This window comes from Alexandromys fortis, unplaced genomic scaffold (assembly GCF_014885135.2).
Source record: "Alexandromys fortis isolate MF-2015 unplaced genomic scaffold, M_Fortis_MF-2015_v1.1 scaffold_7, whole genome shotgun sequence".
In the NCBI taxonomy this organism is placed as follows: domain Eukaryota; kingdom Metazoa; phylum Chordata; class Mammalia; order Rodentia; family Cricetidae; genus Alexandromys; species Alexandromys fortis.
Genome location: NW_026067920.1, coordinates 5,613,837 through 5,757,169, shown reverse-complemented (window position 1 = coordinate 5,757,169; position 143,333 = coordinate 5,613,837). Strand labels below are relative to the sequence as shown.

Genomic DNA, 143,333 nt, shown 5'->3' with positions numbered 1-143,333 from the left:
CAGCATCACCGCCAGCAGCTGCTAAAGGAAAGGATGGCTCGGTGGAAGGCGTACCATCTGCGGTGTGTCAGGAAAAAGGTGGGGCAGGTGGTAGTAGTTTCCAAGCTCTGCCTGAGTCAGAGTGTCTTTCGGAGGGGTCTCCAGACAAAACTCTAGTATGCAGCTAGTATGCATGCTGGTGCCCTGGGATTCTGTGGGAACAAGTCTGCGGGAGCCATTCTGAGCAATTACTGAAGGCAGGAATGGCCATCCTTAAATCAAATGTGTGTCAGGAGAAGCTGGCTTAGAAGAGAAATCTGCTTTCTTCTGACCTGTAGCTTTTCAGATCTGGGGAAACTATGGAACCATTAGGACCTCCTCACCTATGTAGGAGCCTTTGGATCTGGAACAGCTCTTGGCAGGAGGATGTCCACTTGGGTGGAGCCTCATTATGCAGCTGCCCCAGCGGCTGGGCTAGACCAGAGTAAAATGGAGTCTGACTCCCTGTGTGTTTACTCTCCCCAGCTCCTTCAGAGGCGAGCTGCCCAACTCCTGGTCCAGAGACTCTGTCAGGCCTGCTTCTGCCAGTGGAGGAAGCAGGTAGGAGGAACCTGATGCAGGCTTCTTTCCTGCAGCCATCTCAGCCCCCCTCTTAGATGGGTCTTTAATACTGTCTCTGTCCCAGGGCTCCATCCTTGTGCCCCCCCCCCCCCCATCAGCTGCATTCACACGCCATTTATAGACGGCCAGTCTCTTCAATCCTTAAACACACTGGAATAATATCCAAAAATTAATGTGAAATGATTTCAGTCTTTGTTGTGGTCTTGATTTTAAAAAAAAGTGTGGGGCGATGGTGGCACTTTAATCCCAGCAGGCAGAGGCAGGTGGATCTCTGAGTTCAAGGCCAGCCTGGGCTACAGAGGTGAGTTCCAGGACAGCCAGAGCTGTTACACAGAGAAACCCTGTCTCAAAAAACCAAAAAAATCCCAAACAAACCAAAACAACAACAACAAAAAAATCTCAGGTCACACACATACACATTCTGCTCAGTAAAACCAAGTTCATAGGCCACTCTTGCTCTAGGCTGGAGAGCCTCCCAGCTCTGCCCCTAGCTCTGTAGCATCCCTGTGTGAACCCTGCTGGCTCCTTCCATTCACCCTTTCTGACTGCTCTTTGCATTCCTTTTCTACTGTCATTTTTTCAGTCCATAGACGCTGAATATCTCAGGATGAGGCCAGGACCTGAACCCTTCCCAGGAGGGTCGATGCTTTAGCTAGAGACTGGTGAGCTAGGACTGGCCATGGCTATATTGCTTATGCATTCCTCTGAATAACCCTGTCTTTCTGGCCGACAGCTGGCAGCCAGGAAGCAAGAGCAGTGGAGAACAGCCCGGGCCCTATGGTTCTGGGCCTTCTCACTGCAGGCAAAGGTAATGGTTCTACAGCTCCCTGGTTGCTCCTGCCTTCAGGGGCAGCTCTGTGGCTTGGGTCGAGGGAGCCCAAATGGAAGCCTGAGCCTTATCTCTTGTCGTCGCTTCTACAAGGTATGGACTGCGTGGTTGGGATTCATACTTGAGAGGAGGAGGAAGAAGGCACGGCTGGAACGAGCTGTGCAAGCCTACCACCAGCAGCTCCTGCAGGAGGGTGCCACACGGCTTCTGCGCTTTGCAACTGGTGTGAAGGCCTTCCGGCAGCAGCTACAGGCCCGGCAGGAAGTCCAGGTGAGCTGGGGCTACTGGTGAGGAGTGGCAGGGCAGGGCAGGAGCTCATGAGAAAGTGTGTTGCAGACAGCCCACAGCCTCCACTGTGCAGTCCGCCGCTGTGCTGAGCTCTGGAAAAAGAAGGTACTTGGTCCAGGCAGGATGTCTCAGGCACCAGCACCCATCACATTCAGCAGAAGAGTGACATTTAAGGATTCCTTTCTCTCTGGAGTTACTGGTGAGGCTGAGGACACCACCCTGGAGACTAAGAAGTTGCAAGCTCCTCCGTCTCAGGGAACCCTGGGCAGCTTGGCAGTAGCTGCTGGAGAGCCCTGCCTCCTAACGCTGTAAGTGGCCTGTGCCTCACCTCTGCCTCTAGCCCTAGAGCAAAGACTGGGAGCATACATGAGGGACAAGCACCCTGGGAGGGGCCAGGTGAGACTGCCACAGCCTTGTCACAGCAGAGCTGCTCAGAGGCCTCTCTGTCAGGCCATCCTTTCCAGGGCAGTGGGATTTCCCAGCTTCTTTGCAGAAAAGAGACTGTTGTCCATCCCCTGTGACGTCTGCTTCTCTCTGTCTTATGGTACTCACCAGACTGTCAAGCCTTCATGCCTTGCCTTAGGCCTGCAGTGACCTGCTCTTTTCCCACCTCCTTGGATGGCTTCTCTCAGCCCTATGCATACCACGCTTGCTGAGGCAGCTGCCATTCCCAGAGTAACTAGCACTGAGTTGGGTTGGTGTACTGGGCAGCCCCCATCCAGAAGGGCTCTGTGCCCTTCTGATGGGCAGACACCATATTGTAGCTTGCTGCACAGGTCAAAAGAAAGAGGTGCAACTCCAGCACCCAGATGGGGATCAGTCTGACTGCCAGGGTTACGCCGTGTTGTCTAGGCTCAGGTCTACCTCCATGCACATTCTGGCCCTTTGGCCGGAGCCTTGTTTGGCCTGGCCTCCGGTCTCCCTGTAAAACGACAAGGTCTGAAGCTTAGCGAGGTCTCAGGTCCTGCTGCAGACCTGTCAGTCCATGAACAGATTATTTCTCCCCAGCAGTGAGGCCCGTTTATCACGGAAACAGCCACGACGTCCATCCTTCCTGCTCGACCGTTTGCGGAGCCAGAGGTCCCCAGACAGGTGCACCCTTGGGGAGCAGCAGTAAGTTAAATGCTTGAGTCCCCAAAGGCACTATATTTTGTTGAATATGTGGCCTCTCTAATACGGAGAAAGGTTTCATGGTGTAACCAGCTCCTGCCTTCCTTCCACTCAGGTTAGAGAGGCCTCTGGAAAATGGTCAAAGCATGGCTCCACCAGGAGGCCTTTCGCTGACGAGGCCCTTCTTACCCATGGTCCTGCCAAATGCCCCTGGTTCAAAGCTGCCCCCTACTTCAAGTCCAGGCCCGGAGCTGTTGCCTCCGTCTTCCTTCATGCCCCATGGGGTGGGAGACACTGCCAGGGTGAGTTCTCCACTGGGCCTTCATTTGCTCTTCTTGTTACCTTCTTTCTAGAGTATCTTGGTCATTTGACAAGCTTGGGGACCCTACACTCTAGGCCTAAAACAGTGGCCAGTCTGCTAACACCCTAGCCCTTGAGAAATGTCTCAGAAGAAGCTTACAGGCAGACTCCTAGCAGGGCCTCTGGTCTTGGGGGACAGGTGGACTGTGGAAGCTTGAGTGAGAAGAGGAAGAAATTGAGGGTCTGTTCCAGGGTACCGTGTCTGGCCTGGAGCATGGACTCAGAGCACCAAGTAGGGGCAACCACAAAGACATGCTAGTGGGCTCCTCACTGTGGGATGACAGTCTGCTGGGGACAGGGAGTGGAGAGAGGAAAAGAAGTCCAGGAACACTTAGGGAAGAATTCTTTCACTAAAAGGAAATGGGTGGGTCCAGCGTCTGGTGAGACAGTTGGTCCCTTTTACTTATCAGATGTGATAGAGACCAGCACTCGGTTGTCTTCAAGGCTATGGGTGTCCACAGTGCAGGGCAAAGGTGCCACCTAGGAGGGCACAGGCAGCACACAAGGGTGTGCTCCTGAGACAGGTGGCAGTACTGAGTCAGCTTCTAAGAAGGTGACGCTGACTGGGGAGGGGTGCAGACAGGAAGGAGGCAGTTTCTGGTGATAAATGGCTGGTAATAGAAGTGACACACACCTAATCCCAGCATTTAGGAGGTAGAAGCAGGAGAACAGAGAGCTCAAATCAGCCTATGCTATACAGCAAGACTCATTTGTGTTAGTAAATAAGCAAACAAACAAAAACTTAAATATTGGCATGCCCACTCTCCACGGAAGAGAAGACTTGGGGCGCTGGAGTGTTGGATTGGGAAAGCTGCCGCACTGAGGCCAAGCTTAGCTTGGTAGCTTAGTGGGGTGACAGGCTGGCAAGGGCAGAAACTGTCTCTGTTCCTGGGGTAGCACTAAAGGTCCCCTTACACAAGAATGGCACTCAACAGTAGAGATTGCCTGTGGGACTTCCCAGTGTATCACCTTCCAAAACAGGTAGAGCCGGGCTTTGTGTGTGCTGGCCAATCACCCTATCGCTACAAGGCACTGTGGGCAATGAACCGGAGATGGGACTCACCTTGGGAAGGGTCCCCACTAGCTTTTGTTGCTCAACATTCACCCTTTCTTCCTCTACAGATGTCAGCAAAGCCCACCATTCCTAGACCTCAACCTCTGGCGTGCCCGTCCCTAACCAGAGGGCCCAAGCCCCATCTCTTCCTCCCTGGGGATTTCACAAGCACCAGGACTGGACCTGGTTATGGTTCCGAGGTTGCAGGTGAGTAGGTCAAGGCACTGGGGCCACCCTCCCACCAAAGTCCTACCAGTCTCTCTGGTGGTTCTAAAGAGGATGGTGAGCAAGGTCAAACTCATCTTCCTGTTGCTGCAGGCCACACAGAGCTTGAGGCTGAGCTGGAGGGGATCCAGCAGCAGTTACAGCACTACCAGACCACCAAGCAGAACCTTCGGTGAGGCCCACCAGCTGCCCTGGGACCTGTCTATGTGAATAGACATGGGAAGGCTTGGAAAGGCAGGGGGGTTCCACTTCTCCCAGCAGGTCCTGGGACCCCTTGTGTTCTAACTCACTCCAGGGGGTTGAAGTGAGTGTCTTGTGGTCCCATTATCCTCACCTAGGGTTGGAAGCCCTGCTTTCCATTTGGAAGATATGTAAAGAAAGCAAGATTTGCTTATTCTGTTACCCGCCCAACAACCATGATTGTAATACTGACAAGGTACAGGCAGCACAAGCCTGGGTTCTAGCTACACCCAGTACTCTGGGGCCTGATAGCACACAGTAACTTTCAGAGAAATGAGTGAAAAAGTCTGGTCCCCTAGAAAGGGATGGGAAGGGTCATTTTTACATGGGCCTACCCGAGTTGCTGTTTGCTGGGAAAACAGAAGTATTCCTCTCCTCAGCCACTGTCGGCAGCCTAGGTAGGGCCTTCCACACGGTGTCCACCCTAGCCCTTAGTATTAGCCAGTAAGCCTCTTCAATCCAGAAGGGGCTCTCTTGAGGCTATGCCAAGAACCTGGCCTGACAGGTGTCCTCATCCCCAGGTCGTGCCAGCGACAAGCCAACAGCCTGCGTAGGTGGCTGGAGCTAAGCCAGGAAGAGCCCAGGCCGGAGGACTGGGATCTAGAACAGCAGGTGAAAAAGGAACTAGAAGAGGTAAGACCCAGGTCAGCCCCAGGGCCAGCCCCCAGCTGTGCTTCCTTCCAGCTGCCTTGTCCTCCCCGGCCCCCAGGTGGAACTACAGATCCAGCAGTTGGCTGAGGAGCTCCAGGCCCAGCGCCAGCCCATCGGTACATGCATTGCTCGTGTTCGGGCCCTGAGACAGGCTCTGTGCTAGTGGGCTTGCCCCTGGGGAACAAGTGCTGACCTTCACAAGGCCATAGACACCCTCACTCCCATTCAGTAACAGAATACAAAGTTACAATGGTTTGGGGATTTTTTTTTATTTCAAAATGTCTTGCAATTAAATGAATTACTGTTCAGAAGTCTACTTTTCATACAAAATATTGTACTACTGATACAGTTGAAAAGTTCAATGATTTCTCCTGCAGGAGAAATTCATGGTGTCCCTAAGATCAACATGAAACTGGCCTTGTCCCTACCACTGGCTTCCCCATGGGTTGCATACCTGGCAGCTACTTGGAACAGGTTTTCTAGGCACTGACCACCATACCCTTTGCCTCCAACACAGCCCCTAGACCAATAGCAGCATGTCCCTACTTCCTGCAGGGCTGGGCCTCTACCTGCCCCCTCACTTTGTACACGGCCAGGCAAGTCAGTAATTGGTCTTGCCTACCAGCAGAAGGACTCAACCAGCTCTGGAAGGTCAGAATCATTAGTCACTGTCCTCAGAAGAACTGGCAGAGGCTAGGTCAACACATTCAACAACGTAGAAATGGTTTTACTTCAGCAGCAGAGGGTGGGTTTGGGAACAGAAAGCAGTTGTGAAGGCCATGTGGCCTACTCTAGGAAGAGGGTGGATCCACAGCCTGTGCCAAGGATCTAAATCAGAAAGAACAAAGGGGTTGATAGAAGAAGGCCCTGAGACAGGTGGGGGGAGCAGCTAGGATGTTGTAGCACATAACCATTCTCACAATACTCAGCCAGAGATGTAAAATCTCCAACTTATACAAAATTAAACAAACAAACAAAAAAACCTCAAAGTGATTGTGAGGTCAAATCATACCCGCTCTCTGTAAAGGGGCCTAGGTCCTGACAGATCCCAAACCTGTCCTCTGCACCTCTGGACAAGCAGGAACAAATCATTCAGGTCCTACCAGGTCAGCCCCACAGTGCCTCACCAGGACAGCCTGGGGTGCCTCTGAAGACCCTCATGCTCCTGTGTCGAAAGATCCCTTGGCAGTCACAATCAAGGCTAGAGGGAACCCAGAGCTTCCCCAAAGCGGATCTTCTGCCCCGCCTTCAGTCTGAAGTTGAAGTCCTTGGGTGCCTCAAAGATGAGCACAATAGTAGAACCCAAGTTGAACTCGCCTAGGTGCTCGCCCTTGCGCATGGGAACGCCCTCCTTGTTGGCATGTGTTACAAAGCTCAAGTCATTGTAGGAACCCTTGCTGTATCTGGGGCTGTTAGTGTGCAGGTCCTGGGGGCAAGAAGGAAAAGGTTAATTAGCTTGTTGCCTGTTATCAACCCCGCCCAGCTCAGAGAAGGGAGCAAAGATGGCATCCCAGGGCAAAGGCCTATCACCAATCAATAGTCCCAACATCTGCTGAGACCTAGACTAGGAGGGGCAGGGGAGGAGGGTCAGACCCAACTCTGTCCAAGCACAAATGGTGCAAGGCTGGCAGCAGCAGCAGTCATAGCACCAAAAAAGGCGGAGAGGGGAGGGTACCAGATTTTCTCATCTAAACCAATTCTACCTTCTGCATGTTCCATCTTTGCCTCTTACCATGGCTCCTGGCAAAAGTAGCATATCAAATGTGAGGTTGGGTCTCTCACCTCTCCAGCCATCTCCAGGGAAGTGAATGGCAACAGGAAGAGGGAGGCTAAGAGACTGAGCTGGCAAGGGTGCCTACAAAGCAGCTGCTCCGTAGAGCCAGGCCTGGCCAGAGCTGGAATATCCCTCCCCAAAGATCTGGCTGCACAACAAATGGAATGGTTGCACCCAAGAGGTTTGGCCTATAGGTTCTGCTCACTCTGTCAAAGTAGATGCGGATAGAGCCCACATTGGTGGCTCCCACTGCCGTCAATGAGAAAAACCCATGTTTCCAGTCGCCAGTCAGGACCACACGTTCATTGTGACAGAAGAGCTCTTTGATCCATCGGGCCATGCCAGGGTTCACTGACATCAAGGAACCTATGGAGATAGGAAAAAAGCGACTTCCTGGTGTGTTCACGTCAGAGTGACTAAAAGCCACAGGGACCCACAGGCTAATTGTCACTCCAAATTCCAGCATGACCCAGGTATCCTTGCCCATAGCCAGCTAGCCTCAAGTAGCCATCTCCTGCCCATGACAACAGCCTCAACCTTCAAGTCGCGAGGCCAAGGACCTCTAATACTCACAGAGGCAGCTCTCACCTTCAGCCAGCCCTGAGCCTACCTGGGAAGTGACGCCGATGTGAGACAGTCCAGTCGGTAGGGGAGTGGAAGCAGTGGTAGTCTCCAGGAGCCAGGTAGATGACACAGTGGTAGAGCTCATTCCCTTCCCGCGTGACCAACTGGTTCCTGAAGGAGTCACGGGAGGAGGCTGTGGGGTGGGGCAGAAAGAAAGCCTGGCTCTTTGACGAGTTCCAGGTGCCATTCATCCCACAGTGAGCACCTGGTACCCGAAGGCTCCGGTGAGGACTCCCGGCTGCATACCAGTCTACTGCCCCAAAGCTTTCCCGGCCTTTGTATTCCCTGGGTCCTGGATGCCCTTTGTTAGCCTCTGATGTCTACCCCGGCTCCAACCCCAACAGAAAAGTGACCGACCTGGAGGGAAGGGCAGGTCCTCTGCATAGGCCCGAGGGCCCAGGAATGACTCCAGAGAATAGGTTACGCCCTTTACCTGCTCCACTTCACAGTTCTTCACCTGCCCAAAGGTGAGGATCTTGCCATCTGATGGGCTGATCTGGAGGGAACAGAGAGGCTTGATACTAAGTGGGAAGCTTAGTCCTCGCCTTCAGTGGCTCCCTTGATACCGGACCTGCCAAGCACCCAGGGAGCCCCAGGCCAGGATGTGCTGACACTGGTGAACTACAAGACAGGAGGGAGCACCCCAGAGGGCCAGAGCTAATAAAGGGCTGCTAAGCCTGGCTTAAACAAAGATCTCATTTCCTAATGAAGAATGGAGACAGGGCCAGCCAGGCCTTACCACACTGTGCAAGCCACAGACAGGCCGAGCCTGAGGCTTCAGCTTACGCCGGAAGAACTCGCTGAGGTTTCGGTAATGGTGCAGGTCCTCCACAGCAGCCTCTGTCATGTTCACCCCAAAGGTCCAGATATACAGGCTGTACACTGGCCTCCGCAGCCAGTATGGAAGTTCCACCTGGTTCAGGCGACCCCAGGCACGTGACAGCAAACGTGTTGGCACCGACTTGTACAGAGCCACCTGCAGGCCACAATGCAGGAGGCTGAGTTGGTCACAAACTGAGAGCTATCCCACACCCCCACATGAGAGAGAAAGAAAAAAAAGAGAACACCTAGAGAAACCACCACAAAGGCCCGAGTGTTCAGGCTTGTTTGTGAAGTGATTGTTTCTCAGAAGGAACCAGACTCTGTTCACCAAATACTCAAACAAGGGCTAGATATGTATTACAGCCTAGCTCATTTTTTGCTATTTCATGAAAAGGTCAAGAGTAGATGCCTTAGTCCCTGAGGTGGAGACTGGACCAAACAGTATTGGTTCTTAAAGATGGGGGAAAGAAATGAACCCAGTATAAGCCTGAAAGTCTATCATAAGGCATGCTACCTTTGTCCTAGCTGACTGCCCACGTTCCATACTACTCAAGAAGGCAGCAGGAGGCTCTCAAGAGCAAGGGGTAGGCCTATAATCCGGAGCATCCTTTTCATAGGGAGCAAGGATGGATCTGCAACATCACCTTGACACGTCTGCACCTGAGCAAGCCTGTGGGCTCTCAAAAAGGCAGGAGACTTGTTTTTGAAAACTTTCTGTTATCCCTCTAGTATGGAGCCCCAGGAGATAAGTACCAGTCCCACTGCTGGGCCAGAGGGTACTGCAGAACTCTTGAGCTTCTGCTGCCACCTCTGTGTATCCGAACACAGCAGTACCAACTTCTGGCAGTCCTCCACCACACTAGTGTCTCCTGGCTGATGCTCAACCACTTGGACAGAGCAACACTGCCATGTGCCCAGGCTATGTTTTAGTGTCTAGTATATTCGCCTGGACTCCTGTGACGCCTACCTAGACTACCAGTGACCAAGAAGCAGGACCACCTCCTTGGGGTCAGGAAGCTGAGAGCAAGAGCCCTCCAGGCATTGGTTGGCCAGGTCCTGCACGGGGAAGCCACCTGTGCAGTCCTGAGCGAGCGTCTCAAGTGTGTATTCACATGAGCAGGCCCAGCCTAGCCACAGTCTTCCTAAACTGCCTGTTGGTGTCCAGATTTTACATGGATTTTCTTACAATCACCTCTCTGTTTGCTTCTGCTTGTAAGAGTGACATCATTTTCTGACTGACCAATGTGTAAGTTCCTTCCAAAACCAGGACTCCCAATGACACCAGTGATGCTGTAGACTGTCACATGGCCACCATCAAACAGCCTTCTTACACACATCTACCCAAGAGTGCGGCCACTGCTTCTACTTCTGAGAACTTTCTCTGTCTTCCCTGTGCCTGTAAGGGAGGGCCATGGCCAAGAAGCCAACTCACACTTACCCTGCTCACAGGCCTCCATCCCACCCGGCTGAGGGGCCTGAGGGCACCGAAGGGCAGGAGGTAGTAGAGGATGGTCAGGGGCCAGGAGCGCAGTTTCAGAGCAGGTCTGGACATGCAGCTAAGCTGGCCTAGCCTCCGCCGAAGGGCCAGTCGGGGGAAGTGCAACCTGCAGGACACATGTTCACACATGGCCTGGGTCAATGCCTATGTCTGAGAGAATCTGAGGAGTAAGCCCCTCAGCCAGTGTCATTCCTGCCTTCCCATCCCCAGTAAGCTGCCTCTCCAACAGAGCCAAAGAGTTCCAGCAGGCATTCAGTGATCATTTCATTCCAACCAACCCCAGTTCTGAGTTGGGGACCTGGCTACCTGGCTACCTGACTTGTGGGCTCATTTTCCAGTGTCTCCCACCTACCAGCTGATTGAGTGGGTGCCAACAGGACAAAGGCAGGTCAGACCCAACTCCTGGGTACCTCTAAGGTAGAGCACCCTCCAAGTACAGCAGCAGCCACAGCAAAGGCCTTGGGGACCCAGAATGGGAAGGCAAGAAAATCCACCTTATACCTGCAGCCTCCTATGCTAAGGACGGTTGGGACCCAAGGATAGTTCTGTCCTCACAGGTGCCAGAAAGACTGAGTCTATTTGAAGCAGGGCACAAGACTGAAGTGTCATGAGCCCAGCCAGCTGGACCACATCATTGTGGCACCTGGGAAAACCTTCAGATCTTTTGCTTCCTCTTCTGCTAAATGATAGGACCTAAGTGTGGCTCCATCTACCTATATCTCTGGGTCAGGCTCTCCAAGCCTTATCCACAGAGTTAGGAGGACAGCCACCACCTAGTTCCAAAGCCGCCTTTCTACTCTGCTAGAGCGAGACATGACCCATAGGATCCACCATTTTAAAAGTTCCTTGTCTTCTATACAGCCAGTTTGCAAAGGTGCTGTAACCTCAGCTTCCTGAATGCAACTAAGTTCCCTGCCACACGTCAGGTCCTAGAAAATTAATAGCCCTGAGGCCTCAATGTAGCCATCACGAGACCATACTGCCACCCACTCTGAGAACGTCCCCAGGGATTTGATTAAACAAGCAAGGCTGCCATCTGCAACTGTGCTTGCTCTCAAGAGAAGCTGAGTCCTCTGTCTCCCAGAAACTGAGCAAACTAAGGAACAAAAGATTTCTGCAGATAACGGGCGAGTGGCTGGCAGTCCACCATGATGGGAGAGGAGGGCTGAACCACAGCACACCAACTGTCCTGCATTCCTTTTCTCTCTTCCACCCCACTCCATTATGTTTTTAAAACACAAGGGGAGGTGGCAGGGACCAAGCAAACACAAACCACTGTTCTCCCGCCCAAGTCACTGCAGAAGAGCTGAAACCAATGCTGAAATGCTGGGGGAAGGGGAACTGATCCTCTCCCGAGTGTAGGAAGCCGGGGTCTGGAGTGGGAGGGGGGTAAGGACTAAGACAGGACAGAAGCCCATTCCTGTCTCCCCCGACTGGGCCCTTCTCCCAGCCAGAATTACAGGTACCTGAAGTAGGCTCTCCTACTCAGGACACTCAGGATCCCTTCTCCAGGCCCCTCCAACACTCCCGGAGCTCCTATTGATACCTCCACATCAGGGCCATTGGACTTGACCTCTGACCTTCCTGAGATTGTGCCAGAGCACACTGGGTTAGGTTTCAGCAGGCAGCATCTCACCATTTCGCTGCTGCTTGGAGCTCTGGTCCTTGCGGCTTCTCTGACTGACACATTGTGGGTAGGCACAGGGAGGGTGTTGTGAGCCTCCACAAGAGTGCGCTTGCGTGCTCGCTCACTGGCCTGTTTTTCTCCTTCATCCCCTTCCCCCTTGCCAGAGGAACTCCAGTGTGGTCACTGCTCCAGTCATTGGTGGCAAAGCTTCTAATCTCTGCTTACTCGTGGTGGCTCACGGGTACAGGTGAGAGGACCCCACTATTGCAGACAGACATGTACCAGTCACACAGCTGTTCTGACTCCCGCTCATGTCATCTGCTCAGGCTTTGCTGCCAGGACAGAAGCTCCTGTACTGGGCCAGCTCTATCACCCAGGTTTGGTCACTTGTCTTGTTCCTGCCAGCTGCCCAGCGCAATTCTCCCTGCTTTGCTGGAAGGCCGAAGGTGGGTAAAGCCTTGGGGCTGTCGGCTCCAGCCAGCCCTAGTAGAGAGGTGGCCAGACACTGCCACGACTTCTAGGCGCCACTGGGTTCCAAAAGCACAAGGTGGGAATCTGAGCCCTGTGCTCCAGGGTGATGGTCCCTCCCTCAGAGGACCTGACCCATTTTCCATTCAGGTTACAAAGTAGCATCTGAGGAATGACAGAGGGGCAGCCAGCCAGGACATCCAGGCAAGGCATTGCGATGTGCACCTGAGCACTGTAACATGCTGTAACTCCTCTTGGCCTTGAAGCCTCCAGTACCTGGCTCTGTGTAGTCCAAGCATCTTCATAAACTAACACCTGGGCTATCTCAGAGAAAACCAAACTGGGGTTGGGCAGCAGCCAACACTGAAGTCCAAACCTTCCTATCCTGTCTTCCAATCTTCCGTCAAAAAGGCACTCTGACTAGGCCATTCCCTGGCAATCTTCAGGGCCCACCCCCTGCTCATAGCCTCCCCACAGTACAGATAACAGGGAGAAAAGAACAAGCATTCCACAACCCTGGCTATCCCAGCCCAAAGCAATCAGGGCCCTCAAGGTCCTGGGGAGGATGAAAGCTCATAGGGGCCAACGGGAAGCCCATACACCTGCTCTCCAGCCTCAATCACAGCCCTGGAAGGAGTCAGCACCTGTCGCTGCTTTCTGATGAAGAAATGCTGGCCTCTGTTATTACCTCTGTGAGTTCAAGACCAGCCTGGTCTACAGAGCTAGTTCCAGGACAGGCTCCAAAGCCACAGAGAAACCCTGTCTGGGGGGGGGGGGGGTGTTATTACCTGTAGCCTCTGGTGGCAATATACGCCTTTATTCCCAACACTAGAGAGGCAGAGGCAGGTGGATCTCTGAGCTCAAGGCCAGCCTGATCTACACAGTGAGTTCCAAGACAGTCAGGGTTGTTACACAGAGAAACCCTGGCTTGAGAAACAAAAAACAAACGAACTAATGCCTGAGCAGAACAAACTCAGGCACCACACAGTGACAACTTCTATCACTCTATCTACACAAGTGTTTGTGCACTGGTAAGTTCATTTCAGCCAAAGAGGTAAAAATTCCAGCCCTGGCACCTGCTTGCAAAAGCCACTGAATCCCAAGTATGCTAGTGGCCTCTAGGAGAAGGGATAAATAACAAAGCCATCAAGATACAGATGTCTCCCTGTGGCTGAGGAAAAGGAGGACTGGCCTACCCTAGCACACAAATATCCTCAAACCTCCTCTCTTAAAAGATGCTAGCTGACGAGGGAGGGGGACTTGATTAGGGGAGGGGGAGGGAAATGGGAGGCGGTGGCGGGGAGGAGGCAGAAATCTTTAATAAATAAATAAATTAAAAAAGATAACACAAAAGATAAACCTGAAAAAAAAAAAAAAAGACGCTAGCACCAGATCAGTACACGTAGGAGCCCCACTGCATCCAAGGACTAGGGCCTGGGATCCCGCAGAGTCCCTAGGAAACAGAACGAATTTAGCTCCCCTCCCCAAGAAATAGACTTGAGTCCTAGCTGTCCAGTTAAAAGCATAAGGACATCCAGTCTGCCTTTTCACCTCCAAAGCTGAGCTACTTCAATAGCAATGCCCCCATCCTTCCCACTTCAGAGACCTCCACCACCTTTGCCTGCTAAACCCCTTCAACCCGAAGCCCTTCTGACTCTCCCTAGCCTCTGAGTGCTCAAGGCTTTGGGTAAGTCCTGGCCAAGAAGGAGCGCTGAGACAGGTGAGTGCTGACACCATCTGTCCCTCCTGAGAGTCAAGCACAATCTGAGGAGGCTAATTCAGGCTGATCAACCAGACTTTAAAGCCTGAGGGTCAGTCACCTGCTTTGGTGAGCACTGATCTGATCCCTACAGTCCTGAGAGCTGGCCAAGGCCTTGGTAACCACTGCTGCTCTCCCAGCCCGTTTCTCCATCTGCACACTTCCCTTGAGATTCACAACAGGCTTACAAGCAAGGTCAGAATAGTCTTATAAACCTAACTCCTATCTCAACCCAGTGGCTCCCCAACTCTTACCTCCCTTTCCAGCAAGGGAAACACACTATGAGAAGGCAAAAGGGGGGGCAACTCTGAAAGGGGAGCCCAAAATATGAGTCAGTTCTGTCTCGTAAGTAGGAAGTTTAAGCTGATGTAAACATGGGGACAGGGTTGGTTCTGCAAGGACATGCTGTTCTGGGGTTCATACCATGTCCTCCTCCATCCATTCCTGCTTAGGACCTGGTCCCCAATGGAATGGAACATCCCAACTGAAGTCGACAGATGGGCCAGGCCAGTTAGCAGCTATAGGTGTGAGTGGGTGTGAGTAGTGGCTGTGTTAAGTGAGCACCTGTGCTTGCAAGGTGGGTGGTATAGGTATACTTTGGGGTTTGTGCGCACTTCCTAGTCCCTCACTTGGGCAGGCGATAAAAGCAGGCAGACTCTTCTTCCTAAACCAGAGATCTCCAACGCCCCATTGCAGCCACCACTCACTTTCCCACTTGGAGGGTTTAGGCCATTTCTTCCCCAGCTCCCTGAGGCAAGACTACCTGGCAGGGGTGTCCAGGGAGGCAGCCAACTCCTGCTCCACATTTCTAGGCTGTGAAAAACTTCTCAAGTAGAGGGCAGGAAAATGGAGCCTCCCTAGGCAAACCCAGCAATTCTTCTGGGAAGTCACTAGCAAAGGAAGAGGGGACAAAGAGAGGGCTGAAGGGCCTGTAATCAAGTCAGTCACTGAAGTGGGAGAAAAAGAGAATTCTTTCTCAATTTCTCAAATAAATAAATAAAGGAATCTTCTCTCGGACAATCTATGTATGGTTCCTGGGCCCCACGGCAGAGACTGTAGTATGCAGGACTCCAGCTCTCTTCAATCTACAACGATGCTTCCTTCCCTTTTCCCCAGCAGCACAGAGAAATGCACACTGGGAGCCCAGAGCCGCCCCCAGAGCCTGACTTCCCACACCTCCCAGCATCTTGCTCACTTCCTGCTCAGCCTTTTGGGGACAAGAGCAGCGACAGGACGTGGAGGAAGTGAGCTCAAACAGCCCAACTGCCAGGGGGCAGGAGAGCAAGCCGGTCCAAAGAGATCCCTCGGCTCTCTGAGCTGTAAAAGAGCTACAAGAAGGCAGCAGCAAAGTGCTGGGAGGCGCTCCCACCCGGCCCTCCCAGCCTCAGGGAGAGCGGAGGGGGGCTCCTTGAAAAGCTCGCCCGCTGCGGCAGGTCCCACTTATGGCCTCTATCAACTCACTCACTCACGAGGACAGTCCCAATCCAGTTTCTGGGCCCTGGTCTTCAACTCCTCCAGCTTTGGCTAGGTTCTGAAGCCTCAGAGTCTCAGAGCAGGCAGGATTCTGGTTCCTGCTGAGAGCGGGGGCAGGAGGAGCAACACCAGATACTGTTAAAGTCACCACACCCTCTGAGCACCAGTAAAGCACGAGAAGCCCTGAGGGCCCTTTAAGAGGAGGGGCTACAACCTGGAGAAAAGAGGAAGAGGCCGGCAGGGGCCCTAGCCCCACCCAGTCATAGTCTCTAACGGCGGACCAAAGATTATGACCCCTCCAACGACACCAAAAAAGATTGACTGCTTCAGACCCTAGAGCAACATGGGCCCAGCGCTCCCCAGAGGATGCCTCCGGGGACTTCAGGGACCCTGAATCCTTAGCCTCTGGCTGGCTTCTGAGCTTTTGCCCTCCACCTAACTCTGCAAGACAGGCCTCATGAAGACAGTAAGACAGTCTTCACTGGGCTGATCACAAAGTCACTTCCGGCATCCCTTTTAACTCCAGAAATTCTAAAGATATGGAAAACCTTACGTTTTTTCTCCCACACTGGACCATGAAGACACAAGGTTACCCCTCCCAACTTCAATTATAACACACCCACACCCCCCACACACACACCAGCAAACCTCTGACAGACAAAGCCCAGACGGAAGAACAGTGTGGATGGGTGAACACGGACCACTCACCCACAGACGGGAACAGGCAGTGCTTTCCAGCTGGAGATGCCCTGAGGGGTAGGTCTTTCTACCCCACCGGATGGGAAGGTCCCAGGCTGCAGTCAGCAGATTACCCTATACCTACAGAATGCCAGGCTTATGCAGCTGGCACCCAACTAACATAAAAGAAAATGAAAGGGCCTAACATTTTCCAGGGAAAGTGGGGGATTACAGGGGATCAACACTCATGAGTCTCATTCACGTCTGGGGTCAACCCAGCAACAGCTGCGTGGCCTTGCAAAGCTTGTCTTTTCATGTGAGGCTACTGTAAAGGGTACACCTTCAGTTCCTTACACTGAAAAGCTGCACACACCTGCCCTCCTCACCTGGATCAGGCTGTGCTGTAGCAGGGGCAAGCAGACACCTAGAGGGCTATCCTCTGAGACCCCCATGATATTCCACACCCATACCACACCACAAGAAAAGTGGGGAGACAGAGACACACAGGCCGCCTCTGTTCACGGGGCCTGTGCACTCAGCAGACACTACTAATTAGTCTCCGATCTTGCTGAGTTCCCGAAGACTCCAGACTCTTCTCATGGAAGACTGTCTGGAGCCTGGTGAAGCGGCTCAGTGAGTAAACCACTTGCTTTGCAAGTAAGAGACCTGAGCTTGATCTCTGCGGGCTGGACACCACTCGCTTTTTCTATAAGGAAACACCTTTAGATTTCAAACATAGTTAATAGCTGAATTTCTTTCTGGGGTACCCCACCCCCACCTATAAGCGTAGTTCACTACACAGAATTTCCTGTGGGCCGCTCATGTCCTTAATTTCCATTCTCTCTACTCTTCTGGGCTTCTGGTTCAGACTGCCACCTGGTGCCCCTAGGAGATTCTGAAGGCTCGAAGACTACTTAGTTGCCAGCACCCAAAGGCAAGGGATCTGGAGTCCCTTAGAGCACAAGTTAGACCCCAGGTGGGTATGTGAATTTCATGCATTCCTTGCCTGTACACTAGATAATGCCCTGTGTCAGGGATGAAAGGTAGTTGAGGATCAAGGAAGGCAGGTGGTCACAGTCACTTCTTACTCTCCAGGGGTCCAGAGAAACCATGAATAGGGCTGGTATCCCTGGGTGGCACAAGGAGTCACAGGCAGGTTCATTTTCCATATGGACAGCTAGGAAGCCTGGGGCAAGCATGAAGATTCTCCCAGCCATGCCCAATTCCTCTTTTTTTTGTCCAAAAATGTTTCTTAGGAACCTCACCCCTTACACAATTTCTAGAAAGCCCCCTGGCTCATGCAGAGCCATTCAGTCATAACTTGGGGGCCCTACACCACCAACACTGAGAGATGGCCTGTTTAGGGTAGAATAAGCCCAATAGAAAGCATCCCAGGCCTCCATCATCCACCAGCCTAGGAGACTGGCCTTGTTTTTCTTTTCAGTTTTATTCTATGCTATCCCATCTTATTCTACTTCCTTCAAGATAGCTAGAGTCTCATTCATAGCCAGGTTAGCCTGAAACTCACCAATTAGGCCCCAAGTGCAATGATATGGTGGCAACACTCCTGCCTCAACTTCCTGGTCTTGTTTTTTGTTTTGTGAAACAAAGTTTCTTTTTTTAAATATTTATTATGTATACAGTATTCTGTCTGTGTGTATGCCTGCAGGCCAGAAGAGGGCACCAGACCTCATTGCAGATGGTTGTGAGCCACCATTTGGTTGCTGGGAATTGAACTCAGGACCTTTGGAAGAGCAGGCAATGCTCTGAGCCATCTCTCCAGCCCGAAACAAGGTTTCTTTGTGTAGTCCTGGCTGTCCTGGAACTTGCTCTGTAAACCAGACTGGCCTCGAACTCAGATATCCACCTACCTCTGCCTCCTGAGTTCTGGGACTAAAGACGTGCGTCACCATCAGCTGGCAGCTGGCTTTGTTTTTAAATTGCACATCTTTAATCTCAGCTTTTCCATATATTAGCAACTCAATGCCAGGGTGGCAATCTCCCAGTGGCTGTACCTAGGCTGAGGTAGGCAGGGACAAAAGTAAAACTGGAGCAGGGTTTTACTCCAGTTGGGGGGCTGGCCACATGGCAGCACAGCCTGAGCCACCTGGAGCAGAGGCTGCACGTCTCAGAGCCATCATCCCTCACAGGAGCAGCAAAGGTAGTGCCTGGAGACTCGGAGTCCTTCTTCCTCTAGAGCCCAGAGAAGCTGAGCAGGTTCCCACTGATGATCTGCCCACGTAAACACACGCAGATGTTTTCTCAACACGTCTTAGGCACTCCTTGCCTGCACACACAGCCTCATTTAACAACTGCAGGAGTCAACAGCAGCCAGACTTCAAGTACAGCAGAGCTACAGAACTGACGTCGCAGCAGTGCACACGGAGGCACAGGGGTGTGACGTGCTCGGCTGGCAGCGCTCGCTGGTGTGGGGCACTTCACAGGGGCTCGCTGCCCGCTTGGGCTGGACAGTGGGAGAATGGTCAGATTATAGTCCTCCTTTACTCTTTCCCTCAATGGTAAGCTTAGAGCATACATTTTAAACGAATTCTAAGATGAGGCTAAAAGTTAGGTAGCAGTGCTAAGTGGGTGTCGTTGACCAGCCCAGCTTCCCCTGGCTGAGGCCTGACCTCTACATAGCTGGCCCAGCAGCTCCTCAGACCATGCTTACATAAAAGCCCAAAATCGGGTCCAAAGTAACATCCTTGTTTATTTTTTCTCAGGTGTACAAAGAAGTATTTTAAGACAAGAATTCATAATGCAATGTACTTGAAAAGGACTTAGAGAAAAATAAAATACAACTCATGGAGATAAAGCAAATATAAATATTAATAACCACTGGACAGAAGCATTCCCCATGGAAACTGATTTTCTTCTTCTTCTTTTTTTTTTTTTTTTTGGTTTTTCGAGACAGGGTTTCTCTGTGGTTTTGGAGCCTGTCCTGGAACTAGCTCTTTTTTTTTAAATATTTATTTATTTATTATGTATACAGTATTCTGTCTGTGTGTGTGTCTGCAGGCCAGAAGAGGGCGCCAGATCTCATTACAGGTGGTGGTGAGCCACCATGTGGTTGCTGGGAATTGAACTCAGAACCTCTGGAAGAGCCGGCGGTGCTCTTAACCGCTGAGCCATCTCTCCAGCCCTGGAACTAGCTCTTGTAGACCAGGCTGGTCTCGAACTCACAGATCACAGAGATCCGCCTGCCTCTGCCTCCCGAGTGCTGGGATTAAAGGCATGCGCCACCACCGCCCGGCGGAAACTGATTTTCTTAACTTTTGTTCACGGGGTTGGGCTGATGCCTCACAAGCATGAGGTCCTGAGTTTAGATCCCTAGAATCCTCATGAACAAAACCTGGTGTGGGGAAAACACAAGAACCAAGCATGCTGGAAGGCACCTGCACCCCATGACAGGGAGATGAGAGGGGGACTGTCTCAAACACACAATGGAAGGAGCCCTGGGACTGACACTTGAGGCTGTCTTTGGATCTCCACATGTCATTACCTACACCCACACACGCATCTGTCCCTACCCCAAACATGCACACGAATACACACATACACATCAGAAGAGTTTATTAGCTGGTGGTGGTGGCTCTGCCTTTCATCCTAGCACTCAGGAAGCAGAGGCAGGCGGATCTCTGATTTGAAGCCTGGAGTACAGAGAGCAAGAGAACAAGTTCCAGGAAAGATGGGGCTACATAGGAAGACCCTGTCTCAGGGAAAGAGGGGGAGGGGAAAGCTCACAGGAGGTCCACATGTGTTATGATGGAAGTTGAGGCAGGTGGATCATGAATTTGAAGCCAGCCTGGCTACACAGTGATAATGTCTCAAAAATAAAAACAACTGTAGCACTTTGAAAACGTTCCTGTCTACCCTCCTGTGGTGCTCGGAATGAGAATGCCCTTCATAGGCATGCTTTGTCCCAAACTGATAGCTGCTTAGAAGGATTGGTAGGTGTGGCTATCTTGGAGGAGGTGCCCAGTGCTGTGTTCCCCAACCCACAACTCATGGATCTGGATATAAAGCTCTGCTTCAGAGCCAGGCCTTTCTGCTTCTCATCATGATGCTCATGGACTACCTAGGAAACTGTAAACAAAGCCCCTAGAAGAGTTGCCTTGGTCATGGTGTCTCTTTAGAGCAATAGTGAAGGGCTCTTCAAGCAAGCCCAAGCATGGCATATATAGACCCGAGCACGGCAAACACGGCACCAACAGGTTTTGCACACACACCCCTTTCTAAACAGATGATATTCCTACAGCTAGTTCCTAAGGTCCATTCCCTTATTTGGCCACTGACTCATTCCTGAGACTAATCACCAAAGCTCAACAATCAAAATTCATCGGCTAACCTGTCTTAGCAACTCATCCCACTCTGCCTAGCACAGATTTCCCCCTTTTCTCCTTAAAAACCCACTCCTGCAGAAAACACCTGAAGCCTGCTGACCGCCTTTGGTGGATCCAGGGGCTTATCCCCACCACCACCACCACACACACCCTTAGGGCAATAAATCTTTGTAATGAGAATTTGGTGTCTGGGTGTGTCCTGTACAGATTCAGCGGACTTCCTCCAATCTCTTACAAACAGCACAGTAATTAAGACCCCCCCTTTTTATTTTGTATGAATGCTGTGTCTCAGAAGCCATCCATTTTAATTAAAAAAAAAATTGAACCGACTGGTGGCACACATTTTTTTATTGTTTTTCAAGACCGGGTTTCTCTATGTAGATCATGCTAGCCTTGAATTCAGAGATTCGCCTACTTCTGCCTAGGACTAAAGGCATGCTCTCCTGGCCCCTTAATCCCAGCACTCAGGAAGTTGAAGCAAACAGATCTCTGAATTTGAAGCCAGTCTGGCCTAAAGAGCAAAAGCCAGGGCGGCTCCCTTTGCGTAGAAACCCTGCCTTGAAAAAACAAAAAATTATTTTTTATGTGTTAGGCATGCATGTATCTATACCATATGCATGCTTATGCCACACACACACACACACACACACACACACACACACACACACAAACTTTTTTCCACCATACCAAGGATCAGCCCTGTCCTTCCCTTTCATTTGTTTATTCATTCTCTCATTTATTTTCATTCAGTATCCATATTCTCCTAAAAATGTATTTCTTTGTTTGTTTGTTTTTGTTCAATATCCATATTCTCCTACAAAAAGGCTCTCAGTCCTGGTCAAACTGAGGACAGTTTCCTAGCCGGGTGGCGATGGTGGTGCATGCCACCCAGCATTCAGGTGAAGGCAGAGGCAGGCGAATCTTAGTAAGTTCAAGGCCAGCTGGGGCTACAGCGTGAGTTCTAGGACAACAAGAGCTACACAGAGAAACTCTGTCTTGAAACCTCCCCCTGCCAAAAAACAGAAACAAAACAAATTTCTTATAAATGAGAATTTCTTATAAGGTTAAACATATACTTAGTAAATGACCAAGTGACTTTATTTTTAAGTACCATAAGAGAACAGAGGAGCTGGAGTAATGGCTGCAATTCCTAGAACCATACAGTGACTCACGGCCATTTGTAATTCCAGTTCCAGAGGACCTGACATGCTCTTCTGACTTTCAAGGGACAAGGAACACATGTACACATGCCTACAGGCAAAACGCTCACATATATAAAATAAGCAAATTAGAAAAAATAAAAATACAGACCACAACATACACTCTCCAATTCTGGTTTAACTTTACCATGGTGCAGAAGTTCATGCAGTCATTATAGCCTGCTGTGGGATAATCCTCTTGAACACTGTAAAGATTTGTCACTTGAATTGGTTTACTAAAATGCTGATTGGCCCGTAGCCAGGCAGGAGGTACAGGAGGGTGACCAAACTAAGGATGATGGGAAGGAGGAGGGCAGACGCCAGCAGACGCCAGCCAGATGCAGAGGGAACAGGAGATAGATGAACATGCCATGCTGATAGAGGTAACACTACATGGTAGACCATAAATAAGGGATATGAGTTAATTTAAAACTCAAGAGTTAGCTAGCTACAAGCCTGAACTATTGGATGAGCATTTATAACTCATATTCAGCCTCTGAGTGGTTATTTGGGAACTTGCGTGTAGGAGACAAATGTCTGATTAAAACAAGCCACACTTCAAAGTAGGTGCTGTGATCTTTTCCTGGGCTAATGGCACGCATGACAGTAACACCTAGAGAGGCTGTGCAGTGGCAGGGAACCACCTCATCCAAAGGGCCATGGAAACACAAGGCAAACAGCCACATTCTACAGTGTGCTGTGCTGCTGAGCTATGACGCTCAGCAGGCTCGTGACATTAAATACATTTTTTACTTAAAATACATAAATATATATTTGATTTTTTTTTTTTAGAGACAGAGTTTCTCTGTGTAGTTTAAAGTCTGTCCTGGAACTCACTCTGTAGACCAGGCTGGCCTCGAACTCACTGAGATCCACCTGCCTCTGCCTCCCAAGTGCAGGATTTAAAGGCATGCGCCACGACCACCCGACTCTTAAAATATTTTTAGTCTGTAATGGGTTTGTCAGGAAAGTCGTCCATCCTAAGTGGAGGAACATCTGCCCTTCCTGGTAGGAAACAGAAATAAACTATTGACATTTGTGATGTTAAGACAAATTCTTTCTCACTCCCCTCCCCTTCCTTTTCCTCCCTTTTCCTTTCTTCTCCTAGCCTCTCTGCCAACTGGTGGTCTATAACTGGAAAACCCAGAACTCCCTTTGCAGAGAACCCTCAGGCCTATCAGTCTGTTGGAAACTGATTTCTTTACCCATGAACCAACCTAGGCTAATTGTAAGTATTGTAAAATATTAACTATGTAAAGATGTGTTACATTTATTTATGCTGCAGAATATTGTTTTAACTGTGCAATAGTGTGTTATTTTTGTTTATGTTGCAATTGTTTAACTATGTAAAGATGTGTTTCATTTGTCTCACCTTGCCTGCCTAAGGCACCTGATTGGTTTAATAAAAAGCTGAGCCACTAGCTAGGCAGGACTGGCAGGGAAAGAAAATAAACAGGGAAAGTTAGGCTTGAGAGAAGAGAAGAAGGAGGAGAGAACAAGGAGACACTCAGGGCTAGAAGCCAGGCAGACACCAGCCAGCGAGACATAGAGAAGCAGTGAAAGCAAGATACACAGAAAGAAAGCAAAGTAAAAACCCTGAGGCAAAGGTAGAGAAAGAGAAACAGATTAATGATGGAGGAAGGTCATTGGTTAATTAATAAAGAAACTGCTTGGCCTGATATGTTAGAACATAGATGGGTGGAGTAAACAGAACAGAATGCTCAGACGCCATGCCGCTCCTCTCCAGGGCAGATGCGATGAAGCAAGCCACCAGGTCAGACATGCTGAATCTTTCCCGGTAAGACTGGTGCTACACAGATTACTAAATAAATATGGCTTAGGCAAGATGTGAGAATTAGCCATTAAGAGGCTAGAAATAATGGACCAAGCAGTGTTTAAAAAAATACAATTTCCGTGTAATTATTTCGGGGCATAAGGTAGCCAGGCGGCCGGGAGCTGGGTGGCAGGAACACAGGCCCGCAGCTCTGTCAACAGATTAATTTAGGTTAAAAGAGCTAGCCAGAAACAAGACTAAGCTAAGGCTGAGCATTCAAAACTAAAAATAACTCTGTGGCATGATTTGGGAGCTGGTTGGCGGGCCCAAAAGAAAAAGCCTAGTACGGTAAGCAGCTTCTAGGTACCCATTTCACTGCTGAGGAGAGGAAGTGAATCATGACTGAAGCCAAGAGCAACCAAGATGGATGCAGACAGAAAAGCTGACCAAATATTGCCCTCTATCCTACCAAAATGGTATTCCAACACTGACCAAGGTAAGTGGGCACTAGACACCAATGCCAGGCCCTCTGGGAGGTTTACAGGTAGTTTACCCCAGAAAGCCAGCAGGCTATTAATATGGCTTTTGTCACACGGGCCCAAATATCTGCAGGAAGTTACAGGAATTAGAAGGGTATAAGAGATCGAATAGGTCCCAGTTACAATAGAGATCCTGACAGAAACCAAGAGTACCCAGGGGACCAAGTCAGCCTCGGGCAGGTTAGAGAAGGACCTATGTGCATACCGTAAAGGAAAAGGACACTGGAAGGATGAGTGCCCACAGCACAGGCACAGATTGACAGGGCTAGGGATCCATACCCGTGAGCCCCCAGGAGCCCCCAGTCACAGGAAAAGTAGGGGGAAATTCTCTGGTTCCTAGTGGATATGGATGCAGTCCATTCAGTGCTGACCCAACCCCTCAGTCCCCTCACTAAGAAAAGAATTACCCTCCAAGGGGTCACAGAACCAAATCCTATGCTTGGAACACCACTCGAGAAGTAAACTCAGATGAGGTACTAAATATATCAGTGTAGTTTAGGGCTCCTTTAGGGACATAATGGGCCTGTGCATTTGGCCTTGCTAGATATGTAGCAGGTGACTATCTGGAATTAGGAGGGGGGGGGGAAATCTGTGTATTCTATTCTATATCCTTCCCCAAACAGACGTGTATACTGGAGAGAGTAGATGACATTTGCCTATATATAGTAGACACTACAACTATGAGGCCCAGAGCCTTGTTGAAGAAGAAAAATAGCAATCTCAGCTGCAGATATACCCCTCCTTCAGTGTTGAAGGCCGTGGAAATATAAATCATATGGCAGTTGATAACTTAAGATATCCGCTCACCACAGAGTGACTGGTCCCATCAAGGCAAGGCCTGCAGGACCATCAACTTTGGAAACTGTTGCTCACTTTTGCTAAAGCAGCTTAGTGTCTCCCCAATACCTGCATTGTAGTGTGTAATCTCATGATTGCATCTCAAACTTATGGGCAAATATATCTATGGGTGGTCAGGAAGAAGAGTTTTCATTTAGCTATATAATTTTGATATATAGAACATATGCTTCATAACTAGATCTATCTGGTCCCATGAGGACTAACTGCACACAATTAGCTCACGTTCACCTCAGAGCAAGTTCAAATTAGATTAATTTTTTTTTATAAATAGGTAAGTTTAAAACTTTACAGTTATTCACAAGGCCAAAGTTGCAGATGTCCAACCAAGGTTGCAACACAAAGCACCCTAAGAAAAGCATGCCAATTCTTTGCTTGCCAGTCTGCTGACAGCAGACCTATGTCTCAAAGTCTGTCACTAGGTACTGTGTTCCCACCATTTGCTCATGGACTTACCCCTGTAACCTTAGAACCTTGTGTTGCCATGGCAATGGCTCAGCTCCCTTTCGCTTACCCTAGGAATATGTTTTTGACCAATGATAGGTAACTTCTAATTTCTTTATCACTTCAAGGCTCCTGTGAGAGAGAGTTTAGAGAATAGGAGAGAAGCTAAGAGGGATTAGAATCAGGACAGGAGAATTAGAACAGAGGAGAAGAATAAAGAGTGATTCAAGCAGCACGTGTGTGAGCTCATTCCACACCTTTTAGACTAGAACTTTCCTGAGTCCCCATGTGGTGGCAATCTAACCACTAGTAGGAAGTCAGCAGAGCTGCATTCAAGACACAGGAACTGCAGGAACAGCTGCCTTGGGCACCTCAGCTTTCGTTATTCAAGATCAGAAGATCAAACCTCTAAGGAGTAGACCAGGACATACAATGTCTCAAAGATTCCATAGAACAGCTTTAAAAAGAAGTGGATCCCTAGCAGAAATGGTTTTGCAAAACTGTCGAGAATGAAATTTGTTATTCCTAAAGGAAGGCCTTTGTGTTGCCCTAGGTAAAAAATGCTGTTTTTATACCAACTCAGGAATTATCCTGAAGAAACATTAAACCATGTCCAGAAAAACTTAGATGCAGAAGCAAAGGAGTGTTCTGCGGCCTCTAATGGGCACCGGTCCCTTTTCTCTTGGTCCCCATGACTCAACATCCTTTTAACTGCCTTGGTTGGACTTACTGCCCTTACTATAATCAAGCCTTGCATTTTATTTATTTATATATTTACTTACTCATTTATTATATTATGTGCACTGGTGTTTTGCCATGAGTGTTGGGTCCCCCTGGACTGGAGTCACAGAGAGTTGTGAGCTGCCAGGTGGGTGCTAGGAACTGAACCCTGGTCTTCTGGAAAAGCAGTAGGGTGTTCTTAATTGCTGAGTCATCTCTTCAGCCCCAACCCTTGCATTTTAAATTGATTGCTAACATACATTAAAAGAATCAACTTTGTGAAAATATTAGCCCTACAGGCTCATATCAACCTGCACCTCTGCAGGAATCAATGCTTCGATTCTTATGATCTAAGCCTGGGTGGACTATGATGGCTAAGGAAACACCATTTTCAAACACCATCCACTTTAGTCACTGGCCTCTCACCTAAATTCCTGAAAACTCAGACTTGTGTAACTGCTGTGAAATTAACCACTTGCCCTGGTGTCTGCAGACTCTCTTACTGCTGTGGGCAGGGGAATGAGGCAGTTCCTCACATAGTTATAAATTCTGCTTAAGTGGAGTAATTGTGGTGTTCACCTCTCCTCCACACGCTTCGGTGTAGCATGTCTGATCTGACTTTGGAGACTGTGGTCCTGCTGTTATATAATACACTTGGCTAATTATAATCTGTATTGAGTCTGTGGTCTTCCCTTGGGGGTCTCAAACTCTGTAACATTAGAAAAAAGCAAAGGCTCTATCAGGACCATTTAATATTTTGATTTAAGAGTCTGGTTCTGGTCAGCTAGTGCTGACAAATCAGCAGTGACTAACGAGAGACCAGCACCACTGTAGTAAAATCTTTCTTTACAGGGACAACGAGTGCTGGTCAGCTGGGGCTGAAGACAGCTGTGACAAGAGGCTAGCATCACTGGAGTCTTCTGGGAAGTGTTTCCTCAAGGTCAGCACACAGAAGCTGTGTTCCAGAAGTGGCCAAGGCTGCACCTTGTGCAAACAGCTGAACTTGGTAGTGTAAGTCAGGTGGTAGGGGTTTTTAAGGCATGAAGGGTCATGGAGAGCAGTCGTCATGGGACTGTGTGGTAGGGCTGGAGTCCCTGAAGAGAGCCCAAGAGAGTCTACGGGTGAAAGAGCAGCCCATTTGCAGTGAAGACCTCAGCATTCTTGAGAGGTCACTCAAGGGAGAGTCATCAAGAATAGAGTAGCCGCCAGGTGCACACACCTTTAATCCCAGTACTCAGGAGGCAAAGACACGTCTATGTGAGTTCGAGGCCAGCCTGGTCTACAAATCTAGTTCCAGGACAGCTAGGACTGTTACATGGAGAAATCCTGTCTTGAGCAACCATCCCCCCCCCCCCAAAAAAAAGAACAGAAAAGCCAAGAGGAGGTTGGGACAGCCTGAGCCTAAATGACAAGCTGTATGTGCTTGTGCTCGCTCTCTTAGTTTTTCAAGACAGAGTTTCTCCATGTAGCCCTGGCTGTCCTGAAAATCACTCTGTAGACCAGGCTGTCCTCAAACTCACAAAAGTCTGCCTGCCTCTTCCTCTCCAGTGCTGGGATTAAGGTGTACGTCACCACCGCCTGGCTAAGATAGTTTCCTCCTCTCTCTCTCTCTCTCTCTCTCTCTCTCTCTCTCTCTCTCTCTCTCTCTCTCGTTTTTTGTTTGTTTGTTTGTTTGTTTGTTTGAGATAGGGTTTCCCTGTGTAACAGTCCTAGCTGTCCTGGAACTAGCTCTTGTAGACCAGGCTGGCTTTAAACTCACAGGGATCTGCCTGCCTCTGCCTCCCTAGTGCCAGGATTAAAGGAGTGCACCACCACCACCCGGCCCTAAAATAGTTTCTTAATAAACTTGCTTGGCATAAGACACGACTTGTGCAAGATCTCTTGACCCCAGCTTTTCTATTTTCTTCATCTTTTCACCTCCCGGTCTTCTACCTCAGGGAAGAACAGCCTACTGCTCTAGATCAGTTCTGGAAATAAGTTCTCTCTGCTCAAAATCCATTGGGTTTTTGTTTTTTTAAACAAACAGGCTCTGGCTATGTAACCCCAATTGGCTGGAAAATAGTTATGCCAAACCAGACTAGCCTTGAATCTGCAATCTTCCTGCCTCTGTCTCCTGAATGCTGGAAACACAGGCATTGCATGCTACCATATTTGACCTGCGTAATTCTTCATAAAATTGTTAACATGTTTGCCCTTCCTCCTTCGGTGAGCTATTGTGAAGCCTTAACAGAATTATACAAGGTACTGATGGAACCTAAGGTACTGTTTGTTGTAGGATATTATTCTAAGGTGCGTTATTTTTGTTTATGCTCTGGAACATTTGTTTAACGATGCAAAGATGTGTTTGGTTAAATAAAAGTCACCTGCAGTTCGGAGGCTGAGTCAGCTACTCAGGAAGTAGTAGGGAGGAGGCAGATGAAGAAGGGTTCATAAGCAGGGGTGAGAAAAAGCACAAGGATTTCTTGGGAGACACGAGGCGGTGAGCTAGATGAGATGCTTGCTATTTAGCCTCTCTGGGAAGCAGGATTCTACCTCAACCTTTGAATCTTGAGTTCTTTAGCTGGACAGAGATTTAGTTAAATTCTCCTAGTAGCATTGAAAGAGTTGGTCAGTGCCGAGGGAACAGAATTTCCTCAGGCGGCAGCTCTAGTGTCCTAGCCACTATCAGTAGTGGCGGAGTTGCAGTTGCTGACTAGAACAGAACAATCACTAAAAAAGAGGACAGCAAATGTCTTAGTGTTCTACTGCTGTGAAAGACATAAAAGCCATGGCAACTCCTATAAAGCATTTAATTGGGGTTTGTGTACAGTTTCAGATAGTCCATTATCATCATGACAGCAAGCAGGCAGACATGGAGCTGAAGAAGTAGCTCAGAGTTCTACACCCAGATTCACAGGGAGCAGGAAGACAAAGGCATGGCCTGGCTTAGACTTTTGAAACCTCAATGCGCCACTCCTCACCCCAGTGACACACTTCCTCCAACAAGGCCACACCTCCTAATCTTCTCAAGTACTTCCACTCCCTGATGACCAAGCCTTCAAATACATGGGGACCATTCTTATCCAAACCACCACTGGTATTATAACCACAGTCTTCAGATGTCTGACTCCAGAGCCAGGCATACTGGCTCAGGCCTGTAAGCCAGCACTTGAGAGGCTCTAGATCAGTCCGCGGCAGTGAAACGCTGTCTGATAGGAAAGATGAGAAAATGTTTTTCTGGAGAGAATCTTAGAATGTAAGAAGAACAAAGCCTGGCGGCTGGCACACTAACGGGTATTAGTTAACAGGAACGATTTACATGGGGAAAGCTACTGACTACTCCCCCATGCTCATCTTCTGAAATGACAAAAAAGTGCCATTTTTAGTAAAACAATATCATCCTATTCCTCAGCTGTGCTGGTGACTTAGGAGCTCAATATAACAGCAGCCACCAGTTTTTATGTGGGTGCAATCTGTACTTGGGTCTTCGTCCTTGCTCAGCAACCACTATTACCTATGAAGCCAAGTGCCAGCTCCCTGAATTCATTATCTTTAAAGCTCTGCAATAACTAACAGTCACAACTGGGAAAATCTCTTTCATTTGCAATGATAGTTTAGGTGGGAAATGTATGATATTTTGTTTATGTTAACAAATAAAGCCTGCTTGTAGTCAGTGGACAGAGGCCGCTACTAGTTAACCATAGTGGTAGGAGGTCTGTACAGAAATGAGACAGGAAGTGACAAGGCAGGACAGAAAGAGGATCTAGGCCTTTTTGGATGGAAGAACAGAAGAGGTAGGAAGTCACTGGTGTGTGCGCCCACTGCTTTACTGGTATTTCAGGTTCTTACCCTGGTATCTGACTCCTGTTTTTATTGATAGTTTAATTAGATTTACGCTTCACTGGTCCCTTGACGAATCACATCTTTCTTTTGTTAAATTAGGATGAAGAGAAGACAGTCTTGTGGGGTTTTGCAAATACATATGAGTGTGTAACCCATGACATGTATGTGCAGCTACTGGAGCAGAGCCCAGAGGTGGACGTCAGGTGTCCTGCTCTACCAGCCTCTACCCTGTCCCCTTACAGCAGGGCATCTCACTGAATCTCGACCTAGGTTAAAGGCAGCAAGCCCCAACAATGTTACTGTTTCTGCCCCTCCCACAACAGTGAAGTTAAGTTGCAAGTCACATGACCACATCCAGCTTGTAGTTGTGGCTGGTGACCTGAACTCAGATCCTCAAGCTTGTACAGCAGCTGCTCTTACTTGATGAGCCAATTCCCGGGCTGTAAAATTACATCTTTACATCACATTTCAACAGTTACTGAATGGCTTGGGCCAGAGGAAGCATAGGTAGATAAGATGCATGGTTCAGGAATCGTGTAGCTGCCCCGTCCCTACCATGTGAAAACTGGTGTGGAGCATTCTGAGCACTAATAATGATGATGATGATGATGATGATGATGATGATAATAATAATAATAATAGAGATTTGATTACAACAGTCTGGTTCCTGGTGAGAATGAATCCATATCACAGAAGCCAACAAGCCACCTCCTTAGCCCAAAACAAGAGCCAAGATGGCTGGTGGCAATACCAGTGCAAGAAATAATCTCAACAGCAAGCACTTTCTACTCAGGTGCATGGGGAAACCAGTAGCAGGTCTTTGAACAGAAGACAAGCTTGACAGGACATCAAAGGTGTGACTCCCACGATAGTTCAAAAGCCACCAGAGACATGAGCCCCAGGAAAGCAGATGTGATTTGTTCAAACAATTTCAGTGGGGCAATTTAGAAAATGACAGCTGTCTGAGATGAGAGCAGGTCACGCCCACTCATTCCTACCTCCCAGTGACTAGCAAGTTTGGGCGGAATCTCCAATCCCAGCTTCTCAAGCTTCTGATCCCTGTACTTCTCATACTGCCGGTACCCCACATAACCACCACCTGTTGCCAACAGGATGGGCACAGGGCGCAACAGGAACAAGGATCGGAGAGGAGCAGTATGCATTTTTCTGGCACCTGTAACAACAAAAACCAAGGAGATTCTGAGCCTGGGAGACAGAATTAAAAACGAAGAATACAATCCCACTTCCACAAGAGTCAGAAAGAAATTTTCAGTGAAGGGGAGTGGGCCGGACAGGTGCCAAGGCACAGATCCTAAGGCCCTTCTCCAATCGCGCCACTTAGTGGAGGATAGGCATTTTGGCTATGGAACCAGTCATGGACAGAAAACAAAAACTCCAAAACAAGTTGGGCTTCATTATGTAGGCCTATGATCCCAGCTACTCCTGAGGCCAGGCTGGATAACTCCCCTATCTCAAAACAAAAGGTTAAAACAGGCCTAGTGATCTAGCTCAGTGAGAGAGAACCTGCCTAGCATGTACAAAACCCTATGGTCCACCCTTGGCACCATTTAAAAAAATGAAGGAAGGTCAGGTGTGGTGGCCCACATCTTTAATCTCAGCACTGCCTAGGCAGAGGCAGGTAAATCTCTGTGAATTCAAGGTCAGCCTGGAAGACAAATTCAATTCTAGGCCAATCAGAGCTACACAGTGAGACCATGTCACACAAAATCAAAACCAAAACAAAACAAACTCACAAATAAATGAAGATAGGAGGAACAGAGAGAAAGACAATCTCAAAGCTATCCAGAAACTAATCAAGGTAGACACAGCTGTCTACCAACTTCCAGGTACCAGTTCTCACCCTGGGCTCTTCTCTTGGAAGTTAGACGAGATGATATACAATTCTAAAATGTATAAATCGTACGCTCCAGACAATTCAATAACAACAAAGACAGACAGCCCAAGGTGAGTGACAGCTGTCAGTAGTACAGTGCTCACCTAAGTTGTGTGAGGCCTTGGAGTCGATTCCCAGTACCACACTCACAGACACACTGACCAACAATCCACCTGAAAATACTTTAAAAGGACCTGGAGAAGGCCTGGAGAGATGGCGCAATGGTTAAGAGTACTGACTGCTCTTCGAGAGCACCCGGGTCCAATTCCCAACACCCACACAGCAGTTCACAACTGTCTGTAACTCCAGGATCCAACATCCTCACACAGACATACATAAAACAAAACACCAATAAAATAAAATTAAACTAAATTTAAAGAGGGGGAGGGTTGGAGAGGTGGCTCAGTGGCTAAATGCACTAACTCTTCTTGAAGAAGGTCGAGGTTCAGTTCCCAGCACGCACATGTGGCTCACAACCATCTCTAACTCCAGTTCCGATCACATGCTCTCTTCTGGCCTCCATGGAGACCAGGATCACATACAGTGCACATGCATATATGTAGGCAAACATGTAGACACATAAAATTTAAAAAAAAAAACATAAAAGATTTAAACTCAGCAGGGTCATGGTGGTGTACAACTTTAATTCCAGCACTCAGTAGACAGAAGCAAGCAGATCTCTATGAGTGCAAGGCCAGCCTCGTCTAGAGAGAAAACCTAACAACAAGTCAGCTAGGCATATTGACTACAGGTCCTCGTACTTAGAAAGGTAAGTCAGGATGGCATGCTACATAGTAAGACCCTGTCACAATAAAAATAAACAAAGAATTAAAATTTGGTCACAAACAAATGGACCAATAAACACATGAAAAGATATGTTCATTTGTTATGGATTGAACTGAGACTCCCCAAAAATCCTGTGCTAAAGCTCTAACCTCAGTCCTTACTGGGAGACAGGGTCTTTACAGAGGTTGTAAGCAAAGTGGGTTGTCAGGGTGGTTCTAAATTCAACAGGACTGGGAGCCTGATGAACTGCAGCAACAGTACACATGCACACTGGGAGAATAGCACTAACACGAAGGTGGAGATCAGCGACCCATCTCTAAGCAAGAAAAGCCAGAAGCTGCCCCTGAAAGCTAGGCAAGAGGCCTGCAGTGGATGCTCCCTCACGGCACGCAGGTGTCTACCTTCTACAGCCACAGTTTTTGGCATTTGTTACAGCCTTAGCAGATCAAGGTGCTATCACTATTAGTCAAGGAAATATAAATCAAAACCACAGTGAGATACACCTCACACCTATCAATATGGTAAGTGTCAGAAATTAAATTAAAAAGGTTAAGTGTCAGAAAGGGCAAAGAAATTGGAAGTCTGAATGTAAAAATGGGGTACCTACATTGAAGCTTGGCAATTCCTCAAAATGTTACACAAACTTTGAGACTTGATCTTCACAATAACCAAAAACCAAAACCAGCCAGTCACCACATGTTGAATTAGGAGCAGCGGGACTGCGTTCCTGGCACCTGGCCGCCCACGCGGCTAGCTTTACCCGAAATAATTACACAGAAACTGTATTCTTTTAAACACTGCCTAGCCCGTTATCTGTAGCCTCTTATTGGTTAGCTCTTACATATTGTTCTAACCCATTTCTAATATTCTGTGTAGCCCACGAGGTGGCTTACCAGTGAGGATCTTAACCTGCGTCTGTCTGGAGTGGGAGAATCATGGCGACTCTCTGACTCAGCTTCTTTCTCCCAGCATCCTGTTCTGTTTTCTCCGCCTACCTAAGGGCTGGCCTATCAAATGGACCGAGGCAGTTTCTTTATTAGTAAGAAATCACTCCCACATCAACCACAGGCCCCAACAGGTAATATGTCTGAAGGCACTAAAACTTAGGTGACTTAAACTTATCCCTGGGGCTGGAGAGATGGCTCAGCTGTTGAGAGCACTGGCTGCTCTTCCAGAGGACCTGGGTTCAAGACCCAGCACCTATATGGCAGCTCACAACTGTTTGTAACTCTAGTTACAAGGGATCAGACACCCTCATTCAGACACACAGACACATATGCAGGTAGACATCAATGCGTATAAAATGAAAATAAATCTTTTTTTTTTTCCCGAGACAGGGTTCTCTGTAGCTTTGGAGCCTGTCCTGGAACTCACTCTGTAGAACCAGCCTGGCCTCGAACTCACAGAGATCCGCCTGCCTCTGCCTCCCGAGTGCTGGGATTAAAGGTGTGAGCCACCACTCCCTAGTGGAAATAAATTTTTTTTAAAAAGTAAGTAAAATAAAATAAAAGCAAGAAGAAAAGAAAAAAGCTTACCTCTTGGTGTGGAACAATTCTGTATTCTGTGAATTATGTTTTAAATAAATGCTGATTGGCCAATAGACAGGCAGGAAGTATAGGTGGGACAACCAGACAGAAAGTAGAGTAGAGGCGGGTCAATGAGAACAGGAGAATTCTGGGAAGGAGGAAGCCCATTCCTCCCCAGTCCTGTCCAGACACCAAAGAAGGAAGATGTGACCTGCCCTGCTGAATAAGGTACTGAGCCATGTGGCTAGCATAGACAAGAATAAGGGGCTAATATAAGTTATAATGGTTAATAAGAAGCCTGAGCTAATGGGCCAATCAGTTTATAACTTATGCAGACCTCTGCGTGATTTCTTTGGGATTTACAGGCTGTGGGAACTGGGCAGGACAGAAACCCCAACAAGCAGGCCCTCATGCTACAACTCCTGAATGGTCAACAGCAGCACAGTTTACAACCAGGAAACAGAACAATCCAAATGATCATCAACTGATAAATTAATAAACAAGTGTCAGGTTGGTAATGAACCCTACAATGCTAGCATTCAGAAACTGAGGCAGAAAGATCATAAATTCAAGGCCAGCCTTGGCTTTTAAGACCCTATCTAAAAAGGTTAAATAATTGGGGGTGGGGGCATAATAGGACACACACACAACGTGATACCTTTCCCAGGTAACATGGGTCATTAAATAAAAGCCTACTGATAAGTATGGGGTATTTTTGTGACCCCCCAAACATTACAAACATTACATTGTTCTGGGTTATCCTCTGGAACTTGATGTTAATGTCTGCTAGCTGGGCACAGTGGCGTACACCTGGGGCAGGCAGAGCTCTGTGAATTTGAAGTAAGCCTAGTCTATATGGTGAGTTCCAGACCGGCCAGGGGTACACAGTGAGAGCCTATCTTAAAAAAAAAAAAAAAAAGACATCACAGAATCACAGATCATGGAGAAATAAAGCTAGTATTGACCTGGAAGTTTCAACCCTACTGACTAGCTTTTATAGTGTTGGAAGATCCTATGCATGCAACCAGGGGAGAAAAGTAATCAATATTCTGAACCACCTCTGAGCTCTGTAAACTACAATAGTGGCACACGTTGTGACATGAATGTTAAAGGAGTAACCAACTATTTTCTGGATGGCTGCGAGGCTGCTCACAAGACAAACTGGCACTGTTAACTGCGCTGTAAACTCAAGCTGGATGGCTCACAGACTGTAGGGGAACATCTATGATTCTGCTGGATGGACAGGTATTCAACTGCCCTTAAGTACTTATTTTTATACTTATAGATTATTAGTGCACCTCTCAACCCTCATCAAAGAAGCTGATTTTTGCAGTTGATAGCAATAAATACAAAGACCTACAACTAGTGAACATGAAGAAAATAAAGAGATTGTGGGATGCTTATGCTAAATGAGACCTCTGTATCACACCCCTTCCTTCCAAGGCTCAGGGATCCCTAGGGAAGAGAAGGCAGAAAGAATGCAAGAGCCAGCAAAAGTGGGTGACTACAGCAAAACTGTGTTTCTAGACATGACAGGGCTAACGGACACACAATTTCACAACAGATGGGACTATATGCACGAACCTGTGAGAGCAAGCCAGCCAAACCCCAACAGAATTTTGTCTTCAGAAGTGACAAAATCCCACCCCTACCTGAGGTAGGTAAGGGAGAAGGAGAGTCAGTTTTTGTTCTTTGGTGATGCAGTTCATGAGTGACTACTGAAGCTCTCATAGACAGCCTTTCACCCATGCACATACTGGAAACACAAAGTGGTTTTAAAAGTAAGAACACAAGGGCTGAGAGACGGTTAAGAGCACTGACTGTTCTTCCAGGGGTCCTGAGTTCAATTCCCAGCAACCACATGGTGGCTCACAACCATCTATAATGAGATCTGGCGCCCTCTTCTGGCCTGCAGGGATGCAGGCAGATGCTGTATACACAATTAATAAATAAATTTTTAAAAAATTTAAAAATTTAAAAAGATGTAGACTTATTAAAAAAAAAAAGTAAGAACACAAGACCAGGCAATGGTGGCACATGTGGGAGGCAGAGGCAGGTGAATCTTAGAGCATTTGAGGCCAACCTGGAATATAAAGTTAGCTCAAGGACAGTCAGGACTGTAACACAGAGAAACCTGTCTCAACCCCCTACCCCCCCACACACACAAAGGTGGAAATGGTATGATGGTGGGGGAAGGGGATGTTGAGGTAGAGGTAGTTTTGATAGTTTATGTATGTGCACAGTGTTCTGCCTGCATGAGAGGCAGAGGCTAGTCTGGTCTACAGAGCTAGTTCCAGGGTAGCTAGGGCTGTTACACAGAGAAACCCTGTCTTGAAAAACCAAAAAAAGTTTACTGGGCTTGGTGGCACATAAGATGCCTTTGATCCCAACACTTGAGAGGCAGAGGCAGATGGATCTCTGTAAATTCCAAGCCAGCCTGGTCTACATAGTGAGGTCCAGGACAGCCAGGGATATAGAGAGAGACCCTGGCTCAAAAAACAAAAACAGCATAACAGGTGTTTTTGTTGAGGAGACAACTGATGTTTATATAACAGTGAAAATACTATAAACTGCTCAAACAGCTACTACTCTGGAGGCAGAGGCACATGAATCTCTATGAGTTCAAGGCCAGCCAAAAATACAAAGTGAGATCTTTTCTCTCCAAAACAACACTCTGCTGAATCGTATACTTACAGAAGTGAAGTTTATGGTAGTGAGTTATCTCAGTAGATGGACATGTTTAAAATCTTATGTATCTAGAATGGCATATCATTTAGTTGTAAAGAGGAAAGTCTAGAACCTAGAGAGTTGGCTCAGCAATTAAGGTCTTTCAGAGGACACAATCTGGTTCCCTGTTACAGTGGAATATTTAACTATGCAAAGATGGGCTGCATTTGTTTAGTTATGCAAAGATGTGTTGTTGTTTTACCCTGCCTGCCTAAGGCACCTGATTGGTCTAATAAAAAGCTGAATAAATAGTGAGAGAGGAGGTATAGGTGGAACTTGCAGGCAGGAAGAATAAGTAAGAGGAAGAATCTCAGGCAGGGATGCCAGGGGCAAGACAGACATGGAAGCAAGATAGCAGGATCTACAGAATAAAAGAAAGGTAAAAAACCCCAAGGCAAAATGTAGATGATTAGAAACAGGTTAAATTAAGTTATAAGAGCTAGTCGGATAAACATAAGCTAAAGGCCAAGCTTTTATAATTAATAAGAAGTCTGTGTCACTATTTGGGAGCTGGCTGGTAGGACAGAGAAAGCACTCAGCCACAGTTCCCAGAACCCGAGTCAGGTGGCTCACAACCACCTACAATGCCTGCTTCAAGGAGATCCAATACCTTTGGCTTCTGAAGGCATGTACAATCATATGCACATACCCCCACACAAAAACACACATGTACACAAGGCTAAAAATAATAAAAACAAATTATTTTTCCCTTTTATCTTTTCAAGACAGGGTTTCTCTTTCTAGCCTTGGTTGTCTTGGAACTCACTCTGTAGACCAGACTGGCCGCAAGCTCACAGAGATCCACCTGCCTTTGACTTCCAGTGCTGGGATTAAAGACATGCACTACCGTGCCCAGTTAAAACAAATATTTTTTTTTAAAGAAGGAAAAAGGAAGGGCTAGAAAGTGGTTCGGTGGCTAAGAGTACTTATTGCTGTTTGCACAGGAATAAGATTTGGTTCCAAGCACCCACATCATGGCTCACGACCTGCAACTCCAGTTACCAGGAACCCTCTTCTTCTGTACACACCAGACACTCAACTCACATGGTACACATATGCACATGCAGACAAAATATTTATATACATAAAATAAATACATCTAATTTTCTTAAAAAGGGAAATCCACTTGTGTTAAGTATATTAAATCTGGGTTGGCAAGATGGCTCAGAGGTTAAGAGAACTGACAGTTCTTCCAGAGGTCCTGAGTTTAGTTCCTAGCAACCGCATGGTGGCTCACAGCCATCTGTAATGAGATCTGGTGCCCTCTTCAGGGCCTGCAGGGATACACACAGACAGAACACTGTATACAAAATAAATAAATAAATAAATAATTTTTTAAAAAAAAATATTAAAACTAGCTGGGTAGTGGTAGTTCATGCCTTTAATTCCAGCACTCAGGAGGCAGAGGCAGGAAGATCTCTGTGAGTTCAAGGCCAGCCTGGCCTACAAAATGAGTTCCAGGACAGTCAAGGACAGCCAGAGCTTTTATACAGAGAAACCCTATTTGGGGAAAAACCAAGATAGATAGATAGATAGATAGATAGATAGATAGACAGACAGACAGACAGACAGACAGAAAAAAGATATATCTGCGGCTGGAGAGATGGCTCAGAGGTTAAGAGCACTCACTGACTGCTCTTCCAGAGTACCTGAGTTCATTTCCCAGCAGCCACATGGAGGCTCACAACCATCTATAGTGAGATCTGATGCCCTCTACTGGCACAAAGTCAACAGAGCACTCATATACATAAATAAATCTTTAGCAACAAAAAGAATATTAAATCTGAGCCAGGCATGATGGCACATGCCTTCAATCCTGGCACCCAGGAGGCAGAAGCAGGTGGATCTCTGTGAGTTTGAGCCCAGCCTAAGTTCCAGGACAGGCTCCAAAGCTACACAGAGAAACCCTGTCTTGGAAAAAAAAAAATTAGATCTGAAGGACGCTAAGCAACACCAGCCAGACACAGAGAAATGCTCCATGATCTTACTCACATATGGAATCTAGGAAGGTAACGGGGCTAGAATAGCCCAACGGTAAAGCATGAGCCTAGATGGATAAGGGTTTTGATCTCCAGCACTGCAAAATAACCGTTTTTAAAGGTGGTTAGAGTAGGAATGGGAAGATGAAGGCCAAATGACACAAAGTTGTGGTTCTGAAGGACAGTAAGTCAGAAGACCTAATGTATAACATGAAGGTTATTGTTAATATCATATATTAGTAACTTGCCCAAAGAGAGTGGAGTTTGAGTGCCTTTACCAATAACAGCAATAAGGAAGTTACATGAGATAATAATTTCAGTAATTTTCTGATATAAGGTAGTTTATATCATTTTACTATGCATCTCAAGATAAGTGCATCAACACTCCATGCTGCTGGCCAACTTGACGGGACACTCCTTTATAGGCACCCAGGAGGGTGGAGAAAGAGGGGTAGTGTTGACGGTCAGCATGGACTCCACAGCAAGACTCTATCTCAAAAAACAAACCAAAAATATCATGGTGTCTGCCTTAAATACATACACGAAAAAGAAAAAGAAAAAAAGGGGGAAAGCCACAACTGAAAATCCTAACAGCAAAGCGCAGATCTGTGCGGCTGACTGGATGGAGGCAGGTGCCCACAGACCTCGTTTTAGTGGTTGATTTTAGTTATTTGGTTTTGGTTGTTGTAAGACAGGGTCTCATGGAGCCTAGCCTAGCCTCAAACCCACTGTGTGCCAAAGACTAGCCTGATGCTCCTGCCTCTACTTTCAAGAGCTGGGGATGTCTGTGATGGTCACCACAACAAGCTGATTCTTTTCCTTTTTCTGCGGTACTGGGGACTGAACCTACGAGGGTCCTGTACATGCTTGGCTAGAGCTGCACCACTGAGCTACATTCTTAGCACTGGCTCTTTTTTTTTTTTTTTGGTTTTTCGAGACAGGGTTTCTCTGTGGTTTTGGAGCCTGTCCTGAAACTAGCTCTTGTAGACCAGGCTGGTCTCTAACTCACAGAGATCCGCCTGCCTCTGCCTCCAGAGTGCTGGGATTAAAGGTGTGCGCCCGCCCGGCCAGCACTGGCTCTTTTTAAAACATTTATTTAGTCTGTATTTGTATGTACACGCTTGAATGTGTTATACAGGTAACATGTAGATCCTGGAAATCAAACAGGCCATCAGATTTGGTGGTAAGTGCTTTTACCCACTGAGCCATTTCACTGCCTTGCTGGTTCTTTTTTAAATAAGGAAACAGACATCATAAATCTTGTCCACTATCTAATCATCCCTAATGAACCTGGCAGTTAATAGGTTTCTGTTGTGACAGCCTGTCTTGCCTTGGGCAAACAACTTTGGGCGGTAGGGACTGCAGGAAGGAACCATGAGCTGCAACATTTCCACCTCTGTAAAGGGTCACAACCACCTTTTCTCTGGCAGTCTCCTCAAGCAGCTAGCTGTCTTGGAACTCATTTTGTAGACTAAGTTGGCCTTAAACTCACAGAGATCCGCCTGCCTCTGTCTCCTGAGTGCTGGGATTAAAGGCATGCGCCACCACTACCCGGCACCATCTGGTATTCTTGTTGAGTCCATTTCAGGCTTAACAAGAATTTGATCTCCTTGATAGAGACTCCCATGGAAAATCACTCAACTCTATTCTAAGAACCCAAGGTCAAAATGCCCTAACTAACTTAGCTTCTGTTAAACCATTTGTTTGCCCCAACCCCCGCCCCCTTTGCAGCTGCTGAGCAAGATACCAGGATGTGGTTTTTGCTCTTTAAAACCCCTTACTCTGGGGCTGGAGAGATGGCTCAGCAGTTAAGAGCATTGCCTGCTCTTTCAAAGGTCCTGAGTTCAATTCTCAGCAACCACAAGATGGCTCGCAACCATCTGTAATGAGATCTGGTGCCCTCTTCTGGCCTGCAGGTATACACACAGACAGAACACTGTATACATAATAAATAAATAAATATTTAAAAAAATAAAAATAAAACCCTTTACTCTAAATACTTGGAGCTACACTTGGGTCCTAAATACCTCAGCCGGAATGAAGACTCTCAATTGGCTAGGAACTGTGTCTGAGTGCTCATCTCTGATGGACTCCCCATAACAAGAGAAAGATCCACCCTTTGCTTTGTTCCTTCTGAACTGCATAGTACGATACCCAGTCTGCAGTGGGGTCTTGTTGCATATCCCAGGCTGACCTCAAACTCAAGGCCGTCTTCCTGCTTCATTGGGATTAGAATATCCAGCGTCATTTATAGGTTTTTCTCTTGACTTTTCTTTCTTTTCTTTTTTCTTTATTTTTAAAGATTTATTTATTAAGTAGACAGTGTTCTGGTTGCATGTACACCTGCATGACAGAAGAGGGCACTAGATGTACAGATGGCTGTGAGCCACCATGTGGTTGCTGGAAATTCAACTCAGGACCCCTGGAAGAGCAGCCAGTGCTCTTAACCTCTGAGCCATCTCTCCAGCCCCTTTTTTATTCAGTATTATACATGTATCTGTGTTCATGTGAGTACAGGTGATAGCCAGAAGAAGATATCAGATCCCCTGATGCTGGAGTTACAAGTGGTTTTGAATGACTAGGAGTTAGACAGATAGACTCCTAGGTAGGCAGACAGACAGGGAGAGGGGCCATGACTTGGTAATAAAGGTGGCAAATTTTCAAGATGGCCAGGTTCTTCCTCACTCTCTTGACTTGAGACATAAAGCTGGCAGCTTAAAACAAAGGCCTTGTAGGCATTTTGTCTCCCTCCAGCAGCCCCACTACTGAAGGACTAGCTCAAAAAGTTCAAGGCCGGCTCAAGACATAGAACAATTCTGGGCCAATCTGTTGGAGAATATAATTTTCACATGTGTGACTTTTGTTTATGCTGCATTTGATTAACTGTGAAGCCGTGATTCGTTGCTTGTCTAAAACACCTGGTCTTAATAAAGAGATGAACGGCCAATGGTGAGACAGGAACAAGGACAGGCAGGGCTGGCAGGCAGAGCGTATAAATAGAAGGAGAACTGAGGAGGGAATGAGGAAAGCGGACATCAGGGGTCAGTCACCCAGCCAGCCGTGGAGTAAGGAGGAATGTAGGTGTAAAGAAATAGAGAAAGCAATGGCTTCATCAAGATAGAAGCAACCATGTGGCAAGATAATTTAAGATAAAGACAAGCTGGCCAGAAATAAGCCAAGCTAAGGCCAAGCATTCATAACTAAGAATAAGCCTCCATATGTGATTTTTTTTTTTTTTGCAACTGGGTGGTGGGCTCCCTCAAAGAGTCCAAAGAGTAAAACATCACACAACACCAACCAGCCTTCTTCGAAGGGATCAACCCTAAATTAGGGGCAAAAAAACTCTTCAGAGACTTAAAAAAGCCATCCCTCGAAAGAGACTGAATGTTTTGGCTTCCTGAGCCTCCCCACTTCACAGAGCATAACCTTCTGTGTGTCCACTGCATGCCTCTCCTCACCCCCAGGAAACTCCTTTCTGCAACTGCTAACTCTGTCTGCTGTGTCTGAGATTTCTCAGATGCTACTGGTTATGACTGAGATTTTTCCTGCCTTGTAACTCTTTAACCAGCAGAGGAAATGAACTTGAGCAAGACTCCTAGACTGTATCATTTTGGGGGCTTGTCCAGGATGTCTTCTGAGGAACAGACTCATCAAGGTTAGAAATCAGGCTGACCCCAGAAAAGATGGAAGGTGAGCCTGGTACCTTCCCCTGTCCTGAAATGGGACTGGGAATTTATTTTCTTCTCTTTTACAAGGGAGCGAGTGTAGCCTAGGAAACAGTTTGGTGACGAGAACCTGAGAAAAGGCACTACAACTATACTACTAACCTAGGGTCTCGCTCCATAGCAATGCTGCCTTAGTCTGGTCACTGATCCCAGTGCCTGAATGGAGGACATTTTTAGGGAAATAGTTACTATGTGGAAACAAACCTTCAGATTTTTTTCAAACCACCTGTGTTTTCTGAGACAGACCCACTACTCTTTTGAACTTAAATTGGATGGTGGGAAAATTCTCTCTCTCTCTCTCTCTCTCTCTCTCTCTCTCTCTCTCTCTCTAAAAAAAGAAGTTATCTGAGAGATCTCCAACTGATCGGAGCTACGCTGCTCCCCTAAGCTTAGACTATGGGATTCCTTCCTCTTTATTTTGCCAATGGGGACTTCCCAGCTGAGGAGGCCATGGTACTACTTCCTCTTATACCCATGCTAACTAACTAAATTGTCTCTTTAAAGAAAAGCACGTAAAGATGCACATTTAATCTGTGAGATGTGTGGATATCACAGGGACCTGTGTCTGATGGGAGAGGGGTTCATCTTATCAGGGAGCCAGGCTAAACTTGAATAAAAAGCAATGGCTTCGTCAAGATAGAAGCAACTGTGTGGTTGGCTGCTATCTCTGGTAATATTATAAAGAAGACCAATGCCATGTGATTTCACTGTCATCTTGTTAACGCAATCACGTGGCATAAACCAAATCCTTTCCTACTAAACCCTCAGGTTATTTCTGTATCTCTTTTTTATTAGACGTAAGAGGCAACACCAGGCCTCTAAGATGTATTTTTTTTCTCAATGTTCTGCTCTGTTTTAATATCAAGCCTTTCAGTTACAATAGCAGAGATTTAGAAAAGAAACAATCTAATATGGCCACTTTCTGAGTTCTTTTACATTTTTTGTTCTATGTATACCATCCTTTAAATTACAGGGACTTCAACCCAATTTTCATAAGATGAATAGTAAGAATCCTCCTAATTTAGGGTGAGGACACAAATTGGGCCCCCTAAGATATTGGCATAGTTGCTGGTGCCCTGCAATGGCTACCCAAGCTTACCTGGGGCAGATAGTCATGAAAAAACAGAAACCTAACCCTCAGCATTTCTCAGAAAACCCAGTGACTCGGGGACCTTGCTCATCAGACAAATGCAGCTTTTTCATTCCTCCCTAACAGGCCATTCACCTCAAGGTACACCTGCTACCCATAAAACGACCTGACTACATCAGGCACAGGCCCCTTCTGGTGGGCTCAGCTGGGGTATCCTGTTTTACCCAAGACAAGAAAAAAATCCCAAGCCTTCAGTAACCCTGTGAAGGCCCTTGCACTCCCAGGCTGGGCTGCTGTTCTCTATCCTGTGAGACAGCTGGGCAGTCTGTTCCCCAGTAAACTTCTTTTCTACCCATGGAGTGGTCTTGTTTGGTGGTTCTGTTGTGAACACTTATATCTGGATAGATGGATGGATGGATAGACAGACAGACTGCTGATAGGTAGACAGACAGATCACAGGTGTTTATCATGCTTGCTTTCTATCTAGATTTAAAAATAACAAGAAAAATTTAAAGCTCAAAAGAAAAATGGACCTGAGATTAGCAGAACAAGTGATCCCCTTCAGATTCACTGGGTCCTACTCCCCTTTGCAGGAGCTAGAGGTCAGTTTTCATCACAAAACAGGTCATTATTTAGATCCCAGGAAAACAAATAAAAACCCAAAAGCTCTGTCTCTCAGAAAGCCGTGCTGTCTTAACCTTGACTGTCCAACAGCTAAGGTTAGGGGGGGAACTAGCGTGCTCTCTACCTCCCTCCATTTGTCCTTAGGGTGAGGCCAGTGTCTGCCTCAGAATCAGGGCTTTCTTTGAGCTGTCCTATGGAGGAGGTTTGAAGGAAACTAAAACAGCCAATAATGGTGCTTAGGGTATATGTGGAACTGCAGGCATGGATAAATGCAGTTCAGTCCCACACTGGGAACCAGCCTTGGGAGTGCAGGTCACATTGAACACCCTGCAATTGGCAAGATATTGCCTTCTCTGGATGCTGGTCTGAGAGACTTGAGGAGGATTAGGGGAACCTAACCTCCATCCACCTCTCTCAATTTCGTTTTCACTTTACATATGGGAACGAAATCCTCCAAGATTCCTTCAAGTTTCTTTCCCACTTGTCTCCTGGACAACTGGAGCAGGTTAGACCCTCAGTTGCTTAAAAGAAAGCTTTAGACTTTCTCTCAACCAATACACGGCCTACACACCCTCTAAGAAAAACTAAAAGTGGCTCCCAGGGGCAACTCTTAATTATAATGCCATCCTTCAATTAGAACTATTCCATAAACAAGAGGAAAATTCCCCTAAAACTTTCTACGTCCAAATTTTCTTTTACGTGCAGATCACCCAGATATTGCTAAATATTACAGGATGGACCCACAGATTCTAGATGTAGTAAACTTAGGTATGTCTAATCAAGGTTTATTTTAAAGTGCTTAATTTCCATTCAGGTTTCACCTAAATATTACACATTGGTTAAAACTACCAAACTAAGCCAGGCAGTGGTGGTGGTGCAGACCTTCAATTCCAGCACTTGGGAGGCAGAGGCAGGCGGATCTCTGAGTTCAAAGCCAGCCTGGACTACAAAATGAGTTCCAGGACAGTCAGAACTACACAGAGAAACCCTGTCTTGAGAAACAAAACAAACCAAACCTCTGGATGGTCAATAACCATATTTGGAAGTATATACTGATGTGGTCAGAGGAACTAAAAGGGAGACTATATTCCTCCTTGACCTCCAAGGTCAGCTAAATCCCAGGAGACCGTGGGGCATCTCTCAAAATATCCTATACTATAACTGTGAAAAAATCATTTGTTCTCTTGTTGAGGGAGGAGTGGACTCTGACCAGTGCCAACCCTGCAAAGAAAAGGGTCAACAAAGATGACAAAAAAATGCTTCCACACTCCCAAATGAAGCAATGGTCAAGTCAGGCCTTTGACTTATCCTCACAGGGAGATTAACTAACAAAAGAAAGACTCAAGGAGACTGAGGCCTCTCCTAAGCCCAAGTAACCCTGGAGGACCAGATCTTCAACTGGTCTTGACCAAAAAATGAAAATAAACAAATAAAAACTAAATTTGGCCACCTACATAGTCTTCAACACCCAGCAGAAAAGTATAGCCAGGTTTAAAAGGAACAGGCACTATGCTAACCATATGAGATGTTATTTGGATATTCTATTTCTCTTCCTGATAACACTATCTGTTCCTAGAAGAGCACTTCTCAGCTGTGATATGATATGCTATGTCTTCTCATATTCACTCTCAGCCAGGCGGTCTCAGGGAAAGTCTTTAATCCCAGCACTCAGGAGGCAAAGGCAGGCAGATCTCAGTGAGTTCGAGGCCAGCCTGGTCCACAAATCGAGTTCCAGGGCAATCAGAGTTGTTGCAAAAAGAAACATTATCTTGAAAAAAAAAAAAAAAACAAAAAAACAAAAAAACAAAAAAACAAAAGACAGGGTTTCACTGTAATCTAGACTGGCCTAGAAGGCAACATGTAGGTAAACCTGGCTGTCAACTTCCTGTTCTTCCTGCCTCCAAGTTCCAAGTACTGAGACTAAAGGTGTAAATACCTTTAGTCCTGGCCAGATACCCTGTAGTCAAACTCACAGGTTTGGGGAATTAGTCAAGACAGCAAAATGAGCTGAGCAGTGGTGGTACAAGCTTTTCATACCAGCACTCAGGAGGCAGAGACCAGTATACCCCTTAGTTCAAGGCTAGCCTGATCTACAGGGTGAGTTCCAGGTCAGCCAGGGCTACAAAGAGAATTCCTATGGGGGGGGGGGGACCAAAACCATGACCCCACGGACATTGCTGTATAACGCTATTTAAAAAAAGATATTTCTCTTTTAAAATGTAAATTAGTTGTGACTTCAGCAGAGGAGCCTAGATTTTCCTCAGGTTGGACCCATATTGTCCCCTCCACAGGACACCACAGCAGGCACACAGGCAGAGGCATCTCTTGCTGGTAAGGTACTGCTAAGAGGGTTTCTACACGATTCTGGTAAAAAGGTTCTGGTGCATAGACCCCAGCTACACAATTATGCCTCTTCTTGTCAAACAAAACTTATGTTAATTACGATGTTGAGGAACTCCCCTCATTAGCCTTGTCTTTTAATGTTTTCCACAAGGTTATAGTAGCAGAAATTCAGTGGCTGACTTCCATACTTAAATAGGCTGGACGGCTCCCTGAACTCTTTAAGGAGTGGATGGCCGGCCCTCCACAGTTTTTATCTTACAGTAGATAATCAATGGTGGCAGAGAAATCATCGAGCCTGCTGAGGATTCTTGGGTGGCTTTCTTGCCTGTTCTCGTCCTAAGGGCAAAACTGCCCCGGCTATTTTCTAACTATGCTCTCAGTAGGAATCACAATACTCCCAAAAGTGTCGCTTTTATGTTACAGATCTACCCCACTCATATGACAAGCTTCACAGATACACACATCACAACTGCTGTCCTGTGTTCCACATCTTGGCCCCTTGGATCAATCCTGCTCTGAGGCACTCTGCTTCTTCACTATCAACTCTTTTTAGGCGTGAAGCAGTTCAGAGACTTAAAAGGCCCCGCCCTTGAGAAGAGACTGGGCTTTTCGGCTCTCCAGTTTCCTTTTCTTTGAGGAGCATCTTATGCTCTGTCTGCTACATGCCTGTGTCTCCTCACCCAGAGTGAACCCATTCCCTCAACCGCTGTTGATTCTGTCAACAGTGCTTAAGATTTCTCTGCGCTGGGGCTGGAGAGATGGCTCAGCGGTTAAGAGCACTGCCTGCTCTTCCAAAGGTCCTGAGTTCAATTCCCAGCAACCACATGGTGGCTCACAACCATCTGTAATGAGGTCTGGTGCCCTCTTCTGGCCTGCAGGCATACACACTGATGGAATATTGTATACATAATAAATAAAAATAAAAATAAATAAAAAAAAAGATTTCTCTGCTGCTACCTGTTTTGCTCGAAATCCTTCCTTCCTTTCAATTCTTTAACTGGCAGAGAGAATCAACCTGATCAGGACCTATAGACTGTATCAGCTGTAAACTGCCCAAACATGGGCACTGGGAACTGACCCCAAGTCCTCGGCAAGCTCATGTTCCTAAGCACCGAGGATGTCTTCAGTGTCTCTCCTGCTCTTTCAAAGGAGGCTGGGAAACAGAAATGGTCATCTCTCCTTTGAATCATGGCTTCACGAGCAGAGAGACTACAGGTTCATTGCTGAGGCTGTCCCTGCGTGGTCCAGCATGCAGCTACTAACCAGTAAGAGCCACAAGTGTTCTCATTAACTACCATGTTTGAGCAGGCTTTCTGTTGTTCTCGCCAGCCACCTCATCTTATTCCCGGGAAAGGTATCGGGTCATTAAAAACAGCATTCAACACAGTAAACAAAAGGATATGTAGGTAATAAAGACAACACAATCTTCTCTTACCAGACCACCAAGTCCTCACCACAGCACTTTCTACTCGTGGGTCTCAACTGGAACAGACTCTCTGAGGAGCAATTTGGCCTCAATACTAAAGTGCAAATACATAAACTTTCTACAGAGTCTCACCATAGCTCCAGCTGTTTCCAAAACTCTTATCTTTCTGTCTCCATCTACAGACAGCTGGCATTATAGGTATGCACCACCACGCCAAGCTTACAGAGACCCTCTACCTCTTCACAGTTATCCTGGAAATGACAAAGGTATTCCTACAGGACTTTCCGTGGCAGAAAAAGCTAGACACAAATCTCAAACAAGGATGGCAGTCACACAAGAGTGCTACTCAGACAATGAAACAGTTGCTGAGGCTCCAGTGATGACATGCCCGGTGACAGGATTTATAGGCGTGCGTCAAAGGTATCTAATTCTAACAACCCTATGCTTTCTCAGCTTCCAGTTGCATGAACAGATGGTGAGCCAGCAACAGTTTCACTTGCTCCTTACCTGTGTTAAAGGTTTGAAGAGGCAGCTTCCGTAAGCACCCCAGGAAACGGCACATGGGGGTGTATTCATAGTGGCAGGGGCTACAACCAAGAAAAACGAATTATTAAACATCAAATTTTTGATTCTGTTTAGAAACAGAATTGACTTATTTGACCTACTGACTTTCCTTGAAGAGAATGTGGGCTATTCTGGTGCCTGATACTTAGAGTGACTCCACAAAAGGCACACTGTCCAGCTGATGGAATGCACTGTGGATGAGCCAATAAAAGTGCGCACTGCCTGCTAAAAGCTCACAGATGGGAAGCCTCTAAGACACATTGCAAAAATAAAATAAAACTGATGAATCAGTTGGCAACTTAAAAAATGTAAATTATTTTTTAGCTCTGTGCATGTGTCTCTATGTGAGTATATGCACATGAGGACAGGTGCCTGTGGAGGCCAGGGGAAGGAGGCTGGAGTAGCCCAACAGGTGCTGGGAACTGAATGTGGGTCGTCTCTAAGAGCAGCATTATACACTCTTCACTACTGAGCCACCTCTCCCAGCCCCACTAACTGGCAATTCCCCCTGCAGCCAAGGTTGTGACCGTAAGCTTACTATGTAGCTGAGGATAACCCTGAACTCCTTGTCCTCCTGCCTCCATTTCCTGAGTGCTGGGATTACAGGTATGGTTACCAAGCCTAGCTTGGCAACATTAATACAATCTGGAGATTCTACAATATTGTATTAATGTGAGCTTCATGGCTTTAACCACCACACCACACTTAAAGAAATGCCCTAAGGATCCATACAGGAAAAGAGAATACAAACAACATGAAGTTTACAGAGTCTGAGTAAGCATATCTGGGATTTCTAGCCACTATTTTTAATAACTTGTCTAAGTTTGAAACTACTATACAATAAAATTTTTTCATTATTAATGTGAGATTTTTTTTTTTTTTTTTTGGTTTTTCGAGACAGGGTTTCTCTGTGGCTTTGGAGCCTGTCCTGGAACTAGCTCTTGTAGACCAGGCTGGTCTCGAACTCACAGAGATCTGCCTGCCTCTGCCTCCCTAGTGCTGGGATTAAAGGCGTGTGCCACCACCGCCCGGCCTAATGTGAGATCTTAACAAGCAGGGAAACAAGGTCTCAAAGCCTAGCTTTTCTGCAGGTGTTTCTGCACAGGAACGAAGAGCTGCACACAGATCTGTATGCACTGACCCGTGCCCCTTGAACCTACCTATATGCCAGAAGCTGAAAATTCAATGCTTCAAATATTTATACTGAAGGACGAATTGGGGGGAGTGGCCACCAACATACTACACTGAGCTAGTCTCACTGGCTCTACCAATTTGAATGTTTTCTTTCTTTTTCTCCCACCTTCCCTTCTCCTCCAGTGAATTGTTGTAGCTCAGGCTGGCCTTGAATGTTCCCCTTTCCTGTGCTGCTCACTAGCGCTGGGATTATGTTTGTGCACTACTATGGTGACTCTGGTGTGCAATGTTTTAACTATCTTTTGTGGCTACTCTACCCAGTGAGAGAGTGAGCAGACGTAAAGGACCATTTACCTACTCTAAGAGGCATGATCTGAGAAGCGCACTTCCCCTGGGGAAATCAGATACATGCCAGTGGTGGTAAATGAATGCACTGAGACGCAGAGCACTGACCTCTGGTTAGCCGCTAGGATTTGCTCATCAAAGAGCAAACCTCCAATGTTTTGAGTTTCAATTTAGGTAACACCCTAGTTTCTTTTCTTTTTTTTTTAAATATTTTTTTAATATTTATTTATTATGTATACAATATTCTGTCTGTGTGTATGCCTGAAGGCCAGAAGAGGGCACCAGACATCATTACAAGATGGTTGTGAGCCACCATGTGGTTGCTGGGAATTGAACTCAGGACCTTTGGAAGAGCAGACAATGCTCTTAACCTCTGAGCCATCTCTCCAGCCCCACCCTAGTTTCTGAAATGTCTGTTTGGGCACCAGGTACTTATATGATGACCATACATCATGTGTAAGCACTCCTCACATATACAGGTGGGTTTTTTTTTTTTGGAGGCAAGGTCTCATTATGTAGCCCTGACTAGCCTAGAACTCACTATTTAGGCTAGCCTAGTTTTGAACTTGCAGAGATACTCTGGCCTCTGCCTCCTGGGTTGTAGGATTAAAGGTGTGCACCATCATACCATGCTTCAGTTTCCAAAATACTGATCTGAAATCTAAATAGAGAAACTATATCCTTGCCAGTAAATGTTTCTTTCTTCTTTGAAGAACTTTATAATATAAAAGTAGTAACTTTCACTATTATAAACATCCAAATTGATTTTTTTGTGAAAAACAGAAATGCATTTATAACTTTTGTACATATTGTTTACCTTATGGTATTTAGTAATTAATTCCTATAAACATTATCAGATTTCAGTACTTTGTTTTTCTCAAAAAACTTAACTTGAAAACACCCTCCCCACGTGGTGCCGATGTGGCTGCTGTGACGGACCTGGCTCCTCCTCTATGTGAAGAATGGGTGTCTCAGCCTGTGGACAGCTGTTAACAGAACTGGGCACTGCCCCATCTGAGAACAGGAGCCTACAGCCCTGCTTTTCAAGTGGAATTAGTGGACTGTGCTGGGAGACTGATGCAGGAGGATTGAGAGTTCAGGACTAGTCTGGGCAACATAGCAAGAGAATATCTCAAAACACAAAACCAAAACAAAACAAAAAGGGAGGGGGAGGGCTCTAGACACTGCTCTACTGTTCCTAACTCAAAGGTCTGGGAGGGTGAGGATGACACAACCCATAACCGCTTGTCCACCACCTCTGGATACACACACAGAGTATGCACCCAGCTTCCCCCGCAGCTTATCTCTCATGACATAAAACTGTAATTCCTGAGATGTGCACCACGTCTCTCTCCAGTTTCCACCCCATCTTTCTTCTCTTTCATCACAGCCTTTGAAGGGCTGCCTGCCTTCACTGTCAATCGTCTTCACACTTTGTTCCTATCACATCACCTTCAGTCAAGGTCGCCAGCACCTTCCTTGCTCCCAATGTCACTGAACTAGGTCTCTTTCTTGGCAGCAGCAAGAAAGTTTGTCTTTTTTTTTCTTTTTTGTCTCCCTGAATCTCCTGACTTCTGGGGCCATGAGTTCTCCTCCTAGCTTTCTGGGACTTTGTCAGTCTTTTTTGCAGATTCTCTTTTGCTTTCTAACTTTGATATGCAGCCATGCCCAGGTACAGACTTTTCCCCCCAACCCAGACTCTCTCCCTGGAACCGCTCCCAGGCACATAGCTTTGAAGGGCTACTCACTACTTCAACTGTGCCTCCAGAGCCCCTGATGTCTAGATTCGCAACCAGCTCCCCACCATCTACTCTGAATCATCTAAAACTGAATTTATTCTAAACAGATTTCCTGGCCTGGGGTAGCACGCTTTCAACTGGCTTCTCCCGCAGAGCTTTCTACTGTGTCACAGCAGGCCAGACGTTTACAAATCTGCTTCCTTTTCTAGATACCTATTGCCTACATTTTCTAGCCTCCTTTGTAGCAACGAGTGAAGGGTACCAGGTACAAGTGATCCACCTGCCTCCACTTCTCAAATAGCTTAAACTATTACCAACTGTGTTGGTTGCATCGCCAGCTTTCTGAACATTCCTTCCCCAGCAATGAGAAGTACTCAAAAGGTTTTTTAAAGAATCAGAAAATGCTCCTGGATTTACTCATCATGAAGGAAAGGACGTTCTCCTCCACCTCACTTGTATAGGTAAAAAACAAAGACACGGTGGGCGAGGGCGGGACTTGCATGTGCACAGACAGGGATGTTGGTGCCCTACTCTGTCACCTGTCTTATCCCTTTGACACAGGATCTCTCAAAGTGAGGCTGGCAGCCAGCAAGCCCCAGTACTCCTTTCTGTCTCTGCTCTCCCTTCAACACTACAGCTCCAAGCCTGGACACAGCCATGCTCATCTTTTAAGTGTGAGGAATCTAAGTCCAGACCTCGTGCTTGAGCAGTGTGGTGGTTCTGAGGGAGAATGGCCCCCATAGACTCATGTATTCACTGGGGTTGGGCTTGGAGATTTCAAAAGCTCATGACAGGTCCAGTCTCTCACTCCCTCTCTGTCTCTCTCTCCTCTCCCTCCTGTCCTCATTCTCTCCCCTTCCCTCTCCCTCTCCCCCACCTCTGCAAAGCCTGCTGCCTGAGGATTAGGATGTAAAGCTCTCAGCTACTGCTCCAGCACCATGCCTGTCTCTTTGTGGCCATAATGACTAACTGAAACTGTAAACAAACCTCCAGGAAAATGATTCCTTTTATAAATGTTAATTGGTCATGGTGTCTCTTCACAGCAATGAAACAGTGACTAAGATAGGCAGTAAGCACCTGTCTTACTCACTGACCCATCACCTCATCCCCCACAATTCCTTAATAACAACAATAACACCACCAACAACTACCAGGATCTCTTATGTAGTGCTGGCTGTCCTAGAACTCGCTATGTAGATCAGGCTGTCTTCAAACTCACAGAGATCCGCCTGCCTCCGCCTCCCAAGTGCTGGGATTAAAGGTCTGCATCACCATGCCCAGCTTTTCTTTTTAAAGATTTCTATGTTACATGTATGGATATTTTGCCCGCATGTTTGTCTGTACCTGTACTCTCAGAGTCTATAAGAGGATACTGGATTCCCTGGAACTAGTTTCGGATGGTTGTGAGCTGTTGTGTGGGTGCTGGGAATTGAAGAGCAGCAGCCAGTGCACTTCACTGCAAAGCCATCTCGCCAGCACCTAGGGCAACTTCTTAATTAATGATTGATGGGGGAGGATGCAGTCCTTTGTGGATGGGGCCACCCCTGGGCTGGTGGTCCTGGACTCTATAATAAAACAGGCTGAGCCAGGCAATAGTGGTACACACCTTTAACCCCAGCACTCAGGAGGCAGAAGCAGGTGGATCTCTGTGAGTTTGAGGCAAGCCTGGTTTACAAGAGCTAGTTCCAGGACAGGGGCCAAAGAGAAACAACCCTATCTCGAGGAAAAAAAAAAAAGTAGGCTGAGCAAGCCATGAGGAGCAAGCAGCACTCCTTCATGGCCTCTGTATCAGCTCCTACCTCCAGGTTCCTGTTCTGTGTGAGTTCCTGCCTTTGATGATGAATTGTTATATGGAAACAAAAAAGCTGAAGAAATCCTTTTCCTCTCAAAGATACTTTGGTTGTGGTGTTAGAAACCCTAAGTAAGACAAGCTGGTACGGTGGGGTATTGCTATGACAGACCCGGCCATCTTTTGAGAAGAATTATAGAAGGACTTTGGAACTTTGGGCTTTAAAAAAGAATAAAAAACAAACAAACATTGAATACTGAGAGCTCAATGAGCTGTTCTGTAGGAGCTTGGGAGATAAGACTGTTAAAGCAGTACAGACAATATGAAGCCTGGCTTGTGGGTTTTAGAAGGGAGTTTAAAGATTCTATTAGGGCTGTTTGCTATTTTGAATTAAGAGCCTGTCATTCCAGTCAGCTGGGCTGAAGAGCTGCCATTCTAGTCAGCCATGATTAACAAGAGGCATTACTGAGATGGAACCTTTGTGTGATTGGGACAGTTGACGCTGGTTATCTAGAGCTAAGAAATTAGGGGTGATTAAGAAGAAACCAGCATCGTTGAGGTGAAGTCTTCTGTAAAGGGTTCCTTCAGGTTCAGCACACAGAAGCTGTGTTCCAGAAACATCCAAGACCCAGGTGGTACTGATTTAGAAGACCTGAAAGGGTCACGGACAGCAGCTGAGACTTAGCACTGTGTGGCGGGGCTGGGGTCCCTGAAGGAAGCTCAGGAAAGGCTACAGTGCCATGAGATGACACCAAGAACGGCAGCAGCAGTGGAGTAAAGCCAGCCAGAGATTAGAAGACAAACGGTGAGCTGCAGAAGGCAGGGCTGCACAAGGACCCAGGCCCCTTGGAGGAGCCCAGAAGACTGCGAGTGAATCCCAGACATTGGACACAGTCATTTACACTGTCGGAGTTTGGTTTTGCATTATTCAGATTGTGACTGTGCTCTGGTTCTTCCCTCTAGAAGAAAGCATTTAACTTATTTTTTTATTTTATGCAAGCTCACAGTTGAGACTGAACTTTTAGCTGGCAGTGGTGGCTCATGCCTTTGATCCCAGGACTTGGGAGGCACAGGCAGATGGATCCCTGTGAGTTCAAGGCCAGCCTGGTCTAGAGCAGATTCTAGGAAGGCCAAAGCTACACAAAGAAACCCTGTCTTGAAAAACCAAAAGATCACACTGCAGTCAAGATTGTAGGGCACATTTCTTAATTAGTGATTGACTGGGGTGGGTCCAGTTCATTGTGGGTGGGGCTGGTAGTCCTGGGTTCTATAAGAAAGCAGGCTTTGGTCAAGGTGTTCCATCACAGCAACAGAAACCCTAAGACAGGGTGCAATCCACATGGCGGGTAGAAGAGACAGCAAATGCCGAAGACCAGAGATGGTACACACAGAGTAGCAAGAAACTTGAGTGAGGAGGAAAGGGGAAGCAGAGGCCTGAGATGGGAGCAAGACAGAGAGGCTAGTCTTGGTTCTGTTTTGAAAAGACCATTCTGTCTGTCTGTGGCAAATAGGAAACAGAGGGCCAAGAGTCAAACAATGACACTAGTATTGAAAGTATTCTTGTGGGAGAAGGGGTGACTTGGATAATAACAACAAAAAGTGGGCAGACTAAGAAGTGAAGGTAGAGTTCTTGTGCCTTGCCAAAGGGCTGAATATACAGTTTGTAAGAAAGGACCTGGGTTTGATTCCAGGTGTCCACACGGTAGTTACAAACCACGTGTCTCACTACAGTTCCAAGGGACCCAATGCCTTCTTCTGGCCTCTATGGGTACCAGGCATGTGGTGCAGACATACATGCTCACAAAACATGATCAACATTAAATGTTTTGAAAAGGAAAAAGAAAAAAAATTAAGGCCCAGAGAGAAGAACAGATAAGTTCAATCAGGAGTCTCTTACAAAGAAAACCAAGGGTACAAATCTTCAAGTAGGCTATTTTAAAGCCAGGTGTGGTGACACACACACATAATCCCAACACTTGGAAGGCTGAGGCTGGAGGACCAGAATGAGAGCCTTTCATGAAACCAAAATAAAATGAGTGTAAGCACTTGGCTTTGGCTCAAATTTTGGTTCAAATCCTGTGCAATCAATTCCCTCACCTTTAAAATCAGAGCCCACCTCATTAGCGCTAAGTCCACCACATAAAACCTTCAGTCTAGGGCCTACCACTTATTTACATATACAAATACTAATAATAAAAGTAATGACATTAAAAATATCATTTAAGATTTATATATATGAGTGCATGTACCACTTGCATGGATGGTTCCTGAGTAGCCCCAGAGTGGGCACTGGATTCCTTGGAACTGGAATTACAGATGGTAAGCTGCCATATGTCTCTGGGAATTGAACCTGGATCCTCTGTAAGAGCAGTGTTTATTTTGTTGTTGTTTTTGCTTTTCAAGACAGGGTTTTCTATGTGTAGCCCTGGCCATCTTTAACTTGCTCTGTAGAGCAAGTTGGCCTTGAATTCAGAGATCCACCTGCCTCTGCCTCCCAGGTGCTGGGATTAAAGATGTGTGCCACCACTGCCCAGCACAGCCCGTGTTTTGTTTTGTTTGTAATTTTTTAATTTTTTTTTTTTATTTTTTGGTTTTTTTCGAGACAGAGTTTCTCAGTAGCTATGGAGCCAGTCCTGGAACTCATTCTGTAGACCAGAATGTCTGTAGAATGTTGCACTCACAGAGATTCTCCTGCCTCTGTCTCCCGAGTGCTGGGATAAAGGCATGCACCACCACCGCCTAGCACAGCCAGTGTTCTTAACCAGTGAGGCAACTCTCTAGCCCAAGATAACCAAAAGGAAAAAAAAATCAATTATTATAAAAAAGATAATTCAATTATTACTGACTATACCAAGTTCCAATTACCAATGTCCACCCAGGCTGGTCTGTTCCCAGTTGCAAATGTTTTTATATTGTTTTTTGCCTGTATGTATTCATATATGTGTACAGTGCCCATAAGGAGAGAAAAGGGCATCAGATCCCTTGAAACTAGAGTTACCAAGTTGCTGTTGGGAACCCAATCCAGGTCCTCTGTGAGAGCAATAAGTGCTTTTAAGGGCTGAGTCACCTCTCCAGTCCCATGGTGGGGGGACTTTTAAATTTTTGTTTGTTTGTTTGTTTTGTTTTGTTTTTCGAGACAGGGTTTTTCTGTAGCTTTGGAGCTTTACTGGAACTAGCTCTTGTAGACCAGGCTGGCCTCGAACTCACAGAGAGCTGCCTGTCTCAAAGTTTTTTTTTTCTTTAGTTTTATTTCCACCAAAGTTTAAAGACAGCCAGGTGAGCAAGCAACACACTCTGCTTAGAGACAGTGTTTGTACATCTTTAATTTTTACAGAAAACTGCCAAGATCTCATGTGTGTGTGTGTGTTTTGCCTATGTGTATATCTGTGCACCATGTGTATGCAGTGCCCATGGAGGCCAGAGAGGGTTTCTAATGCCCTGGAATTGGAGTTTCAGAAGGCTGTGAATCACCACAGTCCTCTGGAAGAACAGCAAGTGCTCTTAACCACTGAGTACCCTCTCCAGCCTCACAAGATGTTTTTAGTATCACCGTGGGTGCTAACATTTTAACTATAGTCCTCACTTCTCTCTCCTATTTTCAAAAGCCAGAGAGCTCTAAAGCCAAACTTGCAGGTCTCTTGAAAGCTTTACCCCACATTCTACAAGGTAGTAGTAAAGTATTCCCCTTTTCCATTAGACTGTCTAGACTTGCCTAAACTTACAACCTAGAGTGCTTGTAAAAACTACAGCTGTCAGAGCCCCAACCTATACCTCCACCTCCTTCTGGAACTGGCAGAAGATTGGTGCATAACTGCTAATCTCTACCTTTACTAAACATTTCAGCCAAACCAAGTTTTTAGCAGACTGGGGTAGTAATGTTTGAGACATGGTCTCATAAAACCCAGGATAGCCTGTAACTACCAACGTAGCCAAGGACAGCCTTGAATTTCTGAACCTCCTGTCTCCACATCTCAAATATTTGGATTATGAGCATTAGTCACAAAGCCAGCACCAGTCTTGTGTGTACGAGAGAGAGAAAGAGAGAGAGAGAGAGAGAGAGAGAGAGAGAGAGAGAGAGAGAGAGAGAGAGAGAGAGCGCGTTCACAGCGTGACCGCATGTGGCGCTCAGAGGACAGCTTTCGGGAGTTGGTTCTTGATTGCACCTTGCTGCAGCAGAGTCTTGTTACACTAGCCCCTGAGCTCCTCGAGCTATCCTGTCCTCACCTGCCCCCTCAATATAGGCGAGCTGCGATTACAGATGAGCATCACTAAATTCAGCTGTCCACGAGACTTCTAAGGACCAAATGTGGGTCAGCTACCGCTTTTTCCTGATGAATCACCTCCCTACCCACTCTCATCAAATACGTTTAGAAAACATGTATGACTCTAAATTATAACCCAAGATGCTTCTCTCCTGTTATCACACATCACTCAATTACTGAAAAACTTTGGGGCTGAAGCCAGGCGGTGGTGGCGCACGCCTTTAATCCTAGCACTTGGGATGCAGAGGCAGGCAGATCTCTGTGAGTTCGAGACCAGCCTGGTCTACAAGAGCTAGTTCCAGGACAGGAACCAAAGCTACAGAGCACTGGCTGCTCTTCCAGAGGACTTGGGTTTATTTCCCAGCACCCACCTGGGCTCACCATCCTGGGTAATGCCAAAAGCTGCTGTGCTCACCATGGATGCACATGGTGCACAAAAATACTTGCAGGCAAAACACCTAAACCACATTAATAAATTAATTTTTTTTAAAAAAGAAAAACTCCCCTGCAACATGGAGTCTTCATTTACCTCTTACAATTAGATAATATATTACTTAAAACTTAGAAAAATGTTATCTCTTATGTATATCTATTTATACCTTAATATATAACACATTTGATACCTGCATTCTACACATATCCTCATCCCTTTCCACCCTTGCACCAAATTCCAGTCTTGCCTATCTATCACTGGCACTAAAGGATGACTTGTTTTGCCTTCCATTTTTTAATGGTGAATGAGGCGCATCCTTTTTACCATAATTTAAAATTCATCAGGAGCTGCAGAGAGGGCTCAGCGATTAAGAGCATGAGCTACTCTTCCGGAGGACCTGGGTTCAATTCTCAGCACCCAACGGCAGCTCACAACGACCTGTATCTACAGTTCCAGTAGATTAAATGTCTTCTTCTGGCTTCCATGAACACCAGGAACACACGGGTACACAGGCATACATGTGTACATCCATACACAAACATAGTTTTTAAAAAATGAGCAATGTTGGGGCCGGAGAGAGGGCTCAGCAATTAAGAGGGCCAGAGTTTGGCTTCCAGCATCCATGTCAGGGGGCTCACAAACTATACACCCAGGTAGTTCTAGGCCATTTTGAGAGCCCTATGGACTCAGGCAATCAATCACATGTATGCAAATCTGGGCTGGCTATGAAGTGAGTTACTTAGCAAAATAGAGAACTATCTTTCTTCACTCCTCCCTGGGTTAAGAACTTACTCCTCATCTCTCCCAATCCCCCCAGAAAGAAAAAACAGCTGGCTCATGCCTGTAATGCCAGCATTTGGGAAGCACTTGGAGGGTGGATGAGACAGGAGGATTGCTGTGATTTCAAGGCCAGCCTGGGTTACAGAACGAAACTCTGTCTCAAACAGACAAAATAAATGGCATTTACAAGATCCTTCAGGTCTTGTAGCAGCCTAGGAACTTAAGGAACATAGACATTTGAGGTCAGCAGGATAAAGCCCACAATTCCACCACAGATTTTTCAGATAACCAGTCTAAACCTTTCACCTCAAAGCTTTAAAACTTTAAGACTTTGAGTGGAAATCGCTTGGTAGTGCTGTGCTCTTCCAAACCACACCACCCTGCTGCGAACGCGAACACCTGAAAGGAGGGGTTCAGCTCAGCTTCCACCCTAGCGACCAGCAGACAGCATAATCAGTTTGTTCCACCTAGCTGGAAAGGACCAGGAGAGCCTTTAGGCCATACCCGAACTCATTTCACAGTCCACGCGGTGGCTGTGGCGCCTGCTCTTGAGCAAAGGTAAAGGTGGCTCCGTGTCTTTCCTGTCCCTGTCAGACCTACTCGCGGCGAGCCCGCGACGACACATGGCTCCTCCTCTCCCCACAGCCTGGCTTGGTCCGGGCTGCCCCCGCCCCAGCAGCCTCCCGCCAGGCCGTACCTGCTCCGCCACAGCATGACTCCAGGTAGCGAGCGAACGCACCGGCGACACCCAGACGCAGACGCCGCCATCTCGCCTCCTCCTAGGCGGACACGCCCCCTTCCGCCCTCGGGCGCATGCCTGCGTCGTCCCCGGACCAATCAGGAACGCGAAGGCCTGGGCCCGGAAGTCTGCGTGCTGCGCCCCTGGCGTGTGTGCTGGCCTGTGCTTGACGCTGGTGGTTGAGCCGCTCCTGCACCTACAAAGTCTGAGCCATGCTGTGCTCTGTGTGTGCGTGCGTGCCACCTGTATGCGGGCGCCCGCGGAGTCCAGAAGGAGGCTTTGAATCCCCTGGAGCCAGGAGTCTTCCATTCTCACGTCACTGCTGTGCTGGCTGCCCGGAGCTCTGGAGGGCGAGGGGCTCGTCGGAATGCAGAAAGCTGTCAAGCTAGGCTCCTGGTGTCATGCATGGTGTTTGCTCCGGTCCTTTTCAGTTGTGAGGGGGAATGATCTTTCAGTGGTACCTGACACTTTTCTAAGCACTTACTTGGAGGCCTGCAACCAGCCCTTGGATATTACTCTCATTTTAAAGAGGTCGGCGAAGTTAAGAAGTTGCTCAGGGGCGCATTATTAGGCAAAGGGCTCACAAATTGTATGATAGAAAACCCAGTATTTCTACATCAATGACATCGAAAACCATTTTTTTCTGAACATTTTTTCCCTCTTTTTAAAGCCCTAGAAAAATAGTTGAACTTGGCGCAAAAACTGTAGGATGGAAGCCCCGATTTTTTCTTTTGCTAACCTTGTCTTCGCTAGATATTTGACACAGGAGGATATGCTAATTAGTGTTGAGATTATTTCTGTGTAGTTATTTAAATTCAGTTGTAGTAAAACCAACCAATAAAAAGAATCTGCAAGACACAGGTTTGGTATTAGGAGAGAGACATCTTCCTATGTTGTGGTTTTGCTGTTAGTATGGGATTGAGTGTTGTAATTCAAAGGGATGAGGTAAATTATTTCAAAATGATGCTGGAATCCCAGCTCTCTGGAGTGTCCTGAATCCCAGGTCAACCAAGGCTACATAGACTTTTTTTTTTTAAAGCCTTATGTAACACAGTGGCTATACCACACAATGATTATACATCATTTGAATTTTTTCAATTCTTTTGAAAACATTGAGTAAATATACTGTATACACCTTTTTTTTTTTAAAAAAAAAAAAAGGAGCAAAACTAAAAACACTACTATAATAAAAACAAATGAAGACCGGAGAGCTGACTCAGTGGTTAAGAGCACTAGTTGCTCTTTCAGCGAACCCAGTTCGATTCCCAACACTCACATGGTGGCTCACAACTGTCTATAACTTCAGTTCCAGAATATCGCATCCTCCTCTGGCCTCCAAGGGCACCAGGCATGCAAGTTGAGAGCAGACATACATGCAGGTAAAAGATCCATACATATAAAAAATTAAATTTAAATATTAAAAAACATATATGTAAAAAAATTAATTCTACTTATACTTTATACTAAAATGGGATCCAAGACCTGCACTTCAAACTGTATAGAGTGCTGGTGAGATGGCTTAGTGGGTAAAGGCCTTGTTAGCAGGCCTGACCGCCTGGACCCACGTAGTTAAACACTAACACTGACTGGAAAGTTGTTCCGTGTGAATTTATGTGCACACACACACACACACACACACACACTTTTTAAAGCAAAACTTAAAAATGCACAATGGAAAACTAAACTTTTTTATTTTATGTGACCGTATGTGCTGGTTAGTTGGTTGGCTGGTTGGTTTTCTGTGCCATGGCAACGTTTATTGGGGGCAGGGGTGGGAGTGGAGATCAGCCCTTCTTGGCTTCTGCCTTCCGCACGGCAGCCAGCACGTTGCTCAGTTCCTCCCGGTTCTTCTTGGCGCCTATGTACGTGCCCACCCTCTTCTTGATGATCTTAAGCAGCTCCATGGCACGCTGTTCGTAGGGGCGAAGCCACACACCTCCTGGATCGTGTACCTCACGAACTTGGTGTGCTTTGTGAGGTGCCCGCTGTGTCAGCTGCGCCTCGACTTGCTGACATTCTTAGTCACCTTGTGACCCTTGTTGAGGCCCACGGCTATGGAGTAGCGCAGGGCTATGGCTGCTGCTCTCCGAGGAAGGGTGCTGGTTAGTTTTTATTGTCAGCTGAAGGCAGACTAGAGGAACTCCAGAAGAGGGAACCTCGGTTGAAGAATCAGCCTCCATCAGATGGCCTGTGGGCATGTTCCTGGGACAGTTTCTAGATTGTTGATTGGTGTAAGAGGGTCCAGCCCACTGTGGTGTTGGATCATTGGGCAGGTGGTAGCTCAGCAAACCAGAGGGAGCAATCCAGTAAATCACTCCTCTGGTTTCTGCTGCAGGTGTCTCCTCTTGACGTCTCATGATCATAGGCTCTAACCTGTAAAATGTAATAAACCCTTCTCCCCAAGTTGTTTAAGGTCATGTGTTGTTTGTTTGGTTGTTTTGTTTTGATTTTGATTTTTTAAATATTTATTTATTTATTATGTATACAATATTCTATCTGTGGTGCAGGCCAGAAGAGGGCACCAGAGCTCATTACAGATGGTTGTGAGCCACCATGTGGTTGCTGGGAATTGAACTCAGGACCTTTGGAAGAGCAGGCAATGCTCTTAACCTCTGAGCCATCTCTCCAGCCCTTGATTTTGATTTTTTGAGACAAGGTTTCTCTGTGTAGCAGCTCTGACTGTCTCGACACTTGCTTTGTAGACCAGGATATAGTCATGTTTAAATCACAGCAACAGAAAGCAAACTAGAACAATGTGTGTGTATATTATACACACACACACACACACACACACACACACACATCATCTGTACCTGTGTGGTGGAGCCCAGAAGAGGGCACTGGATTCCTTGTCATTGGAGTTCTGGGGAGTTTGAGCTGCTCAGTGTAGGTGCTGAGAATCAAACTCAAGCTCTCTTAAAGAGCACCATGCTCTTAACTACTCAGCTATCTCTCTAACCCCTAAGATTTTATTTTATTTTATCTATTTATTTATTTAGTTTTAGTTTTTTGAGACAGGGTTTCCCTGTGAAGTCCTGCTGTTCTGGAATTCACTTTGTAGACTAGGCTGGCCTCGAACTCACAGGGATCCCCAAACTACTGCCTCCTGAGTGCTGGGATTAAATGCATGCACTACCACTCACTACCTGATTAACTCTTAAGAAAATTTATATACTGGATTTGACAATGACTTTTTGGCTATAACACCAAAAGCACAGGAAACAACAATAACAAAAAAGGTAACAGAACTTCAAAACTAAAAAGTTATTTTTTGCACTATTAAGCATGTTATTTTTCTCAGTTGTATTAGTATGACAAATTTACATTTTATTTTTATGTGCCTCTATATTATTAATACATGTTTGTATATGCACCACATGCATGTATGGTGTCCACAGAGAAGATGCCAGATCCCTTGGAGACAGAGTTATGGATGGATAGTTGTGAACCATCCTGTGGATGCCGGAAACTACCTGGGCTCTTTGTAAGAGCACCAAATATTCTCAGCCACTGAGCCATCTCTCTAGCCTCTATTTTTTTAAAGATTTATTTCTATTATTTTAAATTATATGTCTGTGTATAGGTCTGTCACATGCATGCAGGTGCCCACAGAGGCCAGAGAAGTTGCATACCCCTAGGACTGGAGTTTCTATGTGAGGTACCTCACATGGGTGCTAGGAATCAAACCCAGGTCTTCTGGAAGAACAGTACATATTCTTAGCCGCTGAGTCAGCCATCTCTCCAACTCTCAGATTTTTATTTTCTGAGGCAGGATGATGATATATAGCCCAGGCTGGCCTGCGAGTGTGTAACCTAGACTGGTCTTGAAGTCATGATCCTCATACTCAGTTACCTAAGTACCAGAGCTACAGGTGTGACCCACCGTGCATAGTTTACCTATTGAGATAAAACTCACATTGCTCTCTTTTGAAAGCCATTTGCTTTCAAACCAACACACCAGCTATTATTTGTGTTCATTCTCTATTGGTTACTCTAGAGCAGTGGTTCCCAACCTTCCTAATGCTGAGACCCTATAATACAGTTCCTCATGTTATGGTGAGCCCCAACCATAAAATTATTTCATTGCTACTTCATAACTATAATTTTGCTACTGTTATTAATCATAATATAAATATATGAGATGCAGGATGTCTGACGTGACCTCTGAAGGAGTCATGACCCATAGGCTGAGGGCTGCTGCTCTGGAGATAAGCACATGTATATGTGACTTAAAGATGATCTGAGGGCATCTCAGTTTGTCTTACATTGTTGTGGTAAAGAACATGACCAAAAGCAACCTGGGGTATAAAGTGTTTATTTGGCTTACAGGTCACAATCTGTCATCAGGGAAAGCCACAGCAGAAACCTAGAGGCAAGGACTGAAGCAGAAGTCACGAGGGAACACTGCTTACTAACTTTCTTCCTGTGGCTCGCTCAGCTGGCTTTCTTACATACCCAGGGAACCAGCTGGTAACAGGGTGACACCATCCACAGGGTTTGGGGCCCACCCACATCAATCATTAAACAATGTGCTTAATCCTTGATAAATCATTTCCCACAGGAACCCAATTTGAATTTCAACTCCAGAAAACTGAATCTTTCTGTATACAAGAATCAACTCAATTACTATCAAAGAAGAAATTCTCCAATCAAATTTAGAGTGTGTGTGTGGGGTGTGTGGGGTGTGTGGGTGTGTGGGTGTGTGCACGTGAGTGGGCAACCTCCTGTGTGTGTGTGTATGGAGGTCAATGTTCGGTATCTTTCATCTATCACTCTCCACTATATATTTTTTAATCGGGGTCTCTCATTGAACCCAGGGATCACAATTTTGGCTAGCTAACCTCCAAGATCTGCCTTTCTCAACTTTTCCAGTGGTAAAGACAGATTCATCCTGCCGCCCTCAGCTGTTTCGTGGGTTCTGGGATCTGACCTCAGGAACTCATGCTTGCCTGTAAGCAGTTTACCCACGGAGCCATCTCAATCCTCCAATCACATTTCTATGATGGCTTACTCTAGAGCTGTCTACCAACTCAGGAACACCTCAAAAGCCAAATATGTGTAAACTTCCTATCATTATGGCCAAATGTCTAAGACAGAAAGAGGAACGTTGACTTTGGCTTGAGGTTGTTTCAGTTTGGCCATTGCTTTGAACCTGTGGTGGTATGCACAATACACCACAGTGACAGCATGTGACAGAAAAGACCTGCTGAACTCATGGTAACAGAAGTCAGAGACATAGGGAGACCAGGTCTTGACACCCCTTTCAAGGGCACAGCACCCTGAGGGACTGACTTCTTCCTCTATGCTCTACCGCTTGTTCGGCCATCTTCCCCTGGGCCATAGGCTAAGACCAGGCTTTTCTGGCCTTGGGGGACAATGAAGATACAGCAGTAATCATGATCTAGAGGCTAAATATTAAGCATAGTGTTTGGATTGTAGGTTATTTGCGGAGTGATAAAAAGGAAGAGAGAGGAAAAGGGAGAGGGCAGATAAAGTACTGAAGGGCAGCTAATGTATGCAGTAAGCCGTGACGGGGCCTGACAGCCTAGTAGGGGTTTGGTCATGGGTGTAATTCTTGAGTTCTTCTGAACCTGACTGGAATCAAATGAACAATGCCAATCCTTATTAATGACTTTGCTTTTGTTTAGTTTTTGGCTTTTTGTATTACTGGGAACTGAACCAAGGGCCTGGTACATTCCAGGCACACACTCTACAACCTCACTATTAATTATGGATGGGTGGAAATGTGGGTGTTTGTTATTCTGTATTTCAGAAAGAAAGAAAGAAAGGAAGGAAGGAAGGAAGGAAGGAAGGAAGGAAGGAAGGAAGGAAGGAAGGAAAAGAAAGGTGGGGGGAATCCTATACAACTATCCAACTTTACCATCCTGACATGTATACCTAAGTAGGTGACTCCAATTTGATGCCACGTCCAGAAAGCCAATCAGATGGTGAAGCCTGCAAGTGCAGGTCTGCTTCCGGAACTGCACAGAGCCAGACACTGTGTTATGCGAACAGGAACAACCACTATACAGGCTCTTCAGGGAATGTCAAGGAATGAGAGAGTAAACGGTCTTCAAATGAACTCGGGCCAGTCTGTGCAGCCGTTATATATGAGAAACCTTTTCTGAGGGCCATCCTCTGGTCCTGCACAGGGACATATTCTAAGAAATGTGTCCTTAGATGTTGTTTAGGTGATTTGTGTAAATATGTAAATGCTACATTATGAACACAAACAGTGCATTTACACAAAGCTAGATGGTAGAGGCCTGTCATTTAGTGTGGCTGCTTTCAGGAGGGAGGCCTAGGTGGAACTGGAGATGGAACCTGAGACACCACACATGCAAGGCAACTGCTTTCTCACTGAACTGTGTTCCTGACCTCGTGTGGCCTCTTGAGGCACCACACATGGGATGCTGGGGTTGTCGCTGTTGTCCAGTAAGCTTTTTACTCACACATCTCTGTGAGTTTGATGCCAGCCTGGTCTACATAGTGAGTTCCAGGCCAGCCAAGGCTACACAGTGAGACTGTCTCTGAATCAATCAATCAATCAATCAAAACAAGAATATACTCTACGACAATAAAAACTTACATAGATCTGTAAGCCATTTATTAGCACTATTAAGTATGCACTGTACACAGCTGTGCTACATTTTTACATGACTGCCACACACTGGCTTGTCTGCACCAAGACCTGAGTCATACTCCGCATTACATCATGACAGCAGTGACCTTGATGGGCCACAGGAATTCGTCAGCTCCATTACTATCTTATGGTAATATGCAGTTTATTATTGACCAAAATGATGTTTAGGCAGCAAACAGCTGTAAATATCAAACACTGTTCTAGATACCAAAGAGGCCAGGAGGGACTAGAGCCAACAAAATAAGAGGTCCTGACACGGAAGAGCTTGTATTATTACAGCTGTTAATATAGATGGGGGGGGGGGTTAGGGGCCATGAAATGGGAGGGGACCACATTCAAGACCAAGGATCTGAGAGTGTCAAGATCTGAATGACGAATGGAGGCAAGCGTGCAGGATGTGAGGGAGGTGTGGCCCTTGCACAGGAGCAGCAAGCACACTGATGAGGTGGGAGCATGTCCAAGCTGCTCCCAAACACCAGGCCCAGGCGGAAGCCCGCCTGTTCACATGGTTTCCACCACTTCGCGAGGGGGTGAGGAAAGCAGCAGCGGCTGCTGAAGACAAAGGGGCACAGAGGCTTGAGAAAGACGCTATGAAAAATTCACCTCCAGTCCTGGAGCTCGGAGAACTAGGACTGTTCCAGAACACTTCTTGAGCGAAGTTCCAGAAGGACTGTACTAGTGTGTGCTTTCTCCCCTTCAGTTCTTCATCCAAACTCATCTGGAGGAGTGTCTCACATCAGGATCGGCGCGCTAACTCAGGACCCATGATGCGGTGTGGTTAGTAGCAATGAACAATGCCTTACTGGAAGATTAGCGGTGTGCGGGTAAGAGCTCTTGGACGTGCAGCAGCACAGCCATCAGAGAGGACACTTCCCTAGCTGAAAACACAGCATGGATGGAGATCCTTGCTGCTCAAGCTCAGAGCTCAAGAGGGAAATGAGGCACTGCTTTTGCTTGGCGAGAGGAAAGCACCCCAGGAAGCTAATGCTTTCACCACACGGTTATGAACTGGTCAGGTCATTCAACTAGGAGGCCAGGGTAGAAGATGAGGCTGTCTCAAAACTAAACGAATGGAGCCGACTGCATTTGCACTCTTGCTTCAGACAGTCCCGACACAGGAAACATTTTCACCCGAGAATTTACAAGCACACTGGCTCCTCTGTCCTGGGAGGAAGTGAGACGCACCAACTAGTTTTATTTTGAGATGGGACCTCACTCGACTGCCCAGGCTATCCTCGAACTTGTCATTGTCTTACTGGAATTACAGGCACAAATCACCACACCTAGCCCACTACAGTTTTCTATAATCCCAACAGGCTAATGCAGGAAGATCGTGAGTTCGGGGCCAGCCAAGGCTATGAGAAGATGAGCAGAACCCTAAATGTAACTCAGATTTATTTTCGTCTTATGCTATGTGAGGCTACATAGTAAGATCCTTTCTCAAATAACACACTTCTACTGCCAAAAACAAACAAAATTCACAACCAAAACACTTCGTCAGTGATTCACTTTAACTGGGTATGACTGCTCCAAAGGACTGTTTCTAGTACCAGTCTCTCTGGGGAAGGGATGACTGGCCACTTCCCTAAGCTCTGTGAGCCTCTGGAAGCTACCCAAAGTTCCAAACATGTGCTGAATAGGGGGCAGGTTCGGGGAAAGGATGGCCACTCTGGAATGGATGTTTGATACAAGGCTCTGGAATGTCAAATTAAAACAACAACAACAACAACCTAACCTTTAGATCATCACTAACAAGAATCTGAATCTACTACTAAGTCCTAAGAACAAAATAACCTTGACAATTATCTGAAAGGTTTTCAAGAAAAATTTATTTCATAAATTAATTCATGTAACAGTGGGCATTTAGAGTCACAAACTATCGAACAGAAAAGGAACTGTAGGGGCATCATGTATACCAGCATTACCAAAGATGGAGACATTTCACTGAACTATTAGCCATGATAACAGAGGAACACATGAGACAGCAACCAACAGCTCAAGGGGGCCTCTTGTTGAGAATTCAAATCCAATTCAACACCAGTCTTGTAGGGACAGAACAAGCCTTGAACTCAGCTCGCTGTGCTGGATGGTGGCTATGAGGACCCCAGCTTCACAATCAAGATAGCTTTTGCTGCTCAACTTGTGCTAAAAGGGAATATTAATTGTGATTTGAACAAAACTAAGTCTCCCTTCCTAGCCAGTTCTATGCAGAAGTTCAGTTCAGGAAAGCAGCCCTCTCCTGAAAGGAACCCAGGGGAGGTCATTCCACACCTCTGGCCAATTCGTTACATTTTGGATACAGCCACCCATAATGTGGTCATTAAAAAGGCCCTTTTCATGATACCCGGGGAACACTGTAGAAACAAAACAAGGGGACTAAAGAAAGCACCAGCTGCATACTCCCCTCCCCCGTGGGCAGGAGGAAAGCATCACGGCCTAAGTTGTCTTATGCAGATCTTAATGCTCATGGGACAGAGGAGGTGGAGCCCTGGCCAGCCTGGGAGACCAAGGGCTGTGCCCACTTGGCTGCACTGCAGCCCTGGACCTGCTGCCACAGTCCTGCAGACTTGCTGCTGTTCTTAGCCTGGTGGGCAGAGGATATGCCCCAGGGGAAGGATGCCCACGGAGTGGGATCTAGAATTGACCTCAGGTTGGCTCTGGAGCCCTCACAAAAGACCCTTTCAGGCAAAATGTGAAAAAAAAAATGTCATGATTTTCACAGCTCTTGGAGGAGCACAAAGTTTAGGATTCACAGCATGAGTTTCTGAGCTTGTCAAAGCTCGAGTAAGGCAAAGCTACACATCTTTCTACTGCGCCTCCCTCGCAGTCGGCTCTTCCAGCAGGGGCAGCAGGGAAGACAGACACAATCTGCGTTCACAGGTGATGAGGTACAGCTAGACAAATGGAGGGAAAGACTGAACAGAGAGCAGGGAGAGAAGATGAGAGGCACTGGCGGGAGGGAAGGAGGCTGCTACAGCTAGAAACCGAAACACAGCAAAGGAAATGGGCTGAAACCTGGTTGGAGCTGAGGTCTCTCTCCTTTCTCCATAACCTTAACTTCTGGAGCTGAGCGCTACTAAGTTGTGCTTAATGGCAGTTTCTATCACTTGGGGTGAGAGCTCCCCACCCTCAGAAATTCCAACTCCCAGCCCAGAACAGATCTGTAGTTCCGGCTGGTGACGTCCCAACCACCCATTATCTCCCATCATGCTCAGGTTCCAAGACTGGCTGACTGTGAACCTGGATGGTAAGACAGGCGTGGCCGAGTGGGACCTACTCAATGAGTAAACTTCTCTTAGCTCTGAAGTAGAAGAACCTTTGCCAAGGGAAGGCCGAGAGCTGCAGTTTCCCTCCTAGGACTGCCCAGGACTATGGTGGAGCTGTGTCTCTCCAGTCCTGCTAACAGTCCAGGCCAGCACAACCCTTGTCACAGGCAAATTTGGAAGCGCTGTCATGCTGCTGGTGCCACAGTTGTGCACACCTCACCTTTTGTCTTCTGGGTGATCTGGATGCCCTAGTGACCCTGGTGGTGAAACTGGTCAACGGTTGTTTACTGCCTGCTAGCTTGCAAGCTGTCTAATGTACAGTGTCTTAGATGTACTTGTGGCACAATGTGTAGCCCAGGCCACTTCCTGCAGTCACATGACAGAGCTCAGAAGCACAGAGTACCTTAGAATCCTGCCCCAGGAAGGGAGGCGTTGGGGTGAACACAGACCACATCTGTATGGTCTGGGCAACATGGCTAAGACAGGGATCTGCACACAACACTGAGGGCCAGCGTGTACACTAGCCCACACTTTTCTCATCCAAGGGGTCATGACCTTTCAGACAAGCAGCTGTGTGCTAACAGCTGAGGTGGTGAAGGTCATGGTACATTTTCCCTCTGCTCATGTCTATTTTTCTGTTCCAGTGTGGCCCAGCCCATCAACCTACAAAGGGTAGGCACGTGAAGACCGCAGGCCTGCACCCCTTCCCCCCAGCCAGGGAATGAAGGAATTCAGCACAGCACCACGCGCTCTTCTCTACAGACAGAAAAACGTCCCTGGTCCAAGCTAGGAGCATGGCAAGAGGTGACCAGCACCCAATGGCTGGGAGGAGCAGCCTACTCATCAGGCAAGAATGCTAACTATCTGTACACGAACTGTCGGATAGACGAAAAGAGTAGGAGATCCTGGAATGAGAAAACACAAGGCAAGCCTCAGAGAGCATGGTGAGGGCACAGTGGGAAGAAGACTCTGGGGCTGCTGCCCAGACAAGGCAGCCTACTGCCTGCAGACTCCTTGGGTGCAAACTGAGAAACTGCGCTACTTCCAGCATGTGAACCATTTCCAGTAGGTTTGGCAAAGGACCAGACTACGTGAGGCTCTCGCAGAGGCAACTGGCTCTGGGATGTTGGGGTCTTGCTGGAGGGATGGCTCGCTGGGTCTCATCTATCCATCAGCTCTCTCCTACTCCTGAAGCAGGCACTCAAGCAGCTGCAAATGCTCCGGGCCAGCCTCTGTCACCACTGTCCCAACTTTGCCATATACCAACATTTCACAGAAAACCACACTCAACCTTAATCTTTTTGAGAGCTCTGCTTTTACATATGCCACTAAACAGCTACGTGTACTAAGTGGGCAGGACGGAGGAGGAGGATGAAAAGAGCTTCCTCGAATGAGCTACATGAGAAGCTGGAGACGGGGATGGGCTGCCTGAAACATAAATGGGGACACTCCCCATCCATGTGCTGATCAAATGCCTGTCACATATTAAGACTTGTATCGCCTTTCTCCTTAATGTCTTACAAAGTGTTTTAAAATCACATTTAGAGACCCCAAACATGCAGCAATAATAATACAAAAACAAAAAAGAAAAAAATGAAAATTATCAACACTAACATTAAAAAAGTGCAACTTACGCTGGGGCCTGGATGGGCTCCTCTGGCACTAGTGACCCACACTCACAGATGGGAGAAAAGATGGGGCAAAGCCACAAACACACAAACACACACATTCTCTCAGTCTAAAGGTCCTGGGCAGAGATCAGGAAACACACCAGTTCATCCTTCTCAATCACTGAAAAGAGCTGGTGGGAACACACAGGTGCCCCCCAGGCTGGGTTTCTACATCTTGGTCGAGCAGCACCATAAACAGAGGAACTTCCATGTGGATGCACAAACACTGAGTCCTTAGATTCCTAGTGTTGCTTAGGATGTGTGGTTTCTTCCACCTGCGATGGGAGAGACAGGAAGGAGGTGGCCTGATATCATTCAGGACCATTCCCAGGAGAAAGGGAGCATTCCTGAGGCTCTATACTCAGCAGTAGAATTAGAGGACCCTTCTTCACCAGCTTCTAAAAAGGCTGCACCTTGAAATAAGTAAAAGTTCACGGACTGGGCATTGTTGAGTGGTTTAGGCATAGGGCAAAATCAGGGAACCTATTCCAGGGAGGTTTAAAAAGATCCAGCATGGAGACCCGGCTGCAGCGTTCTCAGCAGCTCGCTGACTGCTCCAGCTCCTCCTCCTTGGCAAAGAAAGTCTCCAGTTCCAGCAGCTTCTGGATCAAAAGCGCATCCAGCTCTCGAGTCTGCAGAGCCGCCTTCTGGGCCCTCGTGAAGCTGCCCACCAGCTTCACTTTCCCTCGAGCGCGTCTCTTTCGGGGCAGGGTAAAATCCTGGAATTCCAAAACACGCTTCCTTTTCTGCTGGCTGACGGAGACCAGTGTGCCATTTCGTTCTTTGGGTTCCTCGAAGATGGTCTCTAAACACCTGAGGATAGAGCACAACTCAGAATCACCAGCGGGAACTCACAGAGCCCAGCTGGTCACCACGCCGACCAAAAGCTGCCTGTGCTGACTCCCAACTCGACTGTTTTCTGTGGCCAGCAGCTATTTCCATGCATAGGAGAAAACATAAGTTTTATAAGTATGTGCACAAAGTGAAAAAAGTTCAAAGAGAAGGGTATACAGCACAATTAAGGCTAGCTCCTCGTTCCAGTATATATAATACCACTAACTGCTGGGTTTGTGTATGTTCTCCAAAGTTAATATGTAGACACACTGAAGTAACATAGTAGAGACTGGGCAAACAGCAAACTTTTTGTCATAGCCCAGGATGGCCTCAAACTCCCTGTGTAGCTAAGGATGACCTGATGTCCTGCCTTCCTGACCTCTGCCTCACAAGTGTCTGGCTTACAGGCGTGCTAATCTACCATACCAGGCTCTAGACAGTAAACCTTTTAATCTCTGAGAGCCATGTGGTTCTCTATCACAAAATTGTTTTGAGTTTTCCTTTTGTGAACAAAGCTATTAGCCCATAAACCATAAAAATAATAAAATGCCAGGCAATGGCGGCACACACCTTTAATCCCAGCACCCATGAGGCAGAGACAGACGGATCTCTGTGAGTTTGAGGCCAGCCTGGTCTACAAGAGCTAGTTCCAGGACAGGTGCCAAAGCTACAGAAAAACTGTCTCGAAAAAACTCAAAAATAAATAAATAAAATAAAACAAATAAAAACTGGTGGTTGGGGACATAGAGTCTTTGTCTAGGACACACGAGGGTCTGGGATACAACCCCAACATGGTTTTTGTTTTTTGTTTTAGTTTTTTTTTTTTAATGTTTATTTATTATGTATACAATATTCTGTCTGTGTGTATGCCTGCAGGCCAGAAGAGGGCACCAGACCCCATTACAGATGGTTGTGAGCCACTATGTGGTTGCTGAGAATTGAACTCAGGACCTTTGGAAGAGCAGGCAGTGCTCTTAACCTCTGAGACATCTCTCCAGCCCCCTTGTTTTAGTTTTTTAAAGACAGGGTTTCTCTGTGTAGCCCTGGATGTCCTAGAACTGGCTCTATAGACCAAGTTAGCCTTAAAGTCAGAGATCCACCTGCCTCTGCCTCCTTAGTGCTGGGATTGAAGGTATGCAGCTAGCACCACCCAGCTTTCAGCATGGTCTTTAAAAAAAAAAAAAAAAAACCAGCAGGGCGGTGGTGGCACAAGCCTTTAATCCCAGCACTCGGGATCTCTGTGAGTTTGAGGCCAGCTTGGTCTACAAGAGCTAGTTCCAGGACAGGCTCCAAAACCACAGAGAAACCCTGTCTCGAAAATAAATAAATAAAATAAAATAAAAGTTAGGTTGGGCCATGGAGTTGCATTCCTTTGATCCCAGCACTCAGGAGGAGCAGAGGCAGGTAAATCTGAGTTTGAAGACAGCCTGGTCTACAGAGCCAGCTCTAGGGCATTCAGGGCTACACAGAGAAACCCTGTTTCAAAACCAACCAACAACAACATCAACAAAAAGGAAAGTCAGGTGTGGGGATGCAAGTCTCTAATCCCAACTATCAGGGAGGCTGAAGGAGGGTCATATGGTTTGGGGACAGGCTTTGAGTGGGCCTAGAATTGCTAACTGGTGGTATGTATCTCCACAGCAGCAAACAGCACACTGTCACACGTGGGGCTCCTCCTACCCATCAAAGACCCTGAAGCTTGTTTTCATTGAATACAATACTGTCTGATTCATTTTCAACAGCACGCATTATATTTCATAATAAAAATGGACCAAAGTTGAGTGGAAACCCTAGTAAAGGACACTTTCGGTTGTTTCCAGTTCTTTCCCTTCACTCAGCAATTCTGCAATGAATAGTCTCCTGAAAATGAATGTCTTGTAGGCAGAGCCCATGTGCAAATACTGGGATAAAATGCCAGGAATCTCTTCTGATGGAGGAAGGTCATTGGTTAAGTAATAAAGAAAACTGCTTGGTCTCATAGGTTAAAACATAGGTGGGAGGAGTAAACAGAACAGAATGCTGGGAGGAAGAGGAAGTGAGCTCAGAGACGCCATGCTCCCCTCTCCCGGGCAGATGCGATAGCTCTGCTCTCTGAGGCAGATGCATGAAGCTCAGATCCAGGATGGACGTAGGCTAGAATCTTTCCCGGTAAGACTGATGCTACACACATTATTAGAGATGGGTTGATCAGGATATGAGAATTAGCCTGTAAGGGCTAGAGTTAATGGGCCAAGCAGTGTTTAAATGAATACAATTTGTGTGTTGTTATTTCGGGGCATAAGCTAGCCAGGCAGCCGGAGTGCTGGGGTGGGGGGGGGGGGAGACGACGCAGCCCCGCAGCTCCTATTACAACACTCTTCCTTTATCCCAAATAAAACAGTCAATAACTGTCACTGCTTCAAACTGAATTTCAATCCCAAGGTGGCCAAGTGACATTTGTCTGTATTTGGGCTTGAAATCGTGGCTGAAAGAGTGATTAGCAGCTCAGACGAAGCTAGTCAGTGTATTCAGCAAACACAGCTGCAAGGTGAACACATCTATGAGCCCACAGCCCACAAAGACTTCTTGTCTATCATGTCACTGACCCAGATCAAGGATTTGGAACCCGAACCCCCATTCTAGCTATTTCTAAGGTCCAATACTGGGCCAGAATTGGGGGCACCTTTGATCCCAGAATTCTCCCAAGGCAGAGGCAGGTAGATCTGTGAATTTTACACTAGCCAAGCCTGCACAACAAGAGAACCTCACAAAGAAACCCCAACAACAAAACCCCAACCAATACAGGGCAGAGCTAAATAGGACTGCCTGAGTGCGAAAGATGAGGTGTCAATCATTCTAGCACTGCCCCCTTAGCCCAGCCACAGGAGTTACCTGTTCGCAGGAGGAGACTTGTAATTCTTGTTTGTATATATTTCTTCTAAACTGAACTCTTTCTTCTTTAACCTGCAAAGAGAAAAAAGAATTCTTCACGCCTGCTTTCACTTACACATTGCTTTAAGTTGAAAAGTCAAACCCTGTTCACTCCATTCCTGTGGCCAGAGCTGCAGCCGGAAGGCAGGCCACAGCACATAGGGCAAATGGGCGGCTACAGTTTCACCCGGCTGTGCACACTGACTGACAGCTTTCTCTGGCTCATTTTTGGTTAAGGCACTTCCTCCTCTGAAGTGCTGGGGGTATGGACAAGAGCCTGCATCCAGCTGCTTTCTCTTCAGCAGCACTTGGCCACCCACTTTTTTAATATTCTTATTCATGGCTTGGAAATTATAAGCTTTACTGGCTGGCAAGATTTTAATGAACACAATAAACTTTTGCTGGGTTTATTTTTATTCTATTATTTAAAAAATTATTTTATGGCCGGGTGGTGGTGGTGCACGACTTTAAGCCCAGCACTCGGGAGGCAGAGGCAGGTGGATCTCCGTGAGTTCGAGGCCAGCCTGGTCTACAAGAGCTAGTTCCAGGACACGAAGCAAAAGCTACAGAGGAACCCTGTCTCAAAAAACAAAAAAAATAAAATAATTTTATGTATGTGGGGTTTTGCCTGCATGTACATCTATGTACTATGTGCCTGTCTGGTACCTGAGCAGTCAAGACGAATCCCCTGGAAGTGGAGCTATCGTTGTGAGCCACCATGTGGGTGCTGAGAATGGAATCCAAGTCATTTGCCAGTGCTTTTAACAACTGGTTGATTCTCCAGCCCTTAAGAGATCTTTTTATTTAGTTAGTTATTTTTTGAGGTTTCTCTGTTTAGCTGACTGTCCTGGAACTCACTATGTAAACCATCCTGGCCTCAAACTCACAGACTATCTGCCTGCCTCTTGAGTGCTGGGATTAAAGGTCTGAGCCACCAAATCTGGCCCTAAGTCTTTAAATACATTTTATTTTTAACAGGTGAAATGACTCAGAGATGGTCTTCTAATTTCAGATGCATGCCATAGGACATGTGTGCCCATACACAAAATAAATACATGTAGAATAGTTTTTCAGTTATATTTTCCTTGGAAACAAGGGTGTGTTCTGTTGCCCAGGGTGACCTTAAACCCCTTTGAACCTTCATCTCTGAAGAGGATGAACTACAGGAGCATGCCACTCCACCAGCGGATTTCCTTTCTATCTGTACAGTGATGTGAGGTCCCTCCCAGGGCCATACACACAAGTGTGAGTGTGCTCTTATTTACTTATTTATTTGTGGAGATAGTGTTGGTATTAAAGGTGCTACCACCACCTGCCTAGCTTCAAGCGTTTGATTGCATCAACCTACTGCTGGAATTACAAGTATAAGCACTAGAGAGTCATATCTTTTTGTTTTATTTTTGAGACAGGATTTCTCTGTGTAACAGTCCTGGCTGTCCTGGAACTCAGAGATCCACCTGCCTCTGCCACTATTGGGATTAAAGGTGTGCACACCAGCACAACCAGCACCCTGGTCAGTGATGTCTTTTTAGCAATGATTTAATACTCTATTGTCTGGATGTACTAGCTAATCCAGTCCCTACTAAATAAAGTACATGCTTCTTACATCCAGGTTTAGACAGTTATAAAGAAAACCAATGTAAATGTCTCTGAAGTTTTGTGGTATATACCTTCCCAACTTGTGGACAAAAATCTCTGTAATATGACAGCTGTAATGTGTGGTTAGTCTGTTTAATTCTGAAGACACTGCACGCTACCCAGCAACGCAGTCAAGTTCCTGCTGCTCTGGGGCCCGGCTAGCATTGGTTCTGCATTTGTCCTTACTGTAAGGTACAACTCCCCAATGACATACCACACCAGGGGCCTTTCAGGAGTGTATTCCTATTGGTTTCTTCTTTGACACCATATCAGTTCAGGAATTTTGCCCATTTTTTTTCTTTCTTTCTTTCTTTCTTTCTTTCTTTCTTTCTTTCTTTCTTTCTTTTTTTTTTTAATTTTCGAGACAGGGTTTCTCCGTAGCTTTTTTGGTTTTGGTCCTGGAACTAGCTCTAGTATACCAGGCTGGCCTTGAACTCACAGAGATCCGCCTGCCTCTGCCTCCCGAGTGCTGGGATTAAAGGCATGCGCTACCACCGCCCGGCTTTTGCCCATTTTTTAATTGGGATGTTTATTTTCTTACTGAGTTTTGAGTTCTTTATGGCCTGAGGATAAAAACAAAGAGGAATGGACATTGCCTGCTCATGCTACTGGGCTTGGGTTTGGTTCCAGCACCACTGGGCAGGGAGAGGGAGGAGTTGCGTATTTTGGATAATAGTCCTTACTTAGATTCCTTAAACTAAATGTATGTACATTTTGCATCTTTTTTCTCCAAAATTGTAGTCTTCTAATTTTCTATCAACCATCCACCAATCTACCTACCCACCCACAAATCATCCATCCATCTACCCACCTAATTCTTAGCATCCGCTTTCCTTCCAGCCACCCAATTCTTATCATCCACTTTCCTACCAACCAAGCAATCAATCAGGTATGGCTATAAAGCTAAGGCTAGCCTCACACAAAGCCCTCCTGAAAGCCTTGCAAACACTGGATTACTGGCATGTGGCACCAATGCCAGCCACTTGATATTCACTTTCTTGATTGTAGCATTTGATGCGAGAAAAAGAAAGGCTAACTTTCCTGGAATTCAATGCATGCCAAGGCCGAAGCCTACTCCAGATTCATGCAGATCGGTAACTGTATTTGCTTGTTTTTATTGTTGTTGTACCTACAATTAGATCTTTGGTTTATTCTGATTTAACTTTTACATGTGGAAATCAAAATTTACACATAGCAACCAGTACCACTTGTTAGAAAGATTCGCTTCCCCACTGAATGGCCATGAAACTTTTGTTGAAATCTATCCATTTTAGAAGTATACTCTGGCTTCTGTCTCATCACCTCAGAAAGTTACCCTTAGGATACTACCATACTCTCTTAATTATTGTAGCTTCATCTATTTTTGTGTTTTGTTTTGTTTTTTTTTTGAGACAGAGTTTCTGTGACGCTTTGAAGCCTGTCCTGGAACTAGTTCTTGTAGACTGGGCTGGCCTCCATCCCACAGAGATCCGCCTGCCTCTGCCTCCCGAGTGCTGGGATTAAAGGTGTGTACCACCACCGCCTGGCAATTTTGTGTATTTTTGTAGTAAAATCTGAAGAGCATGACATCTGCCATCAAATTGCATGTTTTTTTCAAAGAAAATCTCACCTTATAGTCCAAGCTGCCTTTAAACTCTGCTGGGACTATAGGCATGTGCCAGTACCATGCTTGGCCATTTCAATTATTTTAAATTTAACTGTTTATTTTTGGTGTGTGTGTTATTTGTACATAGACTGCATGGCTATATATTCATACCTGTGCATGCAGAAACTAGAGGAGGACAATTGAGTCTCTTCCTCTATTTCTGTTCACCTTATTCCTTTCAGACAAGGTCTCAGGGAGAAAGAAATGACCAGTCATTAAGAGCACTTGTTGTTCTTCCAGGACCCGAGTTCCAATTCCAGCACCCACATGGCAGCTCACAATTGTCTCTAACTTCACTTCCTAGGGATCTAATGCCCTCCCTCTTCTGTTCTGTGCAGACCCTGCATGCGTATGTATGCATGCATACAAACATGAAGGCTAAACACTTACACACGTACACACAGAATTAAGAGAAAAAATAAAGACAAGCTCTTTCTCTGAACAGGAAGCTTACCATTTTGGGTAGGCTGTTCAGCTATCCAGTGACTCCACCCCATGTGTAGTCACGTTCAAGTTTTACTTAGGTGAGTGTTTGCTATTAAACTCAGGGCCTCATGCTTGAACAGCGTGCAATCTTCTCCACCAAGGCATTTTCCTAACCCAAGTAAACTGCATATGTAGTAAGTTGAAAATAAATCAGTTCTTCTACAAGACTGTTTTAACTATTTTTTTATTTTATTTTATTAGGTATTTCGAGACAGGGTTTCTCTGTGTAACAACTCTGGCTGTCCTGGAATTTACTCTGTAGACCAGGCTAGCCTTGAACTCAAGAGACCTGCCTACCTCTGCCTCCCAAGTACTGTGATTAAAGGCATTTGTTACCACTGACCACATGTTTTAACTATTCTTGGTGATTTTTTTCCCATAAGGAATTTTACAACCTAGCTGTTAATTTCTAGGGGGAAAAGCTGTTAGTTCTTTGACAGAGTGCAGTGAATCTGAAAACTGATCCCAGATAGTGTACTGTCTTGGCAACAGTAAGTCTTCCTTCAATCCCCTCAACAATCACCAGAGGTTTTTCTATTTTTTTTTATTTTTATTTTTTGTTTTTTTCGAGACAGGGTTTCTCTGTGGCTTTGGAGCCTGTCCTGGAACTAACTCTGTAGACCAGGTTGGTCTCGAACTCACAGAGATCCGTCTGCCTCTGCCTCCCTAGTGCTGGGATTAAAGGTGTGTGCCACCACCGCCCGGTTTAGAAGTTTTTCTATTTATAGATGATCTTCAGCCCTAACTTTTTTTTTTTTTTTTTTTTTTTTTTTTTTTGGAGACAGGGTTTCTCTGTAGCTTTGGAGCCTGTCCTGGAACTAGCTCTTGTAGACCAGGCTGGCCTCGAACTCACAGAGATCCGTCTGCCTCTGCCTCTGCCTCCCGAGTACTGGGCTTAATGGCGTGTGCCACCACCGCCCGGCTCAGCCTTTAACTTATGTCCTTCCAAAAAAAAACTTCTTATGTGCCTAAGAAAGACCTCAACTTTTGATTCTCCTATCCACCTCTCTTGTGCTGGGATTAGAGGTGTGCACAAAAATGAAGCCCCGATGAGTAAACCCAGAGCCTAAGCAATCCCTCTCTTCATCTATCTTCACCCAATTTATCAGATTATAGTAGGAATCTCATGTAGCCAGTCATGGTGGCATAAACCTTTAGTCCCAGCACTTGGAAGGCAGAGAGGCAGGCGAGTCTCTGTAAGTTTGGGGCCAGTTTGATTTATATAGCAAGTTCAAGGCCAGTCAGTGGTACGTAATGAAACCCTGGCTTGTCTCAAATAAAAGCAAAAATCAAGACAGTGTTCTTTCTTTTAGTTGATGCTAGTTAGGATTTTACTTTTCCAAATATTAGGTGAGCTAGGTCTCTTTTCCTCTTCCATTTATTCTTACATTCTGTGCTAGTGGTAAATCTCATGGACTGCAATTAGCCAGGCCCCAACCCCAGATTACTCTAAGGACCGTAAGGGTCAGCATCCAAGCTCTGTTCTGCAGAGAAAAGAAGCCCAAGATCAGGCCACAGAATACTGCCAATCCCAAGCCACCCTGGAAAGCTCTGACCCAACCCCCCAAACACTACACAAAGCCGCCCCCCCCCAAGTTCTCTCCTGAGAAGAGGCAGCTTCCATCCTGTGTCTTTCCCAGTGGATCTCGTGTGTGAGGTCTGATGTGAGGTGTGACTGTGGCATTCCTGGACTCCTAACTGCCAGGACACTTTCCCCTCAGAGCTGTCACTAATACTTACCCGGATAGGTGCTCCTGGTGCTTGGGCTGCACTGGGAACCCACCTGTCATCTCAGGTCCACCCTTAGCAGACTCACTTCCCGGCTTACTCAGCACTCAGCACCCCGTCCACTAGTGACAACTGGTGTACAATCTGACAGGTGTAAAAGCTTCCCTGAGACCTTGGAAGTGACTGCGGAGCATCTGGTGCCCCTCTGGTCCTTTTGGAGGCAGAGGTACCCCTAGCCATGTTTTTTTTTTTTTAATATTTTATTTATTTATTTATTTATTATGTATACAATATTCTGTCTGTGTGCATGTCTGCAGGCCAGAAGAGGGCACCAGACCTCATTACAGATGGTTGTGAGCCACCGTGTGGTTGCCGGGAATTGAACTCAGGACCTTTGGAAGAGCAGGCAGTGCTCTTAACCACTGAGCCATCTCTCCAGCCCCCCTAGCCATGTTTTTAAAGTTATGGTTAGTCCACTTCGTCTAACCCTGTTTCCCTATCCTTAGAGCTGCAATGCTGCGGTTTCTTTAGGCTCCATCAGGCTATTGCTCCCCTTCCTGATGTCTTCTCCTCAGCACCCTGGTTTCCTTTTCTCCCTTCTCAGTGCCAGGCTGCCCAGATCAACCCTTCCTGGTGCCTACTTTCAGCCTACTGGCAGCTCCTACTTAACTGTTAGTCGCTCTCACTCGCTATGGGACCTTTTACCTCCTACACCCAGTCTAAATCAGCCAGGAGGTTTCGGGGGTGAATGGCCTGGTCAGGGTACATGTCTCCTACTCATTAAGCAAACACTCTCAAAATAGAAAAGGATTAAGGCCCTATACCACAAATTCTCCCACCTTTTAAAAAATGGTTTTATTTAACTTTTTAATTTTATGTACATTGGTGTGAAGTGTCAGGTCCTTACAATTTCACTGTGTCTATTCTCAAGAAATCTTTTAAGACTATCTTTTTTTAAAAAAAGATTTATTATGGATATAGAGTTCTGTCTGCATGTATGCCTGTAAGTCAGAAGAGGGCACTAGATCTCATTAAAGATGGTTGTGAGCCTCTATGCGCTTGCTGGGAATCGAACTCACAACTTCTGGGAAAACAGCCACTGTTTGTATCTACTGAGCCACCTCTCCAGCCCCCTTTAACTGAATCATTTAACTGAATTCACTGAGTGTCGTTTGACACAGTTCTCACCTCCCTAATGTACCCATCTCTTGTTTCAGATCCTGACCTCTACATAACACTCACTGAATAACACTGCCTGGCTACTTTGAAGGATGTTGGTTGTTAGTCCCTCCCAGGTCAAATTCATTACTACCAATTGTGGCCTTGCCCATTGGCCTATTAAATATCAGTATCACTCCTTACCTCTCCCGCATCCTTCTCTTTGGTACTGCTCCTCAAGGAACACACTTTATGGCACACTGGATTCCAGACTGCAATACTACCCTAACCCCCAACCACTACGTCCAAAAGTTCACACCTTGATTCTCTGCAACACTCAAGTTTACCACCGCCTACACGTTGAGTGGGCTGGGATTTGGTACCCTGAAGTTCCTTTTTCCAAAACTAGGGGTGGTACCTGGTGAGGAAGGCTCATCGGTTGCCATCACCGTGTTTGTGGGAGTATGGCATGACAAATGAAGGATTCAGGCCCACCCTTTCTTGCAGTCCTGGTATAATTGCTGGAGCAGCAGGACTGACTACCGCCTTAGCTACTGACTCTCCAACGGGTGGCTCAGACCATCCTTACCCTCCAGGGCCAAACAGATTCACTGGCCTCCACAGTGCTACAAAACTGGCAAGGCTGAGATTTACTAAGAGCAGAGAGAGGTGGTCTTCATCTCTTCCTCAGGGGGGATGCTGATACTATGTCAGCAGGTCAGGTATAGGAAACACCAAGATTGGGCAACTCTAGATGGCCTCAAAAAACAAAACAAAATGAAACAAAACTGCAAGAAACAGCTTGATGCTTCTGCCCAGTGGATCTACTAAAACAACAACAACAACCCCCCCCCAAAAAAAAACCAAAACCCAAGAAAACTTCTTCTCTAGATTTCTTCAACAGGTCCAAAAATTTTCTAAGCAGACTTTTAATCAGTTGCTATTATAGGATTACTGGCCCCCAGCTATGGAGTCAGAGGCCTATAACTCCCAATTATACCCTGTGGGTGAAAATCAAGCTTACCCCAAGGACTCTGACGCTTCCACACAAAAGGAAGTAATCTAATTATAGTGTTTCCCCCTTCCCCCAACCCATGATTATTTTTATCAATAGTAAAAAAAAAGGGGGGGGCTGAGGGGAGGGAACATAAGTCCCTCTATGTGTGAGTGGACAGGCCCACCCCAATACTGCTGTAACAGCCATAAAGGCCATTTCTGGCCCTTTGAGACACAGGCAGCCAAGTTCTGCCCTGCAGGAAAGAAAATAATAAAAGCACAAGATCAGGCCAGAAAATACCACTATTCTATGAGCTTGCCCCAAGATCAGATCACAAAAGTCCACCAATCCCAGGCCACCCCGCCCCAAACCCTACATAAAACTTGCCTCCCGCTCAGTTCTTTGGTGCTTCTTTCCTGAGAAGACCACCCTCGCGTCTTTCCTAATAAATCTCTTGTGTGGTTTGTTGTGTAATATGACTCTGTAGTATTCCTTGGCTCCTGACCGCAAGAATACCTTTCTGCTATGAGCTATAACACACTAGAAATCAACCCCACGGTCTAGTACATGCCAGACTGTCCCCAAGTTTGAATTTTCTAAAACTATAGATAGTAATAAGAAACAAGTCCCAGACAGTCAAGTGCTGCACACCTCCAATCCCAGCTCTGTGGAGGTAGAGGCGGATAGATCTCTGAGTTCAAGGCCAGGCTGACTTACAAAGAAAGTTCTAGGATAGCCAGGGTTATACAGAGAAATCCTGTCTCAGACAAAACAAAAAAAACCCTCCAAATATGAATAATAGATTAAAGAGAATAAAACACAATGAGTGAACAGCAGAAAACATTGAACAAAGCCTTTCAGAATAAAACAGAGCCCAAAACCGAGAGGAGCAGGGTGGAGTCGCACACGGCCCTAACTTTGTCAAAACTGCAACAAACAAACCCTCCTGCAGCATGAAGAGAACACTGAACATAGGAATCAGAAACGCGTGTTGCTGAGATAGAACATGCCTAGCACGCATGACAGTCTGGGCTCAACTCCATCCAGCATATGAAGAAACCATTTTACGTGGCTAGTGCCAACTGAAATCTGGCTGGTTCCTCCAGCTGCACTGTTCATGCTTTGGTCCACTTTTGTTGCCTCAAGTGATTACTGCAATCCGATTGGTTCCTATCTGAGGTCTTTTCAGATGCGACTGCTGCCTGTGATTCTGTGATTTTGGAGGTGGAACTGAGTTTCCCTTTCTTTTGTTTACTTTACTGTAAGTTGTTAACAAAAGTTAACATCCTTTAAACTCTCCTTCTCCCCTCACCCCCAGACAGGGGTTCTCTGTAACTTTGAGGCCTGTCCTGGCACTTGCTCTGTAGACCAGGCTGGCCTTGAACTAACAGATCCACCTCCCTCTGCCTCCTGATTTCTGGCATTAAAGGCACGTGCCACCATAGAGATCATAATTTCTATATTGTGATAATGTAATACCAGGCTATCCTTAAATTCACAAACCCCTACCTCAGTCCTCCCAAGAGCACGAATTACAGGTACATGTCAGCCTGCCCAGATGCTTTGAACTTAAAAATGTTTTTTTGTTTGTTTGTTTTTAATTGTTGCTAAAACAGACTTGTCTAAGTGACGTTGGCAAGATTTCTTCTTGTTGGCATAAAGTGGTTGGTTTGGCATCACGATGCCCCTGCAAGGGTCATAGACTTGCAGATCTGCAAACATCTGGGCTCTCAACCCCTTTGGGGGCATGTATCGAACGATTCCCTCACAGGTTATGACTCATAACATTAGCAAAATGACAGGTATGAAGTAGCAATGAGATGATTCTATGGTTGTGGGTGGCAGCATTAGGAAGGCTGCGAACCACTTCAGCTGTCTGCCCAACCTTTAGGTCATGATTTTTTTTGTTTGTTTGTTTTGTTTTTTGAGACAGGGTTTCTCTGTGGTTTTGGAGCCTGTCCTGGAACTAGCTCTTGTAGACCACGCTGGTCTCGAACTCACAGAGATCCGCCTGCCTCTGCCTCCGAGTGCTGGGATTAAAGGCGTGCGCCACCACCGCCCGGCCTTTAGGTCATGATTTATTTTTGTTTTGGTTTTTCAAGACAGGGTTTCTCCGAGCATAGAACATCCTGAGTGTGCTGAAACCCACTTTGTAGAACAGGTTGGCCTGCCGCTGCCTCCTGATTGCTAGGATTAAAGGTGCGTGCCACTACCGTTCAGGTCATGATTTCTCTACTGTGACAACGTAATACCATAGACGTGTAGTACATGGCTAAACTGTACTCATCTTGAGAGACACAGCTATTGTCTGTTGCCCTTTGCTGAAGAATAGGCTTATATCCTTCCTAAAAATGTATGGCCCATGCCCAGTGACAATTCTCCCTTTAGAGGATCATGCCTTTTTTTTTTTAAAGATTTATTATTTATTATGTATACAGTGTTCTGCCTGCAGGTCAGAAGAGGGCACCAGATCTCATTATAGATGTTGTGAGCCACCATGTGGTTACTGGGATTTGAACTCAGCACCTCTTAACCACTGAGCCATCTCTTCAGCGCAAGGTTTGTGTCTTTTAATTAAGCTGTAATTGTTGTGTGTGTGTGTAACGTGTATGTAAGAGCATGGGTGGCTCACTTCATGCACCTGGATGCCAGAGAACAACTTTGTGTGTCAGTTTTCCCCTTCCGTCTTACCAGGGGTTCCAGGAGTCAACTCCAAGTTGTCAGGCATGCACGCAAGCACTTCACCCACGGGGGCACTGCACTCAGGAAGTCTTTCTTTTCTCATTTGGTTTTTAATATTTACTTCTGCATTTTAAATTTTATGTGTATGTTCAAATGTATGTGGATGCACCTGATATGTATGCCCATGGAGCCCAGAAGAAGGTACCAGGTACTCTGGAACTGGAACCACAGAGGGCTGTAAGCAACCATGTGGGTGTGGAGAATGCAACCTGGGCTCTCTAGAAGAGCAGCCACTGCTCTAACCACTAAGTCATTTTTTCAGCCCCCAATTAATTTTTTGAGATAGTGATTCATACAGCCCAGCCTGACCTTGAATTTGGTACATTGCCTAGACTGGTTTCAAATCCATGATCCCCTCTGATCCCTCTACCACTGAAATGGTAGGATTATTAGCATGCACCAAAACATCCAGCCTACATATATTTTGTATCCCTAAGGGAATAAAGAGACATCCCTTTATTCTAAATAAATGGACATTATGGGGAGAAAATTTATTCAACTTTGAAATATCTTAAATGCAAGAATTAGCTACAATTTGGGGAAGCAAGACTTATAGACAATTTACAATATAACTATAAAAACAAAACAAAACTGAATGTGCTTATGAACTAAGATGTGGCACACATACAGACCTTCTCCCATACATAGATCACAATTATAAATACTACATTCAGCGGGGCATGGTGGCGCACGCCTTTAATCCTAGTAATCAAGAGGCAGAGGCAGGTGGATTTCTGAGAGTTCGAGGCCAACCTGGTCTACAAAGAGTTCCAAGACGGTTTGAGCTACCACACAGAGAAACCGTTTCAAAAATGAATGAATGAATGAATGAACACTACATTCATCCCCAAAACACAACACCATCCCCTGTTGCAGAAGAACCTGTGGTATTACTATGTACTGTGTTCTATGGTTTTACCCAGGTCCTATGTCAAGGGCAGAAAACAGAAAATGGCTGTGTGGTTCCACACCTTTTTTTAAGTCTCAACAGAAATGAGTTATGTTAAATGAAAGTCAGGGGTGCTTTTTCAGGTCCTCTCAGGAGTTGGCATAGTCTTGGGGCATTTTTTTGTCAAACTAAAACTTACCGATTTTTTTTGAAGTCCCGGCCAAAATTCTGGCCACTGGTATTTCCTGAGGCTACATCCCCATCATCAACGCAGAACGCTAGCTCTCGTGGGTTCTAGACTACACAGCTGACATATTGGGAAATGTGTTGATACAGGTAGACTATGAGAGATGGTGCAGATCTGAACTGGAATCCCCCTCCGACACTCAGATGATGGAGCCTCACAAGCTATTGCTAGGGCCCTGGTTAGATGACACAAATGGTGCTGGGCAGACCCCCACAACATGCTACCCTGATATTTTTCCAGCTGAAGCCAGAAGCAATGCATGCTACCCTTGTTTGTTTCCTAGGAGATACTGGCACTGAACACACCGTACAGTTATTAATGTAGGGTACCAGGTGCTGGCCAGTGAAGTCCTCCTGGTAGAGCTTTACTGTGTTCTCAAAGCTGGCAGAGGCTAACCCTCCTCACGTGGATATCCCGTGGATGGGGCTGAGGACACTGTCACACTTAATACACATCTCTTCATTCATTTCCAGATCCAAATGTTCTTAGCTGTGGGTGGGCAAGCATTGCCAGTACCGCCTAAGCCACTTGACCTCATTTTCATGACCACCGGCAGTTCCGAGTAATCGCTGCTCTTGCAGAGGACTCAGGTCTGATTCCCAGAACCTACATGATAATGTACAACCATACATAAATCCAGTTCTAGGGCACCCAACCTCCCTTCTGACCTCTTTGGATACCAGGCGTGCATATGTACACAGATATATGCAGGAAAAGCATTCAGACACATAAATAAATGTTAAAGAATGGTTATACAATGCCATCCTGCTCTGCCAAATATAAGTGTAGAACAAGAGCCGTAGACGCAGTTATCGCCACATAGGCCTTCAGGAAAGGACAGATTTACAGACCTTGTCATCACCCTTAGTGACTGAGATGCAGGTTCCATGGTTGCCAGTGTGTGGTCCCAGCTGCCCAGGTCCAGGCTGCAGCTCGGGGCTCCGAGGAGCTCCTCATCACTTGGCAGGTGCAGAGTGAGGAGGGGTTGTGCACTCTTCTGTCAGTGCTCTAGGTAAAGGCACTAAACAACCAACCTGGGACCCCTGTAAACCAGAACCTCAGCTTAGGGTTGCCAGCCCTTCCTAGTAGCATGGATCCAGGCTGCCAATCCACAAAAATGACTGACCTCCTCAGAGTTCCTCCCCTTTCACTCACTGTCAGGGTTGAGAGGGTAATGTTCTTTAATGTTGTAGTGGTCATTGGGGAGGGAGAAGTATGTTTATTTTTGGTTCACATCTACTGTTTTTTTTTTCCTCTTTTATGAGAGATCTCACTTCTTAGTCCTGGAACTCACTATGTAGACCCAGCAAGCTGGCCTTGAACTCAGTGATCCCACAAAGGCTGCTGGGATTGAAGGCATGTGCTACCATGCCCAACTATGTGCAATTTATTTTATGTTGAATTTGTTTATGCAACTCGCTCTTCATTTCTTTCATGTTTTTCCTGTGATGGCTTAGCAATAATTAGTTCTCCCGTGTAAGCCTTGTAGCACAGGATTTCCTTAAGCCCAGTGGTGCATCTATCTCTAGTACTCTGCTCCACAGATATGCTCATTGGTATTGTTCTCTCCATTTTTAAGTATACGTAGGAAAAATGTGGGATTCTTTTTGTACCCTGTGTCCAGTATCAACTATTTGGTCTGAGCAACCTACCAGTTCTACCACTGAGAACTATTTCCTTATTTGAGCTGGGTTCTCACTATGTTGCCCAAGCTGGCCTTCAACTCCTGAACTGATACAACCCACCTGTCTTAGCTTAGTAGGACAAACTATAACCATGTCACTGTACTTGGCTGACATTTGGTTTCTCTAAAGTAGTAACTTTAAAATATGCAAATGTTTACATTTTTTGTGTGCATTTCGGTTTAGATGTATATGTAAATATGCATGCAGGAGCCTGAGGAGCTCAGAAAAAATATCAAACCCCTGAAACTGGAGTAACAGATGGCTGTGAGCCACCGTATGGGTGCTGGGGACTGAACTTGGGTCCTCTGCAAGAACATTGCTGAGCCATGTCACCAGCCCCAATAAACAAAGAGGGACACAGCTATACACACATACACACAAACACACACACGTGTATAAAATGTATTATTTAGAATGTATGTACACACATATATGCCATGGCGCTAGTGGGAAGGATAGAGACCATTTGGGGAGTTGGTTCTCTTTCTTTTAAAGACCTTTTATTTATTTATTTGGTTTTTCTTTTTTTTTTTTTTAAATATTTATTTATTATGTATACAATATTCTTTCTGTGTGTATGCCTGAAGGCCAGAAGAGGGCACCAGACCCCATTACAGATGGTTGTGAGCCNAGAAGAGGGCACCAGACCCCATTACAGATGGTTGTGAGCCACCATGTGGTTGCTGGGAATTGAACTCAGGACCTTTGGAAGAGCAGGCAATGCTCTTAACCGCTGAGCCATCTCTCCAGCCCCTTTATTTGGTTTTTCAAAGCGGGGTTTCTCTCTGTAGCCCTTGCTGTCATGTCTGTAGACCAGGCTGGCCTTGAACTCAAGAGATTCACCTGCCTCTGCCTCCTGAGAGCTAGGATTAAAGGTGTGCATCGCCACTGCCAGGCTCTAATACTGTGATTTTTATTTTTGCTTTGTTTGTGAAACAGGGTTTTACTGTGTTGCTCTGGCTGACATGGAACTCACAATGTAGAACAGACAAGCCTAAAACTCACAAGAGATCCAAATGGCCCTGTCTCCTGAGTTCTGGGATTAAAGGCATGCAACTCTAAACTCAGCTCTTAAACCTCCTTTGTGATACAGGGTCTCCTTTACTGTTTCTATGCTTAATCAAGGTGACAGGCTCTAGGGATTGAATACAGATCAAAAAAGCAGGAGAAGCCAGCAAGGGGAGCCCCTTTACTCAACGAACCCCCCTGCTGGCTTCTCCTGCTTTTTTTGGGATGTCTCAACTGTGTAGTACAAGTTTGCTACAATTCACTACCCTGACACATCTTCCTGAGTGCTGGGATTACAAACTTGTGCCACCACAACCTACTTTAATACTTTCTTTCATTTTGTTGAGATAGGGGCTCATGTAGCCTAGGCTGATCCAAATTTCCTATGTAGCAAAGACTAGCCTTTCCTGATCCTGCCGTCTCCACCTCCTAAGCACTAGGGTTACAGGTATGTGCCACCAGGTTTGGTTCTAGAGCTTCTTTATTTTTATGCAGTATATTTTTCAGTCTTTTATGACTCACAAATTTCTATTATAGTTAGCCCATTCCAACCTGAAATTTCCTAGTTTCTTCAAATGTTTTTAGATTGCTTTGTTTACACTAAGATCTGATTAGTAGAGAATATGTTTGAGATAAAGACAGAAACAGCTTTATTATCCTTAAAATGGCTACCATTCCAACAGAATTACTTTTAAGAGCCTAGCTTTCCACCATCGAACCGAGACGGCATCTTCACCAAACACTAAATCTCACTATGTATTGGTATTCATTTTCAGACTTTCTATTGTTTTAGCAATTTATAATTTATGTTCTAGTTAATTTTTGAGACTTAATTTTCTTTTGAAGATTTATTTATTTATTATGTACATTGTGTTTTGCCTGCATATATGCCTGCATGAAAGAAGAGGGCACCAGATCCCATAATAGATGGTTGTAAACTACCAGGAGGCTGCTGAAAATTGAACTCAGGATCTCTGAAAGAGAAGTCAGTGCTCTTAAACTCTGAGCCATCTTTCCAGCCAGAGACTTCATATTTTAAATTTCTGAGACTAGCACTCTTATTTCATTCCTTTAAAAAATTTTCCTCTCAGCTGGATGTGATGGCAAATGCTTTTAATCCCAGCACTCAGGAGGCAGAGGCAGGTGGGTCTCTGTGAGTTCAAGACCAGCATGGTCTACAAAGGAATTCCAGGACAGCCAGGGCTACATAGAGATCCTGTCTCAAAAAAACAAAACAAACTTTTTTCATGGTTATTACTTCTTTATCTTTTATACAACCATTGCATCAGAACACATAAATTTTGTTTGAAAGACAACTTATTTTATGTGTATGATATTTGGCCTGTATGCCAATGTGTACACAATGTGGTGCCCAGTGCCCAGGGAGGATCAAAGTGTCGGGTCCCCTGGAGGGGAGCTAAAGTTTGAGAGCTGCTGTATGGATGTCAAGACCTGAACCTGGGTCCTTTGAAAGAACATATTGAGCTATTAACTGCTGTCTCATCTCTCCAGCTCTCTTCAAATCTTTTATTTATTTATTTCATTATATTTTTTTTTAATGTGTAGCCCAGGCTGGCCTCGAACTCATGATCCTCTTGCCTCTGCCTCCTTCAGCAAACCCTACCGACATGCACTACCACAACTGGTTCATTATACTTTTAAGAAGATTTATTTAAGTGTGTGTGTGTCTGTTTATGAGTGCAGGTGTACATAGAAGCCAGAAGAGGGCATCAGGTCCCCTGGAGCTGGAGCAACACAGGTGGTTGTGACTCACCTCACATGGAATCTGAGAACCAAACTTGGGATCTCTGTGAGATCAGTAACACAATTAACCTCCAAGGCTTACCCCATCCCCAGTAAAAAAACAAAAACAAAACAACAACAACAACAAAAAAAACCAAACCTCTTGGAAAGAAAACGTGTCAGTGTTTTACTGTTGCCTGAAATGTGCTCCTTATCAAAATATTTTACCTAAGTTCAAAATCTGAGCATCAGGCTCTGCTTTATGGTACTGGACTCCTAGGCTGCTGAAGCATTTCCTCTGCATACCGATACAAAGCTCGCTCAGCTAGGTGTTTTTTTAAAAATTATTTATTTATTTATTATGCATACAATATTTTGTCTGTGTGCATGTCTGCAGGCCAGAAGAGGGCACCAGACCTCATTACAGATGGTTGTGAGCCACCATGTGGTTGCTGGGAATTGAACTCAGGACCTCTGGAAGAACAGGCAATGCTCTTAACCACTGAGCCATCTCTCCAGCCCCCCGCTCAGCTTGGTGTTAGCAGAACAACACAGGATGAGGGTGCGTCTCATCCGGTTCTGAGAGCTTTCCTTTAGTTCTGCCATGAGCCCATAGTGACACACATATACGGGGCGATTGGAAGTCACCTGAACACCCCCCGAACGTCTGTCTATACCTTAGCTATGTGGCCAGAGCAAAGAGTCCTTTGGTAACATAATAGCCCTACCCTGCAGAGAAGGTCCTCCAGTCTCAAAGACAACTGTCCAGGGTTTTCTGTAGCCCTTCTGTAATAAACATCACAGACTCCAGCTCTTGTATCACAGCTACAGACTGTCAGCCAATTATATGTGTTCCAAAATGTGGTTCTTTCCTATTTGCCTGCTGTGGCCTCTGTGATTCAGTCACCCAATGGTTGAGGCCATAGCTTCGTCATCACAGTCTCAATGTCAACCATGGGAGTTAGTGATCCTCCCAATATGTCCTTTCTTTGTTCCTCAGTTTGAGCATACCCTTTGGAAGCCTCATTACATTTACTGTCCTTTTATAGTTTGAAATTTTATATTATGTTAAAATGTCATATAGTTTCTATATCCTGACTGTACGCAAACCAATACATGATACTAAGGTAAAAATCCAAAGAGCTAAATCAAACTGCCACTTAACACCTACAGAGTAACCTTACACCCTCATTCAGGGACTTTCCACATTTATAGAAGAAGACAGTTTTGGGGCAATCAATGTCTTAATCTTTAATTTATTTATACAACTGACACAAGAGAAATGTCCATAAAGTCTTTCAAAACAGCCCTTCTTGACAAATCTTATTTCAACATATTAATGAAAAAATGCTGTTGATATGTCTTTCTTCATTCTCCACACAGATCCATGAGAGAAGAATGATGATTTACAAAACGATCTTGAGGAAAAAAGGAGCTGGTGGGACGGCTCTTTGGTTTATAGAGCACCTGCCCTCAGTCATGAGGAGCAGACTGTGGATCCTAGCAGTCATGGAAGGAACTAAGCGCTGGCCTTGAAGACAAGGGGGCTAAGACTGGTTCCATGAGTCCCAGGTTCAAGAAAATATCCTGTCCCAAATGAAAAAAGCAGAGAATGACAGGACACCCCATACCCACAACCTCACCTCTTACAAAGAGACACACACACAGACAAACACAGATAGACAAGACACACACAGATAGATGACAGACAGACAGACACAGATAAGACAAACATACAAATAGATAAAATAAACATAAAATACAAACAACAAAAACAAAGCGGGAGGTATTGCTTTGTGGTATGATACTTGCCTAGCATATGTAAGTCCCTGGCTTCCATCCCCAGCATGGCAAAAGAAACAAACAAAAACAAAGCTGAAGGCATTACAATATCTAATTTTTAAATTTTATTTATTTATATAATTCTTTTTCTTTCTTTCTTTCTTTTTTTTTTTTTTTTTTTTTTTGGTTTCTCAAGACAAGCTGTCACTCTGTAGTTCTGGCTGACTTGGAAACTTACTATGTAGGACAGGTGGGCCTCAAATATACAGAGAACCACCTGCCTCTGCTGGGATTAAATGTATACGCCCCAACATGCCCGGTTTTAATACTCAACTTTAAAAGACAATGCATAAGTCCAGGCATGATATCGCATGCTTATAATCACAGCTGAAGCAGAATTGCACCAAGTTTGAGGCTAGGCTGGGATATGAGTTTCAAGTCAACTAGAACTACATGACAAGACCCTGTCTCAAAAATAAGCAAACAAAAAAACCCTAAGAAATGCTATGAATCTGGAGTAACCGAAACAACAAGGTATTGGTATAAAGACAATAAAACAGAGGAGGATACAGAAATAAATAATTCACACACTTATTACAGTCAAATGATTTCAACACAGTTGACAAAGGCACACAGTGTAGAAAGCAAACTCTCTTTAAGTGGTACTGGGAAAACTCCAGGTGTAAAAAGGTAAAACTGGTCTCTCCTCACCTGGAAGACTCATGGGCTGAGACCCTAGACAGGAGTATAGGTCAGCACTAGACTGGAACTAGGAAACTATCAGAAGCCCCAGGGGAATGTCTCATGCCATTGAAGTGGCTAAGCGTGTTTCTGAATGTATGACTGCAGACAAACAGGTCACAAGAGCACACGTGAACAATGTGATCAACAGCTCTGTGCAACAAAGAGCCGGCGGAGCAAAGACAAGCGGAACAGGAGTACCTGTAAATAACACACCTGAGAGAGGGTTAACTTCCATAAGATGCACAAACTCCAAGAGCAAAAAGGAAAAAAGAAAGAAAAAACCCTAACATTTGAAAATTAAATCAAAAACTTGACACAGGAGTGTTTGTAATATCAATTTCCTAGAAAGCTAAAGTCAAAGAAATAACCATGTTTGGAAAAAACAAAAACAAAAACCACAATACCACCAATCCAGAAAGTGGAAATCAGGCAACTCTTTACCACCTCCCTTGAGTCTGACGACAGGTGGGCATGTGCACTGCTCTAAGTATCATGTGTGTTTATCTGCTAAGATCTTAAACATTTTCATTCATGTGTACATGTGTGTGTCTGTGTGAGTTTATGATATAGGGCATCAGATACTTTGGGGAGGGAGATGGAGGTCCCTTGACACGGGTGCTGGAACAAATACAGGGTCCCTAGAAGAGTGTCATATCAGGAGCTCTTATTTGTTCTTTCCAGTCTCCTCAAAAGTAGTATGGAGATTCCTCTAAAAATTAAAAACAGAGTTGGGAAGTGTTGGCACATGCCATTTTTATCCCAGCACTTGCGAAGCAGAGACATGCGGAATTCTTTGAGTTCGGGGTCAGCCTGGTCTACAGAGTGAGTTTCAGGACAGCCAGGCCTGTTACACAGAGTAATCCTGTCTCTAAAAACAAAACAAACAAAAAATTAAAAATGGGGGCTGAAGAGTTGGCTCAATGGTTAAAATCAAAGCACGGGCTTCTCTAGCAGAGAACCTGGTTCCCACTCCCAGCGCCACTGGCAACTCACAACTGTCTGGAACTCCAGGGGATCTGACCCCCACCTCTTCTGGCCTCCCCAGGCAACAGGCACAAATGGCTGTGAGTGCCACAGGGGTGCTGGGAATTGGGCTCTACAAAGGTTCTCTATAAGAAAAAACAGTGCTCTTTACTGAGCCAGTTCTCTCTCCAGCAACCTCATGGTCTTTCACAACCACCAATTACCCAATTCTAGGGACACAACGCTCTCTTATGACCTCTATGAACTCTAGGTAAGCGTGTGATGCAGAGATGAAGATTTAAAAAAATCTAGAAACAATGTTGATCAGCTAGGTGGCGGTAGCACATACCTTTAATTCCATCAGAGGGAGATGGATCTCTAAGTTTGAGGCCAGCCAGGTCTACATAACAAACTGTAGGTCAGCCAGGGCTACACAGTGAGACGGTCTCAAAAACTAAATAAATAAATGTAAGATACTACATGCTTTGGTATACATGTGAGCCCATGTATACTAATTTGGTCATAACCAAACTGCTCCAATAAAAAATGTGTCTAGTTTCTAGTTTAGGAAGGGTACTCTGGAAACATGGGCCACAGTTTTAAATGTATATAGCTACTTTGAGGACAAGGTGCTCTATAAGAGATCCCATCTCAGGGAGCAGAGATGGCTCAGCAGTTACAAGCACTGGGGAGCTCTTCCAGAGGTCCTGCGTTCAATTCTCAGCAACCACATTGAGGCTCACAGCCATCTATAGTGGGATCTGATGCATTCTTCTGGCATAGTCATTCATACAGATACACCACTCACATACATAAATAAATAAATAAATAAATAAATAAATAAATAAAGCTTAAAAAAAAAGATTGCATCTGAAAACCCAAAAGAATCTCCCCCCAAACATATTATTTATTTGATTTATTCATTTTACATTTTGTGTGTTTTACCCAAATGTTTGTATGTGCACTATGTGTCTGCTTGGTACTTACAGAGGTTAAAAGAGGGCATCAGAACCTCTGCAACTGGAGCTATGGATGGTTGTGAATCACCATGTGGGGACTGGGAAAGAAACCTGGGCTATCTGCAAGAGTAGCCAGTGCTCTCGGTCAACACCATCTCTCCAGCCACACCCAAAAGAATCTCAAGGTAAAAATGTATTAAAAACTGTATTGTTCAGCTGGGAAATGGTGGTGTCTGACTTTAATTTCAGCATTAGGGAGGCAGAGGCAGGAGGATCTCTGTGAGTTTGAGGCCAGCCTGGTCTACAGATTGAGTTCTAAGACAGACAGGGCTATACAGAGAAACACTATCTTAAGACAAAACCAAAACCAAACCAAAGCAAAAACCTGTACCTTTCAGTTGGTCCCAATGCCACAGGTCTGTAATCCCAGTTCTTGTAGAAGACTGAGGTAGGAGAGTCATAAGTTAAAGGCCTGTTTGTGTTACAGAATGAGTTAAAGGCATGAAGATCCTGCCTAAAAAAATGAAAACTCAAAACCAAGACTAGAAATAGGTTTAAGAAACCCTCTTACGAGCTGTTGAGCAGGAGAGATCAAGAAAGTCCCAAAACAATATGGGTATTGCCACTGTTCTTGTCTACTTCCCAGAGTTTGAACTTAAGGTTCTATTACTGAAGACACCATGCACTGCAGACATAGAACTCAGAGGATCCATGCTGGATCTGACCTGAAAGGCCCGAGGACTAGCTTTTATAGTACCACAAGGTACTTTGTAAGCTTCCAAGGGAAGGAAGTAACCATCAGTCACAGCCAACTGCCTGTCACCCATAATAACTTGCAGCATGGCAAGATAGCCCTAAGGGTGAGATAGTGGCACTCACATCTTGGTGGTAACCAACAGCTGTCTAATTGGACTTAAAGCCTGCTTAAGAAGACGGAGATCATGCTTGGTACTAGAAACCTAACTTCCCAGGTTAGTCAGGTCAGAGATCACAGAGGAGCGATTTCTGCCACTTTAACTAAAGCAACACAGTTCTTTTTCTCCTTTTTTTAAAATTGATTTTTATTGAGCTCTACAATTTTCTCTGCTCCTCTCCCTGCCTCCCTCCCCTTTCAATCCTCTCCCAAGGTCCCCATGCACCTAATTTACTCAGGAGAACTTGTCTTTTTCTACTTCCCATGTAGATTAGATTCATGTATGTCTTTCATTGTTGTCTAGGTTCTCTGGGATTGTGTAGGCTGGTTTTTTTTGCTTTATGTTTAAAAACCACTTATGAGTGAGTACATGTGATAATTGTCTTTCTGGGTCTGGGTCACCTCACTCAAAATGATGTTTTCTAGCCCCATCCATTTGCCTACAAAATTCAAGATGCTGTTATTTTTTCTGCTGTGTTGTACTAGTACTCCATTGAGCAGCACAGTTTTTTTTTTTAAAGGTTTTTTTTTTTTTTTTTTTTTTGAGACAGGGTTTTTCTGTAGCTTTGGAGCCTATCCTGGAACTCACTCTGTTGACCAGGCTGGCCTTGAACTCACAGAGACCCGCCTGCCTCTGCCTCCTGAGTGCTGGGATTATAGGCAAGTAACACAGTTCTTAAATGCACCCTAAATACTCTTATACCCATAGGTAAATGTAGCTCTTAGTCACCAAAGAAACTTCTTTTTGCAACAGACAGACCATTACAGAAAAACGTATCTGATTTAAATGCATAAAACAACTGACCATGGAATACCAAACCCAATAGATACATCTAAAACAGAACTCTTGCATCTAAGGCTTGGGAACATTGTGAAAGAGGAGCAAAAGGATTTTGAGAGCCAGAAGTTTGTGAGTCTACTGTTAACAACATAAGTATACAGAGGCTCATTAAAATATAGCACCATTTTTCCTAATTTAAAGAGAGATTCAAAAGCAAGAGGCATTTAGAACCCCAAATAAGCACAACCAGAGAACCTCTCTGCAACATATTATCATATTAATACATCACAGTCAAGGTGTCAAAAATACAAAGCCAAGGGGCTGGAGAAAGCTCAGTGGATAAGAGCACTGGCTGCTGGCGCAGAGGACCTAGGTTTGATTCCTAGCATCAACATGGTGTTTCACAACCGTCTGTAACTCTAGTCCTAGGAGATCCTACATCCTCTTCTGGCCTCCATGGGCAACAAGCATACGTATAGTGCACAAACACACTTAAGACAAAACATCCATACAAATAAAACAAAATAAAATAAAATTTTAAGGGCAGAAATATGCCTAGCTGTGGTGACGCACACCTTTAATCCCAGAATTTGAGAGGCAGAGGCAGGCGAATCACTGTGTGTTCAAGGCCAACCTGGTCTACAGAGTGAGTTCAAGGATAGCTAGGCCTCACAGAGAAATACTGTCTTGAAAAACAAAACAAAACAAAAACAAACAAACAAAAAAAAGCAGAAATACAATGTATCAAACAAGTAAAAACAAACAAGTTGATTTAGTTAATTTGATGTCTGATAACGTGGATCAAAAACCAAAATGAATCAGAAGAGATAAAGAATACTACAAATTAATGAAAGGAGCAAGTCCTCAAGAAGACATAACAAAGGGTGTCGCAGTCTACCTGTCTAGGCAGTTATCCACCTCTCATAAGCTCCAAAAGACAACAGCCACTCCACACTGGACAGAAGGAGATGAGGACATTTGGACTGTCTGCTGGTCCAAAGTAATATAAGCAAAGAACTCAAAGCCATTCCTGACACCACCATGACACTCCTGCCTAACACTCAAGAGCCACTGGATTCTACCTGGCTCCTACCAGCTAAATAGCTGCTCCTTCTAGACTGGCAAGGACAGGAGATTTGTAGAAAAGGGATCCCCACCATATAGAGATCAATAACTTTCTTGAATGTTCACAGGACCAACCTGGCCCACTTACTCCCAGAACGTCCAAAGACGCTAGGCTGGACATGCCTAATAGGTTTGGGTACCCTGGTAATTGCCTATACGTCTCCTGAGTAGTGTTAGTGGTTGCCGGTGTCCTTGCTCAATTTGGCAGGGGACACTGAGTCAGACAGCTGGAACTACAAAATTCAAACTATAAAAGGACTCAGATATCAGAAGAATCACCTGGAGTCCACAATCTTCCAAAGATCTGGCATGGGAGAAAAAAAGGCTTTCTCAAAGACCCAAATAAGAAGTGTGATGATGGTAGGCAGGGGGTGAGTGAGTGGCATTATTTATTAGGGTAAAAAGTCTGAGTGGCGGCCAAGCAGGGAGAGAACACTAAGATCACATCTCCTGGGGCATCCACATGAAAAAACACTTTATGCCAATACAAAATATGCTGTCATACACGCAATTGACAGAACCTGGTTTCATTGCTTGCTACAGAAAAAAAAAAAACAACTGAAAAAAAAAATTACCCACAGGTGACAGAGACATGGGGAAGCAAAAAGTGAGAATGTGAGGAATTAAGATAAACACAACAGGGGCTAGAGAGCTGGCTCATCAGTGAGGAGCATGTGCTCTTCTTATAGAGGACCAAAATTCAACCCATATTATTAACTACAGCTGCAGTGGGATCAGAACCCTCTGGTTTTTGTATATACTTGCGCTCATGTGTGCTTGTGTACACATACACACACACAATTAAAAATAATAAATCTTTAAAAATACTTATGCACTGCTGGTCAAAGTGCCAACTTCTGTAGCCAACATGGAAATCAGTGTGAAGGTTTTCCAAAACACTGAAATAGATATGCCATATGTTAGGGTTGGAAATATGGCTCAGCAGTTAAGCACTGGATGCTCTTCCAGAGGACCTAGGCTTAATTCCCAGTACCCATATGAAAGCTCAAAATTATCTGTAACTCCAGTTCTAGGGACTCTGGCACCCTCACACAAATATACATGCAGGCAATGCACATAAAAAATACATAAATCTTTTAAAAAAAGGAAAGAAAAAGAAATGCCATATGTCCTACTATAGAATTTTCAGATATATACCTGCATGTGTCTAAGTGACACCAGAAACATCTGTACATTCATGTTCACTGGTGCATTATTCAGAACAGCTAAGCAATAACCAGCCTATACGTCCATTAACATAATGAAGAAAATGTGCTGTATACACAAACAAAAAGGAATTTTGTTTGCAAAGAAAAATAAAATTATGCATTTATTTAAGAAAATGTTGCAAAATATTCCTTTACACTGTGAAGATGTGTTACTGTGACTGGTTTAATAAAAAGCTGAACGGCCATTAACTAGGCAGGAAGAGGTTAGGTAGGACTTCTGGGGACAGAGAGGACTTGGAGAGGAAGAAAGGCAGGGTCACAAGCCAGATGCAGAGGATGCGGGATGAGCAGTACAGAGTAAAGGTAACCAAACCATGTAAAAAACGTAGATTAAAAAATATGGTTAATTTAAGTTTTAAAAACTAGTTAGGGCCGGGCGGTGGTGGCACACGCCTTTAATCCCAGTATTCCAGAGAGGCAGAGGCAGGCAAATCTCTGTGAGTTTGAGGCCAGCCTAGACTAAAAGAGCTAGTTCGAGGGCAAGCTTCAAAACTACAGAGAAACCATGTCTCTAAAAAACTAACCAACTGACCAACCAAACAACCAACCAAACAACCAACCAAACAACAACAACAACAAACTAGTTAGAAACAAGCCTAAGCTACAGGCCAAACTTTTATAATTAATATTAAGTTTTTATGTTTTTTTTTATGAGCTGGCAATCTAAAGGAAAAAAGCTGACTAAAGAAAAAACATACGTAACTGGAATTCATTACGCAAAATAAGCCGGAACGTCAAAGACAAACACCAGACTTTCCCTTGAATGCAGAACACACACTTCACATTACAAATGAGGGCCATAAAACTAAAAAGGAGATGCTGAGAGAGGATGAGACTGTGAGGTATGTGAGGAACTGTGGGTAATGAAATATGAAGACAGAAGGAGGGCTTCCTGGGGGAGCAGGGAGCCAGCTGGGTACAAGAGGGGGTACAGGAGGGGAATGAATGCTAATGAAGTATAAAGAAACAAATAACATGCCATGATAAGACACATTACTCTATATACAAATACAAAATAACAACAGCGAAGACAGGCTATTGTATCATTAAAGCCTTTCTGTTCCCAATTACTTATCTCTATCAACAAGGCTTTCAGATCAGGCAAACAGTAAAAGAAGTTAAACCATTCTGATAGTGAACACCACTTAATGTGGGGCACCTGAGACACACGAGCGTTTCTCAAGGAGGCACAAGAGGGTAGTCAATAAAGAAGGTGATAGTGCCGGGCAGTGGTGGCGCATGACTTTTAATCCCAGCACTCAGAAAGCTGTGAGTATGAGGTCAGCCTGCTCTACAGAACAAGTTCCAGGACAGCTAGGGCTGTTACACAGAGAAACCAAGTCTCAAGCCCCAACACCACCCCCCCCCCAAAAAATAAGATATTACATATATCTGTAATATCAGCATTTGGAGGCTAAGACAGAAGAATTATGGGTTCAAGGCCAACCTGGACTGTATAGGGAGACCAGTCAGGCAGGTCCTGAGACTTTAGCAAGCACTATTCCCACTGGGGTATGTCCTTGGTCAACAGATAAGACTAGCAGAAGCTCCTAAGACTAATTAATTTAAGTTACTTAAGGGAACCAATGAAAACTTCCCTGGAGCTTGGGGCATAAGAACTGAGGTTTGGAGAACTTTGAAGATGATCTTGAACTCTTTTTCCTCCTTTACCATCTCCCAACTGTTGGGATCACAGGAGGGCACCACAATGCCCAACTTAAAACACCCAATATAAAGTATATTCAGGGACTGGGTGTGGTAGGGCACACCTTTAATTCTAGTACTCAGGAGGCAGAGGCAGGCTGATCCCTGTGAGTTTGAGGCCAGCCTAGTCTACAAAGCAAGTTCCAGGACAGCCAAGCTGTTACACAGAGAACAAAATAAAACAAAAAAGTATATTGAGGAACTAGAGATATGGCTCAGGTTAAAAACACTTGTCTTACACAGGACCTGGGTTGGTTCCCAACAGCCATACGAGTACGATAGCCCATAAACTATACATAATTCTAGTTGCAGGAGATCAATGCTATTTTCTGACCTTTAAGGGCTCCACGCACACACGTGGTTCACATACATACATGCAAGGTAAACACATACCAATAAAATCAATAAGCCTAAAAAAATTTTTAAAAATAGATTGGTTTTTCTGGTTTGTATGTGGGTTTGTTGTTGTCTTCTTCTTAGACAGAGTCTCATCATGGAACTCCAGCACCTTTCTTTTGTTTATTTTGAGAGAGGACCTTACACTGTAGCTCAGGTTGGCTTTGTACCCAAAGCTATTCCTCCTGCCTTGGTCTCTCAATGGTTAAGCTATGATTATGTACATACAATACCTAGCATAAGAACAATAAAAATAATCACTGTTTTAAAATATCTTGCACTTAAACATTTAACCATATTAATTATGGAATTCTTTGGCATAAATTCCTAGAAGTAAAAACATAGCTCGGATTACATAATCATTTTAAGGTCAAGTATACTTTGCTTGGCAATTTTCCAAGATAGTGAACCCACTTTGCGTTAGAGAAGCTCACCTTTTGGGCCGAGGCAGGCCCATTGGGGTAAGGTTGGGATCTGGTTTAGGAATGGTTTTCCGGATGCGAATCTGTGAGACTTTCTTTGGTCTCTTCTCTGGCTCAGCCTGTTTTAAGGGTTAAAACAAAAGTAGGCAAAATGTTAAGTTATTTTAAAATAAAGCCTGTATACTCAAAACATCACTTCTTCACTTTACAGATAAGCCTGAAAAGTAGCTAATGACAAATTTCCCCTTCCTCCTCTGGCGGCTAAACAGAGAGTTGAGCGGTTCCTCCATCAGTGGAGACAGGCGACTCTGTGAACTACAGGACAGTATCATTTACTCATCTTCAATGCACAAGGTGACTCTTAGGACCAGGGCTCTCTATAAACACTCTTCAATGCTGTTGCTGAGAAAAATGGGTCTGGAAAAAAATACAGACTATGCTAACCTGCTCCCGCCTGGTGGAACAGGAGGACAACTTGAATTCAGAAGTTGAAAGGCAGTGAGGAGAAAACAGTAAGACCCACCCCCCATCTCGGGAAAGAAACTGAAATAAAGGTAACAACCCCATAAACCCACCGTCTCCTTTCCTGGCCAAGCAGGAAAATTCCTACCTTAGAAGTCCCAGCTACTGAGCCAAGGCCAGAGTCAAGTCTACACGGACCCTGTGATGGGAGTCAATAATGGAAATCCCAAAGCCGCCTCCACCCCAGACCCTGGCACTTGCACTTACCTCTTTCTCTTCTGCAGGGCTGCTCTGTGGTCGGGGGCATGCCGCTGACACATCACCCAGCTCATCAAACTCAGGGACCTGGAACTCAGAGGCTGAGAGCAGGAGCTTGCTGACAGCTGGTTCTGTCACCAGGCAAGCCTTTGGCACCAAGGCAGGGAACACAGGCTCCAGCCTAGCACCACGGAGACAGAATGACGATAAAATCTGTGTAAAGTATGCTTTCTATCTCCAGCATTTCTACTTAGATTTTCTGTACATGTTCATGTCCTTGTGTGTGTGGAGGCCAGGAAAAAACTTTAAGACAATGTCTTTCCTTGGCCATCCCATCCATCTTGTGTTCGAGATGGAGTCTCTCAATGGCCTAAAGCTAACCAAGTAGCCTAGGTTGGCTGGCTAGTGAGCCTCAGGATCTGCCTGTCTCTTCCTGCCTACACTAGAATTACAAGTGTGTGCCACCATGCAGGCTACTGATGTGGGTTCTGGGGGATGAAACTCAGGTTCTCACGCTAGCAAGGCAGGCAACTAACCGACTGAGAAGTCTATCACCCGGCCGACATTATTTCTGAGCCACCTGCTTTCTAGTTACCTCTAGACACAACCTGGCTCTACACATGTGCAAAGTTCTAAGAACGTGGTCAGTCCTTTCCAGGGGTTAGAGCAATTTTATAGAAATGTGTACCTGAGTGAAGACTGGAAAGGAGAGAGTAAGTGACCAGACAAATGAACACTGCTCAGATGAGACCAGCCCCGTTCAGGGACCAGGACTGAGGCTGGTGAAGCGGCAGGACTTGGAACGGTTGAGATACTAGTAAACTGGCTACTGAATTCTGTGCTAAATAAATGGTGCTAATTATACAACCCTATTCCTTGTTATGTGATATAAAACCAACTGAATCTCAGAAATGTTTAATCTGAGACCTATAAATACTAAGATTAATGAGACAAGAGGTTAAGAGTTGTGACATGCCTGACTCATGCGATCTAAGAACACTAGAATAAATGTATTCTCCCTGCCCTTTCTCATATACCCATCCACACTTGAAGCCGGTGCGTCAAGGCTTACCTCAGGTGACTGCTGTTGGTGCTGTGGACAGCTCCCATGCCCGGAAGAGGCACATTTGGTATGGTGTTGTGGCTGAAGTAAAAGCACAAGCACAAAGCAGCAGTTATGCAAGTGGGGCAACAACAAAGGTTCTGATGCTACCGGGGGCTCTGGAACACGGTGCAGCCAAGAAACAAGAACCACGCTTCTGTGCTCGGCCTTGGGTAGGAGAAGGCTAACAGGAAAGTGCTTCCTAATTTAACTGGAGAGAGTATCAAGAAAAGTAGAGGACCGGAAAAGAAAGGACAGGAGCAAGAATGGCTTTGGGACTTAAGCCTTTTAATTAAGTTGGTAAGAACACATGTTAATATTCTTTACAATTTCAAGCATAAGGAATCATAAGTTGGTTCCATACATAGAAAGGCTTGCTGCCAAGCCTGACCACCTGAGTTCAAAGTCTGGAACTCACAGAGTGGAAGAAAAAAATGGACTCCCTAAAACTTTGCTAACCTCCACATTACATTATGTAAGCACATGTACATACATACACACACACACAACAAATGTTTCTAAAAATTAGACATGAAACCAAACACAACAACAAAGTATCTATACAAGGAAAAATATTATAGTTATGCCTTATAAGATACTGAGTTTGAAGCCAGTCTAAACAGGTGACTCTGTCTCAACAAAATAGAAAAATGGGGCAGACAAGATGGCTTAGCAGGTAAAAGCGCCTACTGCCTGACAATGCAAGGTGACTGCCTAAGCTGATTTCTGGAACACACACAAAGGCAGAAAGCGAAACCAACACCAAAACTGTCCTCTGAGTGACTCTCTCTCTCTCTCTCCTCTCTTTCTTCCTCTCTCTCTCTCTTTCACACACACACACACACACACACATACACACACACACAGTGGTAGGGAAAATACTTTATGGAAATTAAACTGATTTAAGTATTGTTTTCAGGGCTATTAATTTATTTTGCCGGCAATATGTGAAATGTTTTGTTGCTTTGCTTTTTCAGGAAGGAAAAGTGGTCCATCTATCATCTCTGTCTGTTTTGTTTTGTTTTGTTTTGTTTTTTGAGACAAGGTGTCTTTGTGTAGCCTTGGCTGTCCTGGAACTCACTCTGTGGACCAGGCTGCTGGCCTTGAACTCACTGATCTGACTGACTGCTTTTGCCTCCCCAGTGCTGGGATTAAAAGCATGTGCCACCACGTGCAGCTCATAAATAAGTTTAATAAAACAATAAAAAAAAAACTGGGTAGTCGTGGCCGCCTTTAATCCCAGCACTTGAGAGACAGAGACAGGAGAATATCTGTGAGTTCGAGGACAGCCTGGTCTACAAGGTGAGTTCCAGATCAGGCTCCAAAGCTATACAGAGAAATCCTGTCTCAAAAAACAAAACAAAACAAAATTAAGTGAGCTTAGGCATATGAGTAGAGTCACTTTTGGAGTCAATGAGTAGAGTCCATAGCAACACTACCCATATACCTTCCACTTGAAATAAAACAACATCCCAAGTTCTTGGTTACATATGTATAAAACTCCACAAAGTAAAAAGCCACATATAGAAAGCGAGAAGGAAAACTATTTTAGGAAGTAGAAAGAGTTCTGGAAGGGAAAAGGAGCCAAGGCTCATATCCTGAATACCAACACAGTATGTAAGGAACTAACAGTGAAGGGGTCAGGGCCGTGTCCTAGCACTTGGGAGGTGGAGGATCTGGAGTTGGGACTACTGTAGTGAGGTGGAGGTCATCATTAGCTACCAGAAAGAAAGAGAAAGAGTGGGGATGGAGGGGATACAACACAGATTAAAGACAACTTCTCATTTTTCTCCTTTACTATGGAGTTCCAGGAATCCAACTCAGGTTGTCAGACTTGGTGATTTACTCACTGGACCATCTTGCCAGGAGGCACCCCATCCGTCCGTCCGCTCATCTGTCTGTCTGTCTATCTATCTATTTATGAATTTAATAATTTTACATAACTAGTTTTAGTGGTGCACACCTTTAGTCCCAACACTTGAGAGGCAGAGGCAGGCGGATCTCTGTGAGTTCAAGGCCAGCCTGGTCTATAGAGAATGAGTTTCAAGACAGCCAGTGCTATAGAAAACCTGCCTTGAAAAACAAAAAGGAAGGAAGGAAGGAAGGAAGGAAGGAAGGAAGGAAGGAAGGAAGGAAAGAAGGAGAAACAGAGAGTGAGAGTGGAAGAGAGAGAGGGAGGGGGAGGGAGAAGAAAAGATAAAGAAAAGATTGATTTACATATATGGGTGTTTGCCTACATCTATATATGTGAATCAAATGTATGCAGTGCCCACAGAAGCCAGACAAAGGTGTTAGTTATATCCTTGATACCTGGAGTTACAGGACTGGAGTTGAGAGAAACCAAATTGGAATCCTTGTAACTGCCCCTTTAATGTGTTTTTGAGACAACAACTCACTCCTTAGCCCAAACTGGTCTTGAACTGGTCTTATAATCTTCTTGCCTCAGCAGCTTGGCTTTGAAATACCAGGTTTTGGATGGGTTTGATTTGATCTGAAACATTACTGCTAAAAATTTCTAATGTAGCTGGGCAGTGGTAGTACAGACCTTTAATCCCAGCATTTGGGAGGCAGACACAGGCAGATCTCTGTGAGTTTGAGGTCAGCCTGGCCTACAGAGTGAATTCCAGGACAGCCTGGGCTATACAGAGAAACCCTGTCTAGAAAAACCAAAAGTAAACGGATAAACAAATAAACAAATTCAACTGTAGCAACAGCAAGAGATAATTAGTTTCTATTCATCTAAAGAATTTCAGTAGAAAAATTTATCTAAGGCAATTCTTTGAAGGCTGTTTTCATGTAGGGGATTGAACCAGCATCTTAACTCATGCTAAGCATGTTCTTCACATAAGCTATACTCTCACCTTCCAGAAACTCTAGTAAAACAGGAAATTTTAAACCTTAAGTTCCTACCCCCTTTTTTCTCTAAGCTGGACTGTACCCAGGGTCTTATACTAACCAAAAAAAAAAAAAAAAAAAAAAAAAAAAAAATCTACCACTAAGCTACACCCCAATCTAGTCCTCTCCTATTTTCATTTAGAAGATACAACAATCATCATCAAATTATTCTCCTTATCTCCAACAGTGAAACCATAAGAACTTCTGTCCACTTCACTATGAATTCTACTAAGTCCCCAAAGCATCCCAGGGCATGTAATGTGAACCCCTGAAGCATGACAGCTCATACTTGCAATCCAGGATGTTCTTGAGTTCCAGGTTAGCCTGAGATAGTGCCACAAATAAACAACAATGGAAGATGGTGGCATACACTGGGCACTGTGGTACATAAATTTAATCCCAGCACTTGAGAGGCAGGGGCAGACCAGACTGGTCTAAACAGTGAGTTCCACACAGCAGAGTTTCACAGACACTGTCGCAAGGGGGATAAAAAGATTATGGCATGAAGAGTAAAACTGGAAGAATAGTGCAAGATACGAGACGATGCTATGGGCAAATTAGGGGCCTCTGTAGCCAAGAATTGCTGTTCCACTCTCTCAGGGTAAACAAGTGTAAACATAGGAAGCCCCCAGCAGACAGCCTTCCATTTCCAGCACCTGCCGCCTCTCCTTTTCCCATCGGCAGGAGACAAACACGGAATACACTCAAAGAGATGACGAGCTCTTACCTGCTCAAGATGCTCAGGCTCCCCTGCTGCTTGCTCTGAGTGGAATGAAGAGCAGGCAATTGGAAGGTAAAGGAAGGTCCATGCTGGCTCCAAATGGACAACACTCGGCCCACTGAGTAGGGCAGAGAGCAGAAGACCTTGTCTGCTAGAGAGGCTGGAGACCTTAACCCTTTTAAGCCCCGTGTAAACTGGGTCAAGAAGAGCCTCTGCATGGTAGGCATGTGATTGGTGAAGCTCCGTCTTTTTGTCCAGATTCGGTAACATCCTGGTGAACAAAGTGCTAGAAGTGTGTGAAGGCCAAGGACAGAGCAGTCTGCTCCAGTCCGGACTACGGCAGTGTCTCCATAGTCTTGGAGAGGAGCTGCAGTCTGTGGAGGAGCCTGAGTGTGTGTCTGACTATAGAGGCCAGTATCTTCCCTGAATGTAGCCATCCCAGGGCAACCGTGGGACATGAAGAAAGAAAAGGTCCACTTGGGAGGTGGAGATGAACACTGGGAGGTCTCTGCTAAGGCAAGCCTCGATGGAGCACAGTGCTCAGGAAAAGTCCTGGAGGACTCAACCATGCAATTGGATGCTGATTTCACATGGAAGGAAAATGGGAAGATTTTGGTACCAAACAGCAGTGATGGCATCTTGTTGCTCAGATCTATGAAGCTCATTTTGACAGCTTCAAGAGAATAAAGTGCCAAGGGCTTACTGTTAGACCTCCTATCCCATCCAGTAGCTGCCAAACATGGGTCCAGCTGCATTGCATTATAGGAAAATCCATCTAGGAGCTTTTTATATCTGAGGCGCTTGCAGCTTTTAGCCAAAGGAACAAGGGAAGAGGAATACCGCTGATATCTGAGTTTCTGGGGCTTTGTAGCCAGAACCAGTTTGGAGGCAAGGAGAGACAGCTTGTTTAGTAAGGCTGATTCTTTGGTAGGCTTCCTACAACTCGGACTCAAGGGATGGCACAGAGTAGCCTTTGGCTTTGGTATGTGGCTACACAAGCTCGTGCTAGGTACTGTTTCAGGTTCCAATGGCGCGGCAGGCACGGCACACGGGCTGAGAAGTCTGTGTGTTTTTGTGGGGATGGGATTAGAGGAACTCTTTCCACAATCAGAATTTCCTACTTTAGTTATTTTTCTCTGCACAGTGACTAGCTCTGGGCAGGAAGTTCTCTTACATGTTCGATGAGGTTGCTTCTTTATGGGAAGCAATCTCTGCTGCTGTGACAGAGTCACAAAGGCACCATGTATCTGACCACCTCCAGCAGCGCTAGGATCCTGTTCTTTCCAAGAGGTACCAGGAAGCCGAGGACCTGTGCATAAGGTGTCTTTCTTTAACAGGTGACATAAGCTTTCTTTTTCTGGGTCTTCCAACCTCTGAAGCGGTCTAGCTGTTTTTTTCTTGGTTGGCTTTCTTAGGGCAACTTCTTCCATTATGAGGAACTCACCCTGGCCAATCACAGGTTTCTTACTTTGCATCTCATCTGAGAACATGTTCACTGATGTGTGCTGTTCCAACAGTGCACGCGTACCCTTTTGATATGGATTTTCGTCCTTTGGCACGGCACTCTCAACTCTCTGGCTTTGTGGGCTTTTAGCAACATCTTGTACACTCTGGCATTTCAAATGGGTCTGATAACTCTTAGGAAAATTAACATGACTGTCTCTGGTAATGGTCTCCTCGGACCCCTCCCCAACAGGTAAGTGACCCAGTGGCCCCTTCTGATGTTCTTCAGTTTCTTCTTTATTCTGTTTAATTGCTGTTATCATTATCAAAGGCAAACACTTATCTATGGAATTCTCATGCGAATGACAAGCTTTGCAAACACTGGTGTCTACACTGACATATGTACCACCCCCTTCACCAGCGTTACCTATGTTCGTTGGTATTGCTTCCTTCACGTCAGACTGGACTGCACAATTCTTGATATTTTCATGAAGGATATCACCATCTTTGGGCTTAAAGAGATGCTTCAATTTAGGCTTTTCACCAAGAACACTAGCTGGTGACTGTTCCTGAGAAGAAACACGGGATTGTGCAATCTCAACAGAACCTCGGCACCTAGATCTGGAGTCTTTTGAGGATAACCCAAAGGTTTCCTTCTCACCAAACTCAGAATTTGCTTCTATTCTCAGTCCTTCTGTCACAGATTTCCCTTCCCCTTGATTCTCACAATGAATATAATTTAAAGACACACCTCCTTTATCCAGTGCTCTTACATTTGGCTCTTGATTGGTAATACATTCTACTTCACGATCAGTGGCAGAGTCTGGACACTCTTCCATTTCATAGTCTTTTAGAAACCTGCATATTGTTTCTTCACGTGATTTCAGTATTTCAGGACAGTCTACTGTAGAAGCAGCAGCACTGGAGAGTCCCGAGTCCTGGTCAGTTGTTCCTATAAACACAACATTCAGTTCTCCTCGAAGAGGTGCGATACTCCTTAAGGACTCATGGTATGCCAGTCTATCTCGACTTGTAGAATGACTAGCTGGACTAGATGCACCCAGCACAGCCTCTGCAGGCTCACTTGTGCAGTCGGGACATACCACGTCTAGCACACTGTATACCAGTGCTTCCGAGCCAGGAATATTTTCAAAGGCTCCTTTGGAATCGCTTTTCTCTAAACTACCACAAAGCACAGGGTTTTCACTGCCTGAGCTGACTAGCAAATCCTTTTCCTTGTGGCTGACCTCAGGGACAGTTTCTCGGGGGTCACCACTTAGTCCTTCCTGAGCTGTCTTACCTTCACTTCTGCATTTGTCTGGACTATTTTGGTTTCTCTGACAGTCAGAGACTTCACCTACTTTCTGGTCATGACTTTGAGCTGCTTGGTACATGGCTTTCAAATGAGATGAAATAACATTCAGAGACTGGTCCGCTAGTGTGTCAGGACTTGGAATGTTTGTAGATTGGCTCAGCTCCTGTATATCACAAGGAGAGGTGCTGTGGCTGTAAACTGCAGTGCACCTGTGTCTACTCGGCTTCCTTCCACCCAGGCCTTCCTCACTGGGTTCCACACGGCCAGTAGCGGGAGTGGTTGTGTTCAACAAAACTCTACTACCTGCCACACCTGTTGCCATTTCACTTGTAACCCTGCCTCTTAGAAGGCTGCTCTGAGTCTTCCGCCCAGCAGGTTCACTCTCCAAGAAGGAGCTATTTTCCACCAAGTCTTCTGATCTTTGGAAGCAGTGCCTGCTAGACTGCCGTGCATTTCCACAGTTTACTTTACAGTTGCTGGCTTTCAGGGTATCTTTTCTGGGTCCAAAAGCAGCACAAGCAGAGCACATGTTCTCTTCAGATGCACTTCTTGTTATGCACTGACAGCTGGAGATATCCTGAGACTGAACATTCTGACATTCTGTGACAAAGGAAAAGCCAGCTGTTTCTTTCACACTTGAGAGGAAAGTGGAATGTAGATCTTTGATACCTGAATCAGTCATTTCTTTTTGCCCTTCTGGGCTTGTTGTGAGATTTAAGGTGTGGATGCCTGAAGAGGCCCCACAGGTCCTGTCACCTTGTGCAGATGTGACTTCCAATTTTGTCTCAGCAGGAATGGTTTGAGTATTGGTGGTAAGATTTGCTCCGTTCTTGAGAGAATGACAGCTCTGTTGAGCATCTCTGCATGTTGCTGAAGGCATCTCTCTGTTTAGATTTATCAGAGAGTCAGTTGGTAATATTACATGCTCTTGAGAATTAAGGGACACTTGTTGATTTAAAACACATTCATGTTCTAGTTTGTGTTCAACCAGTTCACTGTTACAAGAAAGTTCACATATCTCAGAGGCAATGATTGGTTCATCTAAATGGGCAACGTTGTCACGTAAGTCCTGTACATGCTTTTCTGAAGCAGGTCTGCAAACAAACTCTGGACATGGTGGTAATTTTGCAGGACTTTCCTTGGGTTTTGATATGTCCTTATGTTCAGAACTTACTGGATCTGCTGGTATCAAACTCTGAGGGGATTTTCTTCCAGACAGAAATTCACTGCATGCTGCTTTAGTTGGCAGAGAGTCACCCAGATTTCTCTGGGCGCTGACTACAGACTTAGAGTCTTTACTGTAAATCTTTTCACTTAGTGCACTGGAGTTTACTGGGTTTTGTTCTGGTTCTTCAACGTGCACCAACAAGGGAAACCCGCTTTCCTCAGAGTGTCTCTCAGGATGGTTCACATCAGTGACAGTTTTTCTATGCTCCTCAGAGTTTACCAAATTACCTTGAAAGTTTAAAGTAATTTTCAGATCGCTCTTTTTACACATTATTTCTGTGGCTTCAGTAAAAGAGTTAGGCATGGAACTACAGATCTCTGCGCAGGAACTTGCCTGAGTGCAATCGTTGCTGTGGTTACTGGATTCCACGGTCTGTTTTTCACCAGAACCATTCTGTTCCTGTTCTGTGACACTGAAAAGGAGACCCCCTCTTTCACTGCTGGGCCTCTGATTCTGTTCTTTACTTTCTTCTCCACAAGAGAAGTTCTTGCTTTGATCAACCTCTTTTATTTTTTCAGCAGATTCCTTTACCAAAGCACTGCTTTCAAAAACACATTTTTCTAAGGATTTTGGGCCAGATGAATATGATGCAAGATATAAAATTTTAGAATTTTCTTCGGCGGGTTTTATAGACTCTTCACTCCCTGCAGTGATGGAACTGTCCTGTGCAGAACCGGGGTTTTCCCTACAGTGGTTAAGAATCCGTTGGTGACTGTCATCTGCTTCACAAACAAGGTTTAAGTTACACAACTCTTTCTTTCCTTTGTTCATTGTGGAAACAGCACAGAACCCTGGTAATGACAATCAAAAAAGACAATTAGGCCGGTGGTAGTGGCGCATGCCTTTAATCCCAGCACTTGGGAGGCAGAGGCAGGCGGATCTCTGTGGGTTCGAGACCAGCCTGGTCTACAGAGCTAGTTCCAGGACAGGCTCCATAGCCACAGAGAAACCCTGTCTCGAACCCCCCCCCCCCCCCCCCCAAAAAAGACAATTAGTAACGTTCCACATGGTTTTCTTTAAGAATGCTTTATCAATTCAGGGTCCATGAGACTGAAGGTTCTAGGGTAACTAAAGCTCTGGTTTCCGAAAGCATAATGGGGGTCATGATTTTATCCACTCCTGGTGCTCACTGCACCCAGCTGACGGATGCTGACTCACAGTGCCACAACTGTGTCCTTCATTATTATCCCTTAGTCCCACTGGTTTTCATACCTTGTATGTTTTCAATGGGTTCTGGCAGAGGTCCAGTTGTACTGTGTACATTTCCTTTTACAGAAGAGAAAGAAACTCAAATCAGATGTAATTTGAAAAATAAAAATAAAAAAGCTGTCCCAGCTAAGTGAATTTCATCATGCATCAATGGCAACAACAGAAAACTCAACTCAGAAAAGATAATCGAAAAGCTCAGAAAGCCATACCAGCGTTTTGCTTCTTTGCAAACTATGAAAATGAGTCCCCCAAAAGCAGCCAATTTTGGAAAAATAAAAAACACTGTTCTCAACATGTTACTTGGTATCACAGATAATACTATATAACTGAGTAACAGAAAATGTGAGCCTGATTCATTCAGTCTTACAGACACCATTTTCAGGCATATATCTGCAAGTTCAAGGCCAGCCTGGTCTGCAGGATGAGTTCTGATACAGAGCTAAACAGAGAAACCCTGTGTTGAAAAACTATTAAAAAAAAAAAAAAGTTGCCATTTTAAAACACCACTAGCAGGCCCTTGTTCAAATTTGCAACACCAGCTAGTCAGGGGCTGAGGCAGGACAGCAAGACCACTGAATGTCAAGAGCCACAAAGTGTGTTCCACGTCAGCCCAGGCACCACAAAAACAAACAAAAAAACTGAAAAGAGGGCTGGAGAGATGGCTCAGTGGTTAAGAACATTGTCTGCTCTTCCAGAGGACCCAGGTTCAATCCTCAGTACCCACATGACAACTCACAACTGTCTGTACTCCAGTTCTAGGGGATCTGATGCCCTCACACAGACATTCATGCACACAAAATAAAATTTTATAGCACATGCCTTTAATCCCAGCACTTGGGAGGCAGAGGCATGTGGATCTCTGTGAGTTCAAGACCAGCCTGGTCTACAGAGCAAGTTCCCTAGTATAGCCAGGATACAGAGATAAACACTGTCTAAAAAACAGGAGGGGAAAAAAAGGCTGAACAGAGGGCTAGGACTAAAGCTCCATGATAGAGCACTTGCCTAGCAAGCACAAGGAGCTAGGTATTATAAAACTACTTATCTAGCTAGATAGCTCTAGTAAACTGTCATTACAACAATCTTTTCATTCAATGATCATTTTATTACCTGAAATTAGATATATTATAGATAAAATTGCTCTTTGAAAAGGAACAGTGAGAGCTGGGATTGCAACTCAGTGGTAGAGCTCATGCCTAGCATTAGTGAAATCACAGGTTCAATCCCCTGAACGGCCAAAAACAAGAAAAAAGAAAAAGAACAGTTGTGTGTAGAACTTTATTTATGGTTAATCTGCAAGCTGAATGGTCCTAAATCCAATGATTTATAATAATTGCATTGCTGAACCAGGCGGTAGTGGCACACGCCTTTAATCCTAGCACTCGTGAGGCAGAGGCAGATGGATCTTTGGAGTTCCAGGATAGTCAGCTACAGAGAAACCCTGTCTAGAAAACAAATAACGAAAAAGAAGAAAACAAAACAATAAACAACCAGTTGCCTTTCTGTAAGGTTGGGCTGATCATTACTGAAGCTGAGTAACAGGAACATGGAAGTTTAGTTCATTCCTTTCAGTTCTGAGTTTGTGTGAAGACTGCCATTATGAAAGTTAAGAAAGCAAGGGAACACACAAAAAACCCACCTTTTGTGGGGAATGTGAACACAATGACAGACACACCTGTGATGCCAGAAGGAGGGAGCCGGAGGCCAGCACAAATTCAAGGCCGGCCAGAACTAGGAAGCTAGCTCCTCAACTCCAGCATTTGTATGTCCTTCTCGGAGCCTCAGTTTCTTTTGTAGAAAGCATGGTAAATACACTTATCTCAGTGCTGTATGGAAATTAACTATCACACATAAACACTGCCTGGAATAGTACTTGCAGTATTAGGAGAACTGCCTGTCTTTTCTCTTTGATTCTTTATCTAACAGGACATGAGACAGTTAAAATGGTATCTAAGTGTAGAACACCATTTAAAAACATTAGGAGTATGGGCTACAGGGAAAACTTGGTGTTTGCAGAGAGGTGGCAGGCATGATGAGTTTGTTAACTGGGTACTAACAATCGAACCCAGAATTGCACACACAATTAGCTCTGCCATTAAACGACACCCCAAGACCTCTAGGATGGATGGATGGATAAAAATGCACCAGATGTTTAGCATAAATATCAATTACTAACAATGACTACCTCCAATTTCCCAAGCAGTACTAAGTATTGTGAAATAATACAATTTCATATCATCCCAAACAATAATCTATTCATGAATGTCTCAGCCTGAGCACTCCTCATGATTTTATTTCATCTTTCTATGGAATGCTATGTAATTCATTAAATCATATGTTTAGCATCAAGGTAGCTGTACCCTCATTACATCTATCCAGGAACAATGAGAAATTCTTCATCCACCCCCAACCTGATGCGGTTTTCCTCTGTGTGAGGCAGTGAAGTTCAGATTTGCTGAAACACATCCATTCTCCAATTTATCAAGAATCTTAGGAAGGGGCAGGGGAGCACCGACTTTCAAGCAGTAATGGCAAAAGGTGCATGGGGAAAGCAGTTTGTGCACAGCTAGAGAAAAAACAATACTCTGACCCATTAAGGTGATTTGTTTTTATGCACATACATTTTGACATTTCACAAGACTTTGAAGCAGAATTTAAGACAATTTTTTAACATTTATTTGTTTATTTTATTTTTAAATATGTATTTATTTATTTGTTTGTTTGTTTGTTTATTGTGTGTACTGCATTCCTTCCATGTGTGCCCGCGAGCCAGAAGGGGGCGCCAGGTCTCATTACAGATGGCTGTGAGCCACCATGTGGTTGCTGGGAATTGAACTCAGGACCTCTGAAAGAGCAGTCAGTGCTCTTAACCACTGAGCCATCTCTCCAGCCCTATTTGTTTGTTTATTTTGTATATGTGTTTTGCCTAAATGTATATATGTACATCTTTGTGCCCGAGAATGCCAGAAGGAAGCATGGAATCATGTAGAACTGGAGTTATAGATGGTTATCAGCCACTGTGTAGGTTCTGGGAACTACACCTGGGTCCTCTGCAGATTAGCCAGTTCTCCTAACCACTGAACCATCTTTATTTATTTTTTTTAAGATTTATTTATTTATACAGTATCCTGCCTATAGGCCAGAATAGGCCCTTAACTGCTGAGCCATCTCTCCAGCCCCCCATCTTTATTTTTCTTAAAGAGTTTAAATCATGAAAAAGAAGGAGAATAACTGTACAGTGATCCAAACACTAATGCATGTTGACAGCATGTGTCCTCTTTGATACGATGTAATAAAAATTACACTTTGTGTTCTCAAAAAACAAACAAAACAAAACAAAAAAATGCCAGGTAGTAGTGGCTCATGCCTTTAATCCCAGCACTGGGAAGGGGGAGGCAGGTGGATCTCTGTGAGTTTGAGGCCAGCCTGGTGTACAGAGACAGTTCCAGGCCAGGCTCCATAGCTACTGAGAAACCCCTGTCTTGAAAAGTGAAAAACAACAACAACAAAATCAAAACAAAACTATATATATATATACACACACACACATATATATATATACATACATATATATATATATTCACTTAGGTTAAAATTGAGTTCATAATCCTCCTGCCTCAATCTCCGGACTGAGACTATAACTGAGTAACACAGCACCTCCTGAAGGTGACTGTTGATATTACTGATGGGCTCTTTCACTTCTACACCCACAGTCTACAATATACCTGCACTCTTAAAATCACCCCCCAAACACCAACATTGTCACAAACTGGAGAATCCTAAAATGACATGAGGATCAAATGGGATCCTCAAACAGAAAAGTTATTCAGTACAGTAATCTGAATAAAGTATGGACTAGGGTTAATAATCATTTATCGATACTGCCTTTTAACTACTAAAAACATAGTATATTACCTTAAGATCTGAATTAATAACCTTGTCTTGCTGCTGTGACCAATGCCTGGCACAGACAACTTAAAGAAGGAAGGAAGGAATGAGTGCTTATTTCCTTCCTTAGTGGGAAGGGAAAGTGTGGCAGGAAAAGTGGAGGTGGCTGCTCAAACTGAATCCAGTCAAGAAGCAGTGAATGCTAAGTGCTTGTACTCAGTTCTGCACATTCTCCTTTTCATTAAGATGTGGACTCTACGGGGCGGGGCGGGGCGGTGGTGGCACACGCCTTTAATCCCAGCACTCAGGAGGCAGAGGCAGGCGGATCAGACGAGCTTGGTCTACAGAGCTAGTTCCAGGACAGGCTCCAAAACCACAGAGAAACCCTGTCTCAAAAAACAAAACAAAACAACAACAAAAAAAAGATGTGGACTCTATCCCAAGAATGGTAGTAACCACAAGTAGAGGGGGTTTCCTGCTTCAATTAATATAATTTAGATAACGCTTCATGGATATGCCCATATTTGTTTCCATGGTGATTCTAAATCCCATAAAATTAACTATCAAAATTATCTTTCTTAGTTACTTTACTATTGCTGTGAGATACCACAATCAAGGCAACATATATGGAAGAGAGTTTATTGTGGCTTACAGCTTCAGAGGGTGAGCCCATAACCATAATGGCTGAACACTGTAAACATAATAAATAAATAAATCTGAAAAAGAAAAAAAAAGAAAAAGGGTTTGGTTCCCAGGGAGGCAGAAGCAGGAGGGATCTCTGTGAGTTTGAGGCCAGCCTGGTCTACAGAATGTGTTCCAGGACAGCCAGAGATACCCTGTCTGTTCCAGGACAGCCAGAGATACCCTGTCTCAAAAAACAAAACAAAAAACAAAACAAAACAAGTCCCTCTCCACATCTCAAGCTCAAACAGAAAACAACCAATTTAAGATAAATTATAATCCCTCTACATTGTTGGTAGCAATGAAAACTGGACTGAGACATTATCTCAAAAATCATAAAAGAAAAATTAACAAACATGTAAGCAAAGTGGGAAAATTCAGTCACAGAAGACTACATATGGTAAATACCTACTTATGTACACTAGAAGCAAATTTAGAACTTAAAAGATACTAGTTGACAGGAGACCAAAGGAGCTGGTTATAAGATTACTTTAGAAGTGGGTACTGCCGGGCGGCCATAGTGGCACATGTCTTTAATACCAGCATTTGGGAGGCAGAGACAGGCTGATGTCAGTGAGTTCGAGACCAGCCTGGTCTACAGAGTGAGTACCAGGACAGCCATGGCTGTTACACAGAGAAACCCTGTCTTGAAAAACCAAAATATAAATGAATAAATAGAAATTAAAAATGTAAATTGCAGGAGGACAAGGGAGCCAGTGAAAGACTCAGCAACTAAAGGCTCTTTCCCTAAAGCTTACAACATGAGTTCAATCTCCAAGACTCACATGGTAAAAAAACTTATCCTCTGACCCCACACATGCACTACAGCATGCTACTGCACCCCTTCCAATTAAAAAATAAAACAAAAGCCAGGTGATGGTGGCGCACACCTTTAATCCCAGCACTCAGGAGGCAGAAGCAGGCAGATCTCTGAGTTCAAGGCCAGTCTGGTGTACAAAGTGAGTTACAGAAAAACTGTCTCCTCGTCTCAAAAATCCAATAAAAATAAAAAAAGAGAACAAAAACAGAGAGAGTAAATTTTCTATTAAACAGAAATATTCAAGTTTTTTTTCTTTTTAATCAATGAGTGGGAGTGGGGATTGTGACGACTTTAATGCCAACACTGGAGAAACAGAGGCAGGAGGATCTCTGAGTTTGAGGCCAGTCTAGACTACAGAGCTAGTTACAGAACAAGGACAGCTAGGGCTACACAGAGAAACCCTGTCTCGAAAAACAACAACAACAAAAATCATGAATTCTTTAAGAATTTAAACTGGGTGCGATGACACATACCTGTTATTCTAGTACGTGAGCAGAGGCAAAAGATCAGGAGTTCAAGGCTACCCCGTACATATAGCAGGATCAAGGATGCCCTGGAATACACGAAAACTGCCTCAAACAAAAAACAAGTAAGCAAAGAGCTGGGCCAGTTTTCTCATGCCTTTAATTCCAGTACTCAGGATGCTAAGGCAGGAGGATTTCTGTGTTTTAGGTCAGCCTGATCTACACATACAAGTTCAAAGTCAGCCAAGACTACCTAGAACCTGTTTTAACAAATAAACTCTGCTTAGATTAGAGACATGGAAGGTACCAGTCTAAATGAATCTGACAGGACAGACTCCTTATGAAACAGCCACTCAACTACTTCTTTCCCCCTCCAAAGATACTTCGCATCAGCCTCCCCTACTACTATAGTTTGTCTGAAATGTCCCCAGCACTTTTCTATATTGGAACACTAGCCCAACCAAGGGCAAGTTCTAAGAGGCTATGGAAATCTTGGGAAATCGGGTCTTACTTGGGTCTGGAGAGGTCTACATGGAGAGTTCCCGGACAGTCACAACTACAAAGTGAGACCCTCACAAAAGATGGGCAGGGCTGGGGGTGGGAGGAATGCGAACAAAAAGTCCTGGAATGAAGATGTGCCTAGGCGCACAGAGCTCTGTGAGTTTGAGGCCAGCCTAATCTACAGAGCAAGTTCTAGGACAGCTCAGGCTACACAGAAACCCTATCCTAAAAAAGAAGCTGTGCCTGCAGACCAACTGAAGTCCAAGTTTCTACTGTGAAAAGACCAGAAAATTACAGGCCCAGAGGCTTAGCTTGTGCTAGCTTCAGACCCCAGAGATGACCCACATGCTCTGCGTGTCAGATATCAGGTCCTGACCTCATCGAGAACCAGAAGATTAGAGTGGAAGGAAAGAGCACAAGCCCTGAAACCCAACTACTCAGCCTCCACAGGGCCTCAGCAGAACTCCTGTGCCGCAACTCCTCAGGTAAGCGTGCAGACCAGTTCCTATCCTTACTCTTGTATCCTATTTCTTTCTCCATTCACCCCTCCCCAACTGGACACAACAAACAACAAAAGAAAACCCAACCTGGTAAAAATGATAACCAGATAACCCATTAAGAGTATATCACCCAAAATAAGACAACTAAACCTTTTCTTAATAAACCCCAACAATTTGGGGGCTGGAAACATGACTCGGCCATTAAGAGTGCTTACTGTTCTTGCAACAGTCCCTGATTGGGTACCCACTACCCACGTGTGGCCCTAGTTCCAGTGGACTTGACAGCCTCTTTTGGCCTCCAATGGCTTCTACACAAGTGGTATACACTTCCTTAAGCTAACACACACATAAATAGTAAGTGAGTCGTATAAAAATCTTCACAGGTGTGGTGGCGCATGCCTTTAATCAAAGCATTCTGGAGGCAGAGGCAGGTGGCTATCTATGAGTTCTAGGCCAACCAGGACTACATAAAAAAGACCTTGTCTCAAAAAAACAAACAAACAAAAAGAAGTATCATACCTTTTTTCTTTAGCAGATCTCCAGGGAACTCTGCACATACAGGTTCTTTGTTGGATTGCATCAGGAGGACATCCTGCAACAAGAAAACCCAACAGTCAATGGCTGATGCAGAGGTACCTGAGTTCACAGACGTCAGTTATTACTTCAGAGCTCAGTGTGACTCCAGGAAAACTGCCAACAGTCACAGGCATTGAGATAGAAAGGAAAGCTCAAATTCAGGTTAGTAAGTAAAATGTATTACTTCTCTAGAATTTGAACTTGAAACAGAGAAAAACAAAAGCTTATTAATGCTTGCTTTTTTTGTTTGTTTGTTTTAGATTTTGGAGGTAGGGGGTCACCATTTAACCCAGGTCAGACTCAAATAGCTATAATCCTCCTGCCTCAGCCTCTAGAGTGGTGGGACCGCAGCTATGTGTCAGCTCCTGAGTGCCTTCTGAAAATAAGAAATAAAATGAGGGTACAGGTGCACTTGGTGCAGGTACAGGACAGAAGCATGGGTGGCAGAGGGAAGGCCAGTGCCCGCCCCTTTCCTCCTTCCAAGGGTTCTCTGTGCTCCTTTGCTCAGGCATGCAGCTCACAAGGCAGCTCTGAAAAGTTAACTTTAATGAGGGGGTTGGAGAGAACAATGACAAGAAGAGGAGGAGCCAGCCAGATCTCAGGAACTGCAGCTATAAGACACTGGCAAACTGGTTAAAATTGGGAGGTTAGGTCAGGCAGAGGTGGCGGAGGTCTTTAATCCCAGCACTCAAGAGGCAGAGGCAGGCGGATCTCTTTGAGTTCGAGGCCAGCCTGGTCTACAAGAGCTAGTAGCTAGCTCCAGGACAGGCACCAAAAGCTACAGAGAAACCCTGTCTTGAAAAACAAACAAACAAACTGGGAGGTTAATGGCTGAATTGTGACTTTGAATGCCAGCTCTGCAGAGGCACAGAAACCTCTAAGTTCAAAGCCAGTATGGTCTACATAGCAAGTTCTAGGCCAGCAAGACAATATTGTCAAACCTCGTCAAAAAAAACAAAAAAACCCTCAATCGAATAAATTGAGGCTTCAAACTTTTGTTCTACCTTTTCATTTTATGTAAATCAAATTACTTTAAAATTTAAAAAGACTTTTTGATTTAAAAATGTATTTTCTTTTTATACATGAGTGCCTATTTGCCTGCATGCAGTGCCCTTGGAGGCCACAGAAGGCATCGGATCTCCCAGAACTGAAAACAAGTTACAAGCTGCCTTGGGGGGTGCTGGAAATTGAACTAGGGACCTCTAAAAAACAACCAGTACTAAGAGTGGTTAGAACCACTGAGAAAACTTCAGTCCCGTTTTTGTTCATGTTTAATTTATTTTATGTGCATGAATGTTTTGCTTGAACAAATGTACATGTGTGCCTGGTACCTGCAGAGGTCAGAAGAGGGTGTCGGATTCCCTGGAACTGCAGTTAAAGATGGTTGTAACCACATGGGTACTGCAAATCAAACCCAGACTCAAAGACAACAAAGCATATGATATGCACTGTGACACACACCTTTAATCTCAGCACTCAGGATGCAGAGGCAGGCAAATCTCTGTAGACCAGGCTGGCCTGGTCTACACAAAGAAACACTGTCTTGAAAAAATAAAGATCTCCTGAGTAAATTGGGAGCGTGGGAATCATGGGAGAGGGCAGAAGGGGAGGAGAGAGGAAGGGAGCAGAGAATAATATATAGCTCAATAAAAAAAAGAAAAAGGAAGGCTAAAAGAAAGAAGGATAGAGGAAGGAAAGAAGGAAGGAAGGAAGGAAGGAAGGAAGGAAGGAAGGAAGGAAGGAAGGAAGGAAGGAAGGAAGGAAGGAAGGAAGAAAAAAAGGAACAAAGGAAGGAAATAAAGAAAGCAAGCAAGAATACCCCCTGGATGTGGCTCTGGTGGCCCGTATTTGTAATCTCAGCTCTGTAGAGGCTGAGGTGGAAGAAGCGCAGATGTTAAGAGTCCAGTCTCTGGGCTACAGAGTTGAGACTTTTTCTGGGAAAGACAAATAGTGCTGGAGACGCACTGGTTGGTACAGTGCCTAACTGGCCCTGATTTCAAGTGCCAACACTCTAATGAAAGAAAAGATTTATCACCAGATGGACCTTCTAGTTTCTTAATGGACCTTCTAGTTTCTTACACCTTTATAGGGAGAGAGGAACTTTTACAGAAGTTTTCCTCTGTATCTCAATTCAGAAAAACTGCAGCTTTGAGGCACCGATTATGAAGTCACAGAAAGCTTTCACACCTCGGCAACATGCTTTACATACTGCTCTGCTGCATGAGATCAGAGCCACAGCAAACTAGGGACAACAGAGCCCTGCAGACCCAAGAACAGCTTATCAACATCAATTCTGCTTCTACCTTTATAAAAACATTTCTCCATTGTGTATGTACGCACCCATGGATTTGCATGTGTACAGGTAGAGGCCAGATGTTGGTCTTTGATGGTATTCCTCACAAGCCATCCACCTCAATTTTCTTCCTTTCCTTTATTATTATTGTGTGTGTGATGGGAGGGAGGGCATGTGCCTCTGTGCACACCTGAAGGTCTGAGGACAATTTTGTGGAGTTGGTTCTCTCACATCTTTCTATGGGTTCTGGGTATCAAACTCAGGTCTTCTGGCTTGTACATTAAACACTTTATCTTCAGAGTCATCTCAACCAGCCCTCACCTTTTTTGAGGCAGTCTCTCAGTGATAAGGATCGGTTAGGCTGGTCAGTGAGAGCCCCAGAGACCCTCCAGATTACAAGTGTGCCATAAGCTTTGGCTTCTTATGAGTGTTGGGGATGAAACTCAGGTCCTCATGCTTACATAGCAAGCAAGCATTTATGGATGGAGATATCTCTCCGCTGCCCGGAGTTTCCACTTTTAAGTCACTGAAATTTTATTTCCAACAAGAAATCCTTTTATATGCTGGGCAGGGGGCACATGTCTCTAATACCAGCACTGTGAGAGAGAGACAGGCGAACCTTGGCGTTGAGGCCAGCCTGGTCTGTAGAGTTCCAGGACAGGCAAGGCTACACAGAGAAACCATCCCTCAAAAAACTCCAAATAAATGAATAAATAAAGCAAAAATTACAAGAAAGAAAAGTAAAAGAAAGATCATGGTACTGGACAGATAGTTCAGTGGTCAAGAGCATTTGTTGCTCTTGCAGAGGACCTGGGTTCGGCTCCCAGCACCCAAATGATGGCTCACAACTATCATTTAACTCCAGTTTCAAGATGTGAAGCCCTCTTCTGCCCTCCACAGGTACCAGGCAGACACATCGTGTACATACATACACACAGCCAAAATATTCATACACATAAATTTAAAAAAAAATCTGTGCAATGGCTTCTTTAGGCCTCATGGACTTTCCCTCATCTACTGCACAAAGACAAGGCAACTGACAAAAGCTCGGAGCAGGAAAGGTGGTCTTCCTCAAGGAAGAGCACACCAACCGGCTGTCCAGTGTCAGCCCTGAAAACACACATACAAGTAACATTATACAGACTTAGCAGGCTATATTTAGGAACATAAATGTATTTACATATATGCATGCAAACACTTAATGTAAAAAGTAAGCATCATAAATTTGAAGGAGAGTGATGGGGAACCTCCTTCAGCCAACGGCCTTTGAGAGGCTGGGGCAGATTATCTGAGTCACATCTCCCCATCTGATGCGTTCTGCTTCAGGAGAGAAGAGAGGGTATATAGAAGAATGAAGAGGTAGGAAAGGGAAGGAAAACATGTTAGATTATAATCTCAAAACAATAATTTTTAAAAAAAATTCTTTTCCAATAATGAAGTATTCTCAACAAAGAAACAAAATTACTAGTTCAAAATTTTGTACCTTGGGGCTGGAGAGATGGCTCAGCAGTTAAGAGCACTGCCTGCTCTTCCAAAGGTCCTGAGTTCAATTCCCAGCAACCACATGGTGGCTCACAACCATCTGTAATAAGATCTGGTGCCCTCTTCTGGCCTATAGACAGAATACTGAGAATACTGTATACGTAATAAATAAATAAATCTTTAAAAAAAAAGTCTTGAAAAAAAAAATTTTGTACCTTCTGACACAACTCTAAAGCAACAAAGAATTTTTTGTTAGTTTACACTCAAGTGTTTCTAATTTACATTCTCATGTTTCTTCTGACACCAGGTGTCATCTAGCCCAGGTTGGCCTGGTTTTGCTGTGTACCTGAAGCTCCTCTTGAGCTCCTGGATTATTATTCCTCTCCCTCTATAATGTTGGGATTACAGACATGGATCATCATGCCTGGGAAACTGAACTCAGGGTGATGTATGTACTGTCTAAAGGATTCAAAGAAAGCCGGGCAGTGGTGGCGCACGCCTTTAATCCCAGCACTTGGGAGGCAGAGGCAGACGGATCTCTGTGAGTTCGAGGCCAGCCTAGTCTACAAGAGCTAGTTCCAGGACAGGAACTAAAAGCTATGGAGAAACCCTGTCTTAAAAAAAAAAAAAAAAAAAAAAAAAAAAAAAAAGTTAGCTTTTGAGAGGAATGGTAGAATTAAAGATATGCACTACAAGTCCCAGTTGGGTTGTTTCTTTTTCGAGACAGGGTTTTTCTGTGTAACAATCCTAGCTGTCCTGAACTAGCTCTTGTAGACCAGGCTGGTCTCGAACACACAGAGATCCACCTGCCTCTGCCTCCCGAGTGCTGGGATTAAAGATGTGAACCACCAGGCTGTGTTTTGTTCTTAATTCAGTTCAAAAATTCTCTATGTACGGTGGCTCACACCTTTAATCCCAGCACTTGGGAGGCAGGGCAGAATGATCTCTGTGAGTTCAAGGCCAAGCCTGGTCTACAGAGCAAGCTCCAGAATATCCAGCACTACATAGAGACCCTGTCTCAAAAAGTAAAACAAAGAATCCTCTTTGTACAAGGCAAGCTATTTATAAATTATATATTGAAAGTATGTTCTCTTAATTTATCTGGTTTGTTTGTTTTTGCTTTTTTCAAGTTAGGGTCTTACTATCTAGCTCTGACATGATATTCACTATGTAGTCCAGGCTGTTCTTTAACAGATAGCAATTTTCCTCCCTCATCCTCTCAAATAATGAGACTACCACAAAGCCTGGCTACAGCTCTCAACTATGTGGTAGTCTGCCAGTCTATTAAGGGTTATTACAGGGGCTAGAGAGATGGCTTAGTGGTTAAGAGTTAAAGCTGCTCTTTGAGAAGACAGGGGTTCAATTCCCAGCACCCACATGACAGCTCATACCTGTCTGTAACTCCAGTTTCAGGGGATCTGGTATGATACCTTCACACCAATGCACATAAAATAAGATTGACTAAATTATCTTTAAAAAGGGTTATTACTTTGAGGATGTCTGGTTCCATAAGCCTGAATGCTGTGTAAACAGCATGTTTCTTTGTCTCAGAGGGCTGCAGTGTTCAGACTGCCATGACCTGAGAATGCTTAGCAACTACTAGCTACCCTATGCTGCCCAATGAATCTGACTGTGTCCAGCAGGTTCACTTCTGTTGGATAGCCATCCAAATGCTTGAAAGCTCTTCTCAAATCTCCTAAGAGATTTAGGGGGAAAAAAAACAAGAATAAAACCAAAATAATCCTGACTTTTCTTTCATAAGTTTCTTAAGTCATACACACAACAACCTAGCTTCCAACAGTATGTTTTCAGGTTCTGCCACCCACGTGAATTCTTGTCCATGAGAGCATTAGTGCACATGACATGGAGGGAAGCGTGCAACCCTACTGTAGCCTGACCAGAGAAACAGAGCATAATTCTTCTTGATCCAGATAAGACAGTTCTGTCAATCAGACGATTCGATGACATGTCTTTTCTTGGCAGCAATACTTTTTTTCAAGACAGGGTTTCTCTGTGTATCAGCCTTGGCTGCCATGGAACTCACTCTGTAGACCAGGCTGGCCTCAAACTCACTGAGATCTGCCTGCCTCTGTTTCCCACGTGCTGGGATCAAAGGTGTGAGCCATCACTGCCCAGCTCTTAGCAGCAATTCTATAGATCCCAATTCTATGTTTTGTTTACTGTTGTGCTGAAGACCAAACCCAGGAGGGCTACATGCTCTTCCACTGAGACCATTAAGCTAATAATACTAAGTGACCTGCTCAAACTGCAGGTGTTTTGTGTTTGATTTTGCAACACTCGGGGATGCAACGGCACCTCCTGCATGCTAGCCAGTGAAGGGCTCAGCCATTGAACTGAACCTCCAGCCTGAAACTGTTAAGTCTGTTTTCTTAAAGTATCTCTTTTGGAATGATGGACACAGTCAACCTTGGCTACATGAGGAGTTAAAGGACCAGCCTGGGCTACAAAAAGGAATTTGCCTCAACAAAGAGACAAACCAAGAAGCTGGGACATACAGAAGTACAGAAATTGATTAAATATATGAACAGTGTGGTGATTTGAATGAGACTGGCCCCCAGCAAAAGCTTGTTCCTTAATTGGCAGAAATTTGGGAAGGATTAGGAGGTAGGTGTGGCCTTGTGGAGGAGGTGTGCCACTAAGGCATAGGTTTTGAGGTTTCAAAAGCCCATATAATTCTCAGTTATCCCTCTGCCCCTTGCTTGTGGATCAGATATAAGCTCTCAGCTACTGCTCCAGCACTAGGCCTGCCTGCCTGGCTGCTGCCATGCTACCTGCCAAAATGCCCACAGACTCACCCTATGAAGTAACCAAGACCCCAACTAAACACTTTCTTTTAAAGTTGCCTGGATTGCTGAGTGGTAGTGGAGCACGCCTTTAATCCCAGCACTCAGGAGGCAGAGGCAGGCAGATCTCTGTGAGTTCAAGGCAGCCTAGTCTACAAGAGCTAGTTCCAGGACAGGCTCCAAAGCTACAGAGAAACTCTGTCTCAAAAACAAACAAACAAAAAAAAATTAAAAAAAAATAAAATTGCCTTAATCATGGTGTCTCTTCATTGCAGTAGTAAACTAAGACAAGGGATATTGAAATCAATAACACCGTTCCAATGTACTGAATGACATGAGAATTCTACTTCCCTCAAATGAATTAATCTGCAAGTATCTACAACTTCAGCTAAGTATTATTTCAAAGCCATTTAGGCAAGACTACATAGTAAGACTCTAGCTCAAAAGTTTAAGTGTATGTGTGAGTGTATGCATGCCATGTCTGGTACCCAAAGAGTCCAGAAGACAGCATATGAGCCCCCTAGAACTATAATTACATAAGAAGAAAAGTACAGGCATGGTACTGCACTCTTCTAGTCCTGATACTCAGGAAGTTGAGGCAGGAGGATTATCTTGTATTTAAAGGGCAGGCTGAGCTATAGAATAAAGACCTTGTCACAAAAACAAAACCATACAAGCTAAAATTAAAAAAAGAACTGGTTCAGCACTGAGGAGGCAGAGGCAGACAGATCTCTGAATTTGAGGACAGTCTGGACTCCAGAGTTGAGTTCCAGGACAGTCAGGGATACAGAGAAACCTTGTCTCAAAAACATAAACAGCTAGGCAGTGATGGCGTGGTGAACACCTTTAATCTCGGCACTTGAGAGGCTAGGACAGAGGCAGGCAAATCTCAATGAGTTTGAATTTCTGATCCTCCATCCTCCACCTCAAGAGTGCTGGACTCAAAGGCACTGCTGTGGGATAATGCCCTTGTACACTGCAAAGATTTGTCACTCTTATTAGTTTAATAACACACTGATTGGCCAATAGCCAGACCGGAAGTGTAGGCAGGGCGACCAGACTAGTATTCTGGAAAGAGAAAAGGCAGAGGCGCAATCACCACTCAGACACAGAGGAAGCAAAATGAGAATGCCTCACTGAGAAAAGGTACCAAACCACATGGCTAAACATAGACAAGAATAATTTAAGTTATAAGAGCTAGTTAATAATAATCCTGAGTGCCGGGCGGTGGTGGCACAAGCCTTTAATCCCAGCACTTGGGAGGCAGAGGCAGGCGGATCTCTGTGAGTTCGAGGCCAGCCTGGTCTACAAGAGCTAGTTCCAGGACAGGAACCAAAAGCTACGGAGAAACCCCATCTCGAAAATAAAAAAAAATAATAATAATAATAATAATCCTGAGCTAATAGGCTAAACAGTTTATAATTAACGTAAGGTTCTTTCTGTGTGTTTCTTTGGGTATAATGGCTCTGGGACCAGGCAGGACAGAAACTTCCATCTACAACTTACTTACTATACAACTTACTCCTCTCTTTTTCCTGTGCCCAGCCTGACCTTTAAACTCACTGTGTAATCCAGACTAGTTTCCAACTCAGGACAATCCTCGTATCACAATGTCCCAAATATTAAAATCTTTCTCTGCGTCTGTGCGTGTGTTGTTAGTTGTGTAGTGTGTGTACATGTATGTGTGCTTACCCATGCCTGCGTATATAGAAGCTAGAGGTTTATGTCAGGTGTCTTCTATCTCCACCTTATTTTTTTTGCAATGGTCTTTCTGTTTGGTTTATTTTTGAGACAGGATCTCACTTTGTGACATTCGGTATCATGGAACTCACTATGTAAAATGGACTAGCTTTGAACTCACAGAGATCCACCTACCTCTGCCTCCTGGGATAATAGGCATGTGCCACCACAGCTGGGCAACGTTTATTTGGTCTTTTAGCACCCACAAGGCAGCTAACAACTGTCTGTAACTCCAAGATCTGACACCCTCACATAGACATACATGCACGAAAAACACCAATGCACATAAAACAAAATTAATAATTTTAAAAAAAGAAATGCACTTTTTTAGAGATTCAATAATTCCTACAATAGCGAGAGTAGTGAGAGCACAGCAGTGACTTACATCAAAAAAAAAAATCGCTGGGCGGTGGTGACTGGGCAGAAAAACCCTGTCTCAAAAAACAAAAAACAAACAAACAAACAATCAACAACAACAAACAACAACAACAACAAAAAATCCCTATTTTTTTAAACTGCTTCGAGACTAGGTCGAAGGCTACCTGTCAGCACCTGTAACTTATCATGAGCAGCACTGCTCTGCAGTGTTGTCTCCCACACGCAAACCTCTCTGCATCGAGACTCATTCTTACCTGACTGGGGCAGACCTTTTCTTTAGTAGCTGTGGAATGTTGGCATGGCTCTTCCTTTGCTCCCTCACAGGGGTCTCTGAAAACTTCGGCCTGGTCTCCTTGCTCTCTGAAGACCTTTGGCTCCATGCTCTTGGTTCTCTCTTCCCTATCCAAGATCTCAAAAGCCATAGGCCCTCTTGCTGTAGGGTCCACTAGTCCGCACCACCCAGTCTTGCCCCCATAATCCAAGGTCTCAAAGGTTTCTTCACAACAGCCTTCTGCATGAGTCCTCTGTAGCTCCAGGGGTGATGCCCTACTCTGACTTACATGAGCGCATGAGGCTCCAGGTTTTACATCGGGGATCATACTTGGCTGCTTCTCAGCATGAAGCTCTTTGGAGACACTTACTGGGAGTTCAGAGTATAATTCCTGTACCACAGCAGGCATGGAGGAATCAAGTAGAATTGGCTGAGTCTCTACTCCAGATGACAGCATTAGGGCAGTCGGAGATTACGAAGTCTTTTACATCAATGGCTTACCCTGACACAAACCAAAGGAAGGGATACAAGTTTAAAACCTTGACAGGTAAAAGAACTGTGTCAGTTCACAAAGGTTAAAATATGGAAAATAGCCAGGCAAATCCCAGCACTCAGGAGGCAGAGGCAGGAGGATAGACTTGGTCTACAAAGTGAGTTCTGGGACAGCCAGAACTGTTACACAGAGAAATCCTGTCTCAAAAAAAAAAAAGAAAAGAAAAAAAAAGAAAAACAAATTCAACTTCAAATGCCAGCATTCTTTTTTTTTAATATTTATTTATTTATTCATTATGTATACAATATTCTGTCTGTGTGTATGTCTGCAGGCCAGAAGAGGGCACCAGACCTCATTACAGATGGTTGTGAGCCACCATGTGGTTGCCGGGAATTGAACTCAGGACCTCTGGAAGAGCAGGCAATGCTCTTAACCTCTGAGCCATCTCTCCAGCCCCCAAATGCCAGCATTCTTGGATACCAAAATGTCTAATGAATTTGTAGAAAAACACACCTCTTAATCTTCAGCAGGCATGTCATTGACCTTAACTGAAACACTGCCTTGTGAATATTGTTTAAATGAGAAGCACATAATATAGCTTTGTGGTAGAGCACATACTCAGGTATATAAAGCCTGAGTTCAGCCCCAACGCCACCAAAACTAACCACTACCATTGGGTGTTGGGGCTCACACTTGTGATCCTATTATCCAGGAGGCTGAGATAGGATTGACAGAGCGCAAGAACAGCCTCAACTACAGAGTGAGTTCGAGGCTATCCTGGGCTAACATTGAGCCATCTCAAGAATAGTGGTGGGGGAAGGTGGGCTAGCAAAATGGCTAAGTGGTTAAAAGTGTATACTGTTCCTGCAGATGACATGAGTTGGGTTCCCACGTGAGTCTGCACCCATGCTTAACAGTTCAAAACTATCAGTACCTCAAGCTCCAGGGCAACTGAACCCCTCCAGCATCTTTAGGAAGCTACACTCATCTGCACAGATATATAAATACACATACTAAGTAACAGCCAGGTCTGGTGGCACATGCCCTCAATCCCCACTACTCAGGAGGCAGAGACAGGCTCGCTCTGTGAGTTTGAGGACAGACTGGTCTACAGAGTAAGTTGCATGCCAGGCTCCACAGAGAGACCCTTTCTCAAATAAATAAATAAAAAGATAATTCTTTCAAAGAAGTTTTTCCCCCCTTTGGTTTTTCAGGACTGGGTTTCTCAGCTTTGGAGCCTGTCCTGAAACTCGCTCTCTTCTGGCCTCAATTTTACATAGATCTACCTCCCTCTGCCTTTTGAATGCTGGGATTAAAGGCATGCACCACCACTGCCTGGCTCAAAGAATTTTTTTTAATTCAGGAAAAAAAAATTGAGCAAACACAGCAATGTACTTCTAAAACCAGTCCTGACACCAACTAGAAAATAAAGGTGCTTCTCTAGCTGATTTCAAGGCATGAACTTTACACACCTTGTTCACTGGTATATTCCAGAGTGGCACTTGACATCTAGCCACTCCTTAGGAAGGTTGTAGGGATTTGTTTGTTTACACTTATGTGCTGTGTGTGTACCGGTGCACAGGGAGGGTACAGGACAATTTTCAGTGTCATTCTCAGGAATACTATCCACCTCCTCTGAGACAGTCTCTCACTGGCCTAGAGCTCGCCAATTAGGCTAGACTGATAGCCAGCAAGCTATCAATCTTCATCTCTCCCTGTCCTGTTCAGGAATGACGCCTGGCTTTTTTTTCCCGCCTTACTTGTTTTATTTTGAGACAGGGTTTCACTGTGTAGTCCTGGCTGTCCTAGAACTCATTCTATAAACCAGGCTTGCTTCAAACTCACAGAGATCCACCTGCTTCTGTGTTGTGGGATATTTGTACACTGTGTAAAAGTATATTGCTGTGATTGATGTAATAAAAAGATGAACAGCCAATAGATAGGCAGGAGGCATAGATGGGACTTGTGGGCAGAGAGAGAGGAGGAATCTAGGCATGTGAGAGACATAAGGAGACATGGAGAAAGCAGGATGGGTAGGATGGGCAGTAAGTAACAAAACATTGAGAAAGAACATAGATAATTAGAAATGGGCTAACTTAAGGTATGAGAGCTAGTTAAACAAACCTAAACTAAGGCCAAGCTTTCACAATTAGTAAGTCTCCATGTTGTTATTTGGGAGCTGGCTGGTAGGACAGAGAAAGGCTCGGTACATCTCTGCCTCTACAGTGTTGCAATTAAAGGCACGGGATACCACCACCCAGGTGACATCTGGCATTTTTATATAGGTTCCAGGGATCAAACTCAGATCCTACTATCAATAAATTTTTGGTGAGTGAATATGCTGAAGGATATTGAAAATTTTAATATGTTTACCTTTCTTCTTTGAAGATAGATACTGGAAAATGCAATTCCACCCCTTTACATAGATTTACATTGAAATCTACCCAGAAAAGTACAAGTTCCTAACTAACACAACTCCTTTAGCAGAATCCTTTTTGATTTTTATTCAGCTGCTTGAGATTTCCAAGAGTTTTTATAGCAACCACCCATTTAATTCACAGAACAATCCCGTGAGCTAAACTGAGCCAGTATCACCTTCTTGTTATAGATCTTAACACCACACCCGAGGAGGTGGAAAATGACAAGCCTAATATGATATACTACAGAAGAAGAGGAGGGGACTCTCACTGTGCTGATGGTTCAATTTCTTGTACTGAATGCTAGAAACAGGCTATTTGCTGAAATATTTCACCTAAGTATTTTGCAGTACATGGATGAAAATATAGCTCAGTGGTAGAGCACTTGCCTGGCATGCATGAAGCCTTAAATTCAATGTGGGAGGAAGATAGGGAGAGCACAGAGAGGGGGTGAGACTAGAAGATGGGGAGAGCACAGAGGAGCTGGGACAGAGGAAGATAGGGAGAACATGGGGAGGAAGGGGGAGGGACATGGAGGAAGATAGGGAGAGCACAGAGAACACACACTGTGTCACATGCTAATTCTTCCTCCTCCTCCTCCTCCTCCTCCTCCTCCTCCTCCTCCTCCTCCTCCTCCTCCTCCTCCTCCTCCTCTTCTTCCTCTTCTTCTTCTTCTTCTTTTTTGGTTTATTGAGACATGGTTTATCTGTGTTACCTTGGATGTCTTGGAACTCACTCTATAGAGCAGGATGGCCTCGAATTCACAGAAGTCTGCCTGCCTCTACCTCTCAAGTGCTGGGATTAGCTAATTCTTTTTTTATTTGTTTTTGGGTTTTTTGTTTTGTTGTTTTTTAGATAGGGTTTCTCTGTGTATGTTTGGCTGTCCTGGAACTCCCTTTGTAGACCAGGTTGACCTCACACTCATTGAGATCCACCTGCCTCTGCCTCCCAAGTGCTGGGATTAAAAGCATCTGTCACCACTGCTCAGCCAATTTATTTCTTTTTATTTCATATGCATTGGTGTTTTGCCTGCATGTATATCTGCATGACAGCATCAGTTCCCCTGGAGCCGATGTTACAGACAGTTGTTAACTACCATGTAGGGGCTGAGAACTGAACCTGGGTTCTCTGGAAGAGCATCCAATGCTCTTCTTAATGACTGAGCCATTTCTCCTACTTCCTCTATGTTAATTCTTAATGTTTCTCCTAACCTAAACGAAAAAGAAATAGTTTAAGAAACTGTCCCCAATTTAAAGAGTAGAAACTATAGAAAGCAAACAGTTACCCAGCTAAATAGGCTGACCCAAAGTTAGAGATCCCACGTAAGATTCTTGATCTTGAATGTTAGGTTTAAAGGCATGGACCTGGTTTAAACTAAAAATTTTTAAACAAAGAGTTAAAAAGGTTTTCTGAGTGGGAGATGGTGTCATACGACTTTATCCCAGCACTCCAGAGGCAGAGGCAGGAGGATTTTTGTGAGTTCAAAGCCACCCTGGTCTACAAAGGGAGTTCCAGGACTGTCAGAGCTACACAGAGAAACCCTCTGTAAAAAAAATAAACAGAAAAACAACAAAAAAGGTTTTCTAAAATTCTTGGGCCAGGGACTAGAGCTATGGCTCAGTGGTTCAGAGCACGAGCTGCCTATTCAAGAGGTCTTGGGTTCAGTTCCCATCACTCACAAGGTGGCTTACTATCATCTGGAACACCAGTCCCAGGAGACCCAACACCCTCTTCTGGATTCCAAGGACACTGCACAGACGTAGGATAAGACAGAACAGGCAGGGGGACTGGAGAGATAGCTCAACAGTTAAGAACAGTGACTGCTCTTCCTGAGGACCCGGGTTCGATTCCCAGCACCCACATGGCAGCTCATGACTGTCTGAAAATGCAGTTCCACGAAATCTGACACCTTCACATCAATGAACATAAAGTTAAATAAATCATTAAAAAAAAGACAGAACAGGCAAAACATATAAAAATTAAACACTTAAGTAAAGAAAATGTAGGGAATATATGCTTTTGGATGGGAGTGGTTGCACACACCTTTAGTACTAACACTTGGGAGTCAGAGGAAGACAGAACTCTGTATGTGAGTTTGAGAACAGCCAGGTTTGTACAGCAAGCTCTAGGTCAGTCAGAGCCATATAGTGAAACCCTGTCTCAAAAGTAAATAAAAAAATAAAACCAAAATTGCCACCAGGTGGAGGTGGCGCACACCTTTAATCCTAGCACTCGGGAGGCAGAGGCGTGCAGATCTCTGTGAGACCAAGGCCAACCTGGTCTACAAGAGCTAGTTCCAGAACAGGCTCCAAAGCTACAGAGAAATCCTGTCTCAAAAAACCAGAATTGCCTAAACTGAGGGGGCTGGAAAGATGGATGATAAGCACTACCATCTGTACATCTGTAACTCCAGCTGCAGGGGATCTGACACCTTCTGGTCTCTGAGGGCACCTGAATGACTAGTGCTCATGAACTAATTCAGGGCCACACACACATAGACATTAGCTTTTTAAAAAATGAATAAAAATTGCCTAAATCATTAAGCACTATAGTAATCTTAGCACTCAGAGGAGGCTGAAGCTAGGAGAACTTAGGATTTAAGACCAGCCTACGACACTCAGGGAAAACTGGTTTCAAAAAACATACAAGGAAAAAAAAAAGCCGCCAGGCGATGGTGGCGCAGGCCTTTAATCCCAGCACTTGGGAGGCAGAGGCAGGCAGATCTCTGAGTTCGAGGCCAGCCTGGTCTACAAGAACTAGTTCCAGGACAGGCTCTAAAGCTACAGAGAAACCCCGTCTCGAAAAACCAAATAAATAAAAAATAAACAACTAAAAATAAAAAGTATCTTTAAAAAAAAGCAGTGCTGACACTAATTTATCACTTTTAGAGTTAGAATCTTTCTTCTCTAGCCACTGGATATTTCTGAAGGTACTTCATATTTTAGGTCATCTGTACATGAGGGAGTTAGCGGAAGTAAACTGGAATTGCTATCTGGTGCCAAAAAGAAATAGGAAATACTTCAATTTGAACTTTGTTTGGATTCCTCTTCCTAGTTATCACACTGCACACAAACTAGATAAGTACAGGAAAAAATACTGTAAAGATGGGTCACCAAGATGGCTCAGCAGTTAACCTGCTTGCTTTTCAATCTGCTGACCTGAATGCAATCCCTGAAACTCACAAACTGAAGGAGACCCAATCCCCCAAAAAGTTGTCCTCTAGCCTCTACACACCCATTGTGGTGAACACAGGCCCACATTCATACACCTCATACACACACATACACAAATATAAAAAAAGCAAGTGTATCTCATCTCCCTGTAGGAAGGAACACACCTGCAAGTGCAGCACCTGACCAAGAAGGACAGTGAGTGTGGTCAAACTGGGATCCACAGGCACTCTCCAGCTAAAGAAAACCAAGTTTACGGATGCACACAGACTTCTTGGTCTCCTCGTGTGCAAGACCTCGTTCTCCCTGCCCACCAGGGAGATATGAGTGTTCTCAAACACTAATCCATAACTCTCTTCCTAGTGTTTCATTTCCTCGATGACTTCACTTTTCCTTGAAGCCTCTCTGCTGAGGAAAACCCAGTTCTGTCTCCATAGCTCAGTGAAGTGCTTGCCTAACATGGAAGATCCTGGGTCGTAGGATGAAAATATGGTTCCACAGCTCAGACTGAGCACTGCTCCTCCACAGGGCCACAGTTAGGTTCCAAGCTACCACACTGAGCACATCACAACCTGCTCTAACTCAGCTCCAGGGGATCCAACTTTTCTGGCCTCTGAGGTTACCACAAGCATATACACAGATACCCACAAACACAAATAAATAATAAAAAATGGGGTGTGTCCAATCCCTAGCACTGAGAAAAAAATACAACAATAACACAAAAACAAACAAAAAACCCCAACAAACTCTTCCTTTGATCATAGTTACTTACTACTTGATTCAAAAAGCCCACCCTTAGGTATATACATAGCAAACATGTCAACAAAAACCTGGATACAAACATTCACAGTGGACAAAAAACAGAAAAAAATACAAATGACCATTGATAAGTAGATAAACAAAATATTGCCTAGCTATACAAGGGACTATTAAGTCAGAAAAAGGAACAAAGTACCAGGAGATTACATAATGGACAGACTTGCCAGGCGGTGGTGGCGCACGCCTTTAATCCCAGCAATTGGTAAGCAGAGGCAGGCGGATCTTTGTTTGAGGCCAGCCTGGTCTACAAGTGCTAGTTCCAGGACAGGGGCAAAAGCTACAGAGAAACCTTGTCTCAAAAAAAAAAAAAAAAAAAAATTGACAGACTTTGAAAAAGCTATGCTAAAAATGTAAGAAACCTGTCAGAAAAACCAGGAATTGTAAGACTCTATTTATATGAAAATCAAGCATAGGAAAATCTATAAAGTATTAGCAGTTGCTTAGGGATAAGAGTGCTGCCATCACAAAGTGACAGGGAATGCGCAGCTTCTTTCTGGAATAATACAATTGTTTTGGGACTGGAGAGATGATGGCTCAGTGGTTAAGGGCACTTTCTATTCTCACAAAGAACCTGAGTTCAGTTCGCAGCACCCATATGGTAAATCACAACCACCTTCCAAGGGAACCAGCACAATATAGAGAGGCAGAGACAAATGGATGAGTTTGAGGCTAATGTGGTCTACACAGAGAGTTCCAAGCTACGCAGGGGTACACAGTGAGACATGGTCTCCATTATAAACAGACAGACAGACAGATAAATAAGCAAGTAAAAGAAAAAGTTCTAAACTTAAGGCTGAAAAGATGGCTCAGTGGTTCAGAGCACTGTCTGCTCTTGCAAAGGACCCAGGTTTGGTTCTCAGTACCTACATAGCAGCTACCTTCTGCTAACTCTAGTTCCAGGTATCTAATGCTCTCTTCTGGTGCCTGTGGACATTGCAGGTAAAACACTCAAGCACACAACATCTTTTTAACTAAGCTACTGGGGAAGGATACCAGGTCATTATCTAGTTTAAGGTTTAAGTGAAAATTAACATATTAACTTAAGAATGACTGTTACTGGGCTGGACAGATGGCTTAATGGTTAAGAGTACTTGTTGCTCTTCCAGAGGACCTGGTTTGATTCCCAACACCCACATGTCAGCTCACAACTGTCTATAATTCTGGCTCTGGGAATGTGATGCCCCCTTCTGGTCTCTGCAGGTACCAAGAACACACAGTACACAGATATATACTTATTCAAGCAAAACACTCACATACATAAGTTTTAAAGCTGGGAGATGTAGCACACACCATTAATCCCAGTATTTGGGAGGCAGAGGCAGGTGGATCTCTGTGAGTTAGAGGCCAAACTGGTCAACAAAGTGAGTTCCAAGACAGTCAATGCTATACAAAGAAATGTTGTCTTGAAAAATTAGATAGATAGATAGATAGATAGATAGATAGATAGATAGATAGATAGATAAAAATGAAATTTAAAAATAAATCTTAGCCGGTGATGGTGGCGCATGCCTTTAATCCCAGCACTTGGGAGGCAGAGGCAGGCGTATCTCTGTGAGTTCGAGACCAGCCTGGTCTACAAGAGCTAGTTCCAGAACAGGCTCCAGAGAAACCTTGTCTCAAAAAACAAAAAGAAATAAATAAATCTTAAAAAAAATGACCCTCGCCATCTGTACAAATAAGTATTAGATTTTTTAGGGAACAGATTTATTTCAGTATTTGTAAGGTGACTAATGTTTGTACAAAGTATAAAGTAAAATATTTCCAATAAAAGATGAAGTTCCTAACACAAGCTTACTACCCCAATACCAGGGAAACACAAATTCCAGGTCAGCCAGGGCTACACAGTAGACTATACAAGGAGACCCTGTCTCAAACAAAAAACACAAGTTTGTTAAAGGGAAAAAAAGAAAGAAAGGAAGTAAGGAAGGGAGGAAGAGGTCAGGCACACGCCTTTAATTCTAGGAGGCAGAGAGGCAGGTGAATCTCTGAGTTTGAGGCCAGCCTGGTCTACAGAGTTCCAGGACAGCCAGGGTTACAAAGAAAAACACTGTCTCAAAAAAACAAAACAAAAAGATGAAAAAAAGATATTATAATAATTGAGCTCTTATCTGTTTCCAACGCAAAGCTCTGGAGGGAATAGTTCAATCTCTCCGGCAAGAGACTCCACTCATTAGCTGCACAGCCTGGAACATCTTCAGTGTGAATGAGCTTTCCTGGGCTTTTTTTTTCCATGCAAAAGGAACAAGCCAAAATAATCACAAGAAAAGCCCACTATGAAAAGGATAACTTCTCTTTTGTTTCAGCACACACACTACAACAGTTATCAACAGAAGTATAGGGCTCAAACTAATGCCTTCAGTAGGTACTCATGGGCATTTAAGGCAATTTAAGAACATTTTCCATACCAAAAAAAGAAAGCTTTTCTTCAGTGTGCCTTCAGGTAATCTGGAAGTGTGTGCCCTATCCCCCCCCCCCTCCAAAAAAAAAAAGATGGCAAAATCAGAACTGTCTCATTAGGATATTTTGCAATGCCAAAAATCCTACAGTGGCAACATTTCTAATCAATTAATTCAACTTTTCCCAAATAATAGTTTTGGATGTAAAACTTGACAGCAATAAAGCAAAAACACAGGAGGAAAAAAAAAAAACAAATCAAACAAATTATTCAAAGAAAGCAGAACAGAAAACTATGTGCCCCAATAATCCCTTCTCTTTAGTTCAAATGTAAAAGAAGCTATTAAGAACAGTGGGCACATAGCTGGATGTGATGGCGCACACCTTTAATCCCAGCATTTGGGAAGCATAGGCAGACAGATCTCTGTGAGTTTGGGGCCAGCCTGGTCTACAGAGGGAATTCCAGGGCTATAGAGAGAAAACCATCTCAGAAAATAAATAAATAAATAAATAAATAAATAAATAAATAAATAAATAGAGGAAAGAAGGATGGAAGTAAGGAACACTGGGCACTGTCATGCTTGTGGCAAGGAACACTACAAGAATGAGCAGGCCCTCAGAAGTTCCCAGCACCTCTTTCACCTTTTCCAAAGATTCAGATCCTGTAGCCAGTCCCTCTGTAAGAGACATTCAGACACCCATAGTCAGTTCTTCCATGAGAGAATTTGGAGAAGAGGCCTCTTCTTGAGGAACAGAAAAAGAAGAAACTTTAATGGCTCACACCTGAGGCCCCACACTTAGAAAGAGGCGGAGGCAAGAGGAGGGCTGAGAGTTCAAGGACAGACTTGGATAAATGGTGAGTGAGGCTATTAAGAACAGTGGGCACATAGCTGGATGTGATGGCGCACACCTTTAATCCTAGCATTTGGGAAGCAGAGGCAGACAGATCTCTGTGAGTTTGGGGCCAGCTAGAGCTCTACGGCTAGACCTGTCTCTAAATAAGATCTCAACGCAAACTGAAACATCAACAGTACAGGGAGCCTCTGAGGCCTCAGGCACTTCTGCCCTTTCCCTTTTAACTAACATGGGGGGGGGGCTCCATCTTTCAACAGAGGGCATAAAACTGAAAATGCCCTTATGTCTACTGACGAGACCACGTAGGAAAAGTTTTCATCTGCACCACTTCCCATACTGGGAAAGGCCAGTCTTATTTCTCTTAGGATCACCAGAGGCTGCAAAGGATATGTAGAGAAAAGGAAGCTTTTTTTTTTCCTGTCACAAAGGCAAGTGAAGGGAGTGGGAAAGCAGACCTAGAAAGATTTGGTGGACAAAAAAAGTCTGCCTTGTGACATTAAGCTTCCCTCCCTCTTAAGAATTTTACTGGAGAGACGGAGATAGGAGAATCAGAAGTTGGCTATATAGCAAATGGGACCAGTGTGAGCTACATGAGACCCTGTCTCAAAAGAAAACAAGGCACATGATGGAACATGCCTAAAACAGCAGCATTCTGGAGACAGAGACAGAAGAACTGTCAAGGGTCAGGGGTTGAAGGTCAGTCTAGGGTACACGCTGGGCTGCATTGAGACCTGATCTCAAATAATAATAATAATCTGTTTCCAAATATTAGTCACACATTTAAATCCCAGAACTCAGGAGGCAGAGACAGGTGGATCTTCTGAGTTTGAGGCCAGCCTAGTCTACAAAGAGAGTTCGAAGACAGTCAGGGCTGTTACTCAGAGAAACCCTGTTTTGAAAAACAACAAAATTTAATCTTTTTTTTTTCCTTCTGATTTTCACTAAGGCTCTCTTTCTTAACTTGGGGACTAGAGTACAGTAGGATCCAAAAGGAAAAGAGAGATCCTTTATCATAGGATTGTGGGAAAAGCCTTTCCGGTGGAAAGAGTGGGTGAAACATTAGTGATGGAGGATAGAGTCATGCAAACACCTGCTTCTTTGAGCATGACTTTACTTTCTTCACCAACCAATATTACAACTGACCAAAAGTTCACTGGGCACCTCATGCCAATTCAGAGAGAGAAAAAAAGTACCAGGTTAGAGGTGGGCTGCCACTGCCAGGCGAAGAGTCAAGGTCAAGATGGTAAGTGGGAGACACAAACTTGCAAATATCACACCCCAAAAGAGGAAGAGAAGCAGTAGAAGACCTAATAAAAACACAAAAAGCAAAGCTTCCTTGCTGGACGTGACTGAGGGGCGGCGAGAGAGGAGGACTCGCAGTAACTCAAATTCTGGGCCTTCCTCTCTTTATCTTGAGAAGGGGAAAAATGGAGAGAATACAAATCTTTTGTTTTGCTTTGTTTTTTTTTTTTTCCTTTTTTTGCAAAAAAGAAGGATACCTCTGTCACCTTTTAGGGAAGTTGAGAATCTACACTTGGAAGACGCTGCCAAAAGTGGGGGTCGTTTGGGGGATAATCCCTTAAATCCTTAGAATAAAGAATTTCCCTTTACCACCACAAACGGTCTCCCTTCGCGGACAAACAGACCTGACCCGAGGAAAGGCGTGTGCAGAAGAGGGGCGCTAGCCTCTCCAAGGAGAGAAGTTGGGGGGAGGGGGTCCCTGCAGATGGAAGTTGAAAAGGAGCCTCTTTCCCCTGGAGCCAGGATTCCGAGAAGCTGTTTTCTCCCAGTGACGTGGTGCCTGATCTACTCGATATCTGTGGGTGTTTCTGTCACGAACAACGCAGCCCTCAGCGCCCCGAGAGGCTGGGGGCCAGGACCCCCTTAGTCAGCACCGGCCGGGGGAGGACCCCCATGGCGTTGTGGGGCCGCCTGGGCCTCTTACCCTGTGGCCTGCTCCGCGGCCCGTGCTCATGCTGCCACCTTGGCCTCGGCTGCCTCGGTCCCCGCTGTCCCCGCCGACGCCAAATCTACCAGATCTTCTGGAGCCGAGGCCCGAGGGCGCTCCGGCCTCCACCGCTTCTACAGACCCCCCCCTCCCTACCGCACTTCCTCATCCGGGGCCACAGCCAGCCATGCGGACGGGTCTTGATCCCGCCCCCGCACGGCGCGCGCGCGCACTCCGGAGGGCCGCTCTTCCCAGCCCGTACCTCCGCCCTCTACTAGCCCCCGACACACTCAGCCCCGCCCCCACCGCACTGGCTCTTAAAGAGAAACACACTCAGCCTGGCGGGTGTTGCACACGCATTTAATCCCAGCCCTTGAAAGGCAGAGGCAGGAGGATCTCTGTGAGTTCGAGGCCAGCCTGGTGTACAGCGTGCGTTTCCAGGACAGGCTTCGAAGCTAAAGAGAAACCAAAACAACAACAACAAAAAAAGACACCCTTTGGCCCTGTTCCTGTCTCCAACTGTTACCAATTATGGCCAGATCCATTTCTGTGACAAGGACAACTGTCACCATCCTGGCAGATCATGAGACTTTTTTTGTTTTGTTTGTTTGTTTTTTTGTTTTGTTTTTCGAGACAGGATTTCTCTGTGGTTTTGGAGCCTGTCCTGGAACTAGCTCTTGTAGACCAGGCTGGTCTCGAACTCACAGAGATGCGCCTGCCTCTGCCTCCCAAGTGCTGGGATTAAAGGCGTGCGCCACCACCGCCCCGCTGATCATGAGACCTTTTAATAACTGCTTCAGTCAGTGGTTTAGGTCATGGAATTCTAATCACACTGGCTACTAAATCTAAATGATATACCAGGAAAGTAGTTGGTTACATGTCCTTTTTATTTCTTTGCCACTTAAGCATTGAAAGTACCACATTTCATCTCTTCCTTGTTGCCTGTCCCTTCCCATCTTCGCCTATCTTCTTCAGCACTGTATCACAGTACCTAAAGAAGTGTCCAGCAGGGGCTGGAGAGATGGCTCAGTGGTTAAGAGCATTGCCTGCTCTTCCAAAGGCCCTGAGTTCAATTCCCAGCAACCACATGGTGGCTCACAACCATCTGTAATGAGGTCTGGTGCTCTCTTCTGGCCTGCAGACAGACATACACACAGACAGAATATTGTATACATAATAAATAAATAAATAAATATTTTTAAAAAGTGTCCAGCAGAGATTAGAATGGGGAAAAAAGGTTTTGAGGATTAAATATCTCCATAGAATAATCAAGTTTGCCCCAAATCACAGACATGATTTAGAATTAGACACCTATAGTTCCTGGCAGGAGATGAAGGCTTTGGGGATAATTGTAATTAGCTTTTCTCTGAATAGGATATATGGAGGGAGCCTAGGCTCCTCCCTCTCCTGCAGTTAAAGGAGTGCCCCGCCAAGCCTAGGCCTGGTACACAAAGTGAGTTCCAGAACAGTCAGAACTACAGAGTGAGACTCTGACTCAAAGAACAAACAAAAGAGATCTGTGAGAGGCTGGATAAAAGTTCAGTGTTCAAACAACACAATTTCTGCTTTCCTAGTCGATTTCAGGTCAGTGCCTAGCAACCTTGCTTAGAGGCTCCCAACAGCCTGTAAGTCAAGTTCAGTTCGAGCAGGAGGCCCTGCTTCTGGCCTCCACACACAACTCAAACATCCCATACACACAAGCACATAATTAAAAAATAATTTTAAAAAACAGCTTTGAGTCAGAGAGTCCACATCTTGCCAGAAAGAGTGGTTTTTCTCAGCATTCGGGTTGAAAATACGTAAATTCGTATGTCAGCCCTACTATTTTTGGGCTGAATGAAATCATATGCAGTTCATATATGTATAAAGTTTGCATGTAAGCTACTGATTTTCTAATATATACTGAGGTAAAGAATAATTAACTAGTCAGACAGTGCTTGCTTGTACCTTTAATTAATACCAACACTCCAGGAGGCAGGCAGATCTTTGTGAGTTTCAGGCCAGCATGGTCTACAAATTCCAGAATAGACAGGACTGTTACACAGAGAAACTCTGCCTGGGGGGGGGGAGCCCCAAAAACAAACAAACAGAAAAGGATTAATTAACTAAAAATCCACTTTGAAACATTTTAAGGGGCTGGAGAGATGACTAAGCAGTTAAGATTGGTGCTCGTGCAGAGGACAGTGCTACAGGATAATGTTCTTGTAGCCGGAAAGATTTT

The 143,333-nt window shown here is 45.0% G+C and overlaps 3 protein-coding genes and 1 pseudogene across 17 annotated transcripts in view; 1 reads left to right on the top strand and 3 right to left on the bottom strand.

Moving 5' to 3' along the window:
• Window positions 1-5,594, top strand: part of Sfi1 (SFI1 centrin binding protein) — a 65,203-nt gene extending 59,609 nt beyond the window's left edge. For 2 of the 4 annotated variants that reach the window (XM_050141284.1, XM_050141281.1), the window contains 11 exons: window positions 1-78; window positions 505-579; window positions 1,334-1,408; window positions 1,523-1,699; window positions 1,766-2,025; window positions 2,726-2,830; window positions 2,943-3,129; window positions 4,310-4,448; window positions 4,560-4,638; window positions 5,228-5,339; window positions 5,416-5,564. The exon at window positions 1-78 is cut by the window's left edge and continues 83 nt beyond it. In XM_050141284.1, coding sequence (XP_049997241.1) covers window positions 1-78; window positions 505-579; window positions 1,334-1,408; window positions 1,523-1,699; window positions 1,766-2,025; window positions 2,726-2,830; window positions 2,943-3,129; window positions 4,310-4,448; window positions 4,560-4,638; window positions 5,228-5,339; window positions 5,416-5,520 — 1,392 coding nt within the window. In that variant the 3' untranslated portion in view covers window positions 5,521-5,564. Of the gene's footprint in view, window positions 79-504; window positions 580-1,333; window positions 1,409-1,522; window positions 1,700-1,765; window positions 2,026-2,725; window positions 2,831-2,942; window positions 3,130-4,309; window positions 4,449-4,559; window positions 4,639-5,227; window positions 5,340-5,390 lie in introns of all 4 variants that reach the window. The other 2 variants (XM_050141283.1, XM_050141282.1) reach the window with 2 other exon arrangements.
• A 38-nt stretch (window positions 5,595-5,632) lies between these two features.
• Window positions 5,633-59,744, bottom strand: Pisd (phosphatidylserine decarboxylase). 7 transcript variants are annotated; one of them, XM_050141288.1, is made up of 9 exons: window positions 59,640-59,744; window positions 48,404-48,483; window positions 30,775-30,950; window positions 10,016-10,181; window positions 8,495-8,731; window positions 8,113-8,251; window positions 7,742-7,888; window positions 7,337-7,497; window positions 5,633-6,783 (listed from the first exon to the last, which is right to left on the bottom strand). In XM_050141288.1, the coding sequence occupies exons 2-9, from the start codon at window positions 48,470-48,472 to the stop codon at window positions 6,559-6,561; spliced, it is 1,320 nt and encodes a 439-aa protein (XP_049997245.1). In that variant the 5' UTR covers window positions 48,473-48,483; window positions 59,640-59,744; the 3' UTR covers window positions 5,633-6,558. The 7 variants fall into 7 exon arrangements, with proteins under 7 accessions (XP_049997245.1, XP_049997246.1, XP_049997252.1 ...); XM_050141289.1 differs by lacking the exon at window positions 10,016-10,181 and having other exon boundaries at window positions 59,640-59,738; XM_050141295.1 differs by lacking the exons at window positions 30,775-30,950; window positions 59,640-59,744 and having other exon boundaries at window positions 48,404-48,422.
• A 1,721-nt stretch (window positions 59,745-61,465) lies between these two features.
• Window positions 61,466-62,038, bottom strand: LOC126500836 (60S ribosomal protein L36-like; annotated as a pseudogene).
• A 4,233-nt stretch (window positions 62,039-66,271) lies between these two features.
• Prr14l (proline rich 14 like) lies at window positions 66,272-141,316 on the bottom strand. Of its 6 annotated transcripts, XR_007591410.1 has the most exons (11): window positions 141,110-141,316; window positions 129,000-129,518; window positions 119,992-120,064; window positions 112,625-112,678; window positions 107,433-112,203; window positions 103,781-103,852; window positions 102,718-102,889; window positions 102,001-102,107; window positions 87,386-87,577; window positions 74,966-75,037; window positions 72,012-72,073 (listed from the first exon to the last, which is right to left on the bottom strand). XR_007591410.1 is itself a non-coding variant. In XM_050140835.1 (10 exons), exons 2-10 carry the CDS (start codon window positions 129,471-129,473, stop codon window positions 71,797-71,799), a joined length of 6,072 nt encoding a protein of 2,023 aa, XP_049996792.1. In that variant the 5' UTR covers window positions 129,474-129,518; window positions 141,110-141,316; the 3' UTR covers window positions 66,272-71,796. The 6 variants fall into 6 exon arrangements, 5 of the variants coding, with proteins under 5 accessions (XP_049996792.1, XP_049996796.1, XP_049996797.1 ...); XM_050140835.1 differs by lacking the exon at window positions 87,386-87,577 and having other exon boundaries at window positions 66,272-72,073; XM_050140839.1 differs by lacking the exon at window positions 87,386-87,577 and having other exon boundaries at window positions 66,272-72,073; window positions 129,387-129,518; window positions 141,110-141,315.
• Window positions 141,317-143,333: the final 2,017 nt, after the last annotated feature.

Coding starts and splice junctions, on each gene's coding strand:
- Prr14l (XM_050140835.1), bottom strand. CDS start 129,473: ATGCTGTCATCTGGAGTAGAGACTCAGCCAATTCTACTTGATTCCTCC. Junction 102,890..103,780: donor ACCAACAGCAGTCACCTGAG/GTAAGCCTTGAC, acceptor CCGTGGTGCTAG/GCTGGAGCCTGTGTTCCCTG. Junction 75,038..102,000: donor GGCCTGCCTCGGCCCAAAAG/GTGAGCTTCTCT, acceptor TTCTCTTTGCAG/GTTAAAGAAGAAAGAGTTCA.
- Pisd (XM_050141288.1), bottom strand. CDS start 48,472: ATGAATACACCCCCATGTGCCGTTTCCTGGGGTGCTTACGGAAGCTGC. Junction 30,951..48,403: donor TCTTCAAACCTTTAACACAG/GTAAGGAGCAAG, acceptor TTGTTGTTACAG/GTGCCAGAAAAATGCATACT. Junction 8,732..10,015: donor GATGGAGGCCTGTGAGCAGG/GTAAGTGTGAGT, acceptor TGTGGCCTGCAG/GTGGCTCTGTACAAGTCGGT.